Below are 139,120 nucleotides of genomic sequence, written 5' to 3'. Positions count from 1 at the left end.
ATCATCTTTCAGGATAGGTTGTAGATCTTTGATGATGCGCTGGAGAGGTTTTAGCTGGGGGCTGAAGGTGACAGCTAGCGGTGTTCTGTTATTTTCTTTGTTGGGCCTGTCTTGTAGGAGATGACTTCTGGGTACTCGTCTGGCTCTGTCAATCTGTTTTTTTTACTTTAGCAGGTGGGTATTGTAGTTTTAAGAATGCTTGATAGAGATCATGTAGGTGCTTGTCTCTGTCTGAGGGATTGGAGCAAATGCGGTTATATCTTAGAGCTTGGCTGTAGACAATGGATCGTGTTGTGTGTCCTGGATGGACGCTGGAGGCATGTAGGTAAGTGTAGCGGTCAGTAGGTTTCCGGTATAGGGTGGTATTTATGTGACCATCGCTTATTAGCACAGTAGTGTCCAGGAAATGGACCGCTTGTGTGGATTGATCTAGGCTGAGGTTGATGGTGGGATAGAAATTATTGAAATCATGGTGGAATTCCTCAAGGGCTTCTTTTCCATGGGTCCAGATGATGAAGATGTCATCAATGTAGCGCAAGTAGAGTAGGGGTGTTAGGGAACGAGAGCTAAGGAAGCGTTGTTCTAAGTCAGCCATAAAAATGTTGGCATACTGTGGGGCCATGCGGGTATCCATAGCAGTGCCGCTGACTTGAAGGTATATATTGTCCCCAAATGTGAAATAGTTGTGGGTGAGGACAAAGTCACAAAGTTCAGCCACCAGGTTAGCTGTGACATTATCGGGGATACTGTTCCTGATAGCTTGTATTCTCACACTTCTTATCAAACTGTCTGTACTGGGCTATCTTGATTATCACTTCAAAAGTTTTTTTTCCACTTACTTAATTGGCCTCTCAGACTTGGTAAGACAACTCCCACCTGTTCATGCTCTCTGTATGTGTGTATATATATCTCCACAATATATGTTCCACTCTATATGCATCCGAAGAAGTGGGCTGTAGCCCACGAAAGCTTATGCTCTAATAAATTTGTTAGTCTCAAAGGTGCCACAAGTATTCCTGTTCTTCAGTCAAAGCAAGACACTTCTGCCCTCTTCCCTGGATATGGAACCCAGCCTTGGGGATATCATTTACACTTTAAATAACATTCTGGTTCAGGCAGGAATGTTTTCTGCAACATGCCCTATGTCGGGTCAGACATTATGTCAAATCTCATCCCACAGCCATCTCCTCCTTCACCAAGAATATGTCATTTTAAAATCTCCTGGGTTTCCTGGTGGGCTCAGTCAGCTGCATTGTCTTACAAGATCTCAGTTCCTTGGCTGCTCAAGGATGGAGAGATGGTTTCTGGTAGAGTAGAGGTTCCAAAACTTAACTCAAAACCTTTCTGTAAAAGAGCACTGCTTCCTTTCTCTCTCTGCCATCCCATCCCCTGACCCATGAGCAAATCTGCTCTAGGCAGCCCTTTGAGACAGCATTGGTGACCCAAGTGAAGGCCCAATGTTAGGTCAAGTTTTATTTACCATAGGGTAAGACTCACCCCTTAGCAGACGGCCATCAGAAAGGCCCATGCTCCACTTAAGACCCTGTTAAGACCCAATTTGAAATTTTATAATTGCACTAAAGTTGTCTATAGGCATGGTACTATCCCTCTGCCAAAGGGTGAATTTCAGACTTAAAGTCCTGACAAAAAAAATACTGAAGGCAATTGAATGATTCCCATTGATTTCAAAGAAAATTGAATCTGACCTGCTGAGAATGGAGGTGGTGAGAATGGAAAAAAATGGATCCCTGCTTCCTAGCACATTTAGAATGAACTGCCCAATGTCCCTAATCACGACCAGCATGAATTGAAAGGACCAATTGGATTCCTTTCATGACACCCACTTATGCTACTGATGCCGCTCAGAATCACCTTGATATTCATTCTCATTGCAGCCGCAATAAAGTCAGTGCAATGACACGAGAAATGCAGTTGGCCCATACAACTTTAAGATGAAAGACAGCTGAAGAGTGCAATGTGCATGTCACACCCTCTGAGACTGTGATTAATCCAATAATCACCAACGCTGAGGAAAACAGCTCCATCAAAAGGAGGATTTAACAAGGCAATCAAGTCTGTTTGGTAACTAATTAGGACCTCTTCCACAAACAGCATCGCAGATCCTCCACTCAGTCCTAGAATCTGTATAAAAGTGCTCACCGCTCAGACCTCTTCTAAACACTTCTCCAGACTTCATCTCCTCGGTGAACCGGGTAAGTCCAATTCCACTCAATCTCTTTCTAACCCCAGAGATATCACAGCAGGGACTCTTTTCATTAAAAATGGAATTTTGAATTTACGCACTGTTATTTTTATCCGGGATCAGGGTGTTCTTCCATAACTATCTTGAGTAGTGATTCAGGTGCAGGCACTGGTAGATTCATGATCTGAAGCTAAGGGAGGGGCTTTAAGAGCAACATATGCAATTCAGAAACATATTTCCTGTTAACTGGTAGAAGAATTAGGGCATTTAAATCTTTTCAGTAACTTATGAAAATCATTTAGCCATTTTTCACTTTGCTGGATTAGGAAGAAATTTTCTCAGGTTAGTCCAGAAAGGGCCAATTCAGTGGTTTTCTAGTTTATTCTGAAGCAGCTGTTATTTCTCACTATTGGAGACACAACGATGGATTAAGCTGACAAATGGTGTGACCCAGTCGAGCAATTCCTATGTTTCTGTTTATTCATCAGCAAGTTTTGGTGACTCCCAAGGTTTGGAAAACCAAAGAGTCTCACTGTGATACCGGACACAACTGGTTTGCACGCAGAGGTTAAATCCTCAAATGAAAGGATGTGATTACCATGAGCCCAGCCATGTTCTCTTTGAGAAATGTCTAAAGTGGACCCAGAATCCCAGGTGTCCATGATAAAAATAGTTACACTTATTCCAGTTGGTGTTTTTCAGACAAGGTCATTGAGAGGGGATCAAAGGGGCCAGTTGGGAGGGAAGTTTAGTGCGAGTGGACAAGAGGCATAGAAACAGAAAACAGGAACACATACATGGCCACACACATAGAGACTAAGTCCAATCCTCCTCTCTCTCTTGGGCCCCGTGTAGACCTCACTACAATTGTAACCGAGTTTTGAAACCTTTCTTCCACCAGTCCTTGTATCTTCTCTTTACTCTAGCCCGTGTTGTGTGTTTCAGGTTTACCTCCATCCCAGAAAGATGACTTTCTCCAGCCTGTGCTATCCAGAATGCGGGGTGGCCCGACCCAGTCCAGTCACTGGCAGCGCCAACGAGCCGTGCGTTAGGCAGTGCCCTGACTCCGAAGTGGTGATCAGACCCTCACCGGTTGTCGTGACCCTCCCCGGACCAATTCTCAGCAATTTCCCTCAAGAGAGCGAAGTAGCAGCCGTAGGAGCACCTGTGGTCGGAGCCGGTTTCGGAGGCTCATTCGGTTTGGGGGGATTGTACGGCTATGGAGGCCATTATGGAGGATTGTATGGTTTGGGGAGATTAGGTGGTTACGGGGGCCTTTACGGTTATGGGGGATTATTGGGCTATGGGGGACACTGCGGTTACCCGGGCCTTTATGGTTACGGGGGACTATGGGGATACGGGGGATATGGCCGTAGGTATCTTGGTGGATATTGTGGGCCATGTTAAACCCAGCAGGAACACCCATGGAAGAAGGAAAAATCAGGAAATGACCGGCAAGATACAGATTCACCCCTGATCATTTGGGCATGGCTTTCAGAAGTGCTGGGCAAACAGAGCTCCACTTGAAGTCAGTGGCAGCTGTGTGTGCTCAGCACCTTGGTCTGATAGCCATGCTGCATTTCTACTGTTACGCTTTATGACTCTCTGCTAATGCTTTCCCAGCCATGTGCTGATTCCTTTCTTCCTATGTGGACTCATTCTGAATTACACGCAAACTGTTTACACTGACCCCACAGTGTGAAGGAAACAGGGGCCTTAAGATAGGCATCATTTACATTCATTATCATGTTAAGTCCCTTTGCAAGCGGAAAAAGAGACCTTGCTGTCAAGGAGAATTAGGCACCGCGTTCTATCCTTTCTATCAATATGTACCTTTAATGCATCACCTTGACCTTTGCTACGGCCGATGTATAATGGAGAAGTTGCGTAGTCTCTGCTTCTATTTTGCTTTGTCTCATTTCCCACCGACTGGGGTAAAACAAAGAACTTAAAATGGTTACAAAGGGGACTTGTTTGTCAACCTCTGCAGCTGCAAGAAAGCAAAAAGAACATGTTGTCGCAAATGCGCCCCATTGAGGTATGTGATCGGTTGCATCCCTTCTTGAAACACTGGAAATACATTCTTTCTGCTCTGTAGTATTTCTTCTTGTAACTGTGTACTGCCGATTTCATTTGCATTAAAATCTCTGCTGCATCATAATATCGGTCTTCTGGTTGGCCTTGTTTCTCCCTGCTCACTTAAAAATTGCATGGGACAAAATTCCTTCCTGTGGAGCTAGCACCACTGGGCACTTCTCAAATTGCAATTTTCGAAGCCCTGGAGTGATAGGAGAATCTGACCCTGGGAGTGGTTGATAGCATTCTGCAGGCCCTGAGTATCAGAGTGGAGTTCCTCCTTGCATTACCTGTTTTTGAATAGTCTTTTCCTGCAAAGACTTAGCTACATTTTTCACTTTAAGAATGTAAGTTTTTTTCTTTGATTTCAAGAAGGCCATTCACATGGTTCGAGGTAAGAGACTGCCTGAGTCTTTGCAGGACAGCGACCCAGGTTCTCCTAAGCTTGAGCGTGGAATGTTATAAGTTCTGTGCTGCTCCCAGCTTCTGCCCTTGGGGCAGGGAATTTGTCTATAAACAGAGGCAGCGTGATTAAGATAACAAAAGGCTTGTCATTAAATTAAATTAAGGATGATTCTGAAAGCATTGCCAGGCAACCCAGTTAAAAGATAGGAAACAAAAGGTTGGAATAAATGGTTCATTTTCAGAATGGAGAGAAGTAAATACAGTAGTGGTGTCCCCCAGGGGCCTGTACTGGGACCAGCATTGTTCAACATATTCATACATGATCTAGAACAGGGGTCGGCAACCTTTCTGGAGTGGTGTGCCAAGTCTTCATTTATTCACTCTAATTTAAGGTTTCGCGTGCCAGTAATACATTTTAACGTTTGTAGAAGGTCTCTTTCTATAAGTCTATAATATGTAACTAAACTAATGTTGTATGTAAAGTAAATAAGGTTTTTAAAATGTTTAAGAAGCTTTATTTCAAATTAAATTAAAATGCAAAGCCCCCCGGACCGGTGACCAGGACCCAGGAAGTGTGAGTGCCACTGAAAATCAGCTCATGTGTCACCTTCGACACGCGTGCCATAGTTTGCCTACCCCTGATGTAGAAAAAGGGGTAAATAGTGAGGTGGTATAATTTGTAGATGATACAAAATTCCACAAGATAGTTAAGTCCAAAGCTGACAGCAGAGGACTCACAAAACTGGGTGACTTGGCAACAAAATGGCAGATGACATTCAATTTTAAATTAAAGTAATGCACATGGCAAAATATAATTCCAACTATACACACAAAATGATGGGGTCTATATTAGCTGTTACCCATCAAGAAAGAGATCTTGGAGTCATTTGCAGTACTCTGGGTGCACTATGCTTCCAAAGTACTGCAAATTTGTAAGAATCCTTCTCACTGTGCCTGTATCATCTTGAACTGCAGAACACTCATTCTCCAGCTTCAGAAAATTTACAAATTATCTCCAGTCATCAATGGGATAGACACAACTGAGTAATGTAGCTGTCCTTAACGTGCATCAAGACCATACCAGGGAACTAGATGTAAATAAGATTGCTGACAGTTTCATCCAGAAAGCTACCGTGAGATGTAATGTCTTTCAACTGGGACATTAGTGAAGACAGCTTGTAGGAAATTGCAATTATTTTAATATTCTGCAATTGATGATAATGTAATTATGTAGTTCATAACAATGTAATCATTAAAATAGTAACGGTACCAATGATAGACACATAGTCAATAACTAGAATATGAAAAAAGTGTATAATTATGCTGAAAATAGTCTACCCCAAAATTACCCCTCCCGTCCCCCAAACACACACACCTCTTCAAAAGAAACCACTGGCAAAAAGAAAAGTCAATGTCTCTGCTTGACACAACCTTTGTATGAATTTCACAGCGCTGGAGATGAGCTGAGAAGATTTAGGGTAATGGGTCAGAAATAGTTCAGCTTCATGTTGAGATTTTGGATTTCATTGCTTCAATAAAACTCAGTGAAATTAATCTTCTCATTCTTTGCCCTCATGTGTTTATCAGCTGGTCAGCAGCAAAGTCCATTCCTTGGTCAAATGACACGACCAAAAGTTGATTTCACAAGGATGTTGCCAACACACCTGACTGAGTCCGTTCCACCCATATAGACAAATTACACTACGCCAACGTCATCTGCAGGAGTCCAAAATCTCATGTGTGATATGAAGAGATTTGTGCCCTGACCATTCATTCCATACAAGAATCTCATGGTTTTTGAGGTAACTGTGACTCACTGCACTCCATATTACCAGTCTTGTATGAAATCCCCTGGATGTACCATGGATTGATATTGCAAAAACTGCAGATAAAAAGATTACATTTCCCACTATATTTTTCTTCAACTTTTCTTTGACTCTCAGTTCCCAGAAGATGGACATTTTCCACTAATCAAATTTTTGATTTGAATACATGAAAAGAAATACCTATCCAGACCATTCTGCATCTTTAAGGACATGGTACATTACTCAGGTAGGGAGATTTAGCCATCTGGCCAAGGGTTTGTGTAAAAGCAATACAGCTCTAGTTTTCAATATCAGACTGTACCCATGGACCACTCCTTGGAACAGAAGAACATAGGCATTGCTACACAAGATCAGACCTCTCTCCCACAGCGGTCAGTACCAGATGCTTCACTGGGAGGTGCAAGAAGCCCAGCAGAACACAGTTGTTCTGGGATCACCTGCCCATAGAGGAACTTTTATACTATCCCCTGTCAATCAGATCTGTCTCCATGATTGGATGATACCCTGAAGCGCAAGAGTTTATACCCTTGTCAAACTTGAAGAAATGTAGTAAATTCATCTCAGTCTCCATTTGCTCCAGAGTGCTGCAAGCACCATTCCATCCGCGTCCCCAACAGACAGGTCTCAACTCCTCCGTCCCCTTTGAGATACACCAGGATCAATAACGAATTTAAAGCTGCAGCATTAAAGGCCTGAACAGCCCAAGAATAAACCTTTTGATATTAAGCAATGAGCCTTTCACCACCAGATCACAAGCTTCATTGAGAATAAATGCCCAAATATCTCCAGGGTTCCTCTCTAAAATATCTACTTTGTTCTTTTTTCTTTTCTTTCAAATTGGAAGGCCTGGGAACTCTGATCCTTTGAATTGAAGTAACAGCATTTCATGCAAGACTGAAGACTTGACTTAACAGAACGGGGCCTGGGCTAAATCAGCATCTATTCCAATGATTTTACTTGTGGAAGTAGCTTAGCCAATCTCTTTCCAAAGGAGCCATTGATTTTAGATGCCTGATAAGAGATGCAGCCAGGCCCATTTTTCTGAAGTGCTGAGTACTCAAAACTCCCATTGAAGCTAATGGGAGATGTTCATGCTCGACATTTCTTGATAACAGGCCACAAGTTTTCCTTACTTGTGCACCACATTGGGGGTACCCAAACCTGAAGGACACCTTTGGCCAAGAGATTTGGAAGCCTTTGGTGATATTAAATGATAACAAATGGAAGAGCAATTAAACCCAAAGACCAATAGTACGATGTAGTCTATATCTGAATTTGAAATAAAGAGGAGTGGAAAATTGTCAAAATAAAGAAGAAAGAAAGCAAGCAGAGTAACAAGACTAGATTTCCAGGAAGTGCTATGTCCTATCCCCAGCTCCAAAGTGCTGTATTTCTCACACAGTTCTCTTACTCCTTTATTGCAGTTGTAGAGTTTGACAGTCAAGTCCGTCTGCCCCCATTTTTAATTACTTGTCTCACCCTGGTCAGTCTCAACTAAAACAAAACACAATAAAAGCAGAGGTTCAAAAAACTATGCAGCTGCTGTTAGAAAGAAAGAAATGCTCCATATTCATGGATAGGAGATAACCTGGCCTAATTCTCATTGACGCGAATGCCTTTTGACACTGCTCTGGCATGGGAAAGAGCCATTCAAGTTAATGTAGATGTAATTAACAGACGTACTGTGCCCTCTGCTCCATTTGCACTTCACAGAATGGTGTAAGACCCATCGTGTAGTTGAGAATCAGGCCCACTGGGTTGATAACGGAGGAAACCCGTAGCCAGGAAGGCATTAGAAGAAACCGATCAAGGGTAACATGGGAAATATTGGGAAGGTTTGCAGAGGTGGTGATGAAATGCAGCTCTCTCATTATTTCACACAGAGTTTGGTGTACTCTACACTTCTCAAAGCCAGGCCTGTGCGATCAGACATGAATCTGTATCTTGCCGTTCATTTCCTGCTTCTTCCTGTTCCCATGGATACAGGGCCGGCTCTAGGCATCAACATTCCAAGCATGTGCGTGGGGCAGCACTTCTGAAGGGGCGGCATTCCGGCCCTTGGGAGGTGGCTCTTTTCAAGAGGCGGCACCACGTTTGGTTTTTTTTGCTTGGGGCGGCAAAAAACCTGGAGCTGGCCCTGCATGGATATGCCTGCTGGGTGTAAGATGGTCTACAGTTTCCGTTAAGATACAGGTGACCCCATCACCATCCTCCTAGCCCTGTATTTCCCCACAAACATAGGAGGCGCTTTATGGTCACAGGCACAGGGATCTCAGTTACAATATAATCCTCCATAACGTTATAAGCCTCTATCAGCATATGTGCTGCCATCACCACCTCCAATGTCAGCTGCACCCGAGGATCCCACTCTGCTTTCCTGAGAGAAGGAGCTGAGAATTGCTCCTGGGAAAATCATGAAGCCAGTGGTGGTTGAATCAGCACTGTAGAGTCAGGGCACTGCCTTACATCTGGCTTGTTGCAGCTGTCACGCATGCTTTGTGGAATGTCACTTCACACATTTGTGATGCAAGGCATCTTTCTGCCGTGGAGATAAATCTGAAGCACACAGGTGGCAAGACAGTACCTTTAAGGTACATGGGTCGGTGGAATAAAAATTTTAATGATAAACTCCTATTGCAGCTGAGCTCATGTGGAGACTTAAAGAGAGAGAGACAGAAAGAGAAATAAAGGAAGGAAGGAAGGAAGGAAGGAAGGAAGGAAGGAAGGAAGGAAGGAAGGAAGGAAGGAAGAGGGACCTAATCAGCTCTTTTGAATCCTTGTTACTCTCTTTGTCCTAAAAATATCCTGTCTCTAAGGGCTGGTCTACACTACAGCTGTAAGTTGACTTAAGTTACGTTACCTCAGTGATGTAAGTAATGTAATTGAAGAAGATGTAACTTAGGTGGACTTACAGCGGTGTCTACACTGCACTGTGTCGACGGGAGACGCTCGCCCGCTGATTTACCTGATTCTTCTTGGGGAGCTGGAGTACAGGAGTCAACGGGAGAGTGCTCTGCCATTGATTTAGTGGGTCTTCATCAGACCTGCTAAATCGACCCCACTGCATCGATTGCAGCAGTGCCAATCTAGCGTTAAGCTTAGACAAGCCCTAAGAAATATCAATATATAAAATTTCTATAATTAATGCCTGGGATTTCCAGTCTATTAAAAAAATATCCCATAGAACATGGCTGGGACAGCATTAATAAAACTGATTTCCTTGTTAGGATGTAACCTCTATGTAAGCAGAAGATTTCCCCACGAGAGTGGGACACTTTCCTGGCTTATACACTCCCCTGGTTGAATTGGCTGGTTAAAGAATCTGAGTCCTCGCTCCCACTTCCTTTACCCAGAGGCTGCCTGACTTCAAGGGCTCCCCTTCCACTCTCCTGTGTGGCAAAGTCCTCGCAGTCCCGACAAGGCTGGGCCCAGGATTCCTGGAGGACTCAACCCGCAGTCTTGTCATGGACACTTAGGACAGGGGCAGGGTGTCCCCACACCGGGGTGCTCTCTTCACACCGGATGCTTCCCACTGATCATTGCATAGAGTTCAAAGCAAAAACAATTTATTAAACAGCAACTAATAAATAAATAAATAAGGAAAAATGGAAAAGGTTAAAGGAACAAGTCACCCCATCCTGTGGGCTGAGGGACACCACAAATGGCCGTCTCTGGAGTGTAAGGGTAGTTCACAGTCTGTTCCTCCTGGCCAGTCCCTGGCTGTGCTGCAGGGATGCTGCGGGTCGGACACGTGCTTTGGTGGTTCCCACACGCCCTCAGCCTCTAGGTGGCAGGACCCTTCTTCCCAGCGTCGCCCTCCCCCACCCCGCCGTCGGGTTTACGAAGCCCTCCCAGTCTGGCCCGCAAGACCACTTGCCTGGGGCGTCTCCCTGTGCTGGCCCCTCTGCCCAGGGTCCCCCCCACTCTCCCCAGCTGCTCACCGCACCCGGCTCCGGACGGCTCCAGCCCCAGCCCCAGCCCCACTCTGCCTCAGCTCGGCTGCGGCTCTGCTCAGCTCAGCTCTGCCTGCTGCTCTCGCCTTAGCTCGGCCTCCCGCTCAGGCAGCTCGAGCTCACATGGAGGATGAGACTCCGGGTTCCTGACTCCCGCATTGGCCTGCCCGCCCTGTCAATCAGGCTGACCTACAGCATTAGGCTCTCCCCATTGCCCCTGGGAACTGTCAGTCTCAGGATTCTGATTTTTCACTGGGACTTGCCCCTTTCTTTTGGTACTGGAAGATGTCCACAAAAAACCCTCACTAAGTTTTAGTAAAGGGACAACAGTCCCCTGACACCTACTGACACATGAGTTCAATCCAGCATGACAAGGCGGTGCTTTGGTTTGTAAACCTCAGCGAGTCACCAATACTTGCTGATGAATAAATAAAACTGGTTATATAAATCAAAACAACACACAAACCCCCACCTCCTCCCCTGATGTAAATCTGCTTGGTTCCATCGGCTTCGCTGGAGCTACACTAAGTTAGAGCAGACGAGGATCTGCACCTTGAATTACTTCTTCCTATGAGAACCTAGCAGTTGCCAGGCTGGAAGAGATGAATGCTCCATCTAATGCAGTATCCTGTCTCAATGAGTGTCTCTCACCAGCTGCTTCAGAAGAAAACAGAAGAACAATTAATTAGTCCGTTATGGAGGAAACAGGGAATTTCTTCCTAAACCCTACATTAAAAATTGTGGGTGAGATTTTTCAGAGCTCCCTAAGGGATTTGAATGCCCAAGTGCCAACTAAAATCAATAAGCTTTAGTGTCCCAACTCCATGTCTTGCTCTGAAAATACAGTTTAACTCCTAAACCATGAAGAAACCAACGCCTGCAACTCGATGATAAAAAAAAAAAATTGAAAAAACCCCAAACCCTTCCCATTGCTATGAATCACAGAGTGTCTGTGGAAGATTCAGTCCTAAATTAAAAGGATCCCTAGTACATCATTTGAATGGTTATGGAAAGAGACTTGAACAGGATTCTCTAGTTCGCAGAGGAGAATAAGTTAAAGTGATTAGAAGACCCCTGAGTCATGAGTGTTTTTATACAGTTTTTAGGCCGCCGGAGGCCCTGAGAGGCCCTTGATTGCTGAAAGCCTAATTATTTAAGAAGCAAACTTTGCATAACTCCTTCAACTGATGTAATTTTTTCCTCTGTTTCTTTTTATGATTATTTGTTCTTAACGCCACATATGGGGAGGTGCACCTCACACCCAGAAGATCCTTTTCCTCTGAAAACTTTATGGGCCAGCTACATACCTGGGATAATTCTGACTTCACTGATGCTGCAGTGGTAGGGTGACCAGATGACAAGAATAAAATATCAGGACACATTGGGGGGCAGCCACAGGTTCACAGCCCCCATCCCACTGGAGCCATGGGGATACACAGCAGTTACCAGATTTGCCCGTTACTTTGGGGTATGCTCATTTATTAGGGTTACTCTTCTGGGGGAGGGGTGCATTTCTGTAATTCTATCAATGTACTGCTTATGTCAGGTGTGTTTTCATATGGAACTCTATTTCTCCCTTATGCAAGTCCCCTCCCAATGGAGCTATTCTGCGGGACTTAGGTTCCCCAGGGCTGGATTCCTCCAGCCCTAGAACCAGATGAACACACACACACACACACACACACACACACACACACACCAAGTCTGAGCAGACCGAGTCAATCAGCACTTTTAAGCTGTCACCTTTATATGCCACAGGTTCTGCACATCCCTATCCCCACTTTCATGTTACAATTGTACTGGGAGTAACCCACTTGATGAGCAAACCCCACAGTATTTTGGGGACTACAGGGATCTTTAGCTTAGGTAAAAGAAGCGTTGCTGCAGAGTAAATGGGGAAGCTAAAAAACACAAAAGAGTAAAGTTCAGAGAGAGAGGGAGGGAAGCAACCAGCTTAACCGTAAAAGTTATTTATTGAATAATAGCGATAACTACACAAGGAGCTAAACAAACATAACAGTTACATTATTAAAGGTTAATACCTGAGGTAGAATAGAAAACAGAGAGAAAGAGGGAGGGATCTCACCCACTCCATTAGGCTTGAACTGGTCGGGGATCCCAGGTGGTGGTGGTAGCTCAGGGTCCTGAGTGCTGGAGACAGGCACAGCCCCCAGCACGATCAGTCAGGAGAAGATGGAGTCCTAGTGGAACTGATGCAGAGCTTGGGTCTATGTATCAGAGCACTTACTGGAGAGTGAGTAGGGATTTTTGTAGAGAAAATACAATGGTTCAAGGGAGAACACTAGATTTGTTTATAGGTAAGCTGATGAGTCACGGGTTTTCTTTAGGCTAGACAATAGGAGCTGATCACTCTTGGCTATGGGGGGTGTTTTCTTCCAGGGAGCTCACAAGGCAACTAGGCTGCTTCAGTATTTTGGGTATCAATCAAGGATTCATTCCTAGAATTGGTCTGATAACTGCTGAGCTGGGTGTGGGCAGTCGTAGGTTCATTAGCATCTGGAGCAGAGATCCCCCAGGATGCAGTGCTTCCCTGCTTTTCTGGTCCCAGAGTTCAGTGTGGTTCTTACCTTGGAATCTCTGTTCTCCATTCTGTGTGCTAATGGAGATGCCTTAATCCTGTCACCCTTGTCAGGAAGGGTCTAGGTGTGTCTCCCAACGCCCTTCACTGCTCTCTGCAAGCCTTTTCTCTGATCAGTTTTGGTTCAAGCAGAGACTGGTGAGGAGGGGGGTGTCTTTCATGAGTCAGACAGGCTAGATACTGTGCCTGGTTCCCCAGAAACACAGAGCTGACTGGTATCACAGCCTGAGGAAGCCGCGGGTCAGGGGCAAGTGGCCCCGGCTCCGGGCACAGCTCCGCAATGGGTCAGGAGTGCACAGCCCCTGCTCCCTCCGCAATCCTGCCGCGGGTCGGGGACTCATGGCCCCTGCTCCAGCCCTGCTGCAAGCCGCAGGTTGGGGGCACATGGCCCCTGCCACAAGCACATGGCCCCAGCTCTCTCCCGCAGCCCTGCCACAAGCTGCGGGCGCAGGGCCCCAGCCCCACTGCTTACCTGGGGAACCTGGCAGGTGTTACCCAGGGTTCTTTCAACCCAAAGCTCTTGGTAACTTTTACGCTGTGCAAGGTGGTGTCAGGCAATAAATCAGGGGAGACACGGCCATCCGACCGATAGATGGCTGGCACAAACCGAACACAAGGGTGCTTTCACTTAAAGCTAAACTTTACTTAGTCTCAAGCACTTACACACGTCCACAACAGGTTAGTAAAACACCCCCAACCCTCGATAATTACCAGAGCTGAGCTTGGCTTTCAAGTGGCACCATAACAGGCTTCTGCTGGGCAGGCTTCCGTCTGCCGGTGGGAACCCCAAGATGCGTCCAGAGGGAGTGTCCCTGAAGCGCCCCTTCTGAGTAGTCCGGTTACCTCAAACTTTTTCCCCTTATTTATACATTAGTAACATAATGACATATCCCTTAAAGCAGGAGCGCCGCCAGCTTTTCTGCCGCCCTAGGCGGCGGAAGGTCCCGCCCCAAAATGCTGCCCCCCCCACAGAGGCGGCGGAAGGTCCCGACGCTGAAATACTGCCACGGTTGCTGCCCCCCAAACTGTAGCGCCCTAGGCGAACAACTAGGTCGCCTAATGGGTTGCGCTGGCCCTGCCTTAAAGGAAACGTGCTAAGTAAGCAGTTTTTAAGGATCAAGCAAGAGATTTTCTTAAGGTCATCAATTTACCAGAGATGTTTTTTTTCCAGAGTGTCCATGCCTTAGGGGCCTGACAAACATTCCTGGAGGCATATATAGACAGGCTTCCTGTTTTTCTAAAATACATAGATCAGCAATTTCAACATTCTTAGCAGGAAGAAGGCCTCATCTGGAATACTGTGTCCAGTTTTGGTCCCCACACTACAAGAAGGATGTGGAAAAATTGGAAAGAGTCCAGCGGAGGGCAACAAAAATGATTAGGGGTCTGGAGCACATGACTTATGAGGAGAGGCTGAGGGAACTGGGATTGTTTAGTCTCCAGAAGAGAAGAGTGAGGGGGGATTTGATAGCAGCCTTCAACTACCTGAAGGGGGGTTCCAAAGAGGATGGAGCTCGGCTGTTCTCAGTAGTGGCAGATGACAGAACAAGGAGCAATGGTCTCAAGTTGCAGTGGGGGAGGTCCAGGTTGGATATCAGGAAAAACTATTTCACTAGGAGGGTGGTGAAACACTGGAATGAGTTACCTAGGGAGGTGGTGGAGTCTCCTTCCTTGGAGGTTTTTAAGGCCTGGCTTGACAAAGCCCTGGCTGGGATGATTTAGCTGGGAATTGGTCCTATTTTGAGCAGGGGATTGGACTAGATGACCTCTTGAGATCCCTTCCAACTCTGATATTCTATTATTCTAAGAACGCAGGGTCAAGCTGCCCCGGTCTGTGGCACCCAAAACCCCTTCCCCTCCTGCCTTGGTTATGATGAGGCCACTGCATGACCAATTTATGACCTGCTCTGTTAGCAACAAGCTGTTGGCTACTGTTAGCAACAAGCAATAGTGGTTTAGGTACTTTACTGGTTTGCCAAAATCTCCCTGTACAGTTCCCCTCCTTAAAGGTCACCTTTCACACAAGGGGGCCTTGACACGATCGCTGTCACACCTGATGGATGCACCTGAATTGAAATCCAATGAAAGCTCAAGGCTCTCAGCCGAGACCGAGCAGATGCTCTCCTTGCAGGCACACCAGCATAGCAACTATCAAGTGGTCATTTTTAGCCTACTCTCTCAGTTGAGGGAGGAGCGACAAGTTCGATATGTTCCCTTTCTGGGGGTATGAGGGTCGGTGGTAGTAACCACTGACTCATCTGTCAGGGGACTTGCAATTGCCGGATTTTGCATCAGGCCCAGCATAGCATTAGGCTGGTAACAAAAACCACTACTATTTAGCACCCAAGATTACTATGATGGGGTGTAGGGCCAAATTCAGGATGCCTGTGCCAGTGGGGGACCATCCCAATAACACTTGCCACCAGTGGTGTGACAGGTCCTGGCCAATTCTTGCAAACATCCGTTCAATTTCATTGGCATTATGATGCATGGTAACCATGACTCTGCACCCTTCCTGTTTTGCAATATATAGCTAGTTCTGTAAGTCAGGGTGTACAAGTAGTTTGTAAAGCAGTTAAATCCATTCCAAGGGGCACAGGTTTTCCAATAGAATACAAAGTATAAGACACTTTAAACTGAGTATAGTGAAATTCGGGTACATGAAATTCAAAATCACATCCCCTGATTGCTACAATATGATAGAAACGTTTATTCTCATAAGAATTATGATGTACTTTATTCACAAAATTAACAAGAAGCATATGACACTAACTTCTAAGACATACACAATGATTTCCTAGATAGGTGTAATCCAGATAGCAACATACACAGCCAGACCACAGTGCAGGCAGGGCTGTTGGACATTTGCTGACAGAGGACTCTGCAACACAACACAAAAATAGACGCTTCCCCCCACCCAAGAGGGAGGGAGTGGTAAAGCGTTTTAAAGCTAATATTTATTCAGACTCACTGATGTCTGAATCATGTTTCTCCCAAGTTGGGAGTACCTGGGCCTGACGCTGGGCTCTGAGCATTTGCCCATGACTACTAGGGTAGTTTATTGCATCTATTTCACTTTCTGTTGTTTTAATCTCAACAATTACTTGGGTTACATTTATATTTTCATCTGGGACCACTTGAGCTTCCTCTATTACCTCCAGCCCTGAACTCAACTCCTCTTCTGACTCAGAGGAATTAGTTGTCAGGTCACTATCTGTTTCTACCTCAGATTCCCATTTCCCAGGAGTAATTACACTCTCTTCCTCCAGGAACCAAAAATAGGCATCCATCTCATCTAAGACTGACAGGGAACCACTTCAGTATGTTTTTCTTTCCTGACCGAATTTCCAGCTGATGGACAGTGGGACTAGCCTTGTTACAGATTCTAACTGGTCCTGCCCAAATGGGACCGAGGTTATGTGCTCTTTCCTTTACCTGTCGATACATAACCATGTCTCCTACCTGCCATTCTTGGCGATTTAGGACTGGACCCATTCTTTTGTCCATTTTCCGAATGTTGGTTCCCAAGGCTATGGCAACCTGCCGATGGGTGTCAGCAACAACTTTTAACAGCTGCTGCATCCATTGGTCCGTGAGGATGCAGGGTTGTAGGTTGTCAGGTGGCGTTCCATCCACCCACCACTGTTCTGGGAGACACATATCTCTCCCAGTCATCGCTTTGAATGGAGTTACTCCATAAAATGCCACGGACCCCCTGATTTGTTGGGGGAAGGTTCGTATGATTTCCCCAAAGTGGGGCCCTTGATCTGAATCAGTTTCCCTCGGGCTGCCCCATCTGGTTATTACTTGTTCAGTGAACACCCGAGCTGTGGTTTGAGCTGTGTTATTTTGAGTAGGGATGGCCTCAATCCATTTAGTAAAGGGATCAACAATCACCAGCCAATACTGATTACCTCTTGGTGTCCTGGGTAGGGGCCCAATAAAATAAACTTGCAGTCAGGCCTGTGGTCCCTCTATTCTCTGATGTCTCAGAGGTCCTTTGATTATTTTGGAATCAGCATTTTTGGCTGCACATGGTAGACAGTTATTTACAAACTGCTCCACGTCGCTGCTCACGTGTGGCCACCAGCCTGCAATCGGGTTAAGGTTTTCTCTACTCCTAAGTGTCCCTGATCGTGAGCTAGGGAAATCATTTCTGTTCTTAAGGCTGCAGGAACCACCCAGACGGCTTCTGGTTCCCCTTCCTTAGTTGCTAGAATTAATTTTGATTCATTCTGCCACACTTTCCACTCCCAGTGCTTTCCCTTTTTCACTAACTCTGTCAGGCTGGGATCCTGGCTTTGGAGGGTTGTTAAATCTTTTTTCCTGGCTGCTGCCATAGGAGCTATACCTTTCCCATTTCTGGGCTGCCACCATTTTCCTTCTCTGGCCCCCCTCCTTGCTTCCTCATCTGCCCCATTATTCCATTTTGAGTCCTCAGTCCCCTTCTTGTGTGCTCTGACTTTTCCCAAGTGTACCACAGCGTCCCAGGCCTCCGCCAATGCCCACACGTATGTCACTTTGTCAGCATGGGCTACGGGTTTCCTGTCTGCAGACCTCATCCCTCTCTTTTTCCATTCCGGAACCCAATCCACTAGGGACCGAAGGACCCAGTCTGAGTCTGTGGAAATGGCTACCTCCTGAGTGGTGGGGGTATTTTCAAGGGCTACTGCTACAGCCACAATTTTGGCTGCTTGGGCAGAATATGGTGTACACGGTGTCCCCTCGGCACCTGGCCCATAGGCACTTTTACAGCAGTGAAGCCCGCATGCGGATGGGCGCTTTTGTAAAAACAAGAGCCATCCACAAATCAAACAATATCTGCTACGCCCAGCATTTCACTCAGCACGGCCCCTCCCTCAAAGAGCGACAGCTCCTCAGGCAGTGGCTCAAGTAACGGGCATTCGTGCTCTTCCCCCTCTATCAGAAGGCCGTTGAGGATAGCGCTGGGTTTTTTCCCCATATCTACATTTTTGTTTAACAAAGCAAGGATCCAGTTTGCCAATCGAGGACTAGATAGGTGGCTGTTAGGATATAGATCTTTAGGCCTGTTTGTAAAGGCCTATACTTTAAGAATTTAGGGATATGTTTATTATAGCTAGTTATAGAGGTATAAAACAAAGCATCAAAATCACGGTCTGCCTGTGTCTGGGCCTTCTCTCACTAGGATAGTCTGAGGCCTTGTTCTTAGGCTAAGATCTTTGGCTAAGCAGCAGAGGTAGCCATAAACTGGGAAGCGAATGGTTACATTTTTACATTTTAAACTGGCTCAGGGCCGCCCAGAGGATTCAGGGGGCCTGGGGTCTTTGGAGGCGGGAGGCCCCCCGCCACCGAATTGCCACCAAAGATCAGGCACTTCGGTGGCGGGTCCCAGGGCGGAGGGACCCCCTGCCGCCGAATACCGGAAGCGGAAGAAGCTCCGGGGGCCCGGGCCCCGCGAGAGTTTTCTGGGGCCCCTGGAGCGATTGAAGGACCCCGCTCCAGGGACCCCGAAAAACTCTTGTGGGGGCCCCTGCGCGGCCCGGGGCAAATTGCCCCACTTGCCCCCCCCGGGCGGCCCTGAACTGGTTACATTAAAATAAGGTGCTATTGGGCTGTTAGCAATACAATTTTGTTCTGATAATGCCTATTACCTCCAAATAAAGAAAAGAGCCTAAAACGTAAAAAAAAAAAACACAACATAGCTTAATAGCATTCTGTCTGGCAAAAACTCACTTAATAGCTAAAATGTAAAATCCTTATTTCTTTGTTGTTTTAGGACTGTAGTCCCCATTTCCCGATTGTTTGTCTGTATAATCTGTCTGGTTCTGTGATTGTTTCTGTCTGCTGTATAATTAATTTTGTTGGGTGTAAACCAATTAAGGTGGTGGGATATAATTAGTTAAATAATTATGTTACAATATGTTAGGATTGGTTAGTTACATTTTACTAAAATAATTGGTTACGGTATAGCTAAGCAAAAGCCAAGTTTTAAAGGAAAAAGGGGAGTGATAATAAAAACTATAAATAAATAAATAAACTAGCTAGCCTTGGAGTGGCTCTGGGGGATCAAACTGTTGCTTTGGTGGGGGTTCATGAAAAGTCTGTGAGCACGGGGGAGGCAGTCACACCTTGTGTATAATTAATATGGCTAATATAATGTTATGGAGGTTAAACTATGGAAAAAATGTGCATTTTCCCAGGATGTGTGCAGTGTATATTAAAGAAGAGGTAAAAGAAATGCAAACAAAACATGGTACTTAAATAAAATCCTATTAGGGCTCCAAAAGAAGCCACAATAGGTTGTGCTCTCTTTTAAATCTGTGAGAGTCTTGGAGCAGAAAATGAAAGTGAAAAGTAATCAAAACTCTGATGAAAGTAAAATGTGTCCCTTTTAAAACAGTCTCTAAGCTGCTCATAGCTTTAAATCCAAAAGCAAGCCAAAAAGCCTCTATGTAAATGCAAATTACCTAGCTGATGGGGGAAGAAAAAAAAACTGCCCATAAGTGGCAGCACAAACAACCTGCAAATAATAAATACATCTAATCAGCAAACAAGCTACTAAAAAAAACTCAAATTATGACCCTCCAGAAAAGAAAGGTAAAAAAAATATGAGTCAAGCCTAAAAATAAGGGGGACAGGCTCACCCTAAGGTAGGTGGGTGGGTGTGTGGATGGTGCTAAAATCTAAAGCTGTCTGTCAGCTGTTACCTAAAAATAAACTTAGAGCTTGGTACAGCAAAAACCCACTATTGCAATCCTGGTCTGTTGTACAAGAGGGGAAACTGTGGTATGCCACCTCATGAATTTCATAAATAACCAATAAGTGGGGTAATTCACTAGCCTAACTATAACACAAAATAAAAACAGCCTGGATGTAATTCTTCTGCTTTTCCCGCAGTTAGCAAAAACAATTGTAAAGGAATTGGTATTATTATTAAGCCAATAATCTGTCCCCACCAGGGGGATGGAAGTCCCCACAAGTCCTCCTGTTCTTCTTTTTGCGGATACAGACTAACACGGCTGCTACTCTGAAACCTTTCATTGTTTCTTTTGTTTTTCAAACACTCTACAAGCAAGCTGGCGCCAGCGGAAAAATAACCCAGAATACCATAAATCTATGTTTTGTGTTGTTGGTCTGTGGTGTTGGTCTTGTTGCTAGCATTGTTGTGTTTCAATAATCAGGAAACCTCATGACGTGGGTGGGGATGGCTTCAAAAGGCTGACCTGGGGGGAGATGTGTAAGGGAATGCAAAATGCTCAACTAGGAGGCCAGCACCTGTGGAATAGCTACCATGGTGCCTGGAAATGGAACGGCAACTAAGGTGGGCCCCACAAGCCCTATGGGAATAACGAGAAGGGGAGGAGCTCACTGGAAATCAATGGAGGGGTGTGTAAAATGGTGTAAATCCAGAGAAGATGTCTGGATGTGCCCCTCTCCTATGACTGGAGGAGCAGGATCAATGGCCTATGGCAAGGGGTGGACAATTGGGTGCACTGTGTATGAGGGGTTTTGCTGGGAATGTACATATTACTAGGGGGCACAATTACACCAGCCCCTAACCAAACTACACACATCTACATGCTGCTCTCTGGACTTCGGTGCACAAATAAATCTGTAAATCTTATTGCTGTAAATAATCAAACCAGGGCATATTGCCTAATTCCATACCAAGTGGTTAAGCTAGTTTAAACAATAGCCCATTTCTCTGTAAACATTCAGTAAACTTATCATATAAGCAAAAGCACGCAAAACCTGCAGAGGCAGCTTGTTGCAACTGCCCGCAACTAAACACATTAATGTCTTAACCCTGTCGAAGGAGGAGAGGCCGTGTTTTGCTGGTGGCCAAAGTGTTAAACCAAAAACTCGGTGTTGCTGTAAATTATCATAGCAGCTGGTGTACTGTTAACTGTTCTTGTGTTACGTTGCATATAAAAATAACCTATAAGTAATGTAGTAAGCCCTTCTCCCCCACCAGTGTACTAAACAACCCAAACCCAAGCTTCCCAGCCCACTAGAATGGGAAGTCTGGAACACTAACTGGAATAGGTGTGGTATGCCCATAGGGAGAAGGTGCAGGGTGCTATACTACACAAGGGGCAGTGGGACAAATGGAATAGCGACACCTTCCACCTTGATGCCTGGCCCTATCAGGAAATATGTCGCCATATGTCCTATGCTTTTCCACGGATACCTGGGCAGCACAACATTTTGGCACCTGAGGCGGGGAGCTCAAATGATGCCCCCACGCCCCCTCGCTTGGGCCAAAAACTGTGAAAGGTCTCTATTCTGCCTTCTTCCTGTTCTACTCCTCTCATGGTACTGCTCTGCTACCTACCCTAATAAAGGAGAACTAACAACTTAGTTGCCTTGTTCAACATTTTTAAGTAACACTTAACTTTCAAACGCCTGAACAGCAAATGTAACTTTTCTTGTCTGCATAGTAAACACTGGCATTTTTATCTGTTTGAATAATCAAAGTGGTGCTTTCCGGGCCTTCTTGGTTGCAAAGATTTGAACTGCTTCCTGCTGACGTCCACAGTCTGGGCCAGCTCATCCTCTATTGAGATGGTTGCAAGGCCGACCAGCCTCTCGTGTCATTGTGGAGCATAGATGTGTTTTTATTACTTCAGCTTGGAGAAGCTGCGTTCTCCACTGGCAACTGTTACAGGAAGCGTTAGAAGTATGCGCAGAGCAACAAAAGCATTTGAAAAGAGGGTGGTCATCTTATTTGTGCACATATATTCCAGAACAGCCTTTGCAGTTGATCCTGCTGAAATGTATCTTGAAAGGGCTTTCAGTTCATCACCTAAATCACTCACATCAATATTGCGCATGTCATCATGTGTCACTGTCTCTAGTGCCCTGCATTGCTGGTGTAGGTCTTCAGGTATAGTGAGGAGTTTTGGAATATCATACAACATCCCAAATATACTGCTGTGTTCCTTGAGCTGCAAGAAACGTTCAACTGACTGTTTTGCACAATCTAGCACCTGGTTAAAGAATTCAACTTTGAATTGTTGTTTGGGGTCTCTTATGGGATTATCCCATGCCTTGTCATCAAAGTGTCTTCTTCGGTGACTCTTGTATTCTTGAATGGGTGGGAAAATAGCTTCAGTGTGAAGTTCCTCTGCCAACTTCTGTGCACTCTTCAGAACGTTTTGAAATCCCTCATCTGACCGGTAAGACTGTAGGTATGACTTTGCTTTGTCCAGTTGTTCCATTGCTCCAGATATATCAAGGTCAACACCTTGGAGTCTCTTGCTTAAAACATTTGTTTCAAACAGTATGTCATGCCACAGCACTAAGCCACACAGAAATTTGAAGTTATGTATGTTTCTGGTGATTCCATTTCCCTCTGCCACTGTTCTCCCACGAACAGTTCATGTCATAGCATTATCCTCCATAATGGCAAATCTTCCCAATTTGGTGTTTGATAGGCTTTATCACCTCCACTCGACTTTCCCATTGTGTGGCACTCAGTGGTTTCAGAGTCAGAGAGGATGTTCCCAGATGTTGCTTCAAAATTTGCCATCGATGAGTTGATGCAGAGAAAAATACATAGATGCTTTGAATTACATTAAAAAATTCAGCAGCCTCACTAGAAGCTGATGCTGCATTACTGACCACCAAGTTCAATGAATGAGAACTGCATGGGACAAAAAAAGCTTGAGGGTTTGACTCTCGGATCCGTGTCTGCAATTCTCTGATCTTTCCACTCATGTTGGCACCATTATCGTAGCCCTGACCTCTCATGTCAGCTATTGCAATTCCTGTATCTTCCAGCTTTTTAAGAAGCACATTTGTCATATCAGCTCCTGTAGTATCAATGTCAATAAATTCTAGAAAAAGATCTCTGACAGTCACCATTGCAGGGACATTGTCACTAGGTTCTGTTGTTACAAAATGCACCATTCAAGTCATTTGTTCCGTATGGCTGATGTCAGGTGTGCAGTCCAGAATAACAGAGTAATATCTTGCTGACTTCAGATGTGCCACAATCTTCTGTTTGACTGTTGTTGCCAGTAACTGTATGATCTCATTTTGAATGGTTTTTCCAAGGTAGTGGTATGTGTACATTTCTTGGATGATGACTCTTCTTAGATGCTCCTGGAGTACAGCATCACACTCAGCCATCAGTTTCACAATTTTTGAGGAAGTTTCCATTGTTGGCACATGCAGCTGATCTGAAGTGCCAGGCAGTGCTGGGTTTTGGGAAGCAAGCACTCTCACAATGTCCATGAGCCTTTTCAGAACATTTTGCCAGTAAAGAAACTCTGACGCAATCTTCTCTTGATGCTGATAAAGTTGGCCTCAGTTGGCCTCATGGTAAGGCCAGCCCTGCTGGGCAGGAGAATCCAAAAAGAAAAAAGGGGTGAGTGTTAGGATATAGATAGTCAGGCCTGTCTGTATAGGCCAATACTTTAAGCATTTAGGTGTATTCTTATCACTTAGCTAGTTATTGAGGTATAAAACAAAGCATCAAAATCACAGTCTGCCTGTGTCCGGGCCTTCTCTCGCTAGGAGAGTCTGAGGCCTTGTTCTTAGGCTAAATTCTTTGGTTAAGCAGCAGGGGCAGCCTTAAGCTGGGAAGCGAACGGTCACAACCTCCCATCCCAAACCAGTCACACTGAAATAAGGTGTGTGGCAGAGCTCTGACCTTGTCCCCGGGGGTCTTGTGCTTCTAGGCGGTCTATGCTAGCCTCAGTGGCTCTCTGTGACCCTCCACGTAGCCCTTCTCTCTCTAGGGCCAGGGTTACAGTCCACTGAGCTCTTTTCATCATAAGCCAGCAAGGAGGTTGGTGAGAGAATTCCCACAGTCTCTGTTGTCCCTAGGGCTTGTTTTAGAACAATTTAGCCTCCTGTCCTGACAGGGGCCTGACTTCCCCTCCCAGGAGGTGTTCCTGTAGTGGTGGGTTGGGGGGAACCCGGACCCGCCCTCTACTCTGGGTTCCGGCCCAGGGACCCTAATGGTAGCAGCTGTTGGCAGCCGACCTTTCACTGCCAGAGTTGCTACATTTCCCTGGGCCACTTCCCCACAGCTCTCCTGCTTCTCCCTTACCTTAGGGCTCCCTTATCAATAACTTGAGGGTGTCTTCATTAACCAGTCCTTCAGCCGCACTTCCTCTCCTCTGGCTCCCGGGAGTGAGCCCTTTTTATAGTATCAGCGGGGCCTTAATTAGAGTCAGGTGGTCATATTAGCTTAATGGCCTCACCTGACTCTTTGCAGGTTAATTGGAGTCAGGTGTTCTCATTAGCCTGGAGCAGCCCCTGCTCTGGTCAGTCAGGGAACAGAAAACTGCTTATCCTGTGGCCAGTATATCTGCCTTCTGCTGTTCTGCTGTACCCAACTGGCCTGGGTCTATCACAGGCGCTATTGGGCTGTTAGAAATACAATCCTGCCTGATAATGCCTCCAAATAAAGAAAAGAGCCTAAAAGATGTAAAAAAAAAAACCCTTAGCTTAATTGCATCCTGCTGGCAAAAACTCACTTATTAATAGCTAAAATGTATAATCCTCATTTCTTTGTTGTTCTATCACTGTAGTCCCCATTTCCCTATTGTTTGTCTGTATAATCTCTGGTTCTGGGATTGTTTCTGTCTGCTGTATAATTAATTTTGTTGGGTGTAAACCAATGAAGGTGGTGGGATATAATTGGTTACAATCATGTTACAATATGTTAGGATTGGTTAGTTAAATGTCAGTAAAATAATTGGTTCCGGTATAGCTAAGCAAAACTCAAATCCGTCTCCGGCATTCCCCATCGTCTGCCTGGGCTCTGCTTTGTGAATCCTTTAAAAGGGCTCTGACTGCAGCTTGCTCTCTGTGGTCTGCTGGTTCAGCTCAGACATTTCCTCCTACAACTTGCCACTCACCCTTTCACTGTCATAAACTTGTTTCTGCAGTCCTGCAATCTGTGCTGCTTGTGTCAGAGACGTAGCTCTGAGAGCATCAGATTCTGCCTTCAAATTAATCACTTCACTTTCCTTTTCAGCTCGGATTCTTTCCAATTCCTGCACCTGGTATTTTTAGTCAATCTATATCCTGATCCCGTGTTGTCGCAACCATCCACAACCCCTGCAAAGCAGCCTTTCTCTTTGCCCTAACATTCGGACCTCCCCACCTTCCTGCACTAACCCAGATATCCCATCGCTTGTGGAGCTGCAGGAAGGCTCCGGGGCCAGTGAAGGCACCGGGCTTCCAGGCAGGGCCGGCTCTAGGCACCAGCAAAACAAGCTGGTGCTTGGGGCGGCACATTTTTAGGGGCGGCATGGCTGGCGCCAGAATGCCACCCCTAAAAATGTGCCCCGGCCGCCCTAGCTCACCTCCGCTGCTGCTGCCACGGCGCGCCAAACAGCTGATACGCGCACCGCTACTCGCCCTCCCTCCCAGGCTCTCAAACCTGGGAGGGAGGGGGAGACTCTGAGTGGACGGGACGCGGGCGACGCTTCTCCTGCTCCCTCCCTCCCTCCTAGGCTTGAGAGCCTGAGGGGAGGAGGCAGGGCTGGGGATTTGGGGAAGGGGCGGAGTTGAGGCGGGGCCGGGGGTGGGGTAATTAAAGAACGGGGGGGGGGCGGCCAAAATTATTTTTGCTTTGGGCGGCAAAAATCCTAGAGCCGGCCCTGCTTCCAGGGTCCGACACCCCCATACTCTTGTACAAAATCTGTCAAGCTGTTTCCCAACGTCATTTTCAACTGTTCATTCTTTCCAGTTGTTTCCCTGTCTCTGGACATAATTTCTCCACTCGAGCAGGCAATCAGCCTGAGTTCTGAGTCCCAGTAATGGAATGTATCCATAGATTAGCTCACGAACTGCAACACGGGAACTTGTAGGGAGCGACCCCACCCCGCCGTCTTTTACCTCCTATTGCAATGGACAAACTACAAACTGTTTGTACCATCCGTCTTCTTCCTCTCTACCACTCCTCGCTGGGGCTTCCAAATTCTGTTACCCGGGGTTCTTTCAACCCAAAGCTCTTGGTAACTTTACTCTGTGCGAGGAGGTGTCAGGAAATAAATCAGGGGACACACGACCATCTAACCGATAGATGACTGGCACAAACAGGACAACACAAGAGTGCTTTAACTTAATGCTAAACTTTACTTAGTCTCAAGCACTTACACACGTCTGCAACAGGTTAGTAAAACACCCCCAACCCTCGATAATTACCAAAGCTGAGCGTGGCTTTCGAGTGGCACCATAACAGGCTTCTGCTGGCCAGGCTTCCGTCTGCCGGTGGGAACCCCAAGATGTGACCAGAGGGAGCATCCCTGAAGAGCGCCTTCTGAGTAGTCCAGTTACCTCAAACTTTTCCCCCTTATTTATACATTCGTAACATAATGACATATCCCTTAAAGAAAACTTGCTAAGCAAGCAGTTTTTAAAGATCAAGCAAGAGATTTTCTTATGGTCATCACTTTACCAGAGACGTTTTTTTTTTTTCCAGAGTGTCCATTCCTTGGGGCCCTGACAAACATTCCCGGAGGCACATATAGACAGACTTCCTGTTTTTCTAAAATACATAGAGCAGCAATTTCAACATTCTTAGCAGCAAGGATGCGGGGTCAAGCTGCCCTGCTGTGGCACCCAAAACCCCCGTCCCTCCTGCCTTGTTTACACAGAGGCCGCTGCAGGACCAATTTATGACCTGTTCGCTTGGCTACTGTTAGCAACAAGCAATAGTGGTTTAGGCACATTATTGGTTTGCCAAAATCTCCCCATACAGCAGGTTCCTCTGGCTCCTAGGGTCAGCAGCGGCCAGCGGGGTCTCCGCTCCACGTGCTGCACTTGCCACAAGCGCTGGCTCCAGCTGCCATTAGCTAGAACCTGTGGGGGCGGGACTTTTAGGTCTGGTTATAACATTCAAAACCCAGTTGGAGAACACGTCAATCTCCCTGGCCACTCGATTACAGACCTAAAAGTTGCAATATTACAACAACAAAACTTCAAAAACAGACTCCAACGAGAGACTGCTGAATTGGAATTAATTTGCAAATTGGACACCATTAAATTAGGCTTGAACAAAGACTGGGAGTGGATGGGCATTACACAAAGTAAAACTATTTCCCCATGCTTATTCTCTCTCTCTCCCCTCCCCCTCCCATCCCCCCCCCCCCCCCCCCCAGTTCCTCATATCTCCTTGGAAATTGCTGGAAAATGGGCCATTTTCATTACCACTACAAACAGTTGTGTTTTTTTTCTCTCCTGCTGATAAAAGCTCACCTTAACTGATCACTCTCCTTATAGTGTGTATAGTAACACCCATTGTTTCATGTTCTCTGTGTATATATATATCTTCCTACTGTATTTTCCACTACATGCATCCGATGAAGTAGGCTGTAGCCCACGAAAGCTTATGCTCAAATAAATTTGTTAGTCTCTAAGGTGCCACAAGTACTCCTGTTCTTTTCACAAAAGGACAGTTACACCAGAAGTTGTACAAATTAGATGGAGCTTTGGGGTTTGTTTGGTTTTTGCAGTTTGGTAACTAGGCAGTTAGATCACAATAATGTATAGGAATGATTAAAGAATGATTGACAGTTTATTAATATTAGTGATTAGAGGTGAGGTTATGAGCACCTGGAATGCCACATATGGGTAACAGGCAGGAGGTATTAATCTTGTTATGGCCACGGAAATGGATCAAACATGGTTGTGTATCCGGTAAGTGACATAAAGAAGGGGTATGAAAAAATCCAATCTAGTTCCCTATTTTTAGGTTCTGTAGGTTCCTCAATTGTTGTCAACTGATTTGTGGCCTTCTGTACTGTTCCACTGTCTATGTCATCATCTCTTTATTTCTTCTGATTGTTGTAATTACTGCATGTTGTAAGGTTTCAGAGTAGCAGCCGTGTTAGTCTGTATCTGCAAAAAGAACAGGAGTACTTGTGACACCTTAGAGACTAACAAATTTATTAGAGCATAAGCTTTCGTGGGTTACTGCCCACTTCTTCGGATGCATATAGAGTGGAACATATATTGAGGAGATATATATACACACATACAGAGAGCATGAACAGGTGGGAGTTGTCTTACCAACTCTGAGAGGCCAATTAAGTAAGAGAAAAAAAAACTTTGAAGTGATAATCAAGATAGTACAGACAATTTGACAAGAAGTGTGAGAATACTTACAAGGGGAGATCTCACACTTCTTATCAAACTGTCTGTACTGGGCTATCTTGATTATCACTTCAAAAGGTTTTGTTGTTTTTTTTCTCTTACTTAATTGGCCTCTCAGAGTTGGTAAGACAACTCCCACCTGTTCATGCTCTCTGTATGTGTGTATATATATCTCCTCAATATATGTTCCATTCTATATGCATCCGAAGAAGTGGGCTGTAGCCCACGAAAGTTTATGCTCTAATAAATTTGTTAGTCTCTAAGGTGCCACAAGTACTCCTGTTCTTTTTGAATGTTGTAAGTATGCCATGCTCCCGGATTGGTTAAAAGCAGTGGCTCTGTGTGGGGCTTTCTCTTGTTTGGTAATATACTGATGAGTAGAATCACATGGTTTTTAAGTAAGAGTTTAATTGAATAAATATATATCACTCACAAATCCCGCCAGACCCACGATCCCTTCTGTAGAGCCCACCTTGGCAAAGAACTTGTGATACCTGATAAATAATGTACTTGGGGGATTATTAATAAACATCAATAGCGTAGAAAGTTTATAGTTTCATTGTTTGATCGGGCGAGACTGGAGTCCCCATCTGTGCACAAGGAGGCCATGATTTCTACTGAGGGCAGGGCAGTAGAGGTCAAAGTGATGACCAGAGTGGCTAGAACAGGCATTGTGGGACACTTCTGGAGGCCGATCAGAGTGCATTAATAGACCAGGGCGTCCACACTGGCGCCGCGACACTCCAGCCGGGGTGCAGCAAGCATTATGCTTCTCGTGGAAGTAGATTACCAGGAGCACTCCAGCTGTGGAGTCTGGGCGCTGTACGTGCCTTGCCAGCGTGGACACATCATGAGTTAGGCCGTCTGGGGCTGCTTTAATGAGCTCTAACTTGCAAGTATAGCCCAGGGCCGCCCAGAGGGGGGGTAAGTGGGGCAATTTTCCCCGGGGCCTGCAGGGGCTCCCACGAGAGTTTTCGGCGGCAGGTCCTTCAGTGCCACCGAACACACCCGGAGCGAGTGAAGGACCCGCTGCCGAAGACCCGGAGCGTCTTCCGCTCCAGGTCTTCAGTGGCAATTGGACGGCGGGTCCTTCACTCGCTCCGGGACCCACTGCCGAAGTGCCCCAAAGACCCGGAGCGGAAGGACTCCCGCCGCCGAAGACCCCAGGCCTCCTGAATCCTCTGGGCGGCCCTGGTATAGCCAAGCCCTAAGATGTTTAAAGGAAAACTTTGCAAGATAACACTCTGTCTGGCAGAACCACTTAGCCGCAGTTTCAGCTGGGAAAGCTATACTTCCCTTTTGTTTTACCTCTAATTGTTTTGATCTGGTCTTTAATTGTTTCTATCTGTTGTGCAACTGGCTTCACAATATTTGAATGTATTCTTGTATGTAGGGGGGTAATGTGCTAGGACTAGTTAAAGAATTGTCTCATAATGTGCTAGGATTGGTTAAAGAATTGTTTCGTAATACTTTAGTAAAAATGATTGGTTAAGGTACAGATAAGCAGAATCTAAGTTTAATTATATAAACTGCGTTCCAAAAGGAAGTTCTTTGGAACCTTACTTCGGGACACAGCCCAAGATCAAACCTGCCAGAACTCAACACCCTGCACCATCATTCCGTACAGAAGCCGGGACCCCAGACAATCCTATTCCAACTGACCATCGGGAGAACTTAGTCTGCTTTGTCGGGAGTGGTGAGCATTGTGTGCTTCGCGAGTGTATTCTGTTGATTAATTGTTAATAAATACTAGTTAAGGATATTATTGGGTAAAGGCTCTTTCACTGGGAAAAGGTCCCACCAACAGGTAGAGGGACATTAAACCGTAGGCCCAGGGAGGGCAGGGAGCCCTAAATTGTGAAGGTAACACCAACATTCAGAGTTTTAACTGCTGAATTATATTTCCAATATTTTTATTTTCCTTTTGTGATGCTGGCAGGCCAGGGGCCAGCTCAGGCCAAGATCCCCATGTCTCAGCTGGACACTAGCAGATACATAGCTGGAGTCAATCTGGCTCACCTGTGGATTAATATTGATCAAATAGATATTACAATTATAAGAAAATGTTTAGCAGTTAGACTCTATTGAATGCTTGTGAGCTGCTGCCAGCATTAATCTCTATGTTCTGTATTGGAATGTAATATTTGAGCGGGTGGAGGGTGAGCCTCTGGGATTGTATGAATCACCATACAGGAGAGGGAAGTTGTGAAGATCTGCTCTTCTACAGAAATTGTTATGCCCCTCCTGAAAGAGGAGACCCATCGATACCAGATGGGCTCAGGTTGGATCTGACAAGTGGAAACTCCCCACATTTGGATTAAGAAACCATCCGCATCAAACAGGACTAAAGACTCTTATTGTTCTGCTGTCCTCTCACTGAAGATGAGTCAGGCAAGGGGACTCCCAGCAGCTGAGTTTGCAGCTCAGAGCACAGGGAAGGAGGGAGCTAAAAACCCCAAGCCAAAGGAACTAGGTATCTCTAAGCTGCTTGGATTCATTGGGGAGGGGGGGTGTTTCTAGGCATAAGCAAGAGATCCCCAGCTGCTTAGCCTGGGTTAGCCCTAAAGGACAAATAGAGCGTGCTGGTTATAGAAGCCTATATGACCTTCTGAAACCTAAGGCTGTAACTCATTCATGTGTCTATGGGCTTGTCTTCATGTATAGCCCTGCAGCTTTAGTGAAGATGTTTCAATACCACACCGACAGGAGAGCTTCTCCCATTGGCATAGTTAAATCACCTCCCTGAGAGGCGGTAGCTATGTCAACGGGCGAAGCTCTCCCATCGCCTAGCGCTGTCTACAGTGCGGGTTAGGTCGGTATAACTGCGTCGCTCAGGGGTCTGGATATTTCACACCCCTGAGCCACGTAGTTATACCCATATATGTTTATAGTGTAGACCTGGCCTATTCTTGCTTTAACCTTGTGAATAACTCTCTGGTTATTTTGCCTGGTCCTTTGGGATTAGGAGTAACCTGAATATTGCTGTGGTTCTTGGCGTAAGGGGTCATCACAGAGATTCACTCACCTGGTGACAAGACAGCCAGCGTGCCCAAGGGGACGGGCTGTGATTTTGTGTTAAGGCTGATAAAGTGCCTGCGGAGTTGGCACTCGGAGCAGTTGGTTGATGAAAATCTCAGTTTTGAATGAACAACTAACTTGGGGTTTCTGCCCTGGTTTTTAACAATCTGCCCCACGCTTGCGTCACCGTTGGGCGTGCCACAACTTGTATAGGCCTTTATATCAGGGACTAAATCGTTTGACTTCCCTTAACTGAAGAAAGCAGATGGGAGTCACAGGCTGGCTCACAAACATGTGAGAGCCTGTTTGCATCCCACTCCCTTTCTGGCTACTAAATTAGCTCCGTTGTTTTGGAGATACATTTATTTCACCCTGCAAACATAAAGGGGTCCACTAGAACAAGAGACTAAAACACCCACATAAATAACAGAGTAGCATACTTGAGGGCGAACCATTTAACTAGGTGAATCCTCGAAAATACCAGAATGACAAATGTGTCAGGGCATTGCAGAGCCAAGCCGAACCCAAAAAGAACACAATTCAAATATTCACTCATGGTGCACTCCAAACTGTCATTGCACAAACCACTCCGACCACCTCAGACTACATGGTGCAGAATGTGGTCCTTTTGCAACAGCTTTAATTACCATGAGCTGAATCTACCTCTAATCAACAAGCCCAGGCCCATTAGCTTATCCATCGCGGGTTGATCCAAGACTGCTGTCTCCAGATCAGTCCAGAGTCAACACTCGCTCCCTCTTGGGGTGATAAATTGAATATTTATCCCAATGCCATGTTACTTGGCTGAGATTAGATTTGACAATTTATAACACAGATACCAAACAATATATACTGTTATATTTTACAACATCTTAGCCATAGCATGCTTGAAGCTATCAATACTGCATTCATAGTATGGTGTTTTTTTGTTTTTAAGTAACTTCCCCAATATCTTAATAATTCCTATACATTATTGCAGTCTTACTGCTTAGTTACCAACTTGCACAAAAAAAACCAAACTCCCTCTAACTTGTGTAACTTATGGTGTACCAGCCCTTTCATGGTTACTATAGCAAAGGTTACAACCCAAGTATTGCTATTCTCCTACTTCCTATTATTATTTCTATAAGCCCGCTTGGCAGATAAATTATATTTTACCCAAAACTACAGATCCTCCATGATCACGTCAGGGGTCAATGTGATGGGGTGTCCCCACCACACAGCACTGATCTTGAGCCAGGGAGCAGGGAATTGATTGATTGCAAGCCGTTTCAGCTGTGCAGGACTAGGCAGGGCCTATAAAACCAGGAAGTTGGCAACAGACAGGGAGGGCTGCTGGGAAAAGGCAGCCACTCCCTGAAAAGAGGAAGGCGGGTTGGGGGTGGTTCACCCAGAGAAAGGAGGGAAACCAGGAGTTGTAGGAAGCAGGCCAAGGAAGGAGCAGTGAGGGCTGGGAGAATGAAGCCCAGAACTGCTGGCCTGAGGGCCCCTGGTCTGGAACTGGGAGAGAGGGCAAGTCCGGGTTCCCCTGCCAGCTGCTGAGGGAGTGGCACCTAAGGAGTGAATGGGAAGACTACCTAGGACTGCTGAAGGAAAGACTTTGATATATCCCAGAAGGGGGGAATGACAAATGGAGGGCGGAGTCACGAAGAGGACGCTGCGGGTCCTGGGACGAGAGAATTGCTGCAGACCTGGGAGAGAGGCAGTGTGACGGCATGCGAGCACGGGAAGGGGCGTCGACCTCGAGAGCTAATCCCCAGAGTGACCAGGAGGGGGCACCAGACAAGCGGCGAGTGGAGCACCCCGTGACAATCAACACCAGCAATGACAGCTGCCAAGCAGAACTGGGCTGTGTCCCGCTGGCCACCAACGCACAGACCTGCACTTCCAAGCCCTGGTGCTCCCTCACCCCAAGCAGCAAACGCTTTGTTCTCCAGGAGCCGTAATTAGCTCCAGGTGACAAACTGAGATGACGACGTGATGGAATATCCCTGACTGGCAGCTGCACAGTACAGAACTCAAACGGGCTGACTCCATGGGTGCCGAGCAGGCAACCCACCCAAACCCACAGGGAATCCATGACGCTTGGCCAACCTCTAAGGCTTGGTCTAGACAGAAGATTTGCTGCCATGGAGACAGCTACGCCGTCTCACCCAGGCAGAGCTCACCCCTGCTTGTTGCTGCAGAGGTAAACTGCGGGTTGGTGGCTGGCCCTGAGTGCGTGCCATGTGACTGAAGGAAACGCAAAGCGAAGCCAATTCCACCCCAGCCCAACCCAAGAGCCCCCGTGCATCAGCTGCCCCCTGGTGGCTGGGTACAGTAAACACGCATGCACACATCTAATAACCACACGCGCAGTACGTTACGGCATCCGCCACTCTCAGCAGGAGCCCGGCTCAGCGGGATGTCACCTCCCCACGCTGAGCTGGGCTTAGGTTGAATCTTGGCCGATTCTGTGCAACTCAGCCCGCAATTTATGTCCTCCCTGAGTCCTCCCTCAGGTCCCGTCCCAGTGCAATGGGCCCCTCTGTCTAGAGCTCAGGAAGGATGGTCTCCATGTGCAGGCACTGAACAGAGACTCTGAGGATCTAAGCTGACTCCCTGCGTGACCTTGGCCATGGCCTTTTGTCTCCTAGTGCCTCAGTTCCCCTGTGTCACATGGGGACCACAGCACTGCCCTCCCGCACAGGAGCATTGGGGCCATAAATCCAGTAACAAGGGTGAGGAGCTCTGAGCTATGGTGGCCGGGCCATATAAGTACCGGGAGAGAGATGGAAGGTCCACAGCTGATTACAGAGAGCCCAGGCTGGTGGATTTCTGCCCAGTCAGCACTGGCTGATGGCATTAAGCTAGCACTGTCCTTGCATGCCCTCAATGGAGCCGTGACCTGGGCTGCACTGAGGGCAGGAGCTGCCCAAATGGGCCTCACAAGGCCAGGTGTAGGTCACCTGACCAGCCTGGAGCCCAGAGGGAGAGAAAAAATTAACGTCTAACTTATCCTTGGACTTCAGACAGGGCGCAGCCCTCCTGTCCCCACACAAACAAAGACAAACAAAGACAGCGCCCTGGCTTGCAGGCATCCTCTGGGAAGGGAGCCAGGAGACTGGGTTGGATGAATGGGGATTTCCAGGCACCCTTCCCCCCCAGACAGTACCCACAGCCCAGCTGAGAGGGGAGAGGGCCCAGTGCATGGCACTGCTGTGGAACGCTGGCCCCGGGCATCGGGGCAAACCGCACCTCTAAGGGAGAGGGGCCTTGGTCCTTTGTGTGCCCTGGGATTTGAACCGTGGTTGCAGGGTGCCCTGGTGATCCTTAAACCCTCCCGAAGGTCCAACCCCTGTGTCCCCAGGGTGACTCTCAGCCCTGATTGGCAGAGGCTCAGGGGAGTTTCCCAACACGCCTCTCCCGGCCCGGGGCAGTGAGGGCCATCCAGCCAGGGCTGGTCCTGGGGGGAGAGGCACAGGTGGGTTCCCCGGGGGCTGCGCCTGGAGACCCGCCCCGGGACGTGTCCGCCCATATCCCAGCGAGGGGGATCCGGGTCCCTGCCCGGGGTCTCTCCGCTGAGCTCCCCGCGGGGCCGGGCAGTGCCCTCCGCAGCCCCCACCTGCTGCCCATGTCCCGGCTCTGTCCCCGCAGCGCCCAGCCCCATGGACCGGACCGGCCTCGGCTCGGGCAACAGCTTCCCGGCGCTGATCCGCAAGAAGCGGGATGGGGAGAAGCTGCGGGATGAGGAGATTCGCCACTTCGTCCGGGCCGTGACCCGTGGGGGGCTCCAGGAGGGGCAGATGGGTGAGATGGGCCGGGCACCCAGAGCCCACCCGGGGTACCTTGGTGGGGGCGGGTCCCAGGAGGGATGGGGAACAGGGGTTAGGTCCTGGGGAGATGGGGGACCCAGGGGGCAGGCAGGTCCCTGGCGCGATGGGGAACGGGTTAGGTACTGGGGAGATGGGGGACCCAGGGGGCAGGCGGGTCCCTGGCGAGATGGGGAACGGGTTAGGTCCTGGGGAGATGGGGGACCCAGGGGGCAGGCAGTCCCTGGCGGGATGGGGAATGGGTTAGGTCCTGGGGAGATGGGGGACCCAGGGGACAGCACACCTGGTGGTGACCTTGCTTGTCCCAGTTCCCGGGGGGGTGAGGACCTCTGAGGATCTCTGCTCTTGTTGTACTTAAAGTACTGCACAGGATCTTTTCAGGGGGAATAAGGCAAAACGCCACATTTATTAGTAATACATGTATTCATTAACACTGTATCATATGCATATAATATATTACACTTACACTCACACACACACACAAACACACTCCGTCTTGTTGTTACCAATTAGTTGCTCCCCTTAACTTCACTGGCCAGGTGAGTTAGATGGGGGAGGGGGTGGAGCCGGGCTTCTGCCGATCCGCATCGATGCTCCCAGCTTGACAAGACGAGACCCGGGGTCCGAGACCCAGGGTCCTCTGCAAGACACCTCACTTTTATAGCAGCTTTCCTCTTATGCAAATCTATACCAGATTCAAACTCTGTGTCTGTGTTCATTGGTCCTTTGTGCTGCTTTCTTTTGAGTGTTGTCCCAATGCTGCAAAGAGGGTGTTTCCAAAAGAAGGTGCTTGCTTCTAACCCCCGAGGCCTTCGATATGTCTGCTTGTCTTTAATGAGCCCACTTGACACGTTTTATTGTCCTTGGGTCTGGTTCCCAGCCCCTCCAACAGTTGAGGCTGTCTGGAGGTGCTGCCTTCCATGCCTTGCTCATCCACACCTCATTCATTCAACAGGGCAATTGATTAAGAGTGGGGGGGGGGGGGGGGGGAGAGCTCTTGTTCTACTGCTAGCAAAAAGAAATTTTTCTTCTATCTTATTCTATCCTTAGGGGCTATAATATTATACCAAGGGCAATGCAAAGTTTCTAAATGAGGCTTTGATACAAAGTCCCATGAAAACAGAGGTCACACGTGGGTAGACCCACCACAAGGTTATATGAAGAGGCACAATGTAAAGTCATATGAAAATTATCAGAGATTTATCTACACTCTGAGCTGAGAAATGAGCTCCCAGGCCGAGCTGGGTATGGATCCTAGGGGAGCTCCCTGTGCTTTGGCCCCGACCCAGGGATTGGCCGCTTCTGTCCAGGGCAGGAGGCCTCAAAGTGCCTGGAGTTAATTGCTCCCCTGGGTGGGGGCAGGGTGGGCTGGATAGGGAGAGCCCACTCCAGGGGCTGCGGCTCCCGCCCATCCCCTCCCCACAACACACCCCAGCCTGCCCATTCCCAGAGCTGTGGGACTCTGGACCGTCACACCCTGCCCAGTCCCCACCAGTGCTGGCTCCAGCATGGCACTGCCCATCCCCCGGAGCTCTGCCACCATCCCCTGGTACTCAGCCCTGGCTCTGTCCCCCAGGGGCCATGCTGATGGCCATCCGGCTGCGGGGCATGGATCCGGACGAGATGCTGACTCTGACCCAGGAGATGGCGGTGTCGGGAAGGGTCCTGGAGTGGCCCGACAGTTGGCAGAGGCTCCTGGTCGACAAACATTCCACGGGGGGCGTGGGAGACAAGGTCAGCCTGCCCCTGGCCCCGGCCCTGGCTGCCTGCGGCTGTAAGGTGAGTGCCAGGCCCTGCAGTCTCTGCTCCCTGGGCAGAGGTCTGAGTGGGGCCTGGGTGTTCACGGAGACCCCAAGCGCCTGCCCGGGTCCCCTAGCCCATAGCCATGCCTGGAAGGGCGGAGATGAAGGCGGGTGTGCTGGGAACCAGGAGAGGCCTGTGTCTCCCACCAGGCGGGGCTGGCAGCGTGATAGTGGGTACATCCAGGTGCCCTGCTGCTGGCCTGGGTCTGCCATTGCGCGGCTGCCAGCAGAGATGGGGGCCCTGGCAGAGTCTCTGCCCGGTGTGGGTTCCCTTCGGCACCAAGGGGATCATCCCTCCACATCTGTCCTGCCCAGCTGCTTCTCACCAGGGCCTGTGGCCTTCTCCTCCCCTGCCAGGTGCCCATGATCAGTGGCCGGGGACTGGGCCATACCGGGGGCACGCTGGACAAGCTGGAGTCCGTGCCGGGGTTCAACGTCTCTCAGAGCCCCGAGCAGGTGAGGGGGCCGCTGCAGGGGCTGGGTCGGTGCCAGGGGAGGGAGACCCGAGGGCCTGCCTGGTATTGTGCTGCCCCCAATCCAGTGCCCCCTGCCTCTGGAACAATGGGAGGGGACACAGAGCAAGCCCATAGGGGCTCAGCGCATGAAAGGGGCATCTGATGGAGGCAGGGGGAGACCTGAGCCGGGGGAGAGCCAATCAGTACCTTGGCGCTCCCCTCGTCCAGGTTTCTCACCGAGCCTCAGACAGCTGGACATCCTGCACCCGGTGCCTCTGCCCATCACTGGGGGCGGGCAGCCGGGCTCTGCCCACCTCCTGGCACAAGCCAGGGCCCTGCTGGGGTAACTGGCTGCACCTGGCTCTGGGGGGCACATGGGGTCACACACTGATGGCCCCTCCCCGCTCCTGCAGATGAGGTGCATCCTGGAACAGGTGGGGTGCTGCATCGTGGGGCAAAGCGAGGAGCTAGTCCCGGCGGACAAGGTGCTCTACGCCCTGCGGGACGTCACGGCCACCGTCGACAGCCTGCCCCTCATCACAGGTACCACGGCAGCTGCCCCCGCGCCGCTGCCTGGCTGCCTCCCCGGGGCCATGGCAGGGGGCGGAGGAAAGTGGGGTAGCACCGAGGGGGCAGGAGTCCCTGGAATCCACACTGAGGCTGCCCCCTTGGGGTGGAAGAGCCTGCAAGGGGCAGTGGGAGCCAGCGCTCTGCACCCGGTCAGCGATGTCTGAGATCCGGGGAGGGGGGCTGGGAATGGTGAGGGCCCTGGGGGACCCAGAAGGCTGCCATGTTCGGAGAGAAGAGAGCTGACCTCTCACCCCAAAGTCCAGCCTCCATCAGCCCCGGTGTGACCTCCTTCCCCTTGGGCTGGCTCAGAGCGAGGAGCTCACTCCTTGTGCCGTGTGTGGCATCGCTGCCCAGCAGTGGGTCGGCCAGCGGAGGGTGCCAGGGATTTGGGGGAGCGGAAATCAAGGCAGGGCGTTGCACAGTCCCCGGAGCAGCGGGCTCCTGGCACAGGGCCCAGCCTTGCCCGCGGGATCCCTCCGACAGGAGCTGCGCTGTGCCAGCAGCGCCCCGCCCCAGCAAGGGAGTTGCCCAGGACTCCCCATCTCTGAGCCGGCTCCCCCTGGCCCTGCAGCTTCCATTCTGAGCAAGAAGGCAGCAGAGAAGGTCTCAGCCCTGGTGCTGGACGTGAAGTTCGGCAGCGCTGCCCTCTACACCAGCCTGGACAGCGCCCGGACCCTGGCCCAGAGCCTGGTGAGCGGCCCAGACACGACAACCCTGGGGGAGGGGGCACAGCCATCCCCACCCACCCCAGGAGCCCCGAGTGGCCTGGTCCCTCCCTACTCTGCCTGCAGAGGCCTCCTGTCCCCACATCATCCCTGCGCTGACTGGCCTCCCCTGCCCTCTCCCTACGGGGCTAGACGCCTCCCGCGGGTCCCTGACACCAGGAGCAGTGCCCAGTTCCCATGCTTGTACCACAGGGGCGGGCAGCCTGTACCCTGGCACGAGGGGAGCTGGGACGTGCCTGTCACTCAAAGACAACCCCCAGAGGAAGGTCTGTGTTCTTCCCGGGGAGCCGTCTGCCATGTGCAGCAGGACGGCACCCTGCCTCCAGAGCGGGAGGCTAGGCGGGGCCGGGCAGGAAGGGAGGGGTGCTGGGACCATGAGCCAACACCACGGTCTGCAGCCCCTGTGAGATGGTGACGCAGGGTGGGAGCTGCCCCTCGTCCCCCGGGGGGACACCAGGATCCTGTCCCCAGGCCCAGCTGTCGCAAACACTCACTGCCCTCCCTCTCGTCCCTGCAGGTGTCGGTGGGCAGCCGGCTGGGGATCTGCACGGTGGCCATGCTCAGCAGGATGGACGGGCCCCTGGGGCAGCGCGTGGGCCACTCCCTGGAGGTGCTGGAGGCCCTGCAGTGCCTGGAGGGCCAGGGGCCAGCGGATCTGCATCACCTGGTCACCACACTAGGTGTGGGGAGCTCCAGAATGACAGCGCTGGGGGGACAAGAGCTGCCCAAGGGTTAATGCTATCCCTGGACAGCGATGAGTATGGGCGGCGGGTGAACGGGGGCTTCGGGAGGCTAGCCCCCAGCTGGACTGCCCCCTCTGCCCAGGGCCCCGCACCTCCCACCCCCGTTCCCCTGCCAGAGCCCAGATAGGCCCCCCACCACCAGCCCCGGGCCACCTGAGTGCTCCCCACTCCCCTCAGCCCCGAACTGCCGAGCAGGCAGGCAGTTGAGCGCGGCCCCCAGCGGCCCCAGCCCCCGAAGGTCAGGCGGGCAGGTGAGCGCGGCCCCCAGCGGCCCCAGCCCCCGAAGGTCAGGCGGGCAGGTGAGCACGGCCCCCAGCAGCCTCAGCCCCCGAAGGTCAGGCGGGCAGGTGAGCACGGCCCCCAGCGGCCCCAGCCCCCGAAGGTCAGGCGGGCAGGTGAGCGCGGCCCCCAGCGGCCTCAGCCCCCGAAGGTCAGGCGGGCAGGTGAGCGCGGCCCCCAGCGGCCCCAGCCCCCGAAGGTCAGGCGGGCAGGTGAGCACGGCCCCCAGCGGCCCCAGCCCCCGAAGGTCAGGCGGGCAGGTGAGCGCGGCCCCCAGCGGCCCCAGCCCCCGAAGGTCAGGCGGGCAGGTGAGCACTGGCTCCAGCCGCCCAGAGTCCCTGGCTGCAGGCCGGGCACCAGAGCCCTCCCAAAAGGTGGAGACGAAAGCAGCCCCCTCCCCGCCCCCAACTGCCTGCACATCTGTCCCGCGGTGCAGCTCTCCCCGACCGGGCTCCGACTCGGGGGGGGGGGGGGCTCGGAGCCGCAGCCCAGCCATGATAAGAGCCAGACGGGCAGCTGTGGGGAGCCACGGCAGACCCTCCACCGCCCGTGGTGCGGGGGGCCCAAGCAGCCCCCAGCCCGTGTCCCACACCCAGGGCAGGTGGAGGGTCAGGGAGAGCCGTGCGGGCAGTGTGAGGAGCCGACGTGGACTCACACGAATGAACGTCCACACAGAGCTGCCACCTCCTAGTGCCAGCCCTTTGTCCCCTCCTGCCCCTGGCTTGGCTACAGTCATATCCCACCCCCCACCCCCTTGCCCCCGGACTGAGAGCATGAGGAGAAGTGGGGGCAGAGGCCAGTAGCTGAGAGCGGCTCTGGGCCATTGGGCACGCCGTCACAGCTGGGTGACTGGGTGGAATGGGGCCCAGGGGCAAGCCTGGGGCTGCCACATACCAGGCTTGCTGGAGGGCTGTGCCGGGGACGACGGGACGAGAGCAGCACCTTGGGGCAGAGGGGTGGGAGGGGACTGCGGGGGGGGGGGGGTCTCCATGTGCAGGAGTGAGACCCCAGCCCATCTCTCCCGGCGCAGGGGGCTCTCTGCTGTGGCAGTGCGGGAAGGCCGGCTCGGTGGGGCAGGGCGCCGCCCGCATCGCAGCCTCGCTGGCTGATGGCTCGGCCCTGGGGAAGTTCCAGGCCATGCTACAGGCCCAGGGGGTGGAGGCCGGCGTGGCCCAGGCCCTGTGCACAGGGACGGAGGAGCAGCGCTACCAGGTGCTCGGCCGGGCTCGTGGCCAGGAGGAGCTGCCCGCGGCCCAGGACGGTAAGCGGGGGTGGGGAACGAGGATGGGGCAGCCCCAGCCTACAGGGGGAGCTGCTCTCTGCCCCCCACCGCAATAGGAACCAAAGGAGCTGGTGCTGGGGAGAGGGGCACAGGCTAGTGCCCCCCGCCCTGACCGCAAGGGACAGTGGGGGAGGCAGGTTGTGCTGCCTTCTGCACCCCAATGTCTCCAAGCTCCCCCCCCCATCCCCACGCCTGTGACCCCAGCCCCGGCTCGCGAGCTCCGTAACTGCTGACCTGTCTCCGCCCTTCTCCCCAGGCACAGTGCAGAGGGTCGAGGCCCTGCCCATCGCCCAGGTGCTGCATGAGCTGGGAGCCGGCCGCACCCAGAAGGGGCAGCCAATCAACCACCACGTGGGGGCCGAGCTGCTGGTGACGGTGGGGCAGCGCGTGGCTAAAGGTAAGAGCCAAGCGCACCCCGCCCAGGGCGTCTGCTTGCCGGGCTCTCCACCCACCCACCTGCTCTGCGCTGCCTGCCCTGGGGTCTGCTCCTGGGGCCAGACTCCAGCCAGGACCAGCCAGTCCCTTGGACCTTCTGTCTATCTTAGGGTTTTATTCCGCTGCCCATTCCCGCAGTATCTGACCTGCTCTGGGGCACCCATCCCCTTTGCCTGGCATAATCCAGTTATTCTACACTGCCAGTTCAGTGGTACAGAGCCTGGGGGCTCCCTTGGGTTCCCTTTGCCTGGGTGTAGATGGCACTTCTGGACTGAGGGCCCCTGGGCTGGGGCCTGGCACTGGCTTGGGGAGGGGGAGACACCTGGCACTACACCCCCACCAAACTGCAAATGGGGTGGATGGGATTAGAGCAGGTGGATGGGATTAGAGCAGGTGCACACTTGGGGAGCCCCGGCCAGGCCAACCCATGACTCCTGACACCCCAAGACGACCTGGGAAGCTCCTGCCCCCCGTCTCTTGGGTTAGGAACCAGCTGCTTCCTGTTTTGATCCCATCTCTGCCCAGGGAACGAGGCCCTTGCTGCCCATCCCAGCCCCGGCAGATGCACCCCAAGAGCCCCGCTCCCTCCCAGTGCTGTCCTTCCCCAGACCCAGCAGGGGGTGACAAGTGTCTCAGCCCCCGCCCCCCGTTTCCGTAGGTTCACCCTGGATCCGGATTCACTACGACACCCCGGAGCTGAGCAACGATCAGAGACGCACCCTGCAGGGGGCGCTGGTCCTGGCAGGCTCGGAGCCCTTCGCGCCCAGCTGCAAGGTCGCAGAGATCATCCTGCCACAGGGCAGCCGATCACTGGAGGAGGTGACAGGGGAGCAGGGCTTGGGGAGCAGCCAGGCACTGCTCTGCTCTGTCTGAAGGGCGGGGTCCCCTGCCAGCTGGCTCCCCACAGCCCCATGCAGACGCTGCCCCCAGGGACCCTCTGCCGCCTGGACAGTGCAACTTGCCATCACCCTTCACCCCAGTGCCAGCCCCTGCCAGCGCTAACCACTGAGCAATAAAGTGTTTTGCTCTGCTACCCGCAGTGATGATTTGAGGTCACAGCCAGTCCCTCGCCCTCTGCTGCACTGTAGCCAGGAGGTTTGGGCTGGGCCGGACGCTTGGCTCTAGGGGTGCTGCCCCCTAGAACGACCCAGAACGAGGGTGCCCAGACTCTGTCGCGGGCACCCTCGGGCGTCCGCCTTGCCACCACGACTCAGGCAGGCCGCTCATGTCGGGCTGCCGCTCGCTGCCGGGCTGCCCACGGGGACAAAGCAGCTTCCGTTGGCTAGGGTGACCAGACAGCAAGTGTGAAAAATCAGGACCGGGGTGGCGGGTAATAGGATCCTATATAAGAAAAAGACCCCAAAATCGGGACTGTCCCTATAAAATCGGGACATCTGGTCACCCTACCGTTGGCGGCTCTGTTCGACGCCTTCCTCCGCCGCGTGCCGCCTGCGCTGGGGTGTTCACCGGGCCAGACGGGCGGCGCCAGCGCAGTAAGGGCCCACCCCAGGTCCCTCGACTATGGGTCACAGGCCGGGGCTGGATCCCTGCTGGCAGAGGGAGGTCCCGCCGTGACTGCAACCCTTGTCTTCCAGCGCAGCTCACGGCCCTCCTGTCCTGCCTGCGGGACACAGCGGCCTTGGGTGACGGGCACCCGTAATTGGGGGGGATCCAGGAGGAGGGCATCCCCAGCGGGGGGGCTATGAGGGGCATTGGGGGCATCTCCAGCGGGGGGGGGGCTCTGCAGGGGCACGGGAGACACCCCCAGTAGAGGGCTCTGCAGAAGGGGGGACACCCCCCAGATGGGGGTTCCGTGGGGAAATGGGGACACCCCCAATTGGGGGGCACTGGGGGGGAGGGGGGACACCCCCAAATGGGGGAATCCGTGGGGGGAGGGGGACACCCCCAGATGGGGGTTCTGTGGGGAAATGGGGACACCCCAATTGGGGGTGTCCCCCTCCCCCCAGCGCCCCCCAATTGGGGGTGTCCCCCTCCCCCCCAGCGCCCCCCAATTGGGGGGCGCTGTGGGGGAGGGGGGACACCCCCAGATGGGGGAATCCGTGGGGGGAGGGGGACACCCCCAGTGGGGGGGCTCCCTGCAGACGAGGGTCTTGCCCGTTTTCTGTGCCAGCGGCCCGGCCCCCGCAGCCCCCCCGCCTGCTGTACCGCGGCAGCAGCCCCGCGTCCCGCCGGCAGGTGGCAGCCACGCGCGCCCAGCGCTGTGCGGGCAGCGCCCCCTGCTGCCGGCAGACGGGAATCGCACATCAGCCGCGGAGCCCAGAGCGCGGGCGGGCTGTACAACTGCGCATGCGTTGAGCGGGGCCCGGTGTGTGCGCGTTGGCGTTGGGGGATTCGTCACGGCACTTCCTCGTTTGGGCGCGTCCCGCACACGAGCGCGTTCGGAGCGAATCTGCTGATGAGGAGAGACCGCGGCGCTCACACCAGGTGGGAGGGGGAGCCTAGTGTTAGGTTTGCGGGGGCTGCGGGTCGGGAGTGAGGGGCACCAGCAGAGCGGGGGGCGGGGCTAGAGGGGGATGGGGGTCAGGAGTGAGGGGCACCAGCAGAGTGGGGAGGGAGCGGGGGGTGGGGATAGCAGGGGCTGCAGGTCGGGAGTGAGGGGCATTGGCAGAGCTGGGGGAGGGAGCCTGGGGCGGGGATAGCAGAGGGATGGGGGTTGGGAGTGAGGGGCACCAGCAGAGCGGGGGAGGAGTGGGGGGTGGGGATAGCAGAAGGATGGGGGTTGGGAGCGAGGGGTACCAGCAGAGCGGGGAGGGAGCGGGGGGTGGGGATAGCAGGGGGATGGGGATAGCAGGGGGATGGGGGTCGGGAGTGAGGGGCATTGGCAGAGCTGGGGGAGGGAGCCTGGGGTGGGGATAGCAGAGGGATGGGAGTGAGGGGCACCAGCAGAGTGGGGGGAGCGTGGGGCGGGGATAGCAGGGGGATGGGGGTCGGGAATGAGGGGCACCAGCAGAGCGGGGGGGACCCGGAGCTAGGACACCAGGGGGCTGCGGGGCATCAGCAGCACTGTGGGGAGCCCAGGGCTGCAATGGGAGGGGCGTGGCTGGAAGGCAGGAGCCTGGTCCATCCACAGAGCCGTGGGAGGTGGGGATCCCCCCATGGTCCAGGAGCCTTTGGCCTGAGCTCCAGCGTTACCAGCCTCCGCCTGCCATGAGGGTCTAGACTCAGTTGTTTCTCCCACATCTGTTCTATGTCCTGGCTTCCCACAATCTCCCAGGGCTGGCGTACAGGCCGCCCCCAATTCCCGCCTTGCAGAACGTGACGGATGAGCCCAGCCTCAAAACACTAGTTACCTGAGGCTCTTTTTCATCCTTTCAGCTTTGCCCAGGATGTTTCAGACCCTCCCGCTCCGGAGCCGCTGGCCCTTGGCTCCATGCGGTGCCCAGCAGCTCAGCCTCCAGGGGAGATCCTGGGCTTTCCGGGAACGTGCCCAGAGACGCCCTCCAGCCGGCTGCGCCAGGTGGCTCGTGTCGACAGCCCATAAAACAGTCTGGCCGTCACCCTGCTTAAAAGCCTGGGAAGTTGGTAGTAGCGGATACACCAAGCCTGCAAAGTGGTTCCCAGGTGCAGCAGCAGGGCCCCAGCAGCAGAGGTGGGCAGCACAGACCCTTTCCTGGAACAGGGTCACCAGGAGACCGTTCTCCCAGGGGGCCCCGTCGAGCGGCGGCTCCGGCACACGGCTACAGCTGAGGACTCGGCTACTCATCACCTGCCTCTTTGGGGGGGCAGCCCTGGGCACGTGGCTCCACCTCCGCTCTGAAAAGGAACGGCAGCAGAAGCTGCAGCGCATCGAGGACCTGAAGAAGGTGGCCATCGGCCAGGGGGACTTCCACCTGGTGGACCACACCGGGCAGCCCCGCTCCAAGGCCGATTTCTTGGGGCAGTGGGTGCTGCTCTACTTCGGCTTCACCCACTGCCCAGACATCTGCCCCGAGGAGCTGGAGAAGATGAGCCAGGTGGTGCGGCTGCTGGACCAGGAGCCCCAGCTGCCCCGGGTGCAGCCCGTCTTCATCACTGTGGACCCCGAGCGGGACGACGTGGCCGCTGTGGCCAAGTACGTGAGGGAGTTCCACCCGCGCCTGATGGGGCTGACGGGCAGCCCGGAGCACGTGCGGGAGGCCGGCAAGGCCTATCGCGTGTACTACAGCGCCGGGCCCAGGGACGAGGACGAGGACTACATCGTCGACCACACGGTGATCATCTACCTGCTCAGCCCCGACGGGCTCTTCCTGGACTACTACAACCGGAGCAAGAGTGAGGCGCAGATCGTCCAGAACATCAGGGGGCACATGGAGACCTACCAGACGCTCTTCAGCTGAGCGCCACACGACAATAAACGCCCGGCTTGCAGCCGGAGCAGAACGATGGGGCCTGATCTCCTTTCCGTAGCCCAGCACTGCTGCTCCGTGCTGAGCCTTGTGAAACAGGCAGCGGGAGGGGCCTTCTGCAACTGCAGGGGCCCAGCTCCCTCTGGACCCAGTGGCCAGGGCCCCTTTTCCTACAGCCACAGGGGCTTGGTTCTTCCTGGGCCTGGTGGCCAGTACCCCTTCCCCCTCAGCCACAGGGGCTTGTCTCCTGCACCAGGTGGGCGGGACACACACACACACCCCACACAGCCACAGGGGCTTGGTCCCTCCTGGGCCAGCTAGGGCAGATCCCCCCTAAGCTGCACCATGAGTGCTGTTCTCTAAACTGGCTCGACCAGGCCTGTCACCATCAGACCCAGTTGCTGCTCTGCAGCTCCCAGCCCAGCTTGCGGTGCTGCCATTAACCCCTAGCACGGGCAGAGCAGCCAAACTCCCCGAGTCTCCTAGAAAAGAGGACGACGTGGGGGGCGCCTGAGCGGTTGTGGTTGATGGAGCGCTGGCAGCAGCAGAGCGGCTGTGCTGTACATTGGGGGGGTTGGCTGGATGCAGCGCCATGGGCTGGAAGCTGCAGGCAGGGTGGTGGGGAGAGGTGGAGGCTGCACGGAACCTAAAGATTATTCAAAGCCATCCTGGGTGGATATTTAAGGGGAGCAAGGGGGTGAGTATTTCCCCCCAAGTCTCCTGGGAGGAGCTGGCTGGTCTGTGGGGCTCAGCCCAGCCTGGGGAGCCAGGTCTCCTGCTGTCGAATCCACAACCTGGGGCCTCTAATGCCACCGATTAAAGGACTCAGCTCCTTCCACCAGCAAAAGGCCCAAAGGACACCAGGCCAGTTTGGGGCAGGTCCCAGGCCAGGCATGCCTAGCGGCTCCCCCCCACCCCCACCCCACGGCAGGCTCAGGCAGCACCTTGTGGAGCCTGCGCAGTCCCGCTGGGGGGAAGAAGAGAGGCAGAGCAGCATGCGCCCCACACTCAATCCATGGTGCCCCCGCCCGTACTTGGAACACTGGTCACCCCCTCTCAACAAAGCTCGATTACAACAGGAAACGGTACAGGGAAGGGCAACAAAAATGGTTGGAGGACTGGAACAGCTTCCATATGAGGGGAGATTAGAAAGCCTAGGACTGTTCAACTTGGAAAAGAGACAACTAAGGGGGGATACAATAGAGGCCTGTAAAATCATGAAGGGTGAGGAGAAAATGTTCCAGGAAGTGTTAATTACCCCTTCACACAACACACGAACTAGGGGTCACCTAGTGATATTAATAGGCAGCAGGTTCAAAACCAACAAAAGGAAGTACTTCTTGTGCAGTCAGCCTGTGGAACTCCCTGCTACGGGATGTTGTGAAGGCCAAAAGTATAACTGGGTTCAAGAACTAGGTAAATTCCTGGAGGACAGGTCCAGCAGTGGGTATTAGCCAAGCTGGTCAGGGACAACCCCTTGTTCCGGGTGGCCCTAACCTCTGACTGAAGCTGGGACAGGACAGGGGCTGGATCACACGATAAATGGCCCTGTTCTGTTAGTCCCTCTGAAGCCTCAGGCACCATCAGAAGACAGGCCACTGGGCTGGCTGGTCTAACCCCAGTCTTATGGCTGCTGCCCATGCTGGCAGCTGAGGAAGGAATCACGTAGAGCCATGTTTTTCTTTCACAGTTGCACGCTTTGGGGGAGAGGGGAATAGGAAGGACGAGACAGGATCCGCCACTCCTGGCCTGTGAGCATTGGGGGTCAAAAGCTGGGCCCAGCTTGGGAATGGGGAGGGGGTTTGTTTATAGCCTCTGGAGCCTCAGCCTGCCCTGCTCGCCTGGCGGCCCATGGCCCAATCCCCCCTTCGCAGGGACAGCACTTCACAAAACCGCACCCATGGTTTATTACTGCACAGGCTGTGCCAATGGAAAGAGACAGAGCAAAGGGAGAGGCAGAGGGGACAGCAGAGGCAGCGAAAGGGACAGGCTGTACAGGGCATGCTGCCGGAGCTCAGTATATACACAAGGAAGGGGCAGGAACGCAGCAGCCCCTGGGGGTGCCATGCACCCCAGAAAGCCAGGGGCACTGTCAGTTTGACACAGAGGGGGCCATGTAGGTGCGGAATCGCTCGTGCGCTCGCTCTTGGGTCAGGAGGCGCAGCCTCATGGTGTCCACCGCCTCCTCCAGGCCTGGCTCCTGGCTGATTTCCACCGTGTAGTCGTTGGCCTGCAGGGGGCAACAGCAGGGTTAGGGGACTGGCTAGGACTGGGGTCCAGGAGTGGGGGCAGGAGCTGTTGCTGGGGCACACCCCTGGTGTGGGGGCACAGGTCAGGGCCTGCAGAGTCTCACATGGGGGCAGCAATGCAGCTGCACGCAAAGACCCTGCGTAGTTGTGCTCAGCCAAGGGTAGAGGGCAGCAGCCTGCGTGGGAGTTCCAACTGTAGGCAGCTCTGGGGGAGGCCGCCCGCCCGCCCCACGGCAGGGTGGAGGGGCCGATTGCTGTCCGCGGGGAGCAGGGTACCCTCCTGAGGCAGCCTGAGCCCAGACACTCACCAGCTGTAGCGAGGCCAGCATGGAGCGACACACCTCGAAGGCCGGCTTCCCTGCCACCAGGCTGGCGAAGGAGTGCCACTCGCCGAGCCGCCCACAGCTCGCCGCCAGCTGGTCCCCGTAGCTGTGGATGTCGAAGGCAGCTCGCTCCTCCTGCGCGGGAGAGGGGGAGTTAGACACTGCGCCCAGCACTGAGGGGCCAGGCCAAGCCCCGTTCACCCATGGCCACTAGCAAACGCTGGCCAACTCCTGGGGGAGTGGGAGGATGACCCGGGCAGCCCCTGCCCTAAACCACGTTACAACTGTCACTGTCCGTCCACGGCTTAGGGGCACCGGCAGAGCTGTGGTGGGAGCCAAGGGCAGGATAGCAGGGGGGCTGCAGATTGGGTTTGAGGGGCACCGGCAGAGCTATGGGGAAAGCCCAGGCTGGGGGGCACCAGCAGATGTCAGAGGTACCCTCAGACTGGCAGAGGGGACTATGGGCCAGGATTAGGTGGGCAGCAACAGTGCTGGGATCCGCCCATCCCTGGGCTCTTACTCTAGGTTATGCCACCGTTCATTCCCCAGGCAGCAGCTAATCACAGACGCAACAGGGGGTGGCAGCGCCTTTAAGTCAACAGGGTAAGACAGATGCCCAACAGGGAGCAGGACCCAGGTCATGGGCTTCCCTGCAGGGAGCGGAGTACCAGGCTGAGAGCTCTGGGCAAAGCTGCACAGAGCCTAGGGAGACAGGGACGGGGATGTGCTCTCAAGCCTCACTTCAGCAACACCCTGTGTGCCCCACTGCCAGTGGCCCAGCCACCCTCACTCCCAGCCCTCTGCTGCGCACTCCACCCACCCCTGGGGCTCATCCCTGCAGAGAGCCCAGCCCGTGTGCTGCCCGGAACAGCTCCCCCACAGCCGGGGGCAGGTTCCCATGCTCCAGCCTCACCTGCTCCTGCAGCTTGGGTTCTATCTTGTCCTCCCAGTCACGGATACGCTGGGACAGCACCGTCTCACGGGCATACTTCTGGGAGTTGGCAATGAACAGCTCCTGGGGACGGAGAGATGGGGGATCAGGGAGGCAGATTCCAGCCCCCACTCCAGCTCTGCCTCACTCCCACCTCCCCACCGGGCTCAGGGGAACATTGAAATGGAGACGTGGGCAGGGGTCACTCGTGCCAGCGTTTCCAGATATGGCTGATCCCCACACCTGAGGCAGGGGCACGGTCCCCTGGCTGCAATGGGATTGGTGGTGCTCACCTCTCCAGCGCTGAGGGCCCACCCCATGGAGCAGCCAGGCAGCTCCCGCTCTCCGCTGGAGAGCTCAGGCCTGGCCCTCTAAGGGCACAGGCTAGAAATGGAGGATCAGACCACTAAAAGGCTGAGAGAATCCAATGCTGTCCCTGGCCCAGCTGGGTCCAGGCTTTCCAACCTGCTAACAAGTCCAGCCTGCCCCCCACCATCCCTCTTGTTCCTGGGCTGGGAGGGAATGAACATTTACAGGCATCTCTGGAAAGCCACGGCCCTTAGCTGCAACATCAGAAGGGCACGGCTGCCCAGGCAGCAAGAAGGGCCAATGGGCAGGTGGCGCTGCAGAGCCAGGCTCAGGCAGAGAGGCTCTGCGCCAACCCCCCGGGGGATGGGTACGTACCACATTTCTCCTCACCAGCTCCTCATAGCTCAGGGAGTCAGGGATCGCGCAGGGGCCTGAAAGCGAAGGGGAAGCTATAGCTCAGAGCAGCTTGGCGCTGCCGCTCCGAGACAGCGCAAGTCCTCACGGATACCCTGCCAACCCACTAACAGGGACATGACTTCCCCAGCGCCATGGGGCTCACTGTCCCCGGGAAGCACATGGAGCTTGCTACTTGAGCAGCAGGGTATGCACAAACGTGTATGCACAAACGTGTATGCGTGCACATGTTCAGGGGTGGGGAGACACACCACTCTCCTAACATAGACAGCTTTTGATGAACCCACAGGCCAGATGGGGCTGGTGCAGCTAACCACATCTCTGGGGCCCTACCAAATTCACAGCCGTGAAAAACACATCATGGGCCAGACCTCTACCGTGAAATCTAGCTTTGGAGGGAAGGGGCAGGGCTGGGGACACCCCACCCAGGGGCTCCTACCTTTCACTGGGCTCCAGCTGCTGGTCCGCCAGGCTGGGGAGGAGTGGGACTTCCCCTGCACAGCCACTCTGGGGGAAGGCGGGGGCAGAGATCAGACCCATCTCTGAAGGCAGTGCAGAAGTGGGGGTGGCAATCCCACGACCCCTTTACAACAGTTTTGCGATACCCCATCCCCCAAGACCCCTTTTTGGATTGAGACCCCCACGGTTACAACACCCTGAAGTTTCAGGTGTAAACATCTGAAAACATTAAACTGACCAATTTTAAAACCCTCTGACCATGAAACTGACTAAAATGGACTGTGAATTTGGTAGAGCTCTACTCATCTCTAACATAACTGCAACCCATGGAGACTACAGGTCCCAGCATGCAGTGCTCCATTGCAAGATGGAGCACTGCATGCTGGGACACGTAGTCCACAGGTGCCAAGCTATGGTAACGCCCACTCTACGTTACACATCCTTGCTGAGCTCCCAGGCTCAGGCACATTGCCAGTACAGGCCCCTCAGGGTAAATGAGGCTGCGCCTGTCTGCGACAAGAAAGGGGATCTGCTGGGACTACGTTACCCAGGTCGCCCTCGGCCAGCTGCTCCAGGGCCTCCGGGTGGATGTCGTCCTGCTCCAGGAAGTCATCTGCAGAAGGAGAAAGGACTCTGGCCAAGGGTTCATGGGAAAGTTCCCACCCAGACGTTGAGTCCTGCTTAGCGCGGAGCTGCCGAGCCAAGGGGAGCAGGGATTGTGGGGAGTCCCTGCAGCCTGCTCGGTCCGTGGCTCACCCAAGACAGGACAAAGTCGTCACACAGCAGCTGCCCTGGGCCTGGAAATCCTGCGCTGGCTTCCAAGGGGCAGAGAGGGACACAGAGCCTGCCTGTCTAGCTCAAGTATGGCCCAGCTCAGCAGGTCAGAGCAGACACTGTCCGGCAGCCACAACAGCCCCAGCCCCAATTTTCACTCCAGTTTCTAGCAGGGTTGGCCAACGTAGCAAATGTCACCCCTCTGATGGGCACGAACTGGCCCAGATCTCCTGGGGCAGGAGTGAGGAACGGTGGCCAGGATCCCGTGCCCAGGGCAGCAGTGATGGCACACAGACTGCCCCAGCTCCGAGGCTTTCGGGAGTACCTGCCCCCCCGTCGCGGTCCAGGTAGTCGTCCATTCGCTCCTCCTCCACGGCATTCAGCTCCTCCTCGGCCTCCTCCAGCAGCTCCTCCTCCTGCAGATGCTTCCCCAGCAGCAGCCCCTGGGAGAGGGAACAGGCCTGGCCATCACTGCTGGTCTCCGTGCGAGTGCCTGCCTGCCACCAGCCGGCGGTTGTCCTCAGGATTTACATCCCCATGGCACCCCGAACTCCTGAGCAGTACGTGCTGGGTGGGGCGGCCCACATGGTCCCTGCCCTAGGAAAGGTGCCCTAGCCACTGGCCAATCCCTGTGGCTGCCCAAGTGCCACCCAGACCCGTGACAGCACAGGCGCTCACAGGAACCTGCCCCTTTCTGCAGGCAGACCGAGGGCACCTCCACATTCACACTCGTGCCCCAGCGTCGCTGCTGCCTCACCATTCTCCTCTGCAGCTTCCTCTGCACGGCCATCCGCTCCTTCAGCTGCTTCCAGTACAGAACCTCCAGATCTGCCAAGACACAGTGGGAACATGGGAACTGCCCTGCCAGGCAGAGACGGACGGAGCCGGGCTGCGTGGCATGGACACCCGGCACGACTCCTGCCCGCGGGCTCTAGGCACAGCCCTGGCTTGGCTGCAGTCACAAACTGGCTGGGCTCCACCCTCGCCCCCGAGGGAAGGAAGAGCTCCAGGACAGGCACATACAGCCAAAGCCCTGGGGCGGGAGCTGCTGCTAACCAACGGGGTATGCAGTTCCCATCCCCCTGCAGTGAGACAGCTGGCTGGGCATCCCGCCCCAACCAGTTTGGCCCAGCGATCCCTGGGGTGGGGAACGTGTGTGTCCAGGTGGGAAGAGGGCTCAAAGCACATTCTTCCCCCAACCCTACACCTCACCGCCTGGATTGCCCGCCACGTGGGAGCCGAGGGCTGGTATATGCTAGAAAAGTGCGTCGACCGAGTTACATCACTTGGGGGTGTGAAAATCCACATGCCGGATCGACGCAGCGAAGCCGACCTAAGTCCCCGTGTAGACAGACTCTTCCGTCGGTCTAGCTCCTACCTTTCAAGAAGGCGGATTGGCCCAGTCAATGGGAGAACCCCTCCTGTCAGCATAGCTAGTGTCTACACTGCAGTGTGCCGCCAGAGCGTTTCCAGTGTAGACAAGCCGGGAGGAACGCTCTGGGGCTGGGACAGTGCTGACGCACTCTTTGGTTTCGCTCTGTGGGGCTCCGTGAAAAGCAGGCTCCAGAGGCGTTTGAGTGTGGGAGGGGAGGGGCGTTTATGGCAAGCAGAGTGGGCAGCAAAGGGATGTTGCCTCTCGCGCACATCACCAGCCACATCCCTCTCACCAGCGAACGTTGGCCCTTTCTTCTTGGTTCTTCTGCTGTCGGCTCTGTCGTTCTCTGGAGAGAGACCAGAAACGGGTGACATTAGACAGCCGGGTTCTGCGGGGATAGCCCTGTCAGTCGGACACCAGCCAGCAGGTTATTGGGGGCAGGAGTGGGATTAAGGACAGATGCGTGGCTGACCCAGTGCTTTCGGCACCGGCCGAGGATTGAGGTGACCTGGGTTCAAGTTCCTGCTCTTCCTGACTCCCTGGGTCTTCTAGGGTGAGGACTGAGACCCAGAGACAACGTGACTCAGGTGACCAGCAGGGAGGATACCCTGCCAGGCCTCTCGGGGGTGGGGAGGAGCAATATATTACAGATGGCAAGGCTCTGAAACTACAGCAATAGGGCCCGGATAAGATGGACACAAACATGGATGCCGGATGATGATGCCACCTCCTCTCAAAAAGCCCTGTAGCCATGCAAGCTACTTTACCAGCCCTGGTACCACAACACGGTTACAGGGTTACCAGAACCTGCTCTGGAGAGGCAGGGCAGCCTAAGGAGGCCTGCGCCACTGGGGAAAAAGCGGCGAGAGGACCTGATAGAGGGATGCAAACAAGCGGGTTAGGGACGGTCACATCAGACACCGCTCTCTGCTCTCTCATGATACCCGAGCAAAGGGCAGCCACTGATGAGACGCGCTCAGTCCTCTCGTAGCAGTGACCTTACTGAGCTCAGAAAGGACCAGACGTGTAATCTGTAGATGAGAACACCCACAATTCTATTAGGCAGGGAACACGTATAAGGAATAGAAACCAGAGTAATTGAGAGGTGTTGGGAAAAACCGTCCCCTACAGGCAGGTCCCACGAGCTCTGCGCCCCGGCAGCGGAGAATGAGAATGAGTTTTCATTTTTAGGAAGCTTGTGGGCCCTCAGCTTTAGAGAAAACCTTGACAATGTGAACCACGCATAACTGATACAGCTACATCTGCCTGAGTCTGCAGACAGTCTGAACCAATAGCTCTGCGCCATTCCTCCAGTTAGACCGACGCTGAATCACGATGACTACACTTTAAATGTCAGCACCATGAAGTGTTTCACTGCCGATCACTTTGGCAAGACCGCCCAACTAGAATGGCCTATCCCATGATTTCAAACCCCATCCCCAGGCTTGCAAGCCCCCACCTTTTCCCCTGCCAGTCTCCACAGTGCAGTTCTACGCTGGGCAATGCAAGAATCTCTGGTGTGTGTGGACCTGAGGTGGGGGGACGGCCTGAACTAAATGGAATTTGTTATCACAATAGGCTGACGGGGCCACTCTGCCTTTCAACGTCCATTACCCATCTGGGGAATTCCCAGTCTGCTGCCCCGGGCAGCATATTCTGTTCTGGGGTTTCCTGTCCCTTCCTGATGCAGCGGAGGCGGGTTACTGGGCTGGATGGGAGTCCTGTGATCCACACCAAATGGCAGGCAGGAGATGGGCTGAGTACAAGGGCCACACACCATGTGACTAGAACAAGGGGAGTCCCCAGGACAGAGTCCAGACACCAGCCACTATGAGCATTGGCCTGCTAAACCCAGGGTTGTGAGTTCAATCCTTGAGGGGGCCATTTAGGGAACTGGGGTAAAAATCTGTCTGGGGATGGGTCCTGCTTTGAGCAGGGGGTTGGACTAGATGACCTCCTGAGGTCTCTTCAACACTGATTCTATGATGCTGAGGCTGGGGGTGTCGAGAGGCCACGTCTCTCGGCAGAGAAGGGCCCTGCCAGGGAGCAGGCTGCAAGGTAGGGGAGCAGAGCTGGAGCGAAGATACTCACGGCTTGCAGAAAACCACTTCATGAAGTCCTGCAGCTTCCTGGGTGCCCGCCTCTTCCGCTTGCTGCCGGGCACGTCGTCCAGGTCACTCGGCACCGTGAAGGGTCTGCCTGGAGCCAGGTGCAGAGAAGGGAGTGAGCTGCAGTCACAATGGGTGGGGAAAGGAAGGAAGCAGGGGGGGCTCTGCCAGTCTCTGCACCGGGCGCAGGTTCCAGGGAGACCCCTGGGCGGCTGGGTGGGCGTTAGCAGCCACTGACGCCCAGCCACACAGTCACATGCCGCAGGACTCAGGACAAGGCCTGTAAGCCTAGTCCCCGCCAGATCTGCCTTCCACTTCAGAGGCAGCTCCGCACTCTTTTGCACTGGAAGACGCGCTGCTGGGGCCTGACACCACCCCTCTTCCCAGCACGGAGCAATCCTGCAAGCGCCTGGGGAGGCGGGTTTTGGGCTGGCCAGGAAGGAGGAAGGCCCCTTTGCTTTACAGCATCAGGGAGTCAAAGCCTGGGCTGCAGCCGCTCTCTCAGTCAGTGCAGGGGCTCTTCCCAGAGAGGCCACCGGGCCCAGCAGGCAACGCAGGCTGGGTGCTCCGGTCCAGGCAGGCAGGGACCCACTCTCTCCGGGTCGCACGGCTCAACTCAGGATGGGGGCAGCCACATTCACTCTACTAGCCACCCCCCATCTAGAGACAATGGTAGTTTGCTCCATGGACAGCAGGAGGCTTTAAGATGGGGGCTTCCCTGCTCACAGCACACGCACCCTTCCAGTGGTTCCTGCTTCCTGGAGCTAAACACCCAGGCTAGGATATCATCCCAGGCCCTGCTATGGTGAAGCAGCTGCTAAACCCCAGAGAGCAGCCAGGCCAAGTCACCCGTCAGCTGGCCCCTCGTTACCTTTCTTAAAGGGCTTATCCTCAGAGTCGTCAAAGGGGTCAAGGCTTCGCCACGGATCCAGCATCTCCTGGCACAGAACGTGAGTGAACGGTGAATGGGGCAGCTTGGTGGCCAGGCTCAGTTCCCACTCGATTCCCCACTGCAGTCCCCCTCCCTGAGCAGGCAGGGAGCACCCCGTGTCACCGAAGCATGGCTGAGGCAGCCAGTTCAGGACCCACAGCGATGAGCTCTAGGGCCTGTGCCCACTGGGAGCTGCTCCCTGGCATACCCAGTGCAGTGGGGAAGCTCCCAGATCACCAGCCTCCCCCTGAGTTACTATCTGGGAACTGCTCTCATTCCCAAAGGGGCTCTGCTGCCTCTCGGGATGTGTCCCTACGCCCGCTCTCACCTTTATGTGGGCGCTGGGCTCCACGGCCGGGGCCCGTTCCCGCAGCATGTACCCCTTGCCCTCGAGCACACTCTAGCAGGCAGAGAACAAGGCAGTTAGTTTCCTGAAGCATCGTACAGAGGCGAGACTGATCAGCTGGGCCTGTGGGGACCCTTGGCTGCTGGACAGGAGTGAGCGCAGCAGCCCCACCTCCCCATGCCGCCCCCACGACGACCGCCCTACTCCTACCTTCTGCTGCTGAATGTGCTCGACAGCAGCAGGACTGGTCTCCACGCCCCCTTCTGGGGCATCAGGCAAGAAATCGTCTCCTCCTCCTGCATCGTCATCACCACCCCCGTCTGGTGCCACAGCACCTACCGGAGAGGGGCACAGTCACTCCTGGGTCCTTTTCCATCCATGGGGCCACAACCAGCGTAGGAACAGCCCCTGGGAAGCCATCCATCCTCCGCCCTCCCTGCTCCCGAGAGGGAACCTCTCCTTCAATTCTGAAAACCAGCCCTGCTTTGAAGGCTGCAGCTCTTGAGAGAACAAGACTGGGTTTCGTTCATAACATAGGCTCCAACACCCCGCACAGCACAGGGCTGCCAGTGCCAGGGAGAACTCGAGCTGCCCCATTGACCCCTGTGGTTGGGAACCGGCCTGCCGGGGGCCCATGCTATGGGGGTGCCACCCTAACCAAAGCCTGCCAGCACCCCGGATCTCACACAGCAAACTGGCCACATATCTCACCTTCATTTTCAGAGAAGTTCAAGACTGGGATAGGCATCTCACAGGCACTGACCTCCATGGGTGCGTTTCCAGACCCCGGGGTGGCAGTCTGCCCTCCTGGCAGGGATGAGGCAGAATCGGGGGAGAGGGAGAGACTTGTTAATGATGTCCCCCAAGCATTACCCCATTGGGGTCTTAGCCCTTGGCTCTCTGTGGACCCCCCTTGAATAGCTGCTGGTTTGGTGACCAAGGCCCACTCCAGCCAGCCATAAACAAGGCTGGCTTATATAGCCAGCTTCCCCCATACCCCTCAGGTCGGCCTCTCCGATGGACTCTGCATCTCCCACATCCCCTTCCAGGAGGTCTTTGGAGTGGCTTTGGGAGGGTAAGGGGAGATTCCCAGCCCAATTCTGCACCTGTAGCGCTGCCAAGGTCCCCAGCCTGGTGTCTTGCTTGGAAGCACTGCGTGGGTGAGAGGCCCGCCAGCTCCAGCATGAAGGCTCCGTTGGCGTGAGGGGTGCACGTGTTCATGCGGAAATCCTTCCGGCTGGCCAGGATCTCCCCCTTCCGGCTGAGAGGAGAAAGAGCGGCGTTAGAACGGCTCTGACCCAGCACCATTGCTGGTTTCCAGGGTGCAGCCAGAGCATGGGTTCGTAAAAGGTCACGTGGGGCGCCAGGAAGAAGGGAAAGAGACCCAGACCTGGGAGAGACCTGCTGCGTCCCATTGAGCCCAGTCACATCCCCAAGCCAGCATAGAATGGGACTTCTTCTTGGCTCAGATCCTAGTGGGGGGGGGGGGTACATAAGGGAGACCAAGATCTCCTTGTCTCCAGGCTGGCCACGCTCTTCTAAGCAGCACAGGCTGGTGTCATATCTCCCTGTTGTTTAGCCAGACAGGGCAGGTTTAGCTCCGCTCATCTCTTCCTAAATCTCTCCCTCTGCACCCCAAATGCTTTGTTGCTCTCTGAACTGCCCCCGCCCCTGCACAGACCCCCCCTTTCCAATACAATGGGGCCAGAGCTGAGTGCAGGATCCCAGCTAGGATCTCCCCGGAGCCAGGCAGAGGAGCCTCCCTGCTCCAGCACACAAGGCCTCTATCAGCCCAGGCTCATGGTGGCCCATCTCATCTCATGTCGGATTGGCTTCTCACTCTCCCACCTCCATTCCTGACGGTCCCTGGCTGATCCCCAGGCTTGTCCTTCCATGATTGTTCTTCCCCCAGTTGCGTTTCCCATGAGGAACCTCACGCAATGTCCTGCCCATATCTCTGAACTCGCTGGAGCCCTCTGGATTATTTCCCTCCCCCTGCTGTTCTCCCTCCTCTAGCCCGTTAATGAAGATGTTGAGCAGGGCCAGACCCTAACACTAATGGTGAGAAAATCCAAGAGAGACAGAAAGCAGATGGCAGGAGAGGAGTGACTGAAAGCCATTACGAGGGAAGCCTTTACCTGAACAGGGGGTTGTCCTTCTTTTCTGTCTCTTCTGGGGGTACCAGGGCCATCGGAGTCAAGGGGACAATGTTCACAGTCTGCAAAGATAGGACAGCATGATCCCAGCTGCCCATCACAGGAAGAGAGGGGCCCGGATGCACTCCACAGACAGGGCCCTTGCAGCCGGGAAGACGCATTCACACATACAGAGAGCTTTTTCATCTGCTTCTCAGGGCTATCAGGGCAGGCTGGGCGCTGGGCAGCACCGTCCTGCCAGGGTACAGACACCAGCTCTCACCAGCCAGATGGCAGCCATTGGTACCCAGGGTGTGTCACCACTTGCTGCTGAGGAGGGTTCTGGCTGCAGGAATGCCTGGAAATACTCCCTCGCTGGCAGAGGTCTCCCCTAACAGCACTGCTCAGTTAGAGGGGGGGGGGGGTGAGCAAGCTGGCACATTGGACATGGCAGACTCTAGTCTCGGAAACCCCCTGATCAGGAGGCAGAAGGGACATGAGAGGGGCAGGGAGGGCATGAAGGACGGGGACCGCGTCACTTACATTAGGCTGGTGATCTTTCTTCATGTCCACGCTCACCACGTTGGTGTCCTTGATGTCATCCAATGAGAGGAACTGCAGAGAGCGAGCAGTAAGATGGAGCACTTCACACAGAGAGCTGTCTCTCTTTGACATGCCGTACAGACACACTCTGCTGATCCCCACAGCACCCCCGATGGCAGGTCAGGGTCTCCGGGCCACGGGGGAGGGAAGTGACATGCCCAAGGTCATGGAGTGACTCCTGGCCCCGGGCTCAGTCTACCCTGATCCAAACAAGAACAGTTCTGCAGCTCTGCATCTGAACCCGGGACTGAGGAGAGGAGGCAGAGAGCCAGTGGGAGCCCTCCAAGCGGTGCACAGGGACCATGGGCTCCCAGATACTTGGTGGCAAACTCCTTCCAATGCAAGCTGGCGTCTTAGCAGAAATGCCTTAGAACATGGTGGCCAGTGAGTTTGGGGATAGCAGCAGAATTCACCGATACACGGTTATCTGTATAGAGGCAGTGTGACACACACACACAGTGCACTGAGCCTGGGAGCCTCAACAGGCCCTGAGAAATGTCCCTAGCTCCCAGGGGCCTTGGAGCTGGGAACCTTTCATCTCCACAGACACCACAGGGCAGCCACTGCTCCCCCGAGGGCGGCACGCCAGGCTCCCACAAGCAGTGCTGCTGGTTAGCCATTACAGTTATATGGTGCACCTGCTAAAGGCTCTCCCAGCCCTCAGTATGGCCAGGCAAGCATTCACACACCCTTCAGCTGACAGCCCTCCACCTCCTGGGACAGAGAGAGCCATGGATGTCAAGCGTTTAGTCTCTGGGGTGGAGCTGGAGGACTGCAGAGGCTGAGGGCTCTGTCCCATGAGGTGAAGGGGTGGAATGCTATAAGACTACACTTATGGTGGCGTGTAGAGTACAGATACTGCACGCCCAGCTAGCAGCATAGACACGCCTTAGGCAAGTAGAATACAGTCCCCCACAGGCCTGACCCCTAGGGTATAAACACGCCCAAGCAGGGCCTCCCATGTCTACACTGCTACTTTTAACAGTAGTGTGTCCCACTGCCTCCCCACTGCAGAAGCCTTTCCCGCCATGGTAAAAGGTTCTGCCAGCGAGGAAAAGCCCCAGCAGGTCCCTGCTGCCTCCCCACTGCAGGAGCCTTTCCCTCTGGTGTGTAGCTACAGGTGTGTCTGTGCTCGACTCACCACCATAAGTGCAGACATAGCTGTAGAGACCAAACCCCCAGGCCCAGGGTGTTTGGGGGCAGGGACAAGTGCTGTGGAAGCTAAATACCCCGTAGCCAGACAATAGCAGTTTGGGACTGGCCTGCTGGCAAGTGATCATAGCAACTAATCAGGCAGGGCACAATTAGACTTGGCATCTGAGTCTGCAGCCTAAGGTCACCCACCACCATTTAACCTACCAGTCCAGTACCTAGCACACACCAGGCAGAGGACTGCTGGAATACTGCCCGCACTCCCCCTGCTGGCGCACAGAGGGACTGCACACAGGAAGGACGCACACCACACCTGGCGTCTTACCTCTTCCTCCACCGTCCTGGGCCCAGCACTCACGTCAGCGTCGGTGCCGTCCTCCCCCACGGACATAGGCTGTTTGTCCCGCCTGGGTCAGGGAGGGGAAAAAACACAAGAGGGCACTGGAGTTTTCTAAAACCATTATTGTCTGCTGGGCAGTTTCCTGGGGCAGAGCCCAGGATGTCCGAGTCATTGGTAGGGTGTGCCCTGGGGCAACAGTTACTCTGACAAAAGAGACAGGGATGTAACATGTCTCCTCCAGCCCAGGAGTGGGCAGCAGATAAAGCTACCGGGGCCTTTTTTGTCCTTGTGAAGTGCTATAGAAGGGCCCAGAGTTGAATAGCCCAGGAGGGAGACAGCCACATCAGTAGGTTATTCTTCTGATGGGAGCCAACTAACGTGCACTTGATTCCTATATGCAGGCCTGGCTCAGAGCTGGAGCCCACCACTCCTGTGCAGGAGTGCAAGTGGCTCAGAGGAAATGGGATTTGGCTGCAGTGGGGGGGGATGGGGGGAGCGCTTAGGCCTGGCCAGCAAATCCCTTGCTTCTTGAGTCGATTTCGTTTCCGTCAGGGAATGGGGAAGGGGAAGTGGAGGGCACGTTTCACTTCGAGGCAGCCAGCACGCAGCTTGAAGAGAACTGTTTAACATATTCCATTTCTAGCAGCTCCAAGTCCCTGCAACACCAGCAGCACCCTTCCCTGTTGGCTCTGTCCCTTCCCGCATCAGCAAGGCCCTAGCACAGGGGTGGGCAAACTTTTTGGCCCGAGGGCCACATCAGGATTGCGCAACTGTATGAAGGGCCGGGTAGGGAAGGCTGTGCCTCCCCAAACAGCCTGGACCCCACCCCCTATCCGCCCCCTCCCACTTCCCGCCCACTGACTGCCCCCCTCAGAACCCCCAACCCATCCAACCCTCCCTGCTCCTTGACCCTTGATTGCCCCCTCCCGGGACCCCCGCCCCCATCCAACCCCCCTGCTCCCTGTCCCCTGACTGCCCCAACCCCTATCCACACCCCCGCACCCTGATAGCCCCCCCGGAACTCCCACCCCCATCCAACCACCCTCTGCTCCTCATCCCCGACCACCCCCTCCCAGGACCCCCTGCCCCAATTGCCCCCCAGGATCCCACACCCTTATCCAACCCCCCCGTCCCGACTGCCTTCCCGACCCCATCCACCTCCCACCACCACCCCCAGGCCTCCCGGGACTCCCACTCCCAACCCTCCCTGTTCCCCATCTCCTGACCACCCCCCCAGAACCTCCGCCCCATCCAACCACCCCCTCCTCCCCCCCAGGACCTCCCGCTCCCTTACTCAACCCCCCCGCTCCCCGTCCCCTTACCAGCAGCAGGAGCTCGCAACCGCGACACCAGGCCAGAGCCAGCTGTGCTCCCCACACTGCCCAGTGGGAGCGGCAGGCCAGAGCGTGGTCAGCGCGGCAGCGTGGCTGTGGGGGAGAGCGGGGGAGGGGCCGGGGACTAGGCTCCCCAGCCAGGAGCTCAGGGGCCAGGCAGGACGGTCCCACGGGCCGGATGTGGCCCGCAGGCTGTAGTTTGCCCACATCTGCCCTAGCAAGCGCCTCTGCTGAGCCAGGCCTCTGGCTGAGAGAAGCAGAGGAGCCCAAAGGGAATTTCATTTCAGAGGTCGGTTTGTGTGGCTGGAGCCAAGTGCCTGTTCAAAGTCAGAGCCATAGGAGAGCTTCACCCGTCCGGGGGGCTTTCTGTTTCAGAACAGCTACTGCTGTCCACCTTAAACAGATCTCTCCTCTCTTAACCGAAGACCTGTACTGAGCATGGGCCAGTCAGAATGGGGATGGAAAAGTTACTAAAGAGGCGACATGCTACATTTGAAAACTGCTACTAAATGGGATCACCCTGCTAGCGAGGTGCCGAAACCCTCCCACGTCCCAGGCCATCTTCTTTCTATTTGATACCTCCATACACTGGGCTGCATTGTGATCACACCAGCTCAGGTCCCAGTCCTACAGCTGGATCCCCACCAGAGATCCCTCGTGCCTGCACAGAGACCCACTGACTTCAACATTATCCCAGGATAATGTCTTTTGCAGGACTGGAGCCTAGCATTAAAACCAGCAAAAAATAACCACAGAGATTGTCCTGGATGACAACAGTTTAAAACCAGATAAAGAGCGAGCGTGCCTTATGATCTGAGCAGGGAGTCAGGACATGTGGGTCTATTCCCCGCTCTGCGGGGGACTTCCTCTGTAGACTTGGGTAAGTCACTTCACTTCCCACCTGCAAAAGGGGGATAATTTACCTATATCGAAGAATGGGTGTTCGAAGGATTAGTTAGTGTTTGCAAAATGCTACAAGACCCTTGCTTGGAAGAGAATAGGGAGGGGCAAAGAACCGTGACAGTGATAAAAAGGACAGGAGCTGCAGGTCAGAAAGAGATGTATTAGCCTGCTGAGCTGGGCTGGGGGGAAGTCATGGTGGGAGCCCCCAGCACTAAGCCCAGATGGACTTCGCAAGAGGCAACCTCACGGAGAAGGAAAATCTTTACTTACTTTTTGTTGGAGATGAAATCGAGGGCCTGGTAAACAAGAGAGTAGAGATATTCCACCTGCCAAAATAAGGCAAGAAGGTTAGAGGCTGGGATGTAAGGATCTCAGGGAGGCTGCCTCTGTTAGGGCCTGGGGTAAACAGGGGTCCCCGAAGAGGCCCCAATGTTTGTTTTTGATAACGTCAGTGTTCTCACCAGGTCTTGGCACTTTCAGCCTTAACTCCAGCTTAGGGGAGCGTTTTGCCTGAGGAACAAAGTACTATGTAGCGAGACTTGTAGCTTCTGCAGGCTGCACGTCCATATACAAATAGAGACGGGAGCAGCCACAGCGGGGGCTGGGTGATGTCTATTGTTTCAGGGCTATATTTAATCAATCAGCACATGTGCAGCTGGCCTAACACTTTCAGAGGCAAGCAAAACTCCCCAAAGCACCCACTGTACAAGCCTCCAGCTGGCAAACTCCAGAGAAGCTCTCCTCCCGGCCTTGCAGGGGCAGCAGGAGTGAGTCACAGCAGTTCTCCTTGGCTTCCCCACCTTTTTGCTGTAGATGCAGGCAGAACCCTGGATCAGCAAAGCCGCCTCTATGAAGTTCATGGTGGTTTTGCCGCCATCGAAGGAAATGCAGATCTGGTCCAGCTACAGAACACACACACGGGAAGACACAAGCTGATTTTACAGACTGGGTTTGAGAGACAACACAGCAGGAAGAGAGACTTTGGAGGGGACAAAGCCCTGGCCCCACAGCAAACCTGGGGGATGAGATGAGAGGGGTGAAGGGAGAATGCAAGACTTTTCCCTTTGCATTCTCTTGTAATCTTTGGGCTACAGCTCTTCCATAGGTGGCAATGGTTCTCCAAGGAACAGGTCTGTGCTGTGCAGAGCATCGTTTCTAAAGCTCCTGTGGACCCAGGAGCACTTCACAGGGAGGGCAGGAAGCAAAAGGAACAGGTCTGAGGTCCAGAACTTGATATTTAGAGTTTAAGGCCAGTGACAACGTGGCAGGGCTGGCCTGAGGGACAGGAACATTAGGGATCGAAACGAGCACCACATGCTAGGAATTTCAGCTGCATGGACACACTGTGGCACTTGGATACTGACATTCCTCCCTGCCACCCTGATCTTCGTGGACGGAAAGAATGCCTTACCTCCTCCAGATACTCCCCCAGCTGGGCTGCCACATCCACCTCCCAGTTCTTTGTGAGGTCCCGGATGGGCTGCAGAAGGTGCAGGAAGCGTGACTCCACATCCTCCATCGTAACAGATCCCTAGAAGTGCAAGAAGTTACATTTCATCCAGGAGCCGGGCAGACAAGCCCCCAATCAGGAGGGGACAGAACAAGGACACAGGTCCGTCAGTTTGCTGACAACGCTGTCATTTGTGGCCCGTAGTCATTTAATGGGATGCAGTCAGCTCAAAGCTGGCTCCAATTTTGCTTTTATAAAAAGTCAGCTTTTGTAAAACCGGAGGCCAATAAAAATGTTTTAATTCAAACAAAAAACAGGGCTTTGTTTTGACATAAACATTCCCGTGTTGTCACAACACAGGGTAACAGTAAGCTAGTGTCTGAGAACCTACAAATAAAAAATATTGATCTGATTTTAGACCTACACAAATGTCTGTAAATAAACAAACCCGACCATGAAACTGACTAGAAGTCCCAGTGAAATAAAGTGAAGCATGTAGCATAAATTGCTGATTGTATTATTTATACACTAACAGCACCCGGTCGGAATTATGGCCTTGTTGGGCTGGTTAATCTGCAAACCTGAGCCTCAATTCTGCAAACGGTTAAGCACATGTGTGACCTGACTCCTGGGTCTTGGGACCCAGTCTGATGCAAAAAGTAATTTTCCCTCTGTTGATACTCACACCTTCTTGTCAACTGTAGGGAATGGGCCACATCCACCCTGATTGAATTGGCCTCGTTAGCACTGACCCCCTACTTGGTAAGGCAACTCCCATCTTTTCATGGGCTGTATATTTATACCTGCCTACTGTATTTTTCACTCCATGCATCTGATGAAGTGGGTTATAGCCCACGAAAGCTTATGCCCATATAAATTTGTTAGTCTCTAAGGTGCCACAAGGACTCCTCGTTGTTTTTACACAGGTGCAGGCTCACTCATGGCCAGACTACTCTGAATTTGGGCATCACTTTACACATAGGATCTTCTTACGCTATAGGGAGAAAGAGCTGCCATTCACTGCACACCGGAGTGTTCTCCTCAAAACCAGCCCATACCGTGTGCCTCTCCTGCTCCCCATCCGGCCTTCCCAGGCTGTGGTTAGTGCCTCGCCTCCCCTCCCCATTTTTAGCCGGTGTCAGATAGTGGACCTTGGCGCCTCATACGGGACTGCAGTATTTGGCTGTCAAAGAGGGATGGAGGGATCAGACCCAGGAGCGAAGAGCGGGGATTGAAGCGGGGAAGGGAGCAAGGAATGTGACAAGTTGGAGCAATAAGGGCTCAAGGAGGGGTCAGATCCTAGATCAGTGATTCTCAACCAGGGGTACGTGTACCTCTGGGGGTTTGCAGAGGTCTTCCAGGGAGTATCAACTCATCTAGATATTTGCCTACAACAGGCTACATAAAAAGCACTAGCGAAGTCAGCACCAACAAAAATTTCACACAATGACTTGTTTATACTGCTCTATATACTCTGAATTGAAATGTAAGTACAATATATATATATATATACACACACATATACACACACCCACACCCCTCTACCCTGATATAACGCTGTCCTCGGGAACCAAAAAAAATCGTACTGCGTTATAGGTGAAACCACGTCATATCAAACTTGCTTTGATCCGCCGGAGCGCGCAGCCCCGCCCCCCGCTCCGGAGCGCTGCTTTACCGAGTTATATCCAAATTCGTGTTATAGCGGGTCGCGTTATATCTGGGTAGAGGTGTATATTCCAATTGATTTTTTTATAATTATAAGGTAAAAATGAGAAAGTCAGCAATTTTTCAGTAACAGTGTGCTGTGACACTTTTGTATTTTTAGTCTGAATTTGTAAGTTTTTAAGTGAAGTAAAACTTGGGCTATGCAAGGCAGAACAGACTCCTGATAGGGGTACAGTAGTCTGGAAAGGTTGAGAACCACTGCCCTAGGACACAGTCCAATCATGGTACACAGGCGCAAAAGGGGACAAGGATAAAGGAACCAGGGTCTCCCCAGGGACACAAGGGACTCAGGATGGCTTGTGTATCTTGGGGAAGACCCTGATACCAGATTAGGGTCTTCCCCACAGCACCCACCCGCCACTCTGGCCCCCCAAACACCCTCCAAGCTTTGCCCCCCCATCCCCACAGCACCCATCTCAGCTCTGCCCCAATCCCCACCCCCCCAGCTCTGCCCCCACCCATGCCCACAGCACCCCCCAGCTCTGCCCCCACCCATGCCCACAGCACCCCTCAGCTCTGCCCCCCATGCCCACAGCACCCCCCAGCTCTGCCCCCACCCATTCCCAGAGCACCCCCAGCTCTGCCCCCCATGCCCACAGCACCCCCAGCTCTGCCCCCACCCATTCCCAGAGCACCCCCAGCTCTGCCCCCCATGCCCACAGCACCCCCAGCTCTGCCCCCGCCCATTCCCACAGCACCCCCAGCTCTGCCCCCCATGCCCACAGCACCCCCCAGTTCTGCCCCCGCCCATTCCCACAGCATCCCCCAGCTCTGCCCCCCGTGCCCACAGCACCCCCAGCTCTGCCCCCCCATGCCCACAGCACCCCCAGCTCTGCCCCCACCCATTCCCACAGCACCCCTCAGCTCTGCCCCCCATGCCCACAGCACCCCCAGCTCTGTCCCCACCCATTCCCAGAGCACCCCCAGCTCTGCCCCCCATGCCCACAGCACCCCCAGCTCTGCCCACACCCATTCCCAGAGCACCCCCAGCTCTGCCCCCACCCATTCCCAGAGCACCCCCAGCTCTGCCCCCCATGCCCACAGCACCCCCAGCTCTGCCCCCTGTGACAATGCGGTTCTGGCGGAACCCAACTGAGAGTGCCAACTCAGGACAAATTGCTCAAATAGGGCAGTTACAGCCCAAGGCTGGGGTTTTTTCCACCTCTAAGGCAAACCACCAGCCAGACTAAGAGGACTCCAGTCTCACCCCACTGGCTAACTGCAAGTCTCACAAGCAATCTCCTTAGATACTCCAGTTTCCCAGTATTACCACCAGTACCACTCGTTATGGGGACAAATGGTTATGAAAACCAATACCCCAGTAAAAGAAAAAGGTTCTCCTGATCCCAAAGGACCAAGCCCCAGACCCAGGTCAATATACAAATCAGATCTTATCCACAAATCACGCTGTTGCCGATCCTTTAGAATCTAAAATCTAAAGGTTTATTCATAAAAGGAAAAAGATAGAGATGAGAGTTAGAATTGGTTAAATGGAATCAATTACATACAGTAATGGCAAAGTTCTTGGTTCAGGCTTGCAGCAGCGATGGAATAAACTGCAGGTTCAAATTAAGTCTCTGGAATACATCCCCCGCTGGGATGGGTCCTCAGTCCTTTGTTCAAAGCTTCAGCTTGTAGCAAAGTTCCTCCAGAGGTAAGAAGCAGGATTGAAGACAAGATGGAGATCAGGCATCAGCCTTATATAGTCTTTTCCAGGTGTAAGATCACCTCTTTGTTCTTACTGTGGAAGATTACAGCAACATGGAGTCTGGAGTCACATGGGCCAGTCCCTGCATACTTCGCTGAGGTACAAGGCGTATCTGCCTTCTCTCAATGGGTCCATTGTATAGCTGATGGTCCTTAATGGGCCATCAAGCAGGCTAGGCAGAGCTAATCTCAGTTTGTCTGGGATGTCACCCAGAAGCATAGCATAAGTTTGCCATACAGACAGTATAGAGCCAATATTCATAACTTCAACTACAAAACTGATACACACATCTAGACAGCATAATCATAACCAGTAAACCATAACCTTGTCCTAGACACCCCATTTGACCCCCTTTATACAAGATTTGGGTGCCACTACAGGACCTTGGTTGCAACAATGATCTATACGGTCCCAGTTTATGTCAATAACGTCACACCCCCAACGCAAAATTGATGCAGGAAGGGATGACACAAACATCATTGACTGCATCCCAAGAGCTCCCCATCCTGGGTTCTGTCTCACTACAGCTAGTATTGGGTTAGAAGCCATACCAGTGTATAACAGAAATGGTTCATCAAAGTCATGTTCAATAACATGATTGAACCTCTTTACAAACTCAAGGTAACATTTAGTTAGAACAATAGTGGATTGGATCTGCTCTGGCAGCATGGTTCCTGTATGTGCCATGTGATCTTGCCAAGAGCTAAAGAAAACTGCTACTTTATCCATACAAGCTCGGGCCAATGTTTGGAACCCAATTAACATCGAATAAATGCAGATATTAATGTTCTTCATAGTCCAGGAATCTTGGCATTTAGCCATGAAAGCAATATGGTAGTGTGCCTCAGTCTTCCTTTTCATACAGCACATTAGGTCTGGAATGTCCTCTCCCCTGTGAAAAGTTCCCATATTGTTTATATGCATTGCCTGTGAAACCCCAGTGTAACAAGGCCTTTTAACATAACGTGTGTTTTCATGTATTCCTTTTAACATGTTCAATGAATTCTCCAAAAGATTAGGCACATTGTATATTTTTACCGTTTGTGGCAATAGCAACACATTAATTACAAAATTTAGCAATAACAACAAGTTCATTGCAAGTGTCCATCTACAGTCATGTTTGTCATGCCACCCCTTTGGCTCAATACCATTGGAGTTTGGGCATTTTAGGGTTAACCTGTGGCTTCCCTTTGCAAAATTCAGTTTTCTCTTTCCTCCTTGTCCTGCAGGATCAAACCCTGATTTCTCTTGCTTAACAGAATTCACTGGCTGATGGGGTGGGCCCTCTGTGCTAACAGCTATTAGCAAGTCCTTCCTTTCCCAGCCAGGCAAGTAATTTGCACTACCCCAGACCAGAGCCAGTCCACCAGTTTTCATATTCGTAACTGCTATCATCCCCAAGGCTGGACTCTGTCTTAAAGAGATACCACACAAATCCAAAAAGTCTGCGGGTGAGAGTTTGCTTCCTCTCCCCCGCATCCTCAAGCATTTAGCCATAAAACTGCTCTGCTCTGACACATCAGTAACCAAATCTGTCCTCAAACCCTGAAGCACAAACTGCTCATTTAAAGAATCAGAAAGGAGACATTCCTGTTCCAACACCATTGTCTCCCCAACAAGTTGGCCCCACACAGCCACTTGGTTATAGGGATGCCTCAATCCCTTAACAACTTTTACTTCCTCTGAGACCTTCTCAAAGCTACCCACACTGGATCTTTTACAAGGAAAGTTAGTGGATCCCTTCACAACAGACAATTTTTGGCTGCTAGGAACTGAAACTTCCTTGATTAAATCACTCTCACACCCTTCAATTGCAGGGAACTGCTTGCACCGAGTACCATGAGGATTCCTTTCTCCAGGAGCTTTTCTAAGCAGCAATTCACCCCTCACAGAAATTCTGCCCTTACCCTCTTCACCTAGGGCTTGCTCTAAAGGCACACTTTCCTGAGCAACAACAGACTCTGTCTGGGTCTTACTTACATTCAGGATCACCTTTGGCCCATCAGGCAGATCTCTACACAATCCCCTTTCAGGCGAACCCATAGACTTCCTAGATAAAAGGTTAGAAATACTTCCCTTCTCTTTGCCACACACAAGCTTAGGAATTTTTTCCTTTTTGCTACAAGTTGTTAAACTGTCCGTAGGTAACACAACCAAATTACCTTTCTGCTCTCCTTGTGCCCTGGCTAGGGCATCACCCTGATCAGACAGAGTTGTTACACCCTTCTCCAACCACACATGAGCAACAGGCAAAATACAAGCACCAGAACTGTTTGGTCTCTGGGATTTTGCTAAGCCACTAACTGGATGCAACCTAGTTACGGGGCCATTCTCCCCAGCAGATGCAAACTTAGGACCATTCCCTTCCTGGGCTTTGGTTGAATCCAGAACCAACTCTGAGACAACTAAATTACTCTCAACCATCACAGGCCGAAAGGCACCTTCTGTCTGCTCCACAGACAAAAAAGAGTTGGAGACGCATTTTCCTTTACTAGACATACTGTTTGGGATTTCATTTCCCTTGTCCCAGCACACCGGGCTGTTCACAGACAACTGCTTGGAGACTGGGGTAGCTTCCTCCATAGGCAAGTCAACACCCCTGACAGACACAGGCACATTTCCTTCACTGTCACTGTTCTTCGCACAGGAAACAGATAAGGTATAGGGGCACTCATCTTCCACTCTCCTTGCCTTCCCAAACTGCTGACTAGATAAAGCCATCAGCTCACAAGACTGCCTAGGCTCATCCAAAATCTCCTTGTTCTCCTCTCCCTTCGCTTGATCTAATTCCAGATTTACTTCTGAGACATTAGATAGACATTCAGAAACTTCATTCACAGCCAAACAGCTACTTTCCAAAGACAAACTTTTGGAGAAACCCTCCCTAGGCACAACCTTAGGATCAATCCTCTCTTGTGCCTGGTTTGTATTAACTTGACTGACCATAGCTTTAATATCATTTCCAATCATAATATCCTTAGGGATTATGTCTTTTACTCCCACAACCATGGTGCCCTCCAATCCCTTCCATTTCAGGTGGATTTTAGCCAAAGGCACCCTGACAAAATACTTAGATAAGGCTACAACAGTTACATCTTCGCCTGGCAAATAATCTTCCTTCCTGACAAGACTTGCTTTAACCAGAGTAATATCTGCTGCGGTATCCCTCCATGCCATACACCTCACTCCATTCACTTCTGCACTGCTAATAAACTCTGCATTATTTCCCCCATATTTAGCTTTAATGTGAGTTTTAAGGTCAAATCCTTCAGAGACAACAGAAACAGCATTTGCACACAGGGCACCAATGCTGGGCTCTGTGTGGCTTGCCTGTGAGTTTACAACAACAGGGTTAGCATTGGCCGTGGCATTTGGGGTTGCTGGTTTTGGGCTGCCCTTCAGTGTCGGGCAGTCTGGTCTCATGTGGCCCAGCATACCACAGCGATAGCATGTAACCTGCTGGGGATGCGAGTTCCTACCCTCCGGGCCCCCTTGAACTCCTTTAGAAGAGTCAGGTTTATTTTTAAATCCTTCCCTCCTCTTGAACTGGGGAGACTGGTGATCAGTTTTCCCCGGGGTTTTACACCCTTCTCGAGCCCTGTTTTGGGTATGGGCATCGGCAATCTCTGCTGCCCGTAGGACTGACTCAGGGTCCCTGTCACACACAGCTGCTCTCACATTGTCAGGCACAATGTCTAAGAACTGTTCCAAAGTTATTAAATCCAGCAGTTTTTCAAAACTCCCATGAACCTTGGCTCCCATAACCCACTTTTTAACAAAACCCATCAGCTTATGAGCACATTCTACAAAAGTACAATCCTTAGGCATTTTAAACTCTCTAAACTTAACTCTGTAAGATTCAGGAGTAACCTTGAATCGCCTTAACACAGAATCCTTAAACCGCTCATAATTTAACGCTTCTTGTTCCCCCAAGTCATTAAACACCTCCCTGGCTTTTCCAGTCAGTCTGGTTAGCAGGACAGGCATTCGCTGACCCTCAGGGATCTGGTACAGATTGCAGAGGCGTTCAAAGGTAGACAAAAACTCCTCTATATCCTCAGTATCATTGTAAATGGGACACATCCTTTCCCAGTTTTTCTCATGGCGGGGGGGAAGTGGAGTACCAGGTGGGGATGACTTTCTCCGCTCTTCCATTACTTGGAGCTGAAGTCTGGCCGTCTCCTGTTCCATCTTGTGAGTCTCCTGTTCCATCCTGTGAGTCTCCTGCTCAGCAGCGAGCAGCTCTAGACGCCCCTTACGGGCTCTCTCTTCAGCCTCCTTCTTTCTTTGATCAGCCTCTTTCTCTCTCTCAGCAGCCTCTTTCTCTCTCTCAGCAGCCTCTTTCTCTCTCTCAGCAGCCTCTTTCTCTCTCTCTCTTTCTAACTCTGCTATTTTGTGCTTCTCCAGCAATCGAAGATCTGCCAGCTTCTGTTCATGCTCAAATTGCAGTTGACTTGTCACCCTTTGCATCCTAATTTTTTCTGCATCTTCTGCAGCCTCAGGTAAGGGCTGTGCTCTTGCCCCCTGATCACTGGCTATTAGCAGATTTCTCAATTCTTCCTTTGTAGCTTTCTTTCTAAAGCTTATCCTCTTTTCTGAACACAAATTTTCCAGGGCTTTTTTCCCAAGTCCCTCATATGCTCTTTGCTCAGCCATTGCAGCAGCTCTTTAACCAACAAAACTCTCAATCCCAAAATTCAAATTTGGATAGCGTGGGGTTCTGACCCAAAGCTTAATTGACCTGGTTCTGTGGATCCTACCGACTACGCCACTGTGACAATGCGGTTCTGGCGGAACCCAACTGAGAGTGCCAACTCAGGACAAATTGCTCAAATAGGGCAGTTACAGCCCAAGGCTGGGGTTTTTTCCACCTCTAAGGCAAACCACCAGCCAGACTAAGAGGACTCCAGTCTCACCCCACTGGCTAACTGCAAGTCTCACAAGCAATCTCCTTAGATACTCCAGTTTCCCAGTATTACCACCAGTACCACTCGTTATGGGGACAAATGGTTATGAAAACCAATACCCCAGTAAAAGAAAAAGGTTCTCCTGATCCCAAAGGACCAAGCCCCAGACCCAGGTCAATATACAAATCAGATCTTATCCACAAATCACGCTGTTGCCGATCCTTTAGAATCTAAAATCTAAAGGTTTATTCATAAAAGGAAAAAGATAGAGATGAGAGTTAGAATTGGTTAAATGGAATCAATTACATACAGTAATGGCAAAGTTCTTGGTTCAGGCTTGCAGCAGCGATGGAATAAACTGCAGGTTCAAATTAAGTCTCTGGAATACATCCCCCGCTGGGATGGGTCCTCAGTCCTTTGTTCAAAGCTTCAGCTTGTAGCAAAGTTCCTCCAGAGGTAAGAAGCAGGATTGAAGACAAGATGGAGATCAGGCATCAGCCTTATATAGTCTTTTCCAGGTGTAAGATCACCTCTTTGTTCTTACTGTGGAAGATTACAGCAACATGGAGTCTGGAGTCACATGGGCCAGTCCCTGCATACTTCGCTGAGGTACAAGGCGTATCTGCCTTCTCTCAATGGGTCCATTGTATAGCTGATGGTCCTTAATGGGCCATCAAGCAGGCTAGGCAGAGCTAATCTCAGCTTGTCTGGGATGTCACCCAGAAGCATAGCATAAGTTTGCCATACAGACAGTATAGAGCCAATATTCATAACTTCAACTACAAAACTGATACACACATCTAGACAGCATAATCATAACCAGTAAACCATAACCTTGTCCTAGACACCCCATTTGACCCCCTTTATACAAGATTTGGGTGCCACTACAGGACCTTGGTTGCAACAATGATCTATACGGTCCCAGTTTATGTCAATAACGTCACACCCCCCATGCCCACAGCACCCCCAGCTCTGCCCCCACCCATTCCCAGAGCACCCCCGCTCTGCCCCCACCCATTCCCAGAGCACCCCCAGCTCTGCCCCCCATGCCCACAGCACCCCAGCTCTGCCCCCACCCATTCCCAGAGCACCCCCAGCTCTGCCCCCCATGCCCACAGCACCCCCAGCTCTGCCCCCGTCCCCCCAGCATCCCCCCAGCTCTGCCCCAATCCCCACCCCCCCAGCTCTGCCCCCGCCCATGCCCACAGCACCCCCAGCTCTGCCCCCACCCATTCCCACAGCACCCCCAGCTCTGCCCCCCATGCCCACAGCACCCCCCAGCTCTGCCCCCCCATGCCCACAGCACCCCCCAGCTCTGCCCCCACCCATTCCCAGAGCACCCCTCAGCTCTGCCCCCCATGCCCACAGCATCCCCCAGCTCTGCCCCCACCCATTCCCACAGCACCCCTCAGCTCTGCCCCCCAGGCCCACAGCACCCCCAGCTCTGCCCCCACCCATTCCCAGAGCACCCCCAGCTCTGCCCCCCATGCCCACAGCACCCCCAGCTCTGCCCCCACCCATTCCCAGAGCACCCCCAGCTCTGCCCCCCATGCCCACAGCACCCCCAGCTCTGCCCCCGCCCATTCCCACAGCACCCCCAGCTCTGCCCCCCATGCCCACAGCACTCCCCAGTTCTGCCCCCGCCCATTCCCACAGCACCCCCCAGCTCTGCCCCCCGTGCCCACAGCACCCCCAGCTCTGCCCCCCCATGCCCACAGCACCCCCAGCTCTGCCCCCACCCATTCCCACAGCACCCCTCAGCTCTGCCCCCCATGCCCACAGCACCCCTCAGCTCTGTCCCCACCCATTCCCAGAGCACCCCCAGCTCTGCCCCCCATGCCCACAGCACCCCCAGCTCTGCCCCCACCCATTCCCACAGCACCCCCAGCTCTGCCCCCCATGCCCACAGCACCCCCAGCTCTGCCCCCCATGCCCACCCCCAGCTCTGCCCCCACCCATTCCCAGAGCACCCCCAGCTCTGCCCCCACCCATTCCCAGAGCACCCCCAGCTCTGCCCCCACCCATTCCCACAGCACCCCCAGCTCTGCCCCCACCCATTCCCACAGCACCCCCAGCTCTGCCCCCACCCATGCCCACAGCACCCCCCAGCTCTGCCCCCACCCATTCCCACAGCACCCCCAGCTCTGCCCCCCATGCCCACAGCACCCCAGCTCTGCCCCCACCCATTCCCAGAGCACCCCCAGCTCTGCCCCCCATGCCCACAGCACCCCCAGCTCTGCCCCCGTCCCCCCAGCATCCCCCCAGCTCTGCCCCAATCCCCACCCCCCCAGCTCTGCCCCCGCCCATGCCCACAGCACCCCCAGCTCTGCCCCCACCCATTCCCACAGCACCCCCAGCTCTGCCCCCACCCATTCCCACAGCACCCCCAGCTCTGCCCCCCATGCCCACAGCACCCCCCAGCTCTGCCCCCCCATGCCCACAGCACCCCCCAGCTCTGCCCCCCCATGCCCACAGCATCCCCCAGCTCTGCCCCCCCATGCCCACAGCACCCCCCAATCCCCACCCCCCCAGCTCTGCCCCAATCCCCACCCCCCCAGCATCCCTCAGCTCTGGCCCCTGGCCCCCGAGCTCTGCCCCCCCGTCCCCACAGCACCGAGGGTTACCAACCCTCCAGGATTAGGGCATGTGACGGAACCTCCAGGAACACGTCCCGCCCCTGACAGGACCCCGGTTCCCGGGCGGGACCATACCGAGGGGGCGGGGGGGACTGGGGGGACCGGACCGTACCACGGGGCTGGGCGCGGGGGGGTCGCACCACACTCACCCCGCCGCACAGGGGATTCGCTCCGCTCCGCCTCAGCCCCCGAGCCCCGCCACCATTTTGTTTTTCCCGCTCACAGCGGTGACGTCGTTCAGCGCGTGAGGCGGGCGCGGTGACGTTGCGGAGGGGGCGGGTCTGCCCTGGCCCCGCCCCTCGCGCTGGGCGGGTACTTGGGAGCGCGCGGGTCGGGGCCGGGGACGTGTCGTGCGCTCGGAGGCCGAGTCCCGCTCCCGCCGCCCGCGCCATGGGGGAGCCGCCGCGCCTGGCCCGGCAGCTGCTCCTGGGCGGCCTGGCCGCTGTCTACGTCGCCGCCTTCGCCTCGCTCTATCTGCAGATACCGGGTACGGGGCGGCCGGGGCGGGTGTCCCGGTCTGTCCCGGGGGGCTGGGGGGCTCTGCTGACAGGGCTGGGGGCGGGGGTCCCGGGAGGCTGTGCTGACAGGGCTGTGGGGGGGGGGCTGTACCGGTGGGGGCTGTGGTATTGGTGGGTGGGGTCCCTGGGGGGCTGGGCAGTGCTCAGGGGGCTGCACTGACAGGGCCGGGGGGGGCTGTGGTACTGGTGTGTGGGGGCGGGGTCCCTGGGGGGCTGTGCTGACAGGGCCGTGGGGGGGGGGGCTGTACCGGTGGGGGCTGTGGTATTGGTGGGTGGGGTCCCTGGGGGGCTGGGCAGTGCTCAGGGAGCTGCACTGACAGGGCCGGAGGGGGCTGTGGTACTGGTGTGTGGGGGTGGGGTAGGGTCCCTGGGGGGCTGGGTGGTGCCCGGGGGGCTGCACTGACAGGGCTGGGGGGGCTGTGGTACTGGTGGGGTCCCTGGGGGGCTGGGTGGTGCCTGGGGGCTGCAGTGACAGGGCTGGGGGGGCTGTGGTACTGGTGTGTGGGGGAGGGGGTTCCTGGGGGGCTGGGCGGTGCTCAGGGGGCTGCACTGACCGGGCCAGGGGGGCTGTGGTACTGGTGTGTGGGGGAGGGGGTTCCTGGGGGGCTGGGCGGTGCTCAGGGGGCTGTGCTGACAGGGCTGGGGGGGCTGTGGTACTGGTGTGTGGGGGTGGGGTCCCTGGGGGGCTGGGTGGTGCCTGGGGGCTGCACTGACAGGGCTGGGGGGGCTGTGGTACTGGTTTTTGGGGGTGGGGGGGCTGGGCAGTGCTCAGGGGGCTACACTGACAGGGCCGGGGGGGCTGTGGTACTGGTGTGTGGGGGTGGGGTAGGGTCACTGGGGGGCTGGGCGGTGCTCAGGGGGCTGCACTGACAGGGCCGTGGGAGCTCGAGGTCTGGGCTCGCGTGAGGGGGCTTGGGGCCGCCGTGGGAGCGGCTGGCAGGGGGCAGGTCTCACCTGGCCAGGTACCATGGCAGGAATGGCTCCTTGCCTGGTCCCTGGGAGCGCTCAGGCCAGCCCTAGCCCAGGCGGTGTCTGTGGTGCCCTAGGGCCGCCCTGGGGAGCAGCGCTTGGCACCCCTGGTAGGGAGAAGAGGGGATGCAGTAGGTGACAAGGTGTCTGTTACAACCAACCGTGAGGGGCTCCCAGCTCCTCACGCTGGGCAGCCTGGGGGTGGGGAGATACCTAGTAATGGGCTGCGGTGCCTCAGTTGGGACACAAGGGATGGGCGCGGCCCCTGCTGAGAAACCCATTGAATGGCATCGGTGGCTCCTGTTAGGCCTTGTGCCAGGACCTGGTGACACTGGGGCAAAGGGGAAGAAAGATGCAGGAGCTTGGGCAGACCTGGTGCTCTGGGCTGCTCCATGGAGGTGGGGTTGGGCATGAGGAAGAAGAGGTGCAGACAGAGAGGCCGAAGATGAACTAGGAGCGGTAGTAAGTGCTGGTGTCCTGCCTGTAGTGGTGTCATTGGCTCCTGTTGTTTTGGAGTGAGGGGGAGCAGAGCTGGTCCCAGCTGGAGGGCCTCATTCAGCAGTGACCCACAATGGCTAAGTGGCCAAGTTATGTAACTTGCCTCCATCTGGTGTTCTGTGGGACTAAATCCAGTTTAAGCAGGTGTATCTCCCCTCAAGTCCATAGGAGTTGGTTCCGCCTGGGCCAGATCTGGTTGGTGTCTGGAACCGGTGGGCTGAGGTGTGTCTGACCAAGTGGAGGATGAGGGGGTTCTATCTAGGTGTGCATAGGGTCTCCATTGCCCTATTATGCTAGTACCTACTTCAGAGTCGGTATTTAATCCTGGCTCTGAAGTAGGACAACATTATCTCCTCCCAAGACACAGACTGCATTGCGCAGGAAGTCCAGCTGAGAATTGATCAGGATCCCCTGAGTCGTAGGCTATTGCCCTCCCAGCGCCTTCTTTACCTTGTACCCTCCTCCTAATAGCTTTTCCCGTTACCCTTCTCTTCTGTATACGTTACCCATGCCCACAGAATGCTACCCTGCTCCCAGTTGCACTATCCTACTCCTTATCCCACATTGCTGCTGCTGTGTGTCTCTCCCTGGGAGCTGTGCCTGTGAATACAGGCTGTGCTTGACTCCAGGTTGCAGAGTTCTGTGCTGCTAACTTGGGAAGCGGCTCTTTGAGGCCTTCTTCCTGGGGACTTGGAGGAAGTAGCTGCTGCTCTGCCCAGCTGGTCCCTCCCTTTGCCCAGTACCTCCGGCCTCTGCTTAACTACTTTACTTGAGTCTTTTCTCTGTTTCCTCCTGTTTTCTGTTTCCTGCCAATCGCTGGCCAGGAGCTGGGCAAGCGGCCAAGTGCTCAGCCACTCCAAGTAGAGCTTTTAATCTCCTTAACTCGAGGCTCTGCTGGAGTGTAGCAGGGGGGCCTTCTGATGTTGGTACCTCTAAATCTGGAGTGGCCCCTAAAATCCACAGTGGGAGGATAATTCCCCCCCACCTCCCCCTGTGAGTCCAGAGCTGCTCTAGAGAGTGAAAGAAAATGGCTGTGGCACAGTTTGGGCCCCCACCCTTGAAATAGTCACGTCCTGCAAGGGAAAGTCCCCTGCAGGCTGGGGAAGGAGAGAGAGCCAGTGCTCTGCAAAGACTAAAAGGCTTCAAGTCCGTTGAAGGCCTTGAGCACATTTGGGTCCCGGTCACGTGGAGTTCAGTGTGTTTGGGCCCTTACAACAGGTGTACGGGTCCCAGCTGCTATACCTCTGCCTGCTGTTGGGCCCACCTGCATGGAATGTGCATCACTCTGCTCTCCTGCAGCTGCTCCCCCCGTTGGCGGGGCAGAGGCCTGGTTTGCTTGGCGAGCAGAGTCCTTGTAACCCTTCCACGTGAGCAGGCTTAATTGGGCAGCCCCTGCAGGCTATGGCCATGGATCGTTAGGCAGCTGTTCCCCTCAGGAGCTCCAGATGGATGTTTCCCATAGTATGTTCATTCCCTCTCCCAGGCTCAGTGCCAGCAATGGAGGGTTGAATGTTGCTGCTGGGCTTCGGGACCTAGCTATATTCCTCCGATCCTGGCTCCTGGGGGAGGGGGGAGTGGCACTCAGTGGGCCCTTCTCTCAGGGCGAACTTGCTCACCAGAAAGGCTGGGTGTCCCTTGGGAAGGGAGGACTGCATGTTTCTAGAGGATGGATAGTTACCTGGGGGGAGAGGTTGCTGGGTGTTGCAACTTCCCTTTCCTGTCTCCTTCTCTCCTCTTCCCCTCTTCCCCCCCCCCCCCCCCCCCCAGGACTCTATGGGAAAGATGGCATCCTGCCAGCCCGCAAGATGCTGCGTCTCTCCGGGAAGGGCTTCTGGGAGCAGCTGCGGGGACTCCCCGACGCTGCTGTGGTTTGGCCCACGCCTGGGACTGGACACAGAACAGGGCATGGAGCTGCTGTGCCTGCTGGGTGTACTGATTTCCTTTGGCGCCCTGGTGCTTGAGCCCCTGCGGGACAGCCTCATCTTCCTGCTGCTCCGGATGCTCTACCTCTCGCTCTACCAGGTATGTGGGCACTGGGGGGTGTGGATGGAGCAGTGCATGGTTGAGGGAGTAGAGGCAGTCCCTTGAAGTGTGGGGGCAGGAGCAGACTTCTCATCTGTGACAGGTACATGGTGGGAGTGCCCTCCTTGCTGCTCTGCACCCACCCATAGCTTGGGCCCTAATAGAGCAGGGGGTTATCAGAGTCCCTGCTTGGGGCAGGGTTTGCTCACCTGGTCCTCTTCCCGACCTTCCCTGCTGTTCTTTTTTTAGCTTCTCGCTCTCTAAAGCAGCCCCGGTCGTCTCCTGTCAGTCCTCTTCCCTCACCTCTGCTCAGGGGCATGGGGTGGGTGATTTTTCTCTCCATAGCAGGTGTCGGTCTTGCCATCTCGGGTTGAATTCAAGTCTCCATCCCTACCCCTGTTCCTGGTGGTTCCATAATGTCCCCCAGTTCCTTCTGGGGTTGAAATTCTCCATATTTGGTCTGTGACTACTGATTGGGCTTTGGAGTGGTCTCTTGAGAAGTGGGCGTGTCACATTCTCACCTGCTCTGAGCAGGAATTTTACTCACTTAAATGACTTGGGCTAGAAACATCATACTCTACTTGGCTTTTAAAAAAAACAAAAACCCAAAATCTCTTAGCTCCCCAAAGCAAGCCAGGTTTGCAGAGAATCACTTCGCTAAGCGCACCACCATTAAGGTCAGGATGTTGCACACAAGCATAGTGGTGCCTGACATTTTTAGCACACTTAAGGGATCTTAATCTGCTGGTTGTGCTTACAGGCTGCCTGGGCCCAATAGCTCCTTATTGAGGAACTTGTGGTGAGAGTCAGGTATCCTGGCAGTTTGTAAGCATGGTTTCTCTTCCTTCTCACACCAGGGGAATTAAATGCAAAAGGCGGCATTTGTTGTATTGTATACCCTGAATTCCCTTGTGTAGGCAGCGTGGCTGAGTTAACCCTGTCAGTGCTACCTTAGCTTTCAGAATATCCTGGCTATTAAGTGTTTGATAGTGTGACCTTAACACTGCCTTAATACTAGTGTGTTGCATCTCTGATCAGAACAGAGCTTCTCCCAGCTGTTAAGACAGGAGTCGTTTCCTGGCAGATCTCAATCAGAAGTGATTCCTGCAGGGCTGGGTGCGGGAGCATGGAGCTGGTTGGGTCCATTTGGGACACTAAGCAGACTAGACATCTGGGATCACTGCATCCCAAGTGTTCTCCCCAAATCCCCAAATCCATACACCTGTCTGGTATCCCTGTGTGCACCGAGCAGTGAGTGCTGACAGCCTGCTCCAGCACTAACAGTGTGCTGATGTTATACTTGCTCCCACATAGGGCTCTGGCCCCATGCCAGCCAGCCAGCTCCCCATTGAGAGCCTGATGGGCGGTCCTGCCTCTCAAAAGAGCTCCACTCCAGTTCGGCTCAGTCTGACCTAAGTACTCTAATACCAGCAGCCGCCTCTGCCAAACCATCCACAGCTCGTAGCAGCCCTGCCAGTTGTTGCGGTGGTAGATGTGGAACGGGGGCAGGGTGCGAAGCTTGTCCTGTGGCCATGAGTGCTGCCCCCAGCTGTGCAGAGGGAGTGAAGTACCCTGGCTGCAGCTTTGTGTAGCCAGGAAAAGCAAAGGTAAATGGGCTGTCCTCTTCACTGGGACGGTAGCTGCCTCTGGGCCAGTGGATGCTCCCTCAAAACAGGGCCTAGGGGAGGTGCTCTCTGCCTTCCAAATTGATGGAGTTTGGTCTGCCAGGTGCAGCATCTCAGAGGCCCTCTCTGTCCCCAGTGCAGTGACCTCTGGGCTGAGGCTTAGGAGGACCATACGCTGCCTCTGCTGGGAGTCTTGCCTCCTTCTCGCACAGGCCCCAGAGCCAAGCTAGCACCTTGTGTGTTGTGCTGCTCTCTGGAGTGCAGCACAATTCACAGCTCTCCCTTCCTGGATTTGGGGATGTTCCACTTGCTGCCTCTTGCCTTTTAAGGTGACGTTGGAGAGAAACATCATTCCTCTTATTGGAGCCTCCAGGGTTCCTCCCCCTGGAACAGCACTGACTCAGAATCTGGCAGTACTCCAATCCCCTGCGTTTCTAGTATAGTGTTGGCATGTCCAAAGCTGTAGGCGCGTTAGAAGCTGACCTCTGGAGTCAGCCTGTTACACTGTCAGTATTGATCTTCCTGCCCTATCTCTGAGCACGCTTAAAGCATTAGTGGGTGTGAGTGGTTAATAGCACCAGGGCTAGAGTCAACCATAGTGCAGGCTGGTATGGAGCAAAATTCAACCGCAAATGCCCATCAATCCTGACTCGTAGCCTCCTGCTATCGCAGCCCTGGGCTCCCCCAGTTCTGCTGCTACTCCTCAATCCCAACCCACAGTCCCCTTGTCCTTTGAGTCTTTCTTGGATAATCATCTGGGTATCAGGCTCGACCCAGACAGCCCATCTCACTGGAACAAGCCAGGCCTGAAGCAGACTCTCCTCAGAGGAGGCTGGTGCAGTAGTTCCCAGCATCACCTAGCCTTGTTGGTGCACACAATGTAGGTGTCCCACCTCCGCACCCCGTCCAGGCATTGTACTGCGGCCTTACCATGGCCCCACAGCTCTTGGCTGTGTGACAGTGCCTGGTCTCAGTTCCTGGGGGTTGGATCGGGGCCTGTTGCCACAAGGAAGCTGGCATTGCTACCTGGAATGTGCCCAGGAGAAGATGTCTTCCCATGAGCCTTTGCACTCTTCTCCCCTCCGGTCTGGGTGGGATGGAGAAGACCGGAATGGGGCGATCCTGTGATCAGAACCTATTTGTACCTGTCACTTCGTAATGCACCTTGGGTCACCTGTTGACACCCTTGTGCTCCTTCTCTCCACAGGTGGGGCAGGTGTTCCTGTACTTCCAGTGGTAAGTGACTGTCTCCCCAGATCTACATGTGGCCACTCACGTTGGGTCGTTCAGCCCTTTCCAAGCACAGCTTCAGTTCCCTGGCAGGATGGGCCCCAGGTGGGTGGGCCATGGAAGCCCCAGCTGTATCCTGCAGGTGTTCACATGACCTCTTGTATGGCTGCAGTGTAGCTCTATAGGGGTTCAGAGTGGCAGGTCTTGTGCTGTGCTGAATCAGTCCAGGGAAGCGACACTGAAGCACAGGTCCCTGCTCTGTGCTGCCTGGACACTGCTATCCTGACTCAGTGTAGTTGGGGGGGGGGGGGGGGCTTTTGTTCTGGGCATTCCCTGGGAACTATCTAACATGTAAATCATACTTGGTCAGGTGTGCCAGGAACTGGTTCTGACTGTTACTGCCTGGCACATGCTCCTGGGCTGCGGGGAGGTGGCCGTTCTCTTTCAGGGTGGCTGCTGTATGTCTAGGTTTGTGCGACTCCTGTTTCCGTATGAATGCTCGCTGGGGCCATTTAAACAGACATTGTGGGGAGTGGGCCACAGTTGGACCTATTTTCAAAAACCGCGCCAGTATCCTGCTAAAGGCAGGGGAAAGACACTGACTCTGCAGTGATACCTGAGACCATCAGCTTGGTGAAGATCACCTCCCCTCTGGGGAAGGGGGATCATCAGCTGAGCCTGGAGAGTCTACCCTAGCAATGGCCACTGCTACATCCTCCAGGAGCGCCCGAGCTCTGGGTTGCCTAGGGGGTTATGTACAAGTGGTGGGTGAGTGGGGTTGGTACCTCATCGCGGTGCCAGTTAGCCATTGGTGACCCCCTGGCTGTTCGTGGAGCAGAGGTTACAGCTCAGGTGTATCATGCCCTGCATTGCCGCCTCTGGGGGCTTGGTCGCAGGGCAAGCCCTGGCTAGTGCCTTGCGGACCCCTGGACGTGGGCGCCCTGTAGGAGCCGTCTGGGCAGTCAGCGCTCTTGTGCAGCCGTGCATGCTGTCCTCATGCAGGTGGCTAGAAATGCTTTACAGCCAGGTGAAGCCAGCTGACTGTGACCTTTCAGACCTGGCCTCTTGGAGGCTGCCTGGCAAAGAGGCAGGTGGAGGGGGCCTCTGTGTGCAGCATCCACGGGGCCAGGGCAGTTGAGGGCAGGTTGGCCCCAGCAAACAGGGAGCCTCTGGCCCCTCTGATGCCTTGTGTGGTGTGCTCCCTGCAGGGACAGCCTCCTCCTGGAGACAGGCTTCCTGGCCGTGCTGGTGGCCCCCCTGCACCTGCTGAAGTGGCGCTCCACAGCCTGGCGGCCACACGACAGCATCACCTTCTGGCTGATGCGCTGGCTGCTCTTCCGCCTCATGTTCGCCTCGGGGGTGGTGAAGCTGACTAGCCGTTGCCCCACGTGGTGGGGGCTCACTGGTGAGAGGCCTGGCATGGCACTGTGCGGGGACGGCATCTCTGTGGTCAGCCCTTGCACTCCTCCCCAGTACCCCTGGGGGTGGGGCAGTGTCACTGACCCTTTTCTGGGTGGGCCATAGAGCCTGCATGAGAGAGTGGTTCCTGGCTCTCAGCCCACTAGGCCATGCTGCCTTTTCCAGACACTGACAGGGTTTCCTGCCCCAGGCCTCATGGCAAATGAACTGCTAACCCTAACCCAAGTGACTTGTGCAGGGCAGCACTTAATATTGTGCTCAGCTTGCTCCAGCATCTCTGCATATCCTTGCGTGGCCTCTATCCCCACATGGTCCTGGCCTCACCCGCTCTCTGAGCCACATCCAGTTATTCCCCTGCACTGGCTCCTCCTTCCCTGCCTGTGTCTAATGCATCCCCTCGTGGCCCTGATCCCGCTGTCTTCCCCCCCCCAGCCCTGACCTATCACTACGAGACCCAGTGCATCCCTACGCCAGCTGCCTGGTTCGCCCACCAGCTCCCTGTGTGGTTCCAGAAGTTCAGCGTGGTGGTCACGTACGTCATCGAGATCGCTGTGCCCCTGCTGTTCTTCTCCCCCATCCGTCGCCTCCGCCTCTTCGCCTTCTACTGCCAGGTATGTCCACAGCCAGCGATGGCTGGAAGGCTCCAGATGCACCGCTGGGGATAGGAGCAGGAAAGAGTTCAGGGGCCTAGTGCTTGTCTCATGTGTTGTCCCGTGGGAGCCATGAGTTCAGATCTTGCTCTCAGGTATAAGACTTAGGGGGCAGGAGACCAAGGGGGATACAATGGAAATGGGCATCCCTGCAGTCTGTTCCCATCATGCATTGCAGGCTCACGGTGGTCAAATGCCAGTGACTTTGGACCTGTCAAGTTCTGGGCCCAGAAAGTGGTCCTCCTGCCTTGCTCACTGGAGGCAAAGGGCAGCAGAGCCTCAGACTGAAGGGTGCAGCTTACAAGCCAGATGGGTTCCCTCCCCTTGCAAGGCCGGACAAGGAGGGTCCCCATCACCTCTCCCCTGGACTCCTGCCTCTCATGCCATGATCCTGGCCCTTTGGTGGCTGGTGCCAGCCAGAGGGATGATAACCCTCTGGAGTCTACAAGCTGCCTCCTATGCTAAGTGGCAGGCAGTGCCAGTGTGGGGCTGCTCCCCTGCAGGGAGCAGGACCCCTCCATGGGGGACTGTTGAGAGTGGAGGCCTCTCGGGCAGGGAGCCTGGGAGGGGATGTTGGATGTTTCTCTTGGCACTTTGTCCCCGGTCTCAGGAAGGGAGGTGCTGGAGATGCCAGGCCTGTGCTTCATGCTGTGATGGGACTCTAGCCCTGGCTCTGACTTCCTGCCCTCCCCTGCAGGTCCTGCTCCAGCTGCTGATCATCATCACAGGCAACTACAACTTCTTCAACCTGCTCACCATCGTCCTGTGCTTCTCGCTGCTGGATGACGAGCACGTGGGGCTGTGGCTGGGGCGCGGCAAGAGGAGACCCGCCAGCGGTGAGTCTGTGTGGGTTAGGGCTCTGCTGTGGTCTCCGCTCACCTGGGATCAAGCTGCTCCACAGAGCACAGGGTGAGGTGGGTCCTGCTCTGGGGCTGGGCAGGTCCTGGGGCTGATCCAGAAGTGGCAGCGGGGGAGTCCTTGGCAGAATTCTCAGTGATCAGTCCCATGTGCTGTACAAGGAGCTTGCCCTGAGCCCTGTAGCAGGGGGGCAGCGCCCTGGTGCAGACAGCAGATCCTGCAGCAGACTCAGCTGGGCTATTTTAAACTGCCCCATAACTAACTTTCAGGGGGGTTGTAGGTCTAATAAACACAACTGCATTGAAACAATCCGGGGTGCTGTGGGGTGGGCAGGAATTGTGGGAGAAGCACATTGGCTGCATGCTAAAAGGATGGTCAGAGAGAAGGTGGGTGAGGTAATGTGTCTGTCAGCAGCAGAAGCTGGTTCAATACAAGATAAGCTTTTGAGCCTCCTGAGCTGTTCAGGCCTGGAGAGGTACTCGGGCTGGGCCCACAGCGGGAACTTCAATTGGCATAGCTACATTTCTCAGTGTAGAAAAGTCCTCCCTTGAGAAACACAGCAATGCTGACCTAACCCCCAGGGCAGACAGCACTTGGTCCACAGAAGAATTCTTCCCTTCAGCTAGCTACTGTCTCTCCAGGAGGTGGATTACCTACGCTGGCAGGAGAAGCCCTCCTGTTGGCGTAGGTGGCGTCTACACTAAAGCTGCTGCAGCAGTGTTTTATGTGTAGAGGTACCCAAAGTGTAGCCATGCCCAGTGTCTCGGGTAAATGTTAGCATCAGGAGTTAACACACATTGTAAGAGTTGAGGGTGCAGCGGGCCATTAACACCTCTTCAGTCCTAGGACAAAAGAGTTAGTAGGTCACAGATTGTTGTAATGAGACTTAAAATTAGTGTGTCTATTGAGTTCATGATTTTTAGTGTCCAGCAGAGTTGTGAATTTAAGCTCCCAGGCTAATCTTTGGAAGGGGCTGTGCAGGCTTCCTTTGAGGACAAGGACTGAGAGCTCAGGTATGGAGTGATCACTTTGTGAAAAATGTTCACTTCAGGTGATAGGATGTTTTTATCTTATCATTTTTCTGCATGAACCCATTCAAGAGCGTAGTGATAGGTGTTGTGGCGTTTGATGCTCTGGATGAAGTACATCATGTGTTGTGATAGGCCTGCGTAGGGTCTTGATCATCATAGCAGTGGCGATATGGCTGCAGGTTTTGCAGCTGTTCTGGCAGGGTCTGGTGCCGCTTTGAGTTGGCGTGTCCTTGGCTGCGGGGGAACTTGCTGCTTCTGATGATGGGTGCATGCTTGAAGAGGGGGTTGGGAAAGGTTTCTTATAGGACGGGATCCTAATCGAGTCAGGGTAGTAATTATTTGATGCCAGTATGAGTTCCAGTGTGGGGTGGTAGGTTACAACTAGAGGTATGTGGTCAGTGGGTTTTTTTTTTTGTTTTTTTTTTTTTTTTTTTTTTCTGGATTGAAGCAAGTTCTCTCAGGTTATTAGTGTGGCTTGTTCCATGACTTCTCTGATGGATAGGTCTTGCTTGGTGAAGTGTTAAGTTGTGCATCCCAGACTTACTCCTCGGAACACGTTCTGTGGTACCTGAGTGCCTGGCTGTAAGTAACTGATTCCTTGCTATGTCTGGAGTAGCTGCTGGATCTGTGGAGGTGGCTGTTTGAAGGATGGGGAGCATTAACAGTGCCACTCAAACTACCATTTTTGGGTTTCAGAGTTAATAGTTAAATGGGCCCCCATGGCACAATTATGCTTCCCTTGGAGGTGTTTCAGGCTCTCATCAGACTCTGGCAGACAGCATTGTGCATCAGTTCCACTCAGTCCTTGTAACATCACTTGTTTCCTCCTCTACCCTGCAGCCTGGCCTCCAAGCCTGCTGTCGCTCCTCTCCACGCTGCTGGAGCTGACTGTCTATGGGTTATTCATCTACTGGACTATCCAGGACTTCGGCCTGCATTTCAACTGGGAGAAGCAGCTCATTGAATCCAAAACAGGTGTGGTGCTTCCTCCCCTCACTGCAGGGTGGGACAGCATACACCGCCCACAGCCGGGCACTGATGTGCCCTCTGGCTGGTATCTCATCTCTTCTGTGATCCCCTCTGGGCCCTGCAGCTCAGCCAGGAGAGTGACCCTAGCAGGACACAACCTTGAGCAGCTCCTGACCCAGCTACCATCCAGGCAGCATGCTGGCAAGGCCCCCCTCAGATCAGGTGCAACTTGGCTGCCCAACCCTCTTACTTGCCCAATGGCAGAGGTTGGTCTGTGTCCTGGTGAGCCTGTTGACTTTGGCTGAGTGACTCAGAACGAGCCACCTTGTTGCCAACAGTGATGCCCCTCAGTGCCTCTGTGTCACATGACCTGCACTCCTTCCTGGAGGAAGGGGGTGATGTGTGGGTCCCCCCTTTCCCTGCCCAGGCACTATCTGACTCCTGTGGTTTTACCCCTCCTCTCTAGCTTTCACTTATCATGACTTCATCCAGTGGCTGAAGACCGTGACTCTCCCAGTAGTGGGGTTGGGCCTCCTCTCCCTGGCCTGGGAGATCCTCTCTGCCATGTACAGGTGAGCCACTGTTCCCGGGACAGCCAGGGTCACTGGCTGGGGCAGGCTCTGCTGTTTGCTGTGCCTCTGAACTGAAGGGGTTTTGTGGCAAGCATCAGTTCTCTGCTGATCATCCCCTCCTGAAGCTGGGGGGAGCTGCCCTGGAGGTGCAGCCATGGGGTATGGAGGGGTAGAACAATGCAGCCAATCCATGCACGGCTCTGATGGCATATGACTTGGAGCTAGAGTACAGGGGGTCTGAGGGAATTGGCACTCAGATCAGTGGGGCAGGCTGTCTGCCTGGGGGATCCCCACAGCTCCTGGTTTTTAGCGTGGTCTGCAGCATCCCTGCATTTGGATAGAGTTTAATGCTGTAGCCACTGGCTGCTCTGGGAGAGTCTTGTCAGGTTGGCTCACGGGCTGATGGAGACACTGCTATGCTTAACCTTTTGCCCATAGCTTCAGGGGCCCCATAGGGTCAGTCTTCCCTGCAGAGTTAGCTGGAGTTGTCTACACTCTCCTTACCCCTCTCCGGTTAGCCTGGCTCAAGTGAGAGCAGCCACACTGCTTAGAGCGCTCGCTGCTGTCTACGCTGGCACAGCACGAGTGCAGATCACCAGGGTTCCTAGTGCTGCAGTAAGCTGCGCTGCTCTGAGTTTTTTTGCAGGGTATTGTGGGGGAGCCTGTCTGCCCCTCTTGGGCATACGGGGGAGGGCAGGGGAGAGGCATTGGTGGGCTACCTGCACTCAAGAAGAGCTAGCCTGCAGCACACTACAGAACGGCTGTGCTGACAGCTGCTGAGTTGCACTAAGTGGAATTTTAACCTGTACCCCCTGCTGGGCCAGCAACGCCTGTGAAAAGCCCCACTCCTGTGGGTTAAGGGCTTTGGGGGTTGGGGATGGGACTGAAGTTAAACTCCAGTTGTCTTTGCTGCAGAGCCTGTTGTCTGGTGCAGAGCTTAAAGGCTGCTGCTGGAAAACCCTTCGTACAGCGGTGTTGTCTGGCAGCCTGGCCTGCTCAAAGTGGGGCAAAGTCTGCAGCCCTTTCCCCAGCTCTGCTTCACTTCCAGATGTGTGGCTAATGGGGGACTTTGGCCCTGTCTGCTGACCTGTCCCTCTCCTGCCTCCCCCACAGGTGTGCCTGTGTCCGGGGCTTTCCCTGGAAGCTCTGGGCTACTCTCCAGTGGGCTGTCTTCACTGCAGCAGCAGCCGGGATGTTTGCCGTCAGCCTGGTGAGTGGGCGGGATGGTGTGGGGCAGCGGCCTATCATGTCTTGTGTAGTCTGGAGATTGGGGGATGGCTAGTCACTCCCCTTCCCTACCTAGTACAGGCCAGGCAGGGTCACTGCATGGGCTGGTGCCTGGTTCCTGCAGCCACCCTCTAGGGAGCCCAGGCTGGTAGAGAGCAGGCACAGTTCAGATTGCTGTGGGCACTTCAGGAAAAGAGAAGGCACCACCCGCTACAATGCAGGGTGCGGCTCTGCCTCAAGGCATTCGAGCCTCTGGGTCAGCGGGCATGCAGGGTGCAGGAGGGACAGGAGCGTGGTTAAAGTCCCAGATGATCGGACCATGCTACGTAGCTCTTGCAGCTCTAGCTTCGTTGCAGTCTCGGGCTCTGACTACTGGACCCGGACCCAGGCCCACACCCTGAAGCACAGTAGAGGGGCACTGCCAGCTGCTGGGGCGGGGGGGGGGAGGAGCGCATTGGCGATGCAGCAGGGCAGAACGACCTGTGCTGGGGAGCAAAGCTGTGAATGCTGCCAAGACTACATCCTGGCAGCACTCCCCGCTGGTGAGGCTGGTTTCCAAGGCAGTCTCAAATTTTGGAAGGGCCACTGGTGCTTGAAGGCTGGCTTGGCTCTGGGGAAATGCCATGTGACCAGCCCACAGAATCCCCACCATGGGCAACGGGGAGTCAGCTGCTCTGCTGGGCAACTGCAGGAGCGATTTAGTGATGCCCTGAGGTCAAGGTAAAGCTCCATCTTCTGGGCGTTGGCTGGCACTCTCCTCATGGCTTGAGTGGACGGCATTGGCTATTGACTCTGCAGACACCAGCCAGGGCTGCTTCCTGCTCTGAGTTGGGCAGGGCCAGCAGATGAACTGGCCCACTCTGCCGTATCCCTGCTGCTGCGTCGCCCCTCCCTGGTGCCTGTTGCCTGGGGTGACTGAGCCGGCCTGTTCTCTGCTACCTCCCAGGTGCCCTTCACCTACATAGAGTACGAGTCGAACGGGAAGCTGTGGCCCAGCATCCACCAGATGTTCGGTGCTGTTGACCGCTACGAGCTGGTGAACTCATACGGGCTCTTCCGCAGGATGACAGGGGTCGGGGGCCGGCCAGAGGTGGTGGTGGAAGGAAGCTACGACAAGGAGAAATGGACGGTAACTCGTTGCCACACCCTGCCAGTGATCTCATGCAGCTGCTGTAGCTTCTCCCCTGGGGGGATACATCTGGGAGGTGCAGGAAGAGGGGGTGGAAGCCTAGGTTAACCCCTGAGACCCAGCCTCTGATGGACATCAGCAGTGAAATCAACACTAGTTAGCCCCATTGGCGCCTTCCAGAGCCAGTTGGCCTTGTTTCCCTGGAGAGGAGGTGACCGTCCAAGCCCCAGACTCTGGGATCCTAGGAACTGGAGTGACATGCTCTGGAGGTGCTGCTGGGATGGATGGACCAGCTGGTGCCCCCACTCCTGGCCCTACAAATCCTGAAGGACTGGCAGTATGGCTTCTTCCTGGGGCCCCGAGACAAGTGCTCCTGCTACAGGCAGAGCAGGGTGCTGTGGTGCACTGGTGAGCGCTGATCCAGTGCATTGCTAGGAATGCTATACTGGGTGAAATGTAAAACGGAGTCTCTGACCGCTTGTGTAATGCAGCCATCAATGAGCCCTCCTAGCAAGAGCCGGCTGTCGCCCCATTTGCAGCTTGGCCTTCTGGTCTAGACATGGCATCCTTTACTTCCTGTCCTGAACTGTTGTGTTGGTGCTGTGTGCTGTTAAACAGCTGCTCTGTCCCACCCCAGAGGTGGCTGCATTTAGGGATGGGACAATGACGTAAGTGCTTTGGGGCACTGCTGGTGGCATCCTCATTCCAGCCATGTTGGTCCAGAATGTTCAAGCCCCATTGTGTGTGAGGTGAGGTAGCAGTTCAGAGGCACCTTTGCCCCATTCTCCTCTGTCCTTGCAGGAGATTGAGTTCATGTACAAGCCAGGGAACGTCAGCGCAGGGCCTCCTGTGGTGGCCCCGCACCAGCCCCGCCTCGACTGGCAGATGTGGTTTGCGGCCTTGGGGGATCACACTCACAGCCCCTGGTTCACCAGCTTTGTCTATCGCCTGCTGCAGGGCAAGAAAGAAGGTGAGGGGGCCATGCATGCCCAGCCACTCTGCATCCCAAGCCGAGCTTGGGGCAGGCGCTCTCACCCTGCAATCAGCCCCTCACCCTGCCCACCTAGTAAACTCACGTGCTGCCCTAGGCAGAGAGCATTACCCTGCTTTGTCGCCCAAGCTAGTCACTTCAGGGGGCTGAGGGGCACTGGCAGAGCTGTGTGCGTGAGAAGTCTGGGGCTGGGATCGCGGGGGGAACTCTGGGTCAGGATTGACATGAGCAGAGCTGTCTTTCATACCGCTCCCTGCTTGCCTCTTTGCCCCAAATTGGCCAGCGCTCTGAGTCCCTTGCTGCTTTCCTGCCCCACATCCCTGGTGCCGTGCAGTGCAGCCAGAGCATGCCTGTGGGAAGGCAGTCCCAGCCCTAGGCCTGCCCAGACCTGGGAAGCCACACTCCCTTGGAGGGCAGCAAGGGGCCTACCCATGTGAGCCCAGCAGCTGGGGTGTGGTGGTAAGCCATGCTCTGCTCTTCCTCCTACTGGGGTCCCCACAGTGACGGGGCGGGGAGTTAGCTGCTCCATGCATTGTCGTGGGAGTTCACTCCTGCTGGAGCGCTTGGCCCAGGCTCCGGTAGATGCCGCTGCATTGGCTGCTCTGGAGTCGTGGCCTTAAAGCTTCTCTCGACAGCACCGCGGGCTAGAAACGCTAATGGGAGAGCTGAGACTCCGGTGAGATCACCAGGCTCTGCAGGCTGGGGCCCTCGGCATGTCCTTCACGCCTGGCATTAGCGCAGCTGGGCACGAGGAGCAGCCTGGGATAACGGTGTGCTGGGGCCCTGGGGTAACTCCTCTCTTCCTGGCAGTGATCCACCTGGTACAGGTTGACGAAACTAAATACCCGTTCAGCTCACGGCCGCCTGCCTACATCCGAGCCCAGCTCTACAAGTACTGGTTCACGGAGAGCGCCAAGGACGGGTGAGTGATGCCAGTGCCCTTTGCCCTCCTCCTCCATCTGAGGGGAGGAGGAGCTGGCTTGGGCAGCAGGCACAGGCCACTGTCCCCAGAGCTCGCCCTGCCCTGCTTATTCCCATGGCCAGCATTCCCTGGTGGGTAACGTGTTTGATCTGGGAAGGGGGTGGCGCCGAGGATGCTGTTCTTTAGGTTAGTCAGGACCCGAGGGGACTGTGAGGAACTCCAGAGACCCAGCCAAGCCAGGGGAATGGGCAAGAGGCGAGCCAATGCAATTCAGTGTTAAATGTGAAATAATGCATGCTGCAGGGAAACATTTAATCACTTAACCGGACAGGGCTCTAAATGAGCGGTCGGCCCCTGAGATGGAACTGGGTGACAGCTGTCTACACAGTGCAGCTGCAGTCAGAAGCTGTTAGGATGTGTGAGGAATGGGATGGTGACTAATGGAACTAGAGCTGGGTAAATAGTGACACGTGTCCTGTGTATGGGGTGGGGAGACTCTTGGCTGCAGAGGGCCTAGCCACTCTGAGGCCACTGCCTCCCAGCCTGGCTTCTGCAGGTGGAATATTCTGGTCCTTGTGCAATAACCCTTCAGGGCAGGGCCTGCTGTGCTGGCAGGGCAGCTCTCGAGGAGTGGGAGTTGGGATCACACCTGCTGTTCAGCATGGCTGATCTGAGCAACTCCTGCCTCTTCTCCCTTCTCTGCAGGGGCTTCCCCCGCCAGTGGTGGCGGCGGCAGCGCGTGGAGGAGTTCTACCCCACTGTGTTCCTGGGAGACCCCAATCTGGAGGCCATGCTCAACCAGTATGGGCTGAAGGTAGGATTGGCAGAACACCACATCTGGGCTGTGAGCCATACGACGCCTGGGCATTTCCAGCGGGAGACATACAGCAGCATTCTTGGAGCAGGGAGGGCTGCCTGCCATGGGGTTGGATTGCAGCGTGTCCCCCCTGTGCACGCACACCTTGTACATCTGCCTCTTGGCATCACCTCTGAGCAGCAGAGCCCCACATGCCCCTTTGCCGTGGGGACAGGGATATTGCATGGCCCTGTGCTAAGCGCTGAGGTGCACTGCTGAGCGCCTGCCAAGTGGTGATGGAGGAATTGAGTCCCTAGTGGTGGGTGATGCCCGGGGCAGGGACTGCCCATAGGTTTGGTGGGGCAGTGGGGGCTCCAGCAGCCCAGCTCTGTGACTGCATCTGCACTCACATCTCTTCCTCTCCGTGCAGGACAAGGCGCCCCTGAAGCGCCCTACAGATGCCTTCCTGCCCACGACTCTGCAGCTTATCCGGGAGCTGAGCCGCCCCTACACAGGCCCTGCCGTGGTGTGGTCGCTCTACCTCACCGCTGCCACAATCTGCCTCCTGCGAGCGCTGGGCAGCAGGACACTGGGCAGCGCCCCCAGCAGCCGGCACAAAGGCTCCAAGCGGCCTGATGTGGCAGAGGGAGACGGGGACCATGCGGGCAGCGAGAAGAACGGGCAGGTGAGGAAGAAGGAAGCAGAGGAGAAGGTCGAGGGCAGAGCCCGAGGGGCTGGAGATGCCCCTTCCGATAGCCTGCGGAGCACCAAGAGGAAGAAGTAGCCCCAAAGGTGCCAGCCCTAGACACCACCCCCACCCCTCTTTCTTCCAGGCAATGACTGATATGACCTCTGCTCTGAACTCCTGTCTCTGGGCTTGCTGCTCTCGCCTTGCCTGCCTCCTCCTAGCACTCCCGTCTCCACAGCCAGACGGCAAATAGATCTTGTCTGCTCCGGCCACAAGCTTCACCGTGGGGGCCCATTGGTTATCAGCCTCCACCCCCGTTGGCGCCATGTTGGCCTGGGCTTTCCCCACATAGCCCCGTGGATCTGAGCTGCCTGCTCGCTGGGGGGCTGTTCTGCCTCAGCTCAGGATGGGTGGAATGTCGCTTACACCCCCGTCTGCCCCAGGAGAGGCCGTGCCCTGACCTACCTCTCACGCACTCTGCTGTGCGTGGGGCAAGGGGCTGAGGAGCAACAGCTATCGTCCCTTTCCCTTAGGGCTGCAGTCTCTGGACACCAATGTGGTCAGTCCCTTCCCTCCCTGCTCCTGACCCCGCTGGGGAGTTTGCTGCCCCTGAATGCCATGGCTCGTACATCTGGTTATTGCTGCTGGATAAGGGCCTTATTTTGCCCATAGAGCTGACCCTTACTGCTGCGAGGAGAGCTGGGGTTGGGCTCCTGGGAACGGGGATCCCTACTGCAGACCCAGGGCGAGGAGCCACATAATCTCTCCCATGGCCGGTGGCTCTTGGGGCGACAGATCTCCAGCTCCTAGGGGCACTGTAACAGGGGCAGGGTGGGAATCCTGGCTCTCATCCCACAGATGCCTTTAGGCAAAGAGCCATGGCCCAGCTTGGATGAGCTGCAGGCTCCATCTGGGCATAGATGTGCCGAGGGACAGCAGTGACGTGCTCATGGGGCTTTCTGCCCGCCTATATGGAAACCATGCCATCCTCTCCCCTTCCACTGCTGCCTTAACGCTGCCCCTCCTGTACCAGCCTGCTGGGGGTGGGGGCTGCTGTGCTTGCCCAGAGTTGCTGGGGGATCCCATGACCATGTACAGCACGTTCAGGGGTACGGGCACTCTGTCTCGCTCTCCCTGGCCTCTCCCCTGGTCACAGGGCCTGGCTCGAACGTGTTTCCTGGCAGCTGTTAAGAGTGGAGACGTTTCCTGTAACTTTCTAAATAAAGCCTTTGACATTCCAGCCCTGCCTCCCTTCCGGCCGAGGGCAGTGGTTAGCCCCTCACCCAGCTGCTAGCCCATCCAGCCTTATAGGGCACAGGCTGACCGTTCCTGCTAGGCTGCCCCAGGTTGTAATACTAATCCCCCCCGGGGGGGGGTATACGCACACATTCCCTCCCCCTCTGAATCCTTGGGCAGCGGGGCCCTGGAAATGAAGCTGTGGAAACTGCAGAGGGGGCTGCCTGGCTCAGGCCGATCTGGACTAGCCCCTCTGTACTCTGCCCCCTGTAGCTGTTCTGAGCACACAGCTGTGGGACCAGAATTTCTGCCCTAGCTGTTCCCATGACACCAGTGTCCCCATCCTAGCCAGAGAGCTGCCTCAGCCCTCGTGTAACCATGGAGCCAGCTCCTGTCTTACCCCCTCTGGGGGGCAGCTCCTGGAGCCAGCTGTGCTATAAAAACCACCCCGCTCTTCTAGCCCATGGTCTCAGTGCAGAGTCTCCATGTTCTTTGGCCTTGGGACCTCAGGCCTCCATCCTACTGTACCACCTCCTGCAGGCTGCTGAGCGTGCCAGGGCAGTGCCAGCTGCCTTTCTCTGCAGCTCTAGCCTCCTGCCTGGCTTCAAGTGGCCCAGCTTGTGCCCTGGGCCCATGGACCTCTCACTGCCCGCTTAGACAGCCCCCTGCACTGCCCTGGGGGAGAACAAAGGAGCCTTGGGGCAGGAGGAGATGCTGTGTGTGCAGGCCCAGAGAGCAGGTATTGAGGCAAGCTGCAGGAGGGCCTTGGGCTGAGCCCAGAGCGTCGGGTGGGCTGGGGCTGGAGTAGATGGTAAAGGCCAGAGTCAGAAGCAGGGGGGTAGGGGGAGAGGAGTCAAGCGCAGGCAAAGGCTCAGCAAGAAGAGGTGCCACTCCTTACTGGGGTCTGTGCTGCCGTCTGTTATCCAGCTCCGAGCAGGTCAGCCTGGTGCTCGGAGTGTGTGCTGGAGCCTTGGGGGCCAGGCCAGGGCGCGTGTTGGTAGCGAAGGAGGAAGGGCAGGGGCAGGCGGTTGGTTGCAGAGATGCTGAGGCAATGGTGGCAGCAGCCCCCCTAGGAGGAGCAGGGGAGATGAGACAGAGGTGGCCCCAACATGGTGTGTGGGGAGAGGCTGGGGCCCAGCATCAGCTCAGTACCCCCACCCCCCCTTGCTGTGAGGCGAGTTCTGTGGGGCTCTGCAGTATGCCTGTAACAGATCCAGCACCGTGTACACTAACAACCCATTTATTGAGTTCTGAGAACGCCCCCCAGCACCGCGGTGCTCCGGTTGAATAGGAGATTACACACGCTCTTCCCTACCCAGCCCTGGCTGTGGAGTGCTAGAAGCTCTGAGCTGGGCCAGGGGCTTTCAGCTGCTTGCTGATGCCAGCGTGGGCTTGTACAGGGGCAGAGTAAGGGGCAAACCGGAAAGGTTGGGGGAGGGAGCGGTCTCTCTTTGCGAGGGGTGGGACAGCTTGGCTGGCCCCAAGAGGGGAGGTGGTGGCTGCAGCTTGGTCTTTGCCTGTGTGGCATTCTGCAGTACCCGGGCCTCAGCGAGCGGGAGTAGGGAACAGAATGAGAAATGTGGCAGCGAGCAGAACCTTCTCATCTCGCCGCTTCCACCTGCATGTGCCTTCCCCGGCCTGGGACCCTGGCTCCCCGAGCAGCCCAGCCCAGCTGCAGTAGCTCTAGGGGACCTCCTTGCAGGCTGAGTGGTGGGGGAATGCAGAACTAGCCCTGAGGGTGGCTGTTCCCCGGGGCCTGGAGGCTGGCTCCTGTTGTGCTCGGGGATTGAGCTCCTCCAGCCGGCTGAGGGTAGGGGCCTGCACCTCAGGAGCAGGCAGGTGCTTGCTTGGCTGGTCACCAGCACAGCTGGCCTGGGCAGTACTTGTCAATCAGGGACTGGTAATACGGCTTCAGCTGCGTCACGTCAGGCAGATCCTCACACTTGGTGTAGAGATCGAACTTGCTGCAGGGAGCAGAAAGCAAAGGCTGAACTAGGCTGCTTCCCTTCTGCTGTCCCTGCCCCGCTCACCTCCCAGGAACCTGGCAGCAGGAGGGGGACCAGCTCAGCTGCTCCCCTATGGCAAGGGGGCAAACATCCCAGGCAGGCAGTGCTAATCCACCCCAATGCTGCTATCTGCCCCCCAGCCCATGGGGCATGGGGATGATCAATGCTGTCCCATGTCTGTAACTGGGCTAGCTCTCCAGGGCTTCCTGTGGGTGCAGCAACTCATTCCATGTATGCCTCCTAGCCAAAGCCAGTCCCTAGACACTGACCCTCAGCCAGAGTGCCTGCCCCCTTCCCCAGCCACCGCCCTGCTCCCATTCCCTGCTGACTCCAGCCTCTCTCTCTTCCATTAATCTCAAACACTGCGATTGTCAGACTGGAGCGGTCCCCAGGTCCCCCCAGCCCTGGATCCTGTCTCCAACAGGGGAGGAAATCAGCTGTGCCAGAGGAAGTTGCAAGCATCCTGTAATAGACGGTGGGGGGAGGGGAGGATCCCACATTAGTCCCCTCCTGCTCTCTAATAATTGGAACACAGCTCAAGCCCAGAAGCTTAATATCGGTGCAAAAACATGTTAGCATCAAAACTATGTGTGTTCCTATTGTCCACATAAAATGTCCAAGGCCTGCGTGAATCTTAAATTTTTGGCCTCAGTAACTTCATGTGGCAGAGAGTTCCACAGCTCCCTGGTACTCCCTGGTTTGGGGGGTTGGGAAGATTTCCTTTTATCAGTTTCAAATTTGCTGCCTTTGCTTGCATGGCCGCAATGCCCAACCTCAGTGGCTGGCTCAGCAGCCCCTGCCCCCTTCCGCCCGCCCCAGGGCTGGGGCACGCACTTGAACTCCTTGACCCAGGCCAGCATGCGCAGGTCCTCGTTGCTGCACAGGTGCATGTAATCCCCGCCCGTGTGCCAGGGGTAGAACGAGTGGAAGCGGATCATGTAGAAAGCCTGCAAGAAGAGAAAGGGGTGAGAGGGGCAGCATCGGCCCGGACCCACCCATCCCACCAACTGATACAGCCCAGCCCAGGGGGCTCCTCCAATCCCTGGAGCCAAATCTCCCATTTGTGTCCCCAAGGCTTTTAGTGCCTCCTCCTCAGAGCCTGCAGGAGGGGGTATCAGCGCCGTGCCAACGGGGCATCAAGGAGCAGGTGGAGGCAGAGGAACAGGACTGTGAAGACTTCCGGTTGCATAACCCAGCTGGACAGCAGGGACAGCCCATGGGGCAAATGGCCAGCATGCTGTCCCTGGGGGTGGCAGGAGACAGTCCCCTAGCTCAGCTCGGGGACAGGCATGAATCAGTTCTCACGGCCACATACCCCTGTTTCTCACATACACACACACACACACACACACCCCAAAAAAACCCTCCAAAAATCCTCAGCCACTTACCTCCTGGGGGAGAGCAAAGTTGTTGAATTTCATGACTTGGTACATGTACTCTGAGGAGAGAGCAGTGTTAGCCCTGCGAGCCCGGGCACCCAGACTACCTCCAACACCCTGTCCCAGCCTCTCTGCTCACAGGATACTCCTACCCGGCTCGGCGCGTGGCGGCTGTGCCAGCCAGAAATGAACCTGCACAGACTGCATGCAGCTCTACAGCTCCGTGCGCCCAGCGGAAAACCAGGCCCCGGGTGCCTCCTGCTGGGCACCCAAGGTCACTGCCCACATCTGACAATATTAGCCCGCTGCCAGGCGCTGCGCAGATCAGTCAGGGGATGGAGCACCCATTGCAGGAGCTGACAATGCCACAGAGACAGCAAAGCAGGGTAGGCGTGCCACCTGAGGGCTGGGGGAGGGCAGAACTCCTGCGTTCTGTTCCTGGCTCTGACAGTGATTTGCAATGGGACCTTGGGCAAGTCTGTGCCTCTGTTTCCCCAGCTGTGAACGGGGGATACACAAGTCATGCACTACCTACTGGAGCACCTCTGTTAACTGGCAGTAGGCTGCTATCCTCTGTGGCTCAGCCGCTAGCCGGCAACAGGAGAGATGCTTTGCAAGGGTATTCCATCATAGTGCCCTCAGCCCCTGTGGACAGGGACGGGCCGCTGGGGGAAGATCCTGGTTGCCGTAGGCAGGGGCCGAGCATCGTGTGTCTGGAGAGCTGCCCCTGGACTGCATTTTGTTCCTCTGATACCCGGGTGCTCTTTGGCGGAGGCTGTTGGCGGGGGGGAGGGTGCACAGGCCAAGGGAGCAGCAAGGTGAGAAGAGGGTCAGGGAGGCAGGGCCCCACGTGCAGGAGGTGGGGGGTGGAGACAATGGGATAGGAGAGGGTGGTGGGTTTGGGAGCTGCAGGTGGGAAGGGGGGGTGCAGCTGTGGCCCCTGGGACAAGGGGAATAGTGCAAAGGGAGCTCTATGGGACACTGACCGCAAGGCGCAGGGGAAGGCCCCCTAGGAGCAAGATGAGGGAGAGCCAGGAGGAGAGGGTAGCTGAGAGCTCCAGGAGCAGGGATCTGGTGCATTGACCCTCACCCTGAAGGGGCCCTAGAAGCAAATCCCCCTCCCTGGCTCCGTTCTCCAAGAGGCTTCTGGAGCCAGGCCCAGCCCTCGGCCGCAGCCAGGAGCCCCGTGCCAGGCGCGCCCTTACCGTCATGGCCCCAGGACATAAGCACGTTGGCCAGGCCGCAGTGAGGCTGGTAGATCCCATACTCCGTACTGAGCAAGAGAGAGAGACAGTCAACGGAGCTCCCGGCGGGGCCCCAGCCCTCCCGCCTCGTCCCCTCTCCTTGGGGGAGCACCCTGCAGGGCTACAGGGCACTAGTGCTGGCTCGGAGCCGGCAGGGCAGGTGCCTGCAGGCGGGTGCAGAACATGGTAACAATCGGCCGACTCGGCGTGTTAATTGTTGGGGAAACTGAGCCTCGCGCCCCCCATCTGGGGGGTAAGGAGGGCAGGACCCAGATCCGCCTGTGTGGGGCACTACGGGGACTCGGGACTGCAGCTGTGCCATTGAAGGGGGATTACACCTCACCCACCCCAATGCCCAGCTGCTCTCACCACCCCAGGCCCGGCTCTCTGCTGCTCCAGCCCGCAGACCATGGGAGGCTGCTGGGTGTAGGGGCGGCCCTGGGGCAGAGCCATCCCAGTGGGAGGCTGCCCTGTAGGGTGCGGTGTGCCTAGGGGTCACTTCCTAGTGGGATGGGACCCCCAGGGCTCAGGTGCTCTGGGCGGAGGGGGGGAGGGGTAGGACTCACTTGTACAGGGGGTTTTTTGTGTCGGGGTTGTCGTGGAAGGTGGAGTCGCTGAAGACGACAGACTCCTGGACCCTGCAGCCCACGGGGAATGTGTCGCCCACCACAGCCCACTGCAGAGAGAACAGGGGGGAAAGGGCTCACCAGCCATGGCCGAGCTGAGGGCCACCTGACCCAGGGTCCTGGCTCCAACCATGGTCCCTTCAGTGGGTAGCTGAGGGGGGGGGGGGTAACTGCTCCACACCTGCCCCATCCTCGGCTCTCGTAGCCACAGATCAGCGTTAACTGCAGTAGCTCCAGATCTCCATGGGACCCACGGACGCAGCCCTTCCCTCTGAATCTTGCTGGGTGCTTGGCCCGTCCCGCTGGTCGGGCTCTGAGCTGGGCACCAGCTGTCCTGGAAACACCCAGCTGAGGAGCTGGCCAGGGGCTGGGGGGCGACCCCCTCTGGCCCCCCTGGCTCTGTGTCTGACGTGCTCTCTGGCAGGTGGCCTGCATGCAGCTAGCCTCTTAGGGCATTGCCCCCCTCACTCCCCCTCCCCGCCTGATCCCCAGGGGTCACACAGGGGTAACCAGTCGGGCTGGATGCATTCGACCCACTCCCCTGCCTGGAGCACACGCTGCCTCCGCGGCTGCTCACCTGAGGCTCCCCGGCCAGGGCCAGGACTTTGCCCATGTCATGCAGCAGCCCGACCAGCTGGAACCAGTCTGTGACAGAGAGAGCAGAGAGGGGTCAGCCTGGGGCTGGGGTGGGGGCAGCCCGCTGGCGGGGCTGTTCAGCAGCAGAAAAGCCCACGCTGGTTTCTCGTCCCGGAGCAGGAAGGGGGTCGGTCCCTACCTACCCGGCTCTGCGGAGACCCCCGCTGGGATCCTGCACCCAAGCCCCCCAGTCCTGGCGCACACATGGACTGGCCCTACCTTTGTCCGGGTGGGCCCGGCGGATGCCCTCTGCAGTCTGGTACGCATGGTAGGAGTTGGGAAAGTCCACGTCCGGGTCCGATTCATCCACTACGTTGTCCAGTAAATCCAAGGCCTCCATGATGCTCATTCGGCGCTGGGCACAGGCCCCGTACTCTGCGCCCTGGGGACAGGGGAGCTGGTGAGGCCCAGCTCTGAGCACAGGGGTCACTGCCAGCTCCTGGGGCCAGAAATGGGGCGGGAGAATGTCTGCACCAGCTTCACTCCCTTGGCTGGGGTCCCCAGGGGCTGTTGGGGGAGCAGCGTTCTCTAAGGGGCTCTGGGCTGGGGAGGAGAGGGGGCTCCCATGGGCTGGGGTTCCCAGGGACTGTCGGGGGAGCAGCATTCCGTAAGAGGCTCTGGAGAGGGGAGGGGAGGGGGCTCCCATGGGCTGGGGTTCCCAGGGACTGTCGGGGGAGCAGCATTCCCTAAGGGGCTCTGGGTTGGGGTGGGAGGGGGAGGGGGCTCCCGTGGGCTGGGGTCCCCAGGAGCTGTCGAGGGAGCAGCGTTCCCTAAGGGGCGCTGGGCTGGAGAGGGGGAGGGAGGGGGCTCCCGTGGGCAGGGGTTCCCAGGGACAGTCGGGGGAGCAGCGTTCCCTAAGGGGCTCTGGGCTGGGCTGGGGGCTCCCGTGGGCTGGGGTTCCCAGGGACTGTCAGGGGAGCAGCATCCCCTAAGGGGCTCTGGGGAGGGCAGGGAGGGGGCTCCCGGGGAGCCGGGCTGTGGCTAACCCTTTGCTAGACACAACCGCTGGAGAGTCATAGTCCCCTCTCAGGAAGGGGCTGTCTGAGCGTCTCGAGGGGCTGGGTCAGCAGCGCTGGAGGGGCACAGGTGGGGCTCTGTGCGTCCCCAGGGGACGTACCTTCTTCCGGACAAAGTCCACGGTCTGGTGCGTGTGCATCAGCAGGTAGGTGTTATACACGCGATCTAGCAGCGGCCCGGCCTGGAACAACACACCCGTGACTCAGACGAGAGCCCAGGCCTGCTACTCCAGCCCCAGCCTCTCCAACAGGAGGTAGATATGGAGTTCTGGCCATGGGGAGCAGGACAGGAGCGCTGGCTGTGGGAGGAGCTCCCGGCTACTCTAGTCCTGGTCACTCCCAGCAGGGGCCACTGTCCATGGGGGACTCCCGGCTACTCCAGTCCCAGTCTCTCTCAGCAGGGGGCGCTGTGGGGAGGGGGCGGGGCACTGGCTGTGGGTGGAGCTCCCGGCTATTCCCATCCTGATCACTCCCAGCAGGGGGCACTGTGGGGAGTGGGACGGGAGCGCTGGCTGTAGGGGATTCTCGGCTATTCCAGCCCCGGCCTCTCCCTTGGCCCCTCCTAGCCCCAGCAGGGAGTGCAGTTGCTGTGGTCACTGGATTGACAGCCTGTTGGTCAGAGCAGAGCGGCTCCAGCCTGAGCGCCTAGCCCCGGGACCTGTCTCTGCCTAGACGTGGGGAACTGACGCCCATGCCCACCGGTAGGTCCCAGACAGCCGGTGGCAGGCGACAGGGCGGCGGGAGCTCACCGTGTAATTCCTGTAGTCTGTTTGCAGCTTGCCATCCTCAGCCCCTGCCTCCGGCCGGTAAACTTCAGAGGGGTCTGCGTCCTGGGGTGAGGGAAGCTTCGCATGAGGGACCAGTGAGGGTAGCGCCCTCCTGCTCCCCTCCCTGCCACCCCCTCCCACCCGGCCCCGGCCATGTCACCCATACCAAGGGCTATTGCCTCAGTAGATCAAACTGTATGTCCAGGCGGTATGTCTGTCTGTATGCTGTGTCAGTCTGTCCAACTGTCCGTTAGTCCGTCACTCTGTCTGGGCATGTGTCTGTCTGTCCGTGTTCCACAGTGGACTCCCAGTTCCACAGCACAAGTCAGTGAGACTGGAAGCTCTCAGACACCTGGTTCCCCAGCGCCCACCTGCCGGGCTGGCCGGCGCTGGGAACCCTGGAAGCCCGGACTCCCCAGCCAACTGCCAGGCAGGCTGCCGCAGAGCCGGGAAGTATGTGCAGAGGCAAGGGACCCGCCTGCTTCCTGCCAAAGTTTTGTTGCCATTGACACTTTCCCATGGAACAGTTCAACTTCAGCAAATCGGCATTTTCTGATGGAAGCAGGATCCAGTGACAAATTCCCAACCCGCTCCAATGCCCAGCTCCGTGTCACTAGTGATATCTGCACCTTTCCTGTTCTTATAGCTCTGACCGGTTTCCATGCCCGGACCCTCCCCCAGCTGTTATAATCCACCAATCAGACTCCAGCTTTAGACTGCATGCCCCTCCTTCTTGTCCAATGAGACGGCCAGATGGCTCTGGAAGTCCTGCCTACTTTTCCCAGGACCCCTAGGTTTCAGGTTTGGTCACATGTGCATTTATGGCGCCGTTCAGCCATTTTGGGGGAAAAACAAGATTTTTTTTAAAAAAATTTTTTAATGTATCCTTACTGGAATCATTCAAAATAAACGAATAAATATAAATGTCATGCTTCGTCCTTATTTTTAGTGTAAAATATACTTTGTGTGCAATTAGCACAAATCTAAATCAAATTGATAAAATAATTGTACGCAACCACTACAGTAGTACAAGTCTAAATAAATTAAATACATGCAACAAAGCTTAATAACAGAGCAATAATATATATATATATGAGAAAAATACATTTTTATATACACTCATGCATTATCCTCACGTTTGCTGTTAGTACAATTCTAAATTTAGTCAAATTAAGTAATTGTACAAGTCTAAATAGAATAAATATGTGTAAAAAGTCTTAATAACAAAGGAATAAAAGAGAAGGGTTATGTTCTATATATAACTTTTCCTCATTTTAAAGGTATGTCTTCTCTTATGCAGTTAGCTCAATTTTCTAAATAAATTAAATATATGCAAAAAAGACTTAATAACGGAGGAATAAATGAGAAATGTTTATATATATTTCTATGATATACATCATGCATTTTTCTGATTTTCAGAAACAAATATTTGTACGCAGTTAGAACATTTCTAAATAAATTAAACACATGCACAAAGGCTGCAAGGGATTCCTGATAGAAATTGTAAATATAACTTTAGGATTAATGACGTGTGTACGGGGTCTAGCTGTTCTACCGCTGCCTTTCAGAGATGGCCAAGAAAGTTTTTAAAAGGGATGGGGGAGCCGGGAGAAAGATGAGAAAAGCCATTTACGCAACAGAAAGTGAATATTTTGGACCTCATAGTGATGGACAAAGATGAATTAATCACTGGACTAGAAGTTGGTGATTGCTGCGGCCCGGTGATCATGACATAAAATGTTTGATTCCACAATCCTCATTTCTGGGGTCCACACTTTAAAAGGATGTTTAAAAATTGAAGAAGATGCAGAAAAGAGCCACAAAAACAACTCAAAGGGGGGTGAGGGGAAGAAAATGCCTTGAAAAAAGAGACATAAAGAGCACCACCTGTTTAGCTCATCAACAAGATGTTGAAAGGTGACTCTTGGTTCCAGTGTATAGGGACCTTCGTAGAGAGAAAAGATTGGGCCCTAAAGGGGTCTGTAATCTAGCTGAGAAAGGCAGACCAAGAACCAGCAGCTGGAAGCTGAAGACAGACCAAATCAGATTAGAAATAAGGCACATTTTGTCATAGTGAGTGAGGGTGATTAACCGTTGGCACGAACTACCAAGGAGGGCAGGGTGGTTTGTCCATCTCGGAGGTCTTCAGATCAAGACTGGCTGTCTTTCTGGAAGGTTCACTTTAGCCAAAAAACCACAAGTTATGCTGTAGTGAAACACACGCTATTGGGCTCCATACAGGGGGAACTGGGTGAATGTGAATGGGCTGTGATATGCAGGAGGTCAGGTTAGATGATCTAAGGGCTGGGCTTGCCTTACGGGTGGGCAATGTGGGCGATCACCCAGGATGCCATGGTCAAGAGGGAAGGAGCGTGCTGAACCTAAGGTGCGAGGCCATGAAAGGTAGCTTGGGCCAATGGGAGGGAGGCAGCGGGGGTCAAGGGCGATGGAGGGGGTGGGGAGCCTCAGGAGACAGCGGGGGCTAGGGTGATGGGGGAATGGGTGGGGAGCCTGGGGAGGCAGTGGAGGCCAGGGGCAATGGGGGAGATTGTTGGGGGGCAACGGAGGCCTTGGGGGATGGGTGGGGAGCTCAGGGATGCAGTGGAGGCTGGAGCACCAAAATACAAGTTCACCCAGGGTGCCATTTCCCTACGGCCCGCCCTGTCTAACGGTCCCTTCTGCCCTTAAACTCTATGAACCTATGAATCTACCCCACCGAAAATTCCCGGCTCTAGGAGTATGCGACAAACCACACCCCACTGCCTGAGCCAATTAGCAAGTCATCTTTAACCACACGGCCTTTTGCAGAATCATACATCATAAAATATTAGGATGCATCACATTTTTCTGAACCAGTCAGAAGTTTTTCTGATCCCCATAGCCTTCTATGGTACTGTACCAGGCTTTTCCCCCAAATTTCCCTATTCCATTTCCTCATCAAGGTAACGTATTTCATTATCCTGTTCTCCCAAATGGCAATCAGCCCCTACTGGCTTCCACAGTAAAGAGGCCTTGTGATTTTAGTAAAATTTTGTCTACATGAATTGAACCTCAACCCAACCCTGGGGAAGGGGCAGGGCCTCAGGGGTAAGGGGCAGGGCAGGACCACAGTTCGGGCGGCGGTGGGCCCCCCCATTTTTAGGGGGCTTCCGCCGCTCCTGGATGAGGTACCCCGCAGGTTGTGATAGGCATGTGCAGGACCCATGGATTTTGAAAGGTGTGTTATGGGGGATGTTGATTATCATGACAGTGGAGATTTGCCTGCACATTTTGCATCTGTTGTTCTGGCAGAGTCTGGTGCCACTTGGCATTGGTGGGTCCTAGTCTATGGGGAGCTTGTTTCTGATGATGACTTGGCAAGATTGGGGGTTGTTTGAAGGGCAGAAGGGGCATTCGGGAAAGATTTATTTCAGGATGGGGTCCCCATCGAGTATGGGCTGTGTTTGATGCTACCCTATGTGGGTTCCAGATTAATCGCAGTTTTAATCGCACTGTTAAACAGTAGAATACCAATTGAAATGTATTAAATATTTGTGGACGTTTTGCTACATTTTCAAATATATTGATTGCAATTACAACACAGGATACAAAGCAACAGAGGGTCCTGAGGCACCTTTAAGACTAACAGAAGTATTGGAGCATAAGCTTTCGTGGATGAATACCCACTTCGTCAGACGCAAGTTAGTCTTAAAGGTGCCTCAGGACCCTCTGTTGCTTTTTACAGATTCAGACTAACACGGCTACCCCTCTGATACTTGACACAGGATACAGAATGTACAGTGCTCACTGGATATTATCTTTATTACAAATATTTGCACTTTAAAAATGATAAACAAAATAAATAGTATTGTTCAATTCACCTCATACAAGTACTGTAGTGCTATCTCTTTATCGTGAAAGTGCAATTTAAAAATATAGATTTTTTTTTGTTACATAACTGCACTCCAAAACAAAACAATGTAAGACTTTAGAGTCTACAAGTCCACTCAGTCCTACTTCTTGTTCCGCCAATCGCTCAGACAAACACGTTTGTTTACATTTACGGGAGATGCTGCTGCCTGCTTTTTATTTACAATGTCACCTGAAAGTGAGAACAGACGTTCACATGGCAATTTTGTAGCCAGATATTCTAAACCTTCGTATGCCCCTTCATGCTTCGGCAACCATTCCAGAGGACATGCTTCCATGCTGATGATGCTCATTAAAAAAATAATGTGTTTATTTTATGACTGAACTCCTTGGGGGAGAATTGTACGTCCCCTGCTCTGTTTTACCCACATTCTGCCATATATTTCATGTTATAGCAGGCTCGGATGATGACCCAGCACATGTTGTTCCTTTTAAGAACACTTTCACTGCAGATTTGACAAAATGCAAAGAAGGTACCAAAGAAGGGAGATTTCTAAAGATAGCTACAGCACTCGACCCAAGGTTTACGTATCTGAAGTGTCTTCCAAAATCTGAGAGGGATGGGGTGTGGTGCATGCTTTCAGAAGTCTTAAAAGAGCAACACGCTGATGCAGAAACTACAGAATCCAAACCACCAAAAAAGAAAATCAACCTTCTGCTGGTGGCAACTGACTCATATAATGAAAATGAAGATGCATCAGTCCATACTGCTTTGGATTGTTATCAAGCAGAACCCGTCATCAGCATGGATTCATGTCCCCTGGAAGGGTGGTTGAAGCATGAAGGGATACAGGAATCTTTTGTGCATCCGGCACGTAAATATCTTGTGACGCCAGCTACAACAGTGCCGTGAGAACACCTATTCTCACTTTCAGGTGACATTGTAAACAAGAAGAAAGCAGCATTATCTCCTGCAAATGTAAACAAACTTGTTTGTCTGAGCGATTGGCTGAACAAGAAGTAGGACTGAGTGGACTCGTAGGCGCTAAAGTTTTCCATTGTTTTATTTTTGAATGCAGTTATTTTTTGTACATAATTCCACAATTGTAAGTTGCACTTTCATGATAAAGAGATTGCAGTACAGTACTAGTATGAGGTGAATTGAAAAATACTATTTATTTTGTTTTTTACAGGGCAAATATTTGTAAACAAAAATAAATATAAAGTAAGCACTGTGCACTTTGTATTCTGTGTTGTAATTAAAATCAATATATTTTAAAATTTAGAAAACAGCCAAAATTATTATTTAATAATAATTATTTACATAAATGATATTTTATTATTGTTTAACGCCACGATTAATTTTTTAATCATGATTAATTTTTTGAATTGCTTGACACCCCTAATTTTAAATCATGGCTTTCTAACTGCCCGAAGGACAGAGATAAAGGTTTCCCCGTCTGACACCTTCCCTTGCCCCTTTCATTTTTCTGAGTTTTTAGTGGTTATCTGAAGAAACATGTGCCCCCAACCTCACAGTCCCCATTTTTCTCGAGCTAATAGCTGGTATCTAAAATTGCATCCTCTCCATCTCCTTCTACTAAACATACTATTTTTAGTCAAAGGTCTAATGACATAAAAAATAACCCCAATTAATGTTTTAGAAAGTATTTCTTACATGCTACGTACAGAGAGAGAAAGAGAGAGAGTAACCCAGGCTTTAAAAAGTATAATTCAGAAATAGGGCCCGAGGATAAGACATCAGACCTGGCTTTTATGGGAAACTTTGACAACTGTCTGGAACCTTTATTTAGCGAAGCAATGTTATATGCATTGTTTGCCAGTCGTCATACTTTAGCACAAGTGAGCACATGTAACATAAAAGCTCTCCCCTGCCTCTTGAGGTGTTATCTCCCCACCTTTCTTTTGCCAGTCTTTCTAATCATTTCCCCAAGGGGATAGCAGTGAGAAATAAATAAATTACATTAACAAGGGCATCAGATACACTGGGCATATATAACAGACCAAAACGCCATGCTTGGTCATTTCTAACTGGCAAGAAAAATGCTCAGTGATATATTGTAGCAGTATCTGCAAAGCAACAATTAAAAAAATTACATAGTTGTCCTCACATTGAAGGGGTCCCAAGAAATAATTCCCCAGTTCTTATATCAAACTTCACGTTGTACACAAACTGTGACCCTAGGTACTTGATAGAGATAAATACACAAGACAGCATTTGATAGACCTGAGAAATCATTGAAAACAGAGGCATCATGGTGACTAAAGCCCTAACGAAGAAGGGTTTGGGAGGGATTAAAGGCTTTGTTGAAGTGAAAGAGGATATGATGTAAGAGTGGATTTGAAGAAAACGGGAAAGCTCAGAGGTATTTTGCACCAAATATGAAACTCGAATATGAAATTGCAGAACTGCTAATTGTTAAATGTAACCTATTGCTTTGTCCCAGATGACTGGAAGATAGCTAATGTAACACCTGTTTTTAAAAAAGGCTCCAGAGGCGATCCTCACAATTACAGGCTGGTGAGCCAAACTTCAGAACAGGCAAATTGGTTGACACTATAGTAAAGAACAAAATTATTAGATGAACACAATATGCTGGGAAAGAGTAAACAGAGCTTTTGTAAAGGGAAATCATACCTCACCGATCTAGTAGAATTCTTTGAGAGGGCCAACAGGCATGTGGACAAGGGTGATCCAGCGGATATAGTGTGCTTGGACTTTCAGAAAGCCTTTGACAAGTTCCCACACCAAATGTTCTTAGGCAAAGTGAGCAGATGAAATTCAATATTGATAAGTGCCAAGTAATGCACATTGGAAAAAATAATCCCAACTATATATTCAAAATGATGGGGTCTAAATTAGATGTTACTGCTCAAGAGAGAGATATTGGAGTCACCATGGATAGTTCTCTGAGAACATCCATTCAATGCGCAGCAGAGGTAAAAAAGGCTAATGGAATGTTGGGAACTATTAGGAAAGGGATAGATGATAAAACAGAAAATATCATTATGCCACTATATAAAGCCATAGTACGCACACACTTTGAATAGTGCATACAGTTCTGGTTGCCCCATCTCAAAAAAGCTCTATTAGAACTGGAAAAGGTGCAGAGGGCACACTGGCACCAAGCCAGGCAAGCCATGAGACCATGGTAGCTGACAATGAAAGTAATCACAAGGATGGGGCAAAGGAGGAGAAACAGAAGATGACTCCTGAGCCCCGCTGTTGTTTGAGGCTCTGAAACTCAATCAGGAGACCCCCAAGTCACTCAAACAGTGGGGTGGAAGAGACGAGGCACGCGTAAGTTATTTGGGGATGTTTTCTGGCCTGTGTTATGCAGATCAAACGAGATGATCACAACGGTCCCTTCTGGCCTTGGAATCTATTAATCTAGGAAGCTGCACGTAAGAATGTTTAAGGCCCTGGCGCAAAAGGCGCGGCAGCGGTGAGAGAAGCAGGCTACGGTTGCTGAACTTGCTAGAGCAGTTGGTTCCCCCACACCCGACAAAAGGTCTGTGGAGCAAGACCAGCCTGAGGTGAATTTTTCGTAAAGGCCGAAGAGGCCTCCTGGCACAAAGTGTAAAGGTTTTAAAGTGTGGTGTAAAAACTAAAATCAAACCTGACTTGTGTTTCGTATTTAAATCCCTCAGCAGCTGAGCGCTGTTTCCTCAGAGGCCTTGGAGTACCGGGACACCACCGTCTCTGAAGGCACGAGTGGGTTCGCCCGGCCTGCTTTTGCCAGACCCAAAACCAGATGTTCAACAGGGTGCTGGGAGAGCAGAGTGTGATAATTCTGCAGCTGGGTTTTATCGGGCTGCCAAATTCTTGCCTCTAACTTAGATAAAATGTAGGTGTTTGTGGCTGTTTCAGGATTTTTCATTTCTTTTTTGTATTTTGCTAAATGGGCCAAATAAGTGAATAATGTGAAAATACTGATTATTAAACTGTTTCAGAGACGCTGAACATTTTGTTTGTATCCATTGCCTCCCAGATATTAAAATATGGGTTTCCCGAACACTCCATTGTTGTTTTTTCATTTATTAGATCCAAGTTTTATCAATACACATTCCATGCGGGCACCTTAAACTCTGAACAAGTTACAGGGGTAACTTAACAAAACAGGCAGCAGTTGTGGAAAGAAAAGTAAAAAGGGTTATGAATTCTTTTACATAGAGTGGGGATAGTTTCATCTAAGCCTGCATTTTGTCTCCTGCCTGGGTGTATTGACCAATTTTACACAGTTAGAGTTTCTTTAAGCCGGGCTGTGTGTGTGTTGTATAAAATAAGGCTGGAAAACAAGTATGCGTGTGTACGCTTTGGGGGATGTACAGTGGGATTGCCTGGTTTTTATTCTTGATTCCTCTGAAATAACTGTTATAGACCCCCATATGACCCCCTATAGACAGAGGGGATGTCTGGGGATAGATAGATAGATAGATAGATAGATAGATAGATAGATAGATAGATAGATAGATGCAGGCAGCACACACCGGTTGCTAATCCTGGCTTTGCATGGTCCTCCGCATATGTCCAGTTTCTATTTCCGTGCACTTGTGATGCATGCACTGACTGTCCACATGTGCCCGGAGTGTATCGTTTTCTAAATATAAGGGGACTGTTGTCCCCTTACTAACACTCAGTGGGGGTGTTTTGATTGGCTAGCTCCCACTACCAAAAGAAAGGGGAAGGGTTGATGGGAAATCAGGAGCCTGAGACTGACAGTCCCCAGGACCAATGGGGAGAGGCCAATGCTCCAGGTCAGCCTGATTGACAGGGGGCCAGGCTAATCAGGGAGTCAGGAGGCCAGGGGGGTGCGAGCTGGAATTGCCTGGGGCGGACAGAGTGGGGCTGAGCTAAGGAGAGAGCGGGGGCTGGAGCTGAGCTGGGGAGCGGAGCCGGGCCAGCCAGAGGGGCAGACAAGCCGCCCAGGAGGCAGGTCAGAGCTGGGAGCAGTCACAGAAGCAGCCCACAGAGCAGACCTGTGCCGGGAGCAGAGCTGGAGCCAGGGGGGCCAGAGAAGCAGCCCAGGGAGCTGAAGGCGGAGCAGCAGCCGCAGCCGAGCTGAGGCCGAGTGGAGCTGGGGCTGGAGCCGTCCGGAGCCGGGTGCGGGGAGCAGCCAGGAAGAGGAGGGGGACCCTGGGCAGTGGGCCCAGCGCAGGGAGATGCCCCCCAGCCAAGAGGCTCTGCAGGCCAGACTTGGGGGGATCGTAACCCCGACAGGGCGGGGGCGATGCTGGGAAGAAGGGTCCTGCCACCTAGAGCCTGAGATCGTGTGGTCACCGCCAGAGCAAGTGTCCGACCCGCAGCGTCCCTACTGCACAGCCAGGGACTGGGCAGGGGCCTGGGACGTGTGTGAGGAACTGACTGACTTTCCCTGACATTGCAGAGACGCTGGCTGTGACGTCCCCGTGCCACAGAGCGGGGTGACAGGTTTTCCTTTCCTGTTTTTTCCTTGTTTTTTTAAATTGGTTGCTGTTTAATAAATTGTATTTGCTTTGAACTGTGTGTAATGATCAGGGGGTCAGGGAAGTGTCCAGTGCAGAGAGAGCCCCTTGGAGAGGGGACACCCTAGCCCCTGCCCTAAGTGATCACGACAAGGTTGGGGGTCGAGACCCCCAGGAATCCTGGGCCCAGCCTTGTTGGGGTTAGGAGGACTCTGCCACACAGGAGAGTGGAAGGGGAGCCCTCGAGGTCAGGCAGGGCTCTGGGTAAAGGGAGTGGGAGCGAGGACTCAGACCCTTTCGCTAGCCCACTTCCCCGGGTCTTGTATAAGCCAGGAAAGTTCCCCACAATAGCAGGACCATCCCCCGTTTACATAAAGTTCTCAGTTGTGTTACGTTGGAGGGTTGCAAAACCGGGAAAGTCTTTCTGCTATGCAAGAGTGTCTGTATATCAGACAGTAACTTTAGCATTATCCTTTCAGTGCTTGGTGTGGAGAGAGGAATTTGGGAGGTGGAACGGCAATCCTGCAGGACCTGCATAGCCTTGTTACTGGGCTTCACACTTAGATACTTATGTTACCTAGCGACACAATGACAAAACGGCCAGGAAGATTTCAAAGAAAATAACTTTTTCCTCATGGTGCTTTTCTCAGGAGTTTTGGGAGACTTTAAACCAGGGCGCTCTGCAGTTCGGCTTTAATTTGTTAAATAGCAGCCACAAAGGAGAGTGTGGTGTGTTTAATTTATTTAGAATTGTACTAACTGCTTAAAAGAATATTTTCTCTAAAAATGAGGAAAATGCATGAGGCTATCTATATCTATCTATCTATCTATCTATCTATCTATCTATCTATCCCCATACACCCCATCTATCTATCTATCTATCTATCTATCGATCTATCTATCGATCTATCTATCCCCATACACCCCATCTATCTATCTATCTATCTATCTATCTATCTATCTATCTATCTATCTATCCCCATACACCCCATCTATCTATCTATCTATCTATCTATCTATCTATCCCCATACACCCCCTCTATCTATCTATCTATCTATCTATCTATCTATCTATCTATCTATCTATCCCCATACACCCCCTCTATCTATCTATACATACCCCATCTATCTATCTATCTATCTATCTATCTATCTCCATACACCCCATCTATCTATCTATCTATCTATCTATCTATCTATCTATAAACACTTCTTTGTTCCTCTGTTACTAACCCTTTTTGCAAGTGTTTAATTTGTTTAGAATTGAACTAATTATATACATGCATATTTTTCTCTAAAATAAAGGAAAATGCATTAGATAGATAGAGAGATAGATAGATGGGGTGTATGGGGATAGATAGATAGAGAGATAGATAGAGAGAGAGAGAGATAGATAGATAGAGGGGCTGGCTGGGGATAGATACATTTATTCCTTTGTTATTAAACCTCTTGCACATATGTATTGAGAATTTTGCTAGCACTTTCAAACAATTATTGAATCAGCTTTATTTAGAATTGTAGTAATGGCATAAAAAGCATATTTTTTCTAAAATGAGCGAAAGGCATGAAATCTATATTTAGTCATTTATTTTTAATGATTCCAGAAGGATGAATTAATTAACATTTTTTTAAAATCTCGTTTTTTTTCCCAACAGGGCCCATGGCACCGTAAATGCACACATGGCTCGAAGGGAAGCCTAGGGGTCCTGGAAAGGGAGGACATGATAGGAGGGACTTCCAGAACCATACAGCCAACTCATTGGACCAAAAAGAGGGACGTGCAATCTAATGCTGAAGTCTAATTGGGACAATATCATGGGGGAAGGGGAGTTGGAAACCTGTCAAAAATATATGCTGAGGAAAGGTACAGAGATGTCACTACTTATGTCATAAGAACAGAAGAGCAGGATATGATAAAGGGCTGTAAAATCATCACTGGTGTGTGAATAAGGAAGTGTTATTTACCTGTACACGAGAACCTGATGAAATTAATAGGCAGCAGGTTTAAAACAAAAGGAAGTACTTCTTCTTACAGCACACAGTTAACCTGTGGAACTCATTGCCATGGGTCAGAACAATGGTCCATCTATCCCAGTATCCTATCTTCCAATAGTGATCAGTGCTAGATGCTTCAGCAGGAATGAACAGAAATGGGCAATTACTGAGTGATCCATCCCCTGTTGTCCAGTCCCAGGTTCTGGCAGTCAGAGGTTTAGAGACACCCAGAGCATGGGGTTGTGTCCCTGAACATCTTGGCTAAAAGCCATTAATGGGCCTGTTCCCCAGGAACTGATCTAATTCTTTTTTGAACCCAGTTATACTTTTAGCCTTCACAACATCCCATGGCAATGAGTTCCACAGGTTAACTGTGTGCTGTAAGAAGAAGTACTTCCTTTTGTTTTAAACCTGCTGCCTATTAAGTTCATCAGGTTCTTGTGTACAGGTAAATAACACTTCCTTATTCACGCACCAGTCATGATTTTACAGCCCTTTATCATATCCCACTTTAGTAATCTCTTTTCAAAGATGAACGGGCCCAGTCTTTTTCATCCTCCTATGGAAGCTTGTTGCCCTTCTCTGCACCTTTTCCAATTCCAACGTGTCATTTTTGAGATGGGGCGATCACGTATCCCCCTATCCTCTAGCAAACTCTTGTAGGGCCCAAGCATAAGGGTGAGAGGTGGGCAAGTGTGCCTGGCACTGCTATGAGATCAAGGAGAAGTGGCTGGACCCTGAGCCCAGTGCGTCCCCTCGCACCTGGGCACAGCAAATCCGGCAGATCTGTACACGTGGGAGCCAGTGGGGGAAGGCAGGACCTATATGTACGGGATCGACTAGGAGCAGCTGCACACACCGGGGAACCTGCAGGGTCTGTGTGTGCAGGGGTGTGACGGGGTCTGTGCACGGACAGTCGGGCCTGTGCATAGGGGATCAGATGAGAAGCAGTGTGTGGGATCCAGCAGGGTCCAGTGGGGTCTGAACACAGAGGATCCAATGGTCTCTCTGCATATGGGGGATCGAGTGGAAGATGCAAGCTCTGCATGGGGGTGGGGGGGTACAGTGGGGTGTGTACATAGAGGAGCCAGAGGGAGCCGTGGGACCAAACCCAGCAAAGGAAAATCTCAGGGGAACCACAGGAAAACCTTCCTGCCAGCAGGGCTGGTGGTGGGCTGGTGAGTCATGTCCCCGGTGGAATCAGTGGGAGCCTGGTCTCTTAGGCCACTGAAAACTAGCCAGGGCCTAGCCCTGGCGAATGGACGCCGGGCACAATCTGGACCTGGAGGATGGGAGGTGGGGGGACGATGGCTGGGCAGGACGGGAGTGACCCCATGGCTTTTCGTCTGCTACCTCTAGGATTCAGATCCCAGGCCAGTCTGCCTCTCCCTACTCACCATGCGTACGACCTTCATCCCGGCTCCTCACCCTGGCAGCCCCGGAGGAGGAGAGTGTGTGAGGAGGGGAGCTCTGCAGTCTCTGGGGCTGGGGCAGGCATCTCTGGGTTTATAAACCCCCCCGAGTTACGCAAGGAGGGCCTAGGACTGGTCAGAACCTGCCCGAAAAAGTGCTGACCCCAGGGCGCAATGAGTCACCAGTTAACTAGCCCTGGGCCAAACTCTCATTGCTTGGAAGTAGCTTCTGGGAAAGCAATTAATGTGTGAGCCTTCGACAGCTGGCGGGGGAAGGGGGGGGATGACAGCTGCAGGAGGGGTGGGGGTGGGAGAAGGATCCTGTTGCTGATGTAGAGAACTCTAGCTGTGTCCCTGAGAGGCACAAGCCAGTGGCCTGTCCCGTGCCCCAGGCAGGGGGTCGCACCAGGGCAGGGGCGAGGCCAACCCAGCCGAGCGGGCCCTGCGGAGCTAGAGGCCTTGTCACAGGCCCAGGCATTTCGGAGGAAGATCAGGAAGTTCAGGCTCCACCTGGCTAACCCAGAGCACTTACTCTTTCACCCCAAGCCCTCCCCCGCCTCCTTTCTCATTCTCTCTGGACAGCACCACCCGCCTGCGGCACACAAGGCCGTAGCCTGGGGGTCATCTTGCACTTCGCCCTCTTTAGGTCCTCCCAGCCCTGGGGGCCTCTGAATCTTGCCATTGCTTTCTGCATAATAGCTCTGAGATCCATCCTTTCCCGGCCATCCACCCAGCCAACCCTCTCGCCGTCTCGCTCCCTGCAACGTCCTGCTCTCTGGCCTTGACAAATGCCATCCTGCCCCACTCCCAGCCAGGCTGAACGCCGCTGCAAAGACCGTTTGCCTTTTGGCCATGTCTCCCCCAGCTCCCTCTTCTCTCGCACAGCTTCTCTGCATGGTTGAGCCCCTTCACGGCCCAGCCTCATCCCCCTTATCGTCTCTCAGGCCTTGTCTGCACTACGCAGTTGTATCACTTGAACTCTACCGGTGTAATTAAACCAGTAGGAGCCCCTTAGTGGAGAGTATCAAAGGGGTAGCCGTGTTAGTCTGAATCTGTAAAAAGCGGCAAAGAGTCCTGTGGCACCTTATAGACTAACAGACGTATTGGAGCATGAGCTTTCGTGGGTGAATACCCACTTCGTCAGATGTGAATATTCACCCACGAAAGCTTAAGTTCCAATATGTCTGTTAGTCTAAGGTGCCACAGGACTCTTTGTCACTCCTTAGTGGAGAAGCATTTATGCTGCTAGACGGGTACTTGATATCAATATAGCAATTCCTGCATGAGCAGGGTGATTGTACCCGTACAAGGCACCTTTATACTGGTATAACTGTGTCCACACTACTGGTATCACTATAGTGGTTAAAAAAAATTACACCCCCTAGGCAATATAGTTCCACCAGACTGACTTTCAAGTGCAGCTCAGGCCTCATTCACTATCTGACGCCTGCCTTCGATCGGCCCCTGGCATCAGCCTCCATCGCTCCCTTGTCAACTTTGCCAGCAAGCCCCTTTGTGCTTTCTCCCATGCTGCCCTTCATGGATGGGAGATCCCTGGAAGCATCCACAAAGCCACCTTGTCAGCTGCCTTCAGAGCCCTCATTAAAGCTCTCCTCTGCCATGATGCCCACACGAAACATGACGATGGTGAGGCTGCTGGTGCGCTGAGACCCCTGTCTGTCATGTAGACGGGGCGCACGCTCCTGGTTGAGAACCTCTGTCTTATTAGAGCAGGGCTGGCAACCTATGGCACGCGTGCCAAAGGTGGCACATGAGCTGATTTTCAGTGGCACTCACACTGCCCAGGTCCTGGTCACCGATCCGGGGGGCTCTGCATTTTAATTTAATTTTAAATGAAGGTTCTTAAACGTTTTAAAAACCTTATTTACTTTACATACAACAATACTTTAGTTATATATTATAGACATAGAAAGAGACTTTCTAAAAATGTTAAAATGTATCACTGGCACCCGAAACTTTAAATTAGAGTGAATAAATGAAAACTCGTCACACCACTTCTGAAAGATCGCCGACCCCTGTATTAGAGTGTCAGCAATTTGGGGCACGGCCCATCGTTTTGTCCGGTGTACGTACAGTGCCTAGCGCAGTGGGGTCCCGGTCCTTGGCGCAACCTGCTGGGTGCTACAATCGCACTGTTAGGAGCTGGCTGGAACGTTGCTATGGGGAAACGAGTGTGTGAACACACCCAGGAGCGTTTGGCTGCATATTGTTCTGGGTAGGGCTGCGTGTGGGAAGGCAGAACGGAGCCAACTGCGACAGACCGAGAGGGCGAGTGTAAAAGAACAGCTGCAAGCACAGTGGCTGACGCTGGAAGAAACCTGGAATGAGACGAGCGCTCTTGGTGCTGTGAGCAAAAGATGCTGTTTCCTGCTTTCAGTTTCCTTCTGGACTCAGAGCCGCAGCACTTGGTACATTCTTTGGAAACCAACAGAACTGCATCAAAGAAAATACCCGATTCCATCCTCTGCCAGCTGGAACGTCCCCGGGGCCCCGGGACTTTTTGACTAGCCGCTCGGGTCGGAAAGGGGCAACAGTACAAACAATAACAATGCCGTGCTGACGTTGGACTGTCACGAAGCCTTGGACAAGGCCCCTCTCAAGAGGCTGCTCAGGAGAACATAAGAACATAAGAAAGGCCGTACTGGGTCAGACCAAAGGTCCATCTAGCCCAGTATCCTGTCTACCGACAGTGGCCAATGCCAGGTGCCCCAGAGGGAGTGAACCTAACAGGTAACGATCAAGTGATCTCTCTCCTGCCATCCATCTCCACCCTCTGACAGACAGAGGCTAGGGACACCATTCCTTACCCGTCCTGGCTAATAGCCATTAATGGACTTAACCACCATGAATTTATCCAGTTCTCTTTTAAACTCTGTTATCGTCCTAGCCTTCACAACCTTCTCAGGTAAGGAGTTCCACAAGTTGACTGTGCGCTGCGTGAAGAAGAACTTCCTTTTATTTGTTTTAAACCTGCTGCCTATTAATTTCATTTGGTGACCCCTAGTTCTTGTATTATGAGAATAAGTAAATAACTTTTCCTCATCCACTTTCTCCACATCACTCATGATTTTATATACCGCTATCATATCCCCCCTTAGTCTCCTCTTTTCCAAGCTGAAGAGTCCTAGCCTCTTTAATTTCTCCTCATATGGGACCTGTTCCAAACCCTTAATCATTTTGGTTGCCCTTTTCTGAACCTTTCTAGTGCCAGTATATCTTTTCTGAGATGAGGAGACCACATCTATACGCAGTATTCGAGATGTGGGCGTACCATTGATTTATATAAGGGCAATAATATATTCTCAGTCTTATTCTCTATCCCCTTTTTAATGATTCCTAACATCCTGTTTGCTTTTTTGACCGCCTCTGCACACTGCGTGGACATTTTCAGAGAACTATCCACGATGACTCCATCGAGTGGTCATGGGGAGGGAGGTCAGTCCCCAGGGCTTCCAATCCAGCACTAAGTTCAGCCCTGAATCTTTGGCCCTAGGCTAAGGTGCAGGGGTAAATTCCCTTTCCAAAGCCCAACATGAAACAAAACTTCTACCTAATCCATCTCCTCTCCCCTCCCTCTGCTTCTGCATCCAGCCAATCGCCCCTCTCTCTCCCCAGACCCACCCATCTAGGCTAGCTATCTGCCATCCATCTGACTAGGAACACGCCATGGATAGATGATGGTGTCTGGGTTTTTAATGGCCTAGCCTTGAGCATGGGCGGTGCCACTCCAAACAGCCCCGCGGGGCCCTGCCCACCCTCCACCCCAAGGCCCCCTCCTGCTGCTGGTTGCTCCAGGCCAGGCAGGCTGCTTCTCTTCCGGGAAGGGAAGCCTGTTGGAACTAGGGCAGCTGGGACTTGGGATGGCTGGGGCCATGTCACCTAGTGCTCCAGGGCTGGGGGGGCGGGGGGATGCGGCACTCTGGGGCTGGAGGCACTCGGGTGACCCGGGGATGCGAGGGGGGAGTTGGGCTGTGAGGGGTAGAGGGTGGGGCCTCACGTGGAAAGGGTGGGCTAGCCTCCCCGAGCCCATGGTTCACCCACCGCCCCTGGCCCTGAGCATTGCTGGGAGTTCGGCCCCGGCCCAGCTGGTTATCTGTGAGCAGGGAACAGCCATTGTTTTGTTTTTAAAGCTGGAGCTGGCTGGAAACTATTTGTTCTGAGCTTTCATTCTCCAGGTTATTTTGTTCCTTGCCCAGGGCCAAGGGAAGCCTGGCTGTGAGCAGGTACCAGCGCTCCTGGAGGTTGAGCCGAGGCCGTTGTTGTTGATCTGCCTTTGTGCAGCGTTGGAAACATTCCTTTCCAAGCACAAGCTACTGCCGGTGGGTTTCTGGGTCCCAGGCTTCCTGCCTTCCCAGAGGGGGGAGAGCTGGGATGCTTGGGATGTTTGATACTATAAACTTTCCCTTCCAGATGGCAGCCAGCCCAGCTGAGACAAAGGGCAGTGGGGCAGGGATGAAGCTGATATGGAGCCAACACAGACTGCTTGTGAGGCTAGAAAACCCATTGGTTATAGCTACAACCCCAAGCTGATGGATAGGCCCAGGAGAGAAACTGAAGCCCTGTCTAGATCAGTGAGAGGGGTGCATACACGGAGGAGGTGGGGGATCACAGCTGCCCTGCTGGCGTTCCTGACCCAGTTTTTTGTCTCCGATGGTTATTTCTAACCCTGGTTATATATTGTCCTTTATGCAAGAAAGTGCTTTATGGGTCTGGGCCTGAGAGTAGCATAATCTTGACCTGCACTCCCATCCCATCCCATCCCATTCTATTCTATTCTATGCAGAGGTGGCAGCGATGCCCATCTAGATAAGGTTGCCTGACAATTTCCCATTATAACCCTCTCTTTTCAGTTGCTTGTAACTTCGCCAAACTGTAATGGGTTGCGCTGAAGTTTCCCACGCTAGGTGTCTGCATAAAGGGTTTTTTGTTAAAGTTTCATCTGAATCAGTTCAGCCATTTCTGAGACTGGGATTGGGGGAAAGACGTTGTTTTGCCCATATTACTTTTTTTTTACAACCATTTAGTTGTGAAGCCTTAGCACCTCCCATGCTTTGGAGCAGGGACTTGAAGTTTGCCAGGTATATTGCTCTGGTGTCACCGAGGTGTAAATTTCAACGTACACGTGCTCCTTAGAGACTTGTTAGCGTTCGGTAGCTAAATACTCTGAAGGTTCCATCTCCAGGGAGCTTGGTCCATCTCTGCACAGCTCCTACATGTGGCTGGATGGCGTGTGGGCCGTCTCTCAGAGCAACTGACCATGCACCATCCCAGGGCTACAGGGGCTGAGCAAAACTTTCCCTTGCAATTGCCACGGGACACTGTGGTGGGGGGGCAGGTACCAGAACTGAGAACAGGGCACCTGTCTCTCCTGTGCTCTCAGTGCCCCTACACCTGGGCCCAGGCAGGGTAGAGGAAAAGGCGGGCAGGCAGAGGGGTGGAAGGTTGTTGCCACTAGTTACGCTGCTCTCCTATGCTAACTATCCCACCCTGCCGGTGACCCAAGATGGGGGTCAATATGGTTCCACATGACAGAATTTCTCCTGTTTCAAATTCTAATTTTTTTTTAAATATAGGAATATACGTCCAAAAAAAAACGGTTACACTGAAGATTAAGGTTGCAAAGTCCAGCACTCAAAAGTTAGTCAATGCCAGAACGAAGGTAGCCCAGGTCATCCTTAAATTGCCCTCTCATCCCACAGGGGTATTGTGAAGATAAATACGTGCGAGCCCCATAGATACACTATAATGTGGTGTTCAGGGTAGGGCTTGGCTGGTGTGGGTTAAATAAGGCCTGGGGCTCCAGACTGAGTGTGGAGGATACAAAGCGATATCGAATAACTGACTGAGACAGGGGTCCTGTGGCAAACACCCCATAAGATCACATAATTAAAGACTGGCTCGTAATGGATATGCACGAGGGGCTGAAATAAGGTTGCACGGGCAACGTAATCCTGGCCTTTCCTCAGTTCCAGTGGGCGTCTGTTCCACCGTCCCAGCCTGGCCCCCACGAAAGCACTGTCCCCTGCACAGGCGAACTTTATCCTGGACCTCCCCAACTGTTCTGTCGATGTTCTAGATCCTGAGCCGTAGCCCCATTGATTACTCCAGTCTAGATCCCCCTCCTACCAGCTCTGCTGTGGGCGGCCCCTCAGTTCTGATCTCTGGCCTCCCTTGCTATTCCAGGCCCATCCCTCCCAGATCCGCTTGTGCCCCACATTCCTAACCCACAGCCACTTCTGCTAGTCCAGCTCTGGGTTCTCCACACACACAGCTGTGCCGAGGCCTCTGTCTCCTGTCTGCAGCCGCCCCCCTCAACTCCCTGCTCCTCCAGTCCTGGGCTTCCCAGATGCTCAGCTCTGCTAATACTCCTCAATCCCCACCCGCAGCCTCTGCTATTCCAGGCCTTGACATGTGTCAAGCTGGGTGAAGGGCTTGTGCCCACCTGCAATGCCTGGGTGAGCCCCTGCCATGTAGTTTACTTATGGCCTAGCAGGGTTTGAACCTAGATTCACCAGGCTAAAGGCCAGTACAGGGACTCCTGCTGTCAGCGCTTCCAGTTTGCATTGCCTTCGCACAGGAAGGCAGCAAGGTTTAGTGGTGTGAGCAGAGGACTGGGAGCCCTGAATTCCAGCATGGACACCAACACATGGTGCCCTTGAGCAAGTGACTTAATCCACCCGTGCCTCAGTTTCCCCATTTGTAAAACTGAGCTAATGTTTCGTCGCTGCCTGTGGGTGAGGTGGGGATGAAGGTCAATGTACATGCGGACGGTGCAGTGCAGACAGACAGCTCTATACAGGGGCTGAAGCAGCCAGAGACCAGACAGGAAACGTGAATGTGCACAGGGGACGTGTGGGAAGGAAAGAACTTGTCAGCAGAGGGCACTGTGACCTCAGGGGAAAGGGCCGCACAATGGCAACTGGAGGAGCGTTTAGCCATAGGACAGGCTCTAATTTATAGCCCTGCGGCCCCCGCAGTATTGCCTTTTGCTACCCAGCCTCCCTCCCCAAGTCACTCACGCGCTTCTCAATCAACATCTCTTTTTTAAATGGTTCTGTTGGTGACAGCAGGGAGCGAAGCAGGGGAATCTCCCCCCTCCGTCTGTCTCTCCCCTTCTCTGTCTGTCTGTCCCTTCCCCACCCACCCTTTGCTGGCCCTTGATCCAAATCAGCTTGAATCCGATTCTAAGCCCACTTTTTCCCTGGTGTCACCGCCCACCCCCTGTGCTGCCGCCAGTCACTGGTTAAACGGCATTAGCCTCAGCTGGTCCCAAAGCAGGTTTCAAAGCCCTTGAGCCCTCTCTCTCGCCCTCCAGGAGCCAGCAGAAGTTACTGGGGTCCTGGAAGGAGAGCACATGGGCCTAGTATAGACAGGGCGCCGCCTCTCTCGCTCTGCCCACCTCCTTCTACCCTGGCCCTCTCTCTCCTTCTGGTCTTTTGTGTCGGTTCAGGTTGCCCTGTGCACTGCACACCGCAGCCAGTACTGGATGGCCCCGAGATGAGGCTCTGCTTGGCTGATGGGCTCTGAAAAAACTTGGGCGGGTTCCACGCTGCATCCGGCAGGGGCCCGTGGCACCACTGAGCGCAGCAAAGCCGTGCTGAGTGGGAAGGGAGGGAGGTGGCCACAGGGGGAGGAAGCAGCCCTGTTGGGGGGCTAGGGTCAGTGTGGGGAGAAAGGGGAATAACCTTTGTTTCCCCAGCCGGTCCCCTATGGTCTCCAACCCTGGGGCTGCCCACCCAGGCCCACCCACTAATGCTATTCCCAGCAAGACAGTGGCAGGCTCCGAAAGGCCCCTTGTAAACGGCGTGTTTATTTCTGCAGCTCCCAGGTCAGGGCATCCTGTGCAGCTCTGATTCTGCCAGAGCTCTTATCTGCTAAACCACAATGCAGCACATGTTCTCCGTCCCAGCTGGGCCTGCCTGCGATCTCACCGCCGTGAACCAGGAGGAATCCATCTGGACTCAGTGTTGGAGAGAGGAGAACCAGGCCCATATTGTGCTGCTGGTGCGAGAGCACATGGGCGCTCGGGGGCACCACCCAGCTGACAATTCACAAAGAGGCTGGCCTCAGAGGAGCTCACCAGGGAATCACTAAGGTTGACTGATGATGTACACATCAGACAGTGAGGAAGAAACATCCCTTCCCCGGGGAGACACAGGTACCTGAATATTCCTCAGCATTCAAAAAGAGAGAAAAGACACCAGATGGCGCTGTAGCCGATAGGGTTACACATTCTTTTTAAATGATTGTATAGGCAGTTAGATCTTGGAGAAATGCTGTGGGGTTAGTTGTAGTGTAGTTCTTGGAAACTGAGTGGTAAGCACTCTTAACACAGACTCTCTAGCTGAAATAATTTCTTAGGTGTAGAGTTGTTGCCTACAGGATACCCTCATGAGCAAACACGTTACTATTTACAATTACATAGATGTGCATGTGGAAAACAGTGAGACAGTCAAACATCAGCTGTGTTCGGATTATTCGTGGGGAACAATTTAGTAGATGATTGTAGCACTTTGCTCATGGATAATCTACAGAGAAGACTTTGTTTCTAACAGATGGGCTCATTATAGGCAATTGCCCAGTGAACGGTTAGTGCAAAAGTATTTCATCAAACTATTTGCTATTGCAAAATGAGTGGAACATCTCACACTATGTGATGGGTCAGCTAGATCACATGTTATTGTTTTTGCTCCTAGGTTGGATGTTTCCCAAACCCACAGAGCCCTTTCAAATGTAAAAAGGGAATCAAAGCAGGCAACAGACACCACAGGACCTGATGGGTTGTTTTAATTCAGGCAAATGTTTGCAAATACTTTTTTGCAGTATCTTCTTAGCTCTGTCTTAGTCCGTTTATTGCCTTCCTGCCATTTCTGTGAGGCGCTGAAAACACCACGCCAGTGAGCAGGCGATATAAACACTGACTGCAGATTAGATTAGCTAGAGATCTCCGTGTATGTCTGCAGGCAGGGCTGAAATTGGCAGGAGAAGAGGCGTGTGTTTTGTTTTGCTGCTAATGAGTGGCCTTTTCGCAAAGAACCAACCACTCCAGTCTGGATTAAGGATTTAGCTAATCCCCAGAGGCTAATTGAGATCTGACACGTGGATTCACAGAGCAGGCCTCGACTATAGGGAAAAAGCCCTGGTTGTGCAGAAATGCTGGAACGTGGCACCACAGCTGAGATGCTCTGAGCTGGCAGACGGGAAGAAGCTCTCGGCGGCTCTCTGCGTGCTCTAGCTCGGTCATCTGTCCTGCCCTATGGCTAAGATTAGTGCTTGATTAGCCTGACTCCTCCTGCCCTATAGCTCCGGCTCGGTTCTCTCTCTGAACTATCAAAGCAGACTCAGAGCTGGGGGCTGCTGGCGAGCGTCTTGGGGAAGATCCCATTCTCCAGCTGTCTCAAGGGAGACCACGCCCAGTCATAAGCTACCTAAGTACAAAGCTACAAGACCAGAGAAGGCTGCGATCTTCTTCCTCAAGCAGGCCACTGTGGGCCTGTTATAACTCAAATGAGATTATTATTATGATTGGAGGGGGAAGGTTGCTGTGAAGGGGGAGGTGGGGTGGAGGGATAGGAGTGGGAGCAGTGCGGGGGTGGGGGGGGGTGGCCCCAGGCTGGAAACGGGGGTCCTGGTAGTTCCTGCTGGTTCCACGGCCCAATCCCAGGTGCTGCTGCTGCTACTCCAGCCCTGCCAGGTCCCGCTCTTGCATCTGCTCCCTCCCCCACCACATGCGTGAGCTTATGTGGGGATGGATCCCCTACAATATTTCCATGGTGGGGTGCTAGTCCCCCTCCCCCACCCGGTTCCTCCGCCCCTGGTATTTATGGGCATTGTGTTAGCACCTTGGAGGCCCTAACAGCCTATGAACATGACAGGAAAAGCCCTCGGTCAGGGTGCTAGCAGCATGTGCTGGGTCACGCATGTCTAGCCAGGAGGAGGGGAGATTTATTTCCTCTGCCTTTATAAAGTCAAACCCTTTGATGACAGGGCTGCGTTCTCCCCATGGGAAATGACAGTGTTTCGTTGTGGATGAGAGTTCCCCAAGCCAAGCTGGATTCTGCTCGCCTCTCCTGCTGACAGCGCGTGGGTAATGCTAGCAGGACTCCTGCCCGGACTCTTGCATAAATACTCCTTTGTCTACAGGCAGCTGGGCACCACACACCACGACTGATAACCCTCCTCCGCAGTGCACAATTCAGACCTGCTCCCTGTCCAGCGCTGGCTGAGAAAGGAACGGAGCAGGTAGCAGGAATGTGAGTTGTGAAATGCAGCGTCAATTGCAAACAACCTGAACCACGTATCAACAGACGCAAACACCAGCCAGATAACCAGCCAGCCAAACGTGCAGGGCCCTGGTGTCAGGCCCAAAACACCCCCCCGGGGTGACCCCAGGAAGGAATCTGGCCCTGTGCTTCCTTAGTGTTGAACAATCCATTCATTCACTCGGTATAAATGTTTAAGTGGCGGTGTGAAATTCAATGTGATCAAATTGACGCTCGCCGAAAGGTGGAATTCAGGTGGGAGGAGATACCAAAGACAGGGCGAAGGACATTTTCCTTCTCTGTTTCAATGTTCCATGGTTCCCACTGCAAGGAAATAATGCAGAGAATTCAAAGGGGGGGACACAAAAATGATCCAGGGGCTTGAAAACAAGCGGTTCCAGGTAAGGGTAGAAAGCTCAACGGAATCAGCTGATCAAAGAGAAGCGTCGCGTGGTGACTTGATTGCTATGTCTGACACATGGATGGGAGAACGGATACTGGGCGGCGTTTCAATCTTGCTGAGAAAGACGGAACAAGATCCAACAGCTGGAAGCCGGAATCAGACCAACTCAGCCGTGCAGTAAGGTGCAGCCGTTTCTTGGCAGTGGGGGTGGTTAGACGTTGGAACCGTTCGCTGGGGCGGTGGTGGCCTTTCCGAGGAGATTAGAGACCTTCCGGAAAGATAGGCTTTAATCCAGCCTCTGGCAGAAATTCAGCTGTTTGTGCGTGTTGTGGGTAAGGCGGGATGGGCGTGGACGTCCCATCCAGCCTGGGAATCTGTGACTCTGTGAATCCCTCTGTTCACCCCCTTCCTTCACAGGCCATGGGGAGAGTGGGGTTGCCAGGACTGCCCTCCTGATAGGGTGGCCACTCATCCGGTTTTCACCCAGACAGTCCGGGTTCTGGTTTGTGCATCCCAGTACCATTTGACAAGCCCTGATCTGGGGAGGAAGAGGCAGAGTGGGGGTGGGACCTTGGGGGGAAGAGGTGGAGCAGAGGCGGGGCCTTGAGGGAAGGGGTAGAGCAGGGGGCAGGGCCTTGGGGGGTCCAGCTACCAACCATTAGATGGGTGGCCACCCTATCCCTCAACGTGCTCATAACACTCGTGGCTGTGTATGATGAAAATGTCTAAATCGCATTCTTTAGGCTTCAGCTGGTTACCTCCAGGGGTCAGGAAGGAATTGCCCCATCGATACGCAGTTGTAATTGTGGGGTGGGGCGTGGCAGGTTGCCTTCCTGTGAAGCATCAAAGGTTGGCCATGGTGAGAGATGGGATACTGGCGGGGATGGACCAGTGTTGTGAGGTGGTGCAAAGCATCCTCTGTCTTACATACCTGGCTGGTGGGTCTTGCTTACATGTGGAGGGTCTAACTGAGCCCCAGATTTGGGGTCAGGAAGGAATTTCTCCCAAGTCAGCGTGGCAGGGACTTTGGGGGTTTTCACCTTCCTCTGCAGCGTGGTCAGCTGTCAAGATACCCGGGCAGGTCTCACCTAATCACTTCCTGCCACCACAGACACCTCGGACATTGCTGGCATCTCAGACTCTCCTGGTCTCTGCCTGTAGGGACAGTTAATTAAAGTCAGCTTAAGTTTGGTTAAGAAAATAATATCTGCTTTATGGTTTGTGGCTAGTACGGGAAAGGCCCCAGTCAACACATAAAAGAAGGTCATGAGAATAAGTAATATTGCTTATAGTGTGGGAAAGCCGTTTGGACTGCTCAAGTGAAAAGCTGCAGTAATAAGACAAAGGGAAACTGTCTTAAAAGAAACAAGCGAAAACCTTCCCATGGGTCTGATGGTAAGGGGGGAGGAGGAGATAAGAAAGGAGGCCTTGGCAGAAGGGAAGGAGCAAGGCTGAACTGTTCAAACTGGGATTTGCTAAAGCTAGCAAGTTAGCTGAGGTGTCTAAAGAGAGCTGTGAATGTGAAGGTGCTTTGTCAGGCCTGACCTGATCACACCGGGCACAGCAGGCTGAGATGCTCATCCCCAAGTCCGGCCCGTTTGTAAGTATACTGAACACATGGTTGTGAACACTTTGTTACTGTGCTGGGCTTGTTTTTACACTGTTAGACCTGTGTGGAGCAATTGTATAAATGCCATTTGGCCTTTGGGTTTAATCAAGGACTTTATGATTAAATGAGTGTTCTGGTAGTACCCTGCCTAGATGACGATAATTCCAGTGTTCTGGGGACCCACGAAGGGACCCCCACTGGCATTCATTTCAGTTGCTCTCAAGCCCCAGACTGAAGGCATAGAGACCTATCCGCCAGGGCCACGATCATTTCTCTCCTAACGAGCAAATCAATAGCAAAAGGGAGATGGAAGGTACTTTGGATACCTGTGTGGAAAGCTTCTTGGCAGAGGTCTGTTGAGTGCCACTGAACTTTTAAAGAATAAGACCCGTGGGTGACCTTGAAGACAAATATTAACACTGCCTTCTTAACCCACCCAGGGTAAAGAAAGCCCAGCCTAAGGCACCGTGTTGCACTTGGTGGCTAAGGCGTTGCAAGCAAAGTGCGCCATCCTTGACGGATAAGTGCAAAAAGCACAAAACTAAGCTCAGGGCCGTGGAGAGAAATCAGCTGATGAGTGTGTCACTTTGGGAGATAAGTGATTTAAAGAACGAGCACACGGAGTTCAAAATAGCTTTTGCACAAATTCACACCTCAGAGTTCAGGGGGAACTAAACAGTCCGGGGTTGTGGACATGTTAAAAAACTGGAAGAAGTCATCCTGAGCGTGATAACGGGTTAAACGCTTGGTTTAATAATGAAACCCAGTTATAGCAATACAGCTCGGGGACAGTCACGCTCGGTGGAGCCCTGGTAGTCAGAACATGCAAACAGGAGGTTAGGTGGTAAGATCACCACCACTCTGCCTTTTTCCCCAGGAACCTTTACAGCCGTTCCGAAGGAACATGGACTCTTTGCCCAAAGAAATGCCCTGTGAGTAATCAATTGTAAATGGCTGTTGCAGGCAGAGGGACAAGAGCATTTGACTATGGGCGATTTAGTCAAAATCACTGAAAAGGACAGAGGGATTTCTGTGAGGTTGGACAGCTTCTCAGTGTACCCGTGTGGGGATGTAACCTGGGTACAGTCATGCAGGCAAATTATTAAGAGCAACGCAAGGGGCGTTGATCAGCCCAAAGAACAGATTGTAAGAAAAAAAGGGGAAACCATCTAGTAAGTTACAAAAGAAATACTGCCTGTCGGAACATGACAAATCTCAGTGTAACAATCAGCTCACGGACGTCTCCGATAGCTGAGACAGACAAGGGAGGAAAAACAGCAGTAAAACCAAACATTGCTAGGATACAGCAGTTACCAGCACCAGGCCAGAACAGTTCTCGCGCCGGCGTAAAAACGTATTTGAAGCTTAAATATCAAAATAAAATGTCAGGTTAGAAACATGAGCAACTTCAGTGTGTCCTCAGCTCCTAACTCGCAATTTACAAAGGGAAAACGTCAGGAGCATCAAACCATTTTTAGAAAAGAGAAAGGTTCAGAGGCTCCGCTGGCCAGGCGAAGCCAAGCAAGTTAAAAATATTTCTTTGGTCTCTTATAATAAACTGTTTCCAGCCCAGCGAGGAGCCGCAGGGTTTAATTTTAGAAACCCCCAGCTATTTAAAAAGAAAAGGTAAAATGTCTGTGTGAAATAAATTGGCTTTAAAAAAAATCCACTAAAATCTATCCAAATCTTTCATTCAAAGCTACAGAACTGACAGACACTTTTGCCAAGCACAGGTTAAGCCAGTGTTTGCAGGGTTCGTTATTTAGCATGTAAACCTTTGCTTTTATACAGTTCAACGTCTTTCTAACTAAGGACCAGAGGACGTGATTGTAGCTGTGGCAGTCGTCCAGGAGAAGAATGAAAAATGACAAAGCCAGCGCCCCTCGGGAGCAAGGGCAGGGGTGAGCTACACAACAGAAGCAATGTTAGGAACACGGAGCCTTAAGGTGGCCCTGAGCAATCAGACAGTCACTTTGATACGGGTCCGTGGAAACTCTGCAAGCACAAAATAAAGTTGCACGTCCTGTGAAAATTGATGTAGCTAATATAATGTGATAGCAAAGAAAAATGGGAGTTGAACGCTGGAAGGAATGTGCATTTCCCCCTGGACTGTGCAATGTACATGTAAAAGGGGTAAAAGAAAGGTGACCAAAACATGCTACTTAATTCAAATCTTCTTTTTCCGGTGGCTGTGTGCTTCGGAAGCAGAAACCAACCCAGCACCAAAAAAGCTCCGTGCGTTTCAGAAATGGTCCTTAACCGGTATAAATCTTTTCCAAACGTTACGATGAATTGTGGCGTAAATTCAATGGTATTAGGGAGTGAAACGCTACATGGTGGTGTGGTGTAAATGAAGAAGAAGAATTGTATTAAAACTAAGTAATTGACTAATAGATTGAAATGCCCTCGATTGAAAACAAATCCGGCTAGTGGTTTAAGGTTAAACCTGTTCAGAAAATGTTGTGCAATATGGAGATGATATTCTGGGCCACACTGCTGACAGGAAGCCCTTTAAAAGTATTGGAAACCCTGTTTGCAGGAGGTTTCCTTCCTGGGTCTACCTCTGCAACCCAGCCAGCCAGCTGCAGACAGACAAAAGGGTGAAGTGATTTTGGAGCTGCCCCTCCCTGGTTCAGCTGGGTGTGACGGGCTTTTGTCAGGATTTCATCCCTGCCTAGGCAATCGCTGCACGTCTCTACCAGCTCCTGCAATAAAAGGTCGAGTAGGAATGGCCCCGCCCCCAGCAGCGTATACATTAAAAGGGGGTCGCCGTGTTAGTCCGTATCAACAAAAACAACAAGGAGTCCGGTGGCACCTTAAAGACTAACAGATTTATTTGGGCATAAGCTTTCGTGGGTAAAAAAAACCTCACATTAAAAGAGGCTTTAACACAAGCGCCAGGTCTTGGCACCCCAGATTAGAGAAAACTTTTTGGATTGTTTGTATCAACCAGGGACACAGCCATTTCAGCTACGTGGATGCAGGACTGTCAGGACAGAGAAAACCCTATTGCGTATGCATCCAGGATACTGAACGGAGTTGAAAAACTTCTTTCCTGTTTGCTGGCCTCGACACATTTTAGATGGGGGTTGGGACGCATAAAACAGTACGCTGCTCATACTCCCTTCAAGTATCCTTTGTCTGGTAAATTCTGAAGGGCTGCACCCTGAGGGGCTGAGAGCATATGTCGATGGGTCGTCCTATCACCAAAAAGGGACCTCAGGCACAGGTAGGGTGACCAGACAGCAAAATTGGGACGGGGTGGGGGGTAATAGGAGCCTATATAAGAAAAAGACCCCAAACTCGGGACTGTCCCTGTAAAATCGGGACATCTGGTCACCCTCGGCACAGGATCTGTGCAGTACAGGGCAGCACGCGGAATTGGCTGCTGTAACAGTGGCATTCCCACTCTGTACCTAAGGACAAGTGCCGGCAGGTGTGATACGTTCTGACTCTCAGTGAGTGTCTCCCCTGGTGGAGCCTGAATTTATTTTGCCCGCAGCTCACCAGCCTTGATGCTATCGAGCCCTTTTGTCCTATGCCTGGGAACTCACGAATCAATGGGGTGAGTCAGCGGAGTCTGCGGTTAAGGTAAAAGTTCACTCCAGACATGGGGTAGTCAGCAAGAAAACAGCACAGGGTGGATGAAGCTGCTGCGAGTGGAGCTCCAGTGTGGGTCCCTCCCCCTGCTCATCCAGTCCTTGCTGGGCCCACTCCAGCACTTTGATTTAATAACGTTCCAAGAAGCTGCTCCACGGGGATCTGCTCTTAACACAAAGTAATGCACAGGGCACGAAACCCGTTCCATGGCAAATGGCTCCTTGGTGCTCAGTGAAGGGGATGGCTTAGCTTACCCGCTCTGAGAGGTGCTGCCCTACCCCCTAGCATGAAGTGGTTTCCATCAGACAGTTTGGTTCAATGGCTCTCAGCACCCCCACTGTACAAATTACTCCAGCATCCCTGCCCGCTTTGAATTCCTCTACGGCCTCTTCAAAGGGAAATGTTGCGATCGGTGCATGAGATACCGTCGGGGGCCCACCAAAGTGGTGATGCCACTTAGCAGTGACTGATAAGGCAGCCGAGTGGCCCGACTGTAAAAAAGATGTAACAATTCGTGTTAGCCATTGCCTGGTTTGTGCTAAAAACAATCCACCAGGGAAAACAGACTGTGGATTTACCCGGGCACAGCACCGCAGGAAAGATTGCAGATTAACTACACAGGGGAGTTGCCCCCACACAAGAAGAGGCAACCAACATTTACGGGTAATCGCTGATGCCTTTACTAAATGGATAGAAGCCCTGCCTACTGGAAAAGCCTCGGCTCGTGTTACAGCCAAACTCTTAGTGGAGCCTGTCTTTTCTGGAGGATGCCCCACACCATAGACAGTAACCGGGGAACAACCTTCACGGGGAAGGTGATGAAAGATGATTGCGTCATGCTGCGACTAGAGTAAAAATTTCACATACCTTAGAGTCATAGAATCATAGAATCTCAGGGTTGGAAGGGAGCTCAGGAGGTATCTAGTCCAACCCCCTGCTCAAAGCAGGACCAATCCCCAACAAAATCATCCCAGCCTTATCTCCCCCAGGCTTCTGGCTCGGTGGAAAGACCAAACAGAACCATCAGAACGATGCGAGAGACGGTGGTATGTGAACCAGGCAAAGACTGGGATGGAAAATTGCCTGTGATTCTTATGGTTTTAAGGGGAACCCAAAAGAAACCAACCAGGATCTCTCCTTTAACTGCCATGACAAGCCGAGAAATGAGACTCCCAGAACATTTGTTCACTAGTCCCATGCCACGCCTAATGAAGGAAGGGTTGGTCACAGAACAATGGGTCAGACCGCTGGAAAAAATGGTACAAGTCATGTGCGTGTGTAGTGCAGAGTAGCAGGGATGGGATCATGCCAAAAACGAGGGCATGCTTTAACAACAAGCCCAAAATCCAGAGGACAGAGCGCTGGTACTATTGACCCCGGAAAAAAACCCGTTTCCAGCACCCAGGTGGTGAGGCCCCTGCTATATAATGCAAAGAAGGCAGCTCTGCAGTTCTCTGGTACGAATAGAAGCAGGACCTAAAAGCAAGGATCGATGGCTACGTGCTACTCCAGTTAAACCTGGTTAATTGTTCCCACTAAGGCCATGTCTACACTTCGAGCTTACAGCGGCACCGATACAGCTGTGTTGCTGCAAGCGCATTCGTTCGCCGCATCGTGCTCTCCCGTCGCCATCATAAAACCAGCTCAAGGAGCGGTGCTAGCGACATCAGCAGGAGAGCGTCTCCCGCTGACAGCGCTGGGCACATGAGCACATAAGCTGGCAAAAATTATGTTGCTCCGGGGGTTGTTTTTTCACACCCCTGAGTGACAACAATTTTGCTGACGTAAGCGCTAGTGTAGGCATGGCCTAGGGCAGCACCGGAAATCGTGGTTTGTTTTTCAGGCTGTTGGTAGCGTCCAGAGAGGCCGGTGTGATTGTGGGTGGAGAAGGCGCGTCAATAAAACGCAGACATAACAATCCGAATTTGGGGATCTGAGGAAGCCGCTGTCATTGAAGTGACAGCCGGAGCCCAGCTCAGTCAGGGTGTGAAATAAACAATGCCACTGGATATCGCACACCATTCCGCAAGTGGCCTGAAGACAAGCGAAAAAAAGGTGATTGCATAAGAATTGACAATTGTAGCATCAGTCCCATAGAATCATAGAATCATAGAATATCAGAGTTGGAAGGGACTTCAAGAGGTCATCTAGTCCAACCCCCTGCTCAAAGCAGGACCAATTCCCAGCTAAATCATCCCAGCCAGGGCTTTGTCCCCATTTAGGGAATGGTACCTTCAGTTTTCCATATGTGCATGCTAGGCATGAGAGGCATTACATGTGTTTTGTGTTTCCTGTAATATTTAATCAAACAATGGTTTAGCAATGTGTACTCTACAGGGCGTCAGGGAAGGTAGCCATAAGGGTGGCACAAATACCGTACATTGGAAAAAAAACCACAATGCCCCACAGTAGAGGCAGGACCCAGTAATGGACGGGTATTAAGGCCCCTTAAAGAGCTGTTCAATTATGTTCAATTTATACATGTACCTGTGCTGTTCAGCTTGACTTCACTGCATTTGCCAAAGGGTTTATGTCCACCAGGGTTTGGCCAATTGTCACGCACAATGATAAAGGACTCCTGGAGAGACTTTGTCGATAGAAATGCAGATATAAGTGGAGTCTGAAAGAATGGATGAATTCTCCCCTGACAGCTAGCTAGAAGGGGGGAGAGACTTCAGGCGCAAACTGCATTTATATGAACACACCTTCTCTGCTTAGATATCCAGCAGATAGAGCAGTGTTGCTCAAGTAATCAACTTGGGCTGGTGTTGGGTTACAAATCACTTTAGTACTGAGTGTAGGGATAGTGAAATGCTGTTATCAATGGGGTGGCATTATTGTATGAATGAAAGGGAGCAGAACTGTGCTTAACCTGTCCCAAATGAGGGGACCACCCTCAGCTGAAAGGACCTTGTTAAACCAGGGGCTTGAATGCCAGAGCCCGTGAAAGTAAAAGGGGTGGGGACAGGTGTTCTAGCCAGGAGGTGTGAACTCGCCCTAGGGGGTCCCCCCCCCCCCCCCCACTGGTTTACCCCATTCCTCCCCACTGCTCAAAGAAAGAGCTAAATAGGCTTCATTATGTGCCTCTTTGTTATTTTAAATGCTCAATCAGAACTGAAATCAGTTGTGGTGGGACCGTGTCTCTGCCCAGCCTGCGAAGAGCTGAAAATCACTGAGACGGATGTGCAGAGGTCACAGCAGAGTGGCAGGTGGCAGCAGAAGGTGACTGACAGTTGGCTGGCGAACGAGTGGCCAGTGAAGCGGTGAGCAGAACAAACCGCTGGCGAGGCAGAGGAACCGTGGCTGGCGGAACGGCCAGCAGAGAGGAACCATGGCTGGTGGGCCAGCCAGCCGGCAAGGAGCAGCTGCTGGCGGGGTGGCCAGCTGAAGCAAGTGCTCAGATGCAGAGCAAGCAAGGTGCCTTCTTCCCCAGGTGCGAGGTGAACTCACACAGATGCACCTCTGAACCCTGGGTCCTCTCTGACCAGGACAACCCCCATGAGTGGGGTATGGAGAGGAAGCGGAGAGAGGCACAGAAAAGGAACTTTTGGTTGTAGAACTCAAGAACATGAGACAGACGACTCTGCCCCTGGCACTCTGGGGTGGGCGTCCTGCTCACAGTGTTATGTTTATGAATCCTGTTTGTGGCATTTTCCCTAATTAATGCCAGGTGACTTCCCTCCATTCATTAAAATTTTCTTTTCTACACTCAGACTCTGTGCTTGCGAGCGGGGAAGTATGGCCTCACAGAGGCGCCGAGGGGTGGTGTGTAATTTTCCCAGGTTACTGGGTGGGAGCTCGAGCCAGTTCTGTGTTGTATCGATGGAAAGGAACCCCTAGATATTGAACCTGGCCCTGGTTGCTGCCGGCTCCACCTGGCAGAAGGGTTACACATAGGCAAAGGCACCTGAATCAATTCAAAGGTGAAGCCAGTGGCACCGATCCACTAGTGATATAACAGGATGGTTTGGAGCCAGAGCATAATCTGGAACCAGGAGGGCATTGAGACCCTGGGGGAGCACGATCAAACTTTCAAACACAAGCTGGCTGGGACATACTTAGCCCAAAGAATGAGCAAAGCAAAGAACTCCTGAACCAAGAACTTCTGCATGTATCTAATGTGCATGATTTTGTTAATTCGTGTAAAGAAGTACAGCCTAAAGTAAATAAAATAATCAGCCAAACCAGTGAGGATCATCGAAGCAGGGCAGTCACCAGGGCCATGACACGTTCTGTGGATAGGGGTATGCCCTAGACAAAATCAAAGCCACTCTCCCTGATATAGAACACAGTAAATCACCCGTTTTTATCACCCCAGAGAAATGGACAACTTGGTGTGGCAAAGATCATATTGACTGGTCTAAAATAACAACAACAGCAAAACCTCGCATGGGTCCAGTGCAATGGGGTTAATTGTGGGAAGAATACAGGACTCCTTATCCCATTCACGCTAGCCACCCCAGCAATCGCAGAACACCAGATCATTCAAACCCTTGTTCGAATAGCACCTGTAGGAGACCAGGAAGACACTGCAACCCATAAGGCTTGAAAAGAATTAGTTTCTCCTCCATACTGTTGCCAGATAAGGTCTGGAAAGCCCCGCACGTAAGAACAGAAGAACAGCCAGACTGGGTCAGACCAAAGGTCCATCTTGCCCAATATCCTGTCTTCCGACAGTGGCCAATGCCAGGTGCCCCAGAGGGAATGAACAGAACAGAGAATCATCCAGTGATCCATCCCCTGTCGCCCAATCCCAGCGTCTGGCAAACAGAGGTTAAGAACACCATCCCTGTCCACCGTGGCTAATAGCCATTGATGGCCCTATCCTCCAGGAACTTATCTAGTTCTTTTTTGAACCCAGTTATATAGTCTTGGCCTTCACAACATCCTCTGGCAAAGAGTTCCACAGGTTGACTGTGCATTGTGTGAAGAAATACTTCCTTTTGTTCGTTTTAAACCTGCTGCCTATTAATTTCATTTGGTAACCCTAGTTCTTGTGTTATGAGAAGGAGTAAATAACGTTTCCTTATTTACTTTCTCCACACCAGCCATGATTTTATAGACTTGTCCCGTTGGCCACACCTGGAAGACACCGACAGGTGCAGGTGAAATGTCTTGCAGACAGTTGCCGACATGTGGGTTCAATCTCCAAACTGTCCAGTGCGGCTGAGAGGCTGGGGAATTAAGGAAAGGCAAACCGCCTATTCTGGGAATGGTAAATAGAGGGTGGTGGCTGGAAGTAGCCACTTTCGGTGCAGATCCAAAGATGGTTATTCTGATTGGCCGATGTCTTGTCTCACACCTGAATTCACTGCGCTGATAGGTGGAAAGATCTTACATCCCAGACACATTTTTCATAATGGAACTGAATTATAGGCTGAATTCAGATTACAGGAGGACGCTTTAAAAGCGGTACCCAAGTCTGGGCATCCTATTCCTCAACCTGTGGAACTCCTTGCCAGAGGATCTTGTGAAGGCCAAGACTATATCAGGGTTCAAAAAAGAACTAGAGACATTCATGGAGGATAGGTCCACCAATGGCTATTAGCCAGGATGGGCTCGGATGGTGTCCCTAGCCTCTGTTTGCCAGAAGCTGGAAATGGGTGAGAGGGGATAGTCACTTGATGATTCCCTGTTCTGTTCATTCCCTCTGGGGCACCTGGCACTGGGCACTGTTGGCAGACAGGATACTGGGCTGGATGAACCTTTGGTCTGATCCAGTCTGGCCGTTCTTATGTTCTTATTCCTCCCTTGAACTTGGCTCGTAAAAGCTTAATAGGCAGGAACAGGGAATTTAGTAGTTAACTAGCCCTTCCTGGTGGGAACAAGTTTACAAAGTGGGTCTACATCCACGGTGAAGATTTCAATCAAAGCTTCAGGAGTTACCAATGTGATTGTGGTAAATGTTCTTCTGATTTTGCATTGTCGAGTTTATTGGTTGTACAAAATGTTGCAAAATCAAAACCAGAAATATGTTTGAAATGTTTAATGTAATAAAGTCCATACGGTATATAGGGTTTGAAGGAGGGAAATGTAGAGATAATTATTTAAGGTTAGCTTAAGTTTGGTTAAGAAAATAATATCTGTTTGTGGCTAGTACGGAAAAGGCCCCAATCAACACGTAGAAGAAGATCATGAGAATAATAAGTAATATTGCTTATAGTGTGGGGAAATGATTGGGTCAAAAAGGAACTGCTCAAGTGAAAAGCTGCAGTAATAAGACAAAGGAAAAAAACTATCTTAAAAGAAACAAGCGTAAATCTTCCCACGGTTCTGCTGGTAAGCCAGGTGGATGGGGGGAGGAGATAAGAAAGGAGGCCTTGGCAGAAGGGAAGGAGCAAGGCTGAACTGCTTCAAACTGGCGTTTTGCTAAAGCTAGCAAGTTAGCTGAGGTGTATAAAGAGAGCTGTGAATGTGAAGGTGCTTTGTCAGGCCTGACCTGATCACACCGGGGCACAGCAGGTCATCCCCAAGTCCGGCCGGTTTGTAAGTATACTGAACATATGCTTGTGAACATTTTGTTTCCGTACTGGGTGTGGTGACTGCTGGGTTTTAGACTGTTGGACGTGTGTGGAGCAATTGTATAAATACCATTTGGCCTTTGGGTTTAATCAAAGACTTTCTGCACATGTGTGACCTGCCTGTAGCACACGACAGTTTAGTTTCCTGGGGACTGAAACGCGTTAGTTTAGCTGACGTCACAGGGCTCAGCGGAGTGGGATTTGGGTGGAATGTCGCGGCCTATGCTAGACAGACAGTCAGAAGAGATGATCTGTTGGTCTTAGACTTTATGAAACACCCTGAATCCTCTGCCTCCTGACCAGGCCCAGCCTTGGAAGCGGCAGTCAGAGCTTCCCTGACACGTTGCCCCCCACCAGCATGCCTCACCTGGATGCCCCCCCCTCCTTAAGGCAGTTCAGTCTCCAGAGCCCATTCACTTCTTGCTCATGGCAGCTTTGATCCGTGGGAACCCCACAGGCTGAGCGAGCCCAGGTTAAAAAAACTTGCAATCTTTAGCCTTCCTTAAATACCCCTACTTTTGTTTTATGCTAAGTGCTCACAAGTGTGGCGTGGTTTATGGGAACAGTGGGTTACGGTAAAACTGGTAAACTGAGGCACACTGCTCCTTTTAGGGCAGAGGATCTGGGATTTCTGTGAGGAGCCAGTGTCAGGGGCTGGAGATCACAGGAGAACAATTCAAAGGGGCTCAGGGCCTGGGGTGCACCTACCTTTAGCCTGCATGGCGAGAACAGGGCTGGCATAACCCAGAGGAGAATGCATGCAGATGGGGTCAAGGAGCTGACGTCCAGGCAAGACGCTCTCATGTGGGTGGCAGGAGGGTAACAAGGAGACTCAAAATCCTGGGTGCCCCGAGAACCATCACATGGGTTCCCTGCTAGAAGGCTGTTCCCTAGATAAAGATGCCTGTTTAGGAAGTGAAAGGCACCCTAGAAATCCTGCTACTGGAGCTGCTTGGGCAATGGGAATTTTCTAGTAGGAATTTAAAAAAATAATCCTGCAATCTCTTTTGGTTAAATAAACAAATACATGGGTTCTCCAAAACTGGGGTTTGGATAAAAAAAAAAAGTTTGGATGAGAAAATCAAAAAAACCTGAACATTTTTATCCAAAACTAAACATTTTTACTCAAATATTTATTTTTTTATTGTAAAAAATGGAAGAACGTTGACAAAAGTGAAAATTTTCTGCAAAAATGTTACCTTGGCCAAAACCCATTTTCCACCGAGAAGCAAAGTGCCTTAGCTCCGGGTGTGGGCCCAGCGGTTCCCCAGCACCTGGGAGGGGCTTGAGCCAGTGCCGAGCATGGGAGCTCCCTTGGAAAGCTGCCACCGGAGCTGTCATGCTGAGCTGGCTGGCGCTGACGTGATTGGGGGAGATTGAATTAATTTCACTACAGTCGGCTGACTGGGAGCTATTCAGCAGAACAAAAAGCAGACAGGAATTGGGAATATTTCCTTCTAGCCCTGCAGACCCTGGCTGCCAGCCAAACCCGAATGCTAGGGAGGAGTTGCTGGAGATACCGTAGACCTGGTGTTCAAAGGATTGTTAATATCCAGGTGGGGAGCAGGCCATTTCCCATGTCCATGTCCTCTTTGCTTCAGGCGTTATCAGCCCTATCCCTGACACCAAGGCTAGGAGTTCGGCCATGGGCAGCACGTGCACCCCCCGTTTGGGGAGGCTAACCCCCTGCCCCAGCTCTTCCGCCCAAGGCCTCGCCCCCACCCCTTCTGCCTGAGGCCCCACCCTCACCCCACCCCTTCCACCCAGCCATCCCACCAGCCCATGGTGCCCAGAGCAGCCCGGAGCTGGCCCAGGCCAAGTCCTGAGCCCGGCAGCCCAGAGTGGAGCTCTGAGCCCTGTCTCCCCCAGCCTCCATTACCCGCTGCCCATGAGTCCAGCCAGCGAATGGGTTGTGGGGGCAGATCGGGACTTACTCTCTTACAGGTAGCCATGCCTCTAGTTAAGGTTCCCAGCTACTTCTGACGTTACGACCCGCTTTACAGCTGCTTATCACTTTGCCAGATGTAACCCTCCGGAGGGCCTTGGCTTTCTACTCAGCCAGCCGAAATCATACAGCAATACAGTAAGTAATAATACCACGGATTGATCTGAGGGCAAAGCTCTTGGGACAGAGCAATATCAGCAATTGCTCCTCCGCAGTGAAACTCCACACACCAGAGATCACAAATTGCCCACGCTGGGGGTCTGCCTGGGGCTG

At 53.1% G+C, this 139,120-nt stretch overlaps 6 protein-coding genes and 2 long non-coding RNA genes across 13 annotated transcripts; 5 read left to right on the top strand and 3 right to left on the bottom strand.

Annotated features, from left to right (window-relative positions):
• The first annotated feature begins 29,333 nt into the window (after positions 1-29,333).
• Positions 29,334-42,315, top strand: TYMP (thymidine phosphorylase). 2 transcript variants are annotated; one of them, XM_065551631.1, is made up of 10 exons: positions 29,334-29,857; positions 34,816-34,968; positions 36,568-36,770; positions 37,151-37,249; positions 37,662-37,791; positions 38,390-38,508; positions 39,061-39,223; positions 40,596-40,826; positions 41,104-41,244; positions 41,941-42,315. In XM_065551631.1, the coding sequence occupies exons 2-10, from the start codon at positions 34,827-34,829 to the stop codon at positions 42,153-42,155; spliced, it is 1,443 nt and encodes a 480-aa protein (XP_065407703.1). In that variant the 5' UTR covers positions 29,334-29,857; positions 34,816-34,826; the 3' UTR covers positions 42,156-42,315. The 2 variants fall into 2 exon arrangements, with proteins under 2 accessions (XP_065407703.1, XP_065407706.1); XM_065551634.1 differs by lacking the exon at positions 29,334-29,857 and having other exon boundaries at positions 34,305-34,968; positions 36,568-36,725.
• Positions 42,316-43,589: 1,274 nt separating this feature from the next.
• LOC101945930 (protein SCO2 homolog, mitochondrial) lies at positions 43,590-45,665 on the top strand. 2 transcript variants are annotated; one of them, XM_065551618.1, is made up of 2 exons: positions 43,590-43,727; positions 44,619-45,665. In XM_065551618.1, exon 2 carries the CDS (start codon positions 44,630-44,632, stop codon positions 45,617-45,619), a length of 990 nt encoding a protein of 329 aa, XP_065407690.1. In that variant the 5' UTR covers positions 43,590-43,727; positions 44,619-44,629; the 3' UTR covers positions 45,620-45,665. The 2 variants fall into 2 exon arrangements, with proteins under 2 accessions (XP_065407690.1, XP_065407692.1); XM_065551620.1 differs by lacking the exon at positions 43,590-43,727 and adding an exon at positions 44,247-44,384.
• Positions 45,666-47,511: 1,846 nt separating this feature from the next.
• Positions 47,512-75,038, bottom strand: NCAPH2 (non-SMC condensin II complex subunit H2). 3 transcript variants are annotated; one of them, XM_065551589.1, is made up of 21 exons: positions 74,890-75,038; positions 63,726-63,845; positions 63,115-63,216; positions 62,585-62,640; positions 60,063-60,144; positions 58,526-58,597; positions 57,986-58,065; positions 56,954-57,108; positions 56,559-56,654; positions 56,058-56,182; positions 55,830-55,901; positions 55,442-55,508; positions 54,554-54,661; positions 52,755-52,808; positions 51,845-51,915; positions 51,413-51,530; positions 50,861-50,926; positions 49,816-49,871; positions 49,114-49,215; positions 48,186-48,335; positions 47,512-47,858 (listed from the first exon to the last, which is right to left on the bottom strand). In XM_065551589.1, the coding sequence occupies exons 2-21, from the start codon at positions 63,831-63,833 to the stop codon at positions 47,721-47,723; spliced, it is 1,878 nt and encodes a 625-aa protein (XP_065407661.1). In that variant the 5' UTR covers positions 63,834-63,845; positions 74,890-75,038; the 3' UTR covers positions 47,512-47,720. The 3 variants fall into 3 exon arrangements, with proteins under 3 accessions (XP_065407661.1, XP_065407671.1, XP_008172376.3); XM_065551599.1 differs by lacking the exon at positions 74,890-75,038 and adding an exon at positions 74,733-74,754; XM_008174154.4 differs by lacking the exon at positions 74,890-75,038 and adding an exon at positions 64,823-64,948.
• Positions 66,555-73,046, bottom strand: LOC135972682 (uncharacterized). The gene has a single exon (XM_065551498.1). The coding sequence runs from the start codon at positions 71,851-71,853 to the stop codon at positions 67,528-67,530; it is 4,326 nt and encodes a 1,441-aa protein (XP_065407570.1). The 5' UTR covers positions 71,854-73,046; the 3' UTR covers positions 66,555-67,527.
• Positions 75,039-75,130: 92 nt separating the features above from the next.
• Positions 75,131-94,094, top strand: LMF2 (lipase maturation factor 2). The gene is given in 15 exon segments (XM_065551609.1): positions 75,131-75,227; positions 78,493-78,572; positions 78,574-78,747; positions 81,580-81,608; positions 82,811-83,007; positions 83,454-83,632; positions 84,369-84,507; positions 86,401-86,535; positions 86,996-87,101; positions 88,215-88,311; positions 89,275-89,457; positions 90,259-90,427; positions 91,259-91,370; positions 92,076-92,184; positions 92,597-94,094. Coding segments are annotated over 15 exon segments (2,160 nt in total). The 3' UTR covers positions 92,951-94,094.
• Positions 94,095-95,314: 1,220 nt separating this feature from the next.
• Positions 95,315-114,591, bottom strand: MIOX (myo-inositol oxygenase). Of its 2 annotated transcripts, none has more exons than XM_042860925.2 (10): positions 114,472-114,591; positions 101,747-101,827; positions 101,099-101,179; positions 100,201-100,420; positions 99,923-99,990; positions 99,286-99,395; positions 98,681-98,748; positions 97,485-97,534; positions 96,931-97,043; positions 95,315-96,054 (listed from the first exon to the last, which is right to left on the bottom strand). In XM_042860925.2, the coding sequence occupies exons 1-10, from the start codon at positions 114,487-114,489 to the stop codon at positions 95,946-95,948; spliced, it is 918 nt and encodes a 305-aa protein (XP_042716859.2). In that variant the 5' UTR covers positions 114,490-114,591; the 3' UTR covers positions 95,315-95,945. The 2 variants fall into 2 exon arrangements, with proteins under 2 accessions (XP_042716859.2, XP_023966485.2); XM_024110717.3 differs by having other exon boundaries at positions 100,201-100,363.
• Positions 110,475-112,944, top strand: LOC122174744 (uncharacterized). The gene is made up of 2 exons (XR_006176996.2): positions 110,475-111,065; positions 112,735-112,944. It is a non-coding gene; the product is annotated as an uncharacterized LOC122174744 (long non-coding RNA).
• A 3,930-nt stretch (positions 114,592-118,521) lies between the features above and the next one.
• Positions 118,522-132,762, top strand: LOC122174743 (uncharacterized). Its single transcript, XR_010589160.1, has 2 exons — positions 118,522-126,772; positions 128,573-132,762. It is a non-coding gene; the product is annotated as an uncharacterized LOC122174743 (long non-coding RNA).
• Positions 132,763-139,120: the final 6,358 nt, after the last annotated feature.

Source organism: Chrysemys picta, chromosome 1 (assembly GCF_011386835.1).
Source record: "Chrysemys picta bellii isolate R12L10 chromosome 1, ASM1138683v2, whole genome shotgun sequence".
NCBI lineage: Eukaryota > Metazoa > Chordata > Testudines > Emydidae > Chrysemys > Chrysemys picta.
This window is presented reverse-complemented; position numbering and strand designations above follow the sequence as displayed.

Coding starts and splice junctions, on each gene's coding strand:
- LOC101945930 (XM_065551618.1), top strand. CDS start 44,630: ATGTTTCAGACCCTCCCGCTCCGGAGCCGCTGGCCCTTGGCTCCATGC.
- TYMP (XM_065551631.1), top strand. CDS start 34,827: ATGGACCGGACCGGCCTCGGCTCGGGCAACAGCTTCCCGGCGCTGATC. Junction 38,509..39,060: donor GGACCCTGGCCCAGAGCCTG/GTGAGCGGCCCA, acceptor TCGTCCCTGCAG/GTGTCGGTGGGCAGCCGGCT. Junction 39,224..40,595: donor TCACCTGGTCACCACACTAG/GTGTGGGGAGCT, acceptor CTCCCGGCGCAG/GGGGCTCTCTGCTGTGGCAG.
- NCAPH2 (XM_065551589.1), bottom strand. CDS start 63,833: ATGGAGGATGTGGAGTCACGCTTCCTGCACCTTCTGCAGCCCATCCGG. Junction 62,641..63,114: donor CCTGCATCTACAGCAAAAAG/GTGGGGAAGCCA, acceptor TTATTTTGGCAG/GTGGAATATCTCTACTCTCT. Junction 54,662..55,441: donor GGATAAGCCCTTTAAGAAAG/GTAACGAGGGGC, acceptor ACCTGGCTCCAG/GCAGACCCTTCACGGTGCCG.
- MIOX (XM_042860925.2), bottom strand. Junction 101,180..101,746: donor CAGACTACAGGAATTACACG/GTGAGCTCCCGC, acceptor GTGTTGTTCCAG/GCCGGGCCGCTGCTAGATCG. Junction 99,991..100,200: donor CCGGGCCCACCCGGACAAAG/GTAGGGCCAGTC, acceptor TCTCTGTCACAG/ACTGGTTCCAGCTGGTCGGG.
- LOC135972682 (XM_065551498.1), bottom strand. CDS start 71,853: ATGGCTGAGCAAAGAGCATATGAGGGACTTGGGAAAAAAGCCCTGGAA.